At 44.0% G+C, this 132,398-nt stretch overlaps 3 protein-coding genes and 1 pseudogene across 4 annotated transcripts; 1 reads left to right on the top strand and 3 right to left on the bottom strand.

Moving 5' to 3' along the window:
* Positions 1-34,540: 34,540 nt before the first annotated feature.
* Positions 34,541-89,673, bottom strand: slc43a1b (solute carrier family 43 member 1b). The gene is made up of 15 exons (XM_038981666.1): positions 89,552-89,673; positions 75,215-75,375; positions 73,391-73,574; positions 73,084-73,139; positions 71,247-71,323; positions 59,013-59,105; positions 58,673-58,806; positions 58,316-58,470; positions 57,883-58,029; positions 55,946-55,981; positions 55,650-55,761; positions 54,699-54,828; positions 37,953-38,026; positions 37,501-37,624; positions 34,541-37,240 (listed from the first exon to the last, which is right to left on the bottom strand). The coding sequence occupies exons 2-15, from the start codon at positions 75,366-75,368 to the stop codon at positions 37,037-37,039; spliced, it is 1,680 nt and encodes a 559-aa protein (XP_038837594.1). The 5' UTR covers positions 75,369-75,375; positions 89,552-89,673; the 3' UTR covers positions 34,541-37,036.
* Positions 89,674-90,224: 551 nt separating this feature from the next.
* LOC120034779 (sarcoplasmic/endoplasmic reticulum calcium ATPase 2-like) lies at positions 90,225-109,610 on the bottom strand. Of its 2 annotated transcripts, XM_038981384.1 has the most exons (24): positions 109,509-109,607; positions 109,221-109,264; positions 108,304-108,423; positions 107,915-107,932; positions 107,739-107,821; positions 107,373-107,477; positions 107,106-107,244; positions 104,254-104,420; positions 103,246-103,401; positions 102,932-103,073; positions 102,442-102,608; positions 102,165-102,253; positions 101,302-101,404; positions 100,391-100,522; positions 100,114-100,239; positions 99,759-99,980; positions 99,484-99,595; positions 98,785-99,026; positions 98,347-98,567; positions 97,186-97,388; positions 96,860-96,945; positions 96,627-96,760; positions 96,071-96,188; positions 90,225-92,837 (listed from the first exon to the last, which is right to left on the bottom strand). In XM_038981384.1, exons 3-24 carry the CDS (start codon positions 108,419-108,421, stop codon positions 92,529-92,531), a joined length of 3,192 nt encoding a protein of 1,063 aa, XP_038837312.1. In that variant the 5' UTR covers positions 108,422-108,423; positions 109,221-109,264; positions 109,509-109,607; the 3' UTR covers positions 90,225-92,528. The 2 variants fall into 2 exon arrangements, with proteins under 2 accessions (XP_038837312.1, XP_038837311.1); XM_038981383.1 differs by having other exon boundaries at positions 109,221-109,610.
* Positions 109,611-112,700: 3,090 nt separating this feature from the next.
* On the bottom strand, positions 112,701-114,800 carry pold4 (DNA polymerase delta 4, accessory subunit). The gene is made up of 5 exons (XM_038981751.1): positions 114,663-114,800; positions 114,130-114,237; positions 113,726-113,815; positions 113,302-113,413; positions 112,701-112,863 (listed from the first exon to the last, which is right to left on the bottom strand). The coding sequence occupies exons 2-5, from the start codon at positions 114,233-114,235 to the stop codon at positions 112,839-112,841; spliced, it is 333 nt and encodes a 110-aa protein (XP_038837679.1). The 5' UTR covers positions 114,236-114,237; positions 114,663-114,800; the 3' UTR covers positions 112,701-112,838.
* LOC120035008 lies at positions 114,136-130,315 on the top strand (annotated as a pseudogene).
* Positions 130,316-132,398: the final 2,083 nt, after the last annotated feature.

The following is a 132,398-nucleotide window of genomic DNA, read 5'->3' on the forward strand; positions in this document are numbered from 1 at the left end:
AGTGGAGCTTTGGCGAGAATGCACTGAAGATGAAGTGGGAAAATTGGGAAAGGAAGGAAGAATGAAACAAATTACATAATTCTGAAGAGGAGGGGTGTATAATCTTAAAACTCACCCATATTTCAATGGGACATTTCACAACACTAACTATTGTTCCGAAGTAAAAGTGCAAAATGTTATTTTACATTTTCATTTAAACAATTTTTCTATTTCTTGCCAATTGAAGTTGATATACCCTTTATATCACCTGTTCAAATAATGGTTTTCCTTTTTTTTAAAGCATACTCTGAAAAATCTGTCATCAGTGTCAGTTGCAATGAATGCATCCATGACAGATTTACACTTTCTTATTAATTGGGCTACACTGATTCAATGCCAGTTGAGTTATGTGATGAACCCAATTCTACTTTCAGTTCAGTTATCTTTCCAAACATAAAAAGATGAGGGCTTTGTACAAATACTTTAAAGGTGCCCACCAGAAGGCCTTGCTGCCCTATTTCGACATAATTCCGGCCCTAGAGCGGAAATGCTTGTTTAGGTTCAACATCCAAAGAATGACACAGGTTACTTATACATATTCATGCATTGGGGATGGGAAAGAACGTTGTGGTGATTCCCACGTGGAGTGGAGAAACATCAACAAATAGGGAACTGAAAGCTGTCAGTGTAGCTAGCTAGCATGCTAATCTTTCTAACCTTATCTAGCTAGCATGCTAATCTTTCTAACCTTATCTAGCTAGCATGCTAATCTTTCTAACCTTATCTAGCTAGCATGCTAATCTTTCTAACCTTATCTAGCTAACATGCTAATCTTTCTAACCTTATCTAGCTAGCATGCTAATCTTTCTAACCTTATCTAGCTAGCATGCTAATCTTTCTAACCTTATCTAGCTAGCATGCTAATCTTTCTAACCTTATTTAGCTAACTAATGTTATCTGTTGTTGCTGCTTTTTTGTAACTACACCATATTCAGAAGATTACCTTTAAGAAAAAAGATTGCAGTGTAACTGCAGTAAGTTTGCAGAATAACTGCAGTTACTAGACTATTCAACCTCTCTTTCGTGTCGTCTGAGATCCCCAAAGATTGGAAAGCTGCCGCGATCATCCCAATCTTCAAAGGGGGAGACACTTTAGACCCAAACTGTTATAGACCTATATCCATCCTGCCCTGCCTTTCTAAAATCCTCGAAAGCCAAGTTAATAAACAGATCACCGACCATTTCGAATCTCACCGTACCTTCTCCACTATGCAATCTGGTTTCCGAGTTGTACATGGGTCGCTATCGATATCATAACCACCATCGATAAAAGACAGTACTGTGCAGCCGTCTTCATCGACCTGGCCAAGGCTTTCGACTCTGTCAACCACCGCATTCTTATCGGCAGACTCAATAGCCTTGGCTTCTCAAATGACTGCCACGCCTGGTTCACCAACTACTTCTCAGTTCAGTGTGTCAAATCGTAGGGCCTGTGGTCGGGACCTCTGGCAGTCTCTATGGGGGTGCCACAGGGTTCAATTCTCGAGCCGACTCTTTCTCTGTATATATCAATGATGTCGCTCTAGCTGCTGGTGATTCTCTGATCCACCTCCACGCAGACGACACCATTCTGTATACATCTGGCCCATCTTTGGACACTGCTAACAAACCTCCAAAAGAGCTTCAACGGCATGCAACACTCCTTCCGTGGCCTCCAACTGCTCTTAAATGCTAGTAAAACTAAGTGCATGCTCTTCAACCGATTGCTGCTCGCACCCACCCACCCGACTAGCATCACTACTCTGGACGGTTCTGACTTAGAACATGTGGACAACTACAAATACCTAGGTGTCTGGTTAGACTGTAAACTCTCCTTCCAGACACACATTGAGCATCTCCAATCCAAAATTAAATCGAGAATCGGCTTCCTATTTCGCAACAAAGCCTCCTTCACTCATGCCGCCAAACATACCCTTGTAAAACTGACTTTCCTACTGATCCTTGACTTCAGTGATGTCATTTACAAAATAGCCCCCAACACTCTACTCAGCAAACTGGATGTAGTCTATCACAGTGCCATCCATTTTATCACCAAAGCCCAATATACTACCCACCACTGCGACCTGTATGCTTTCGTTGGCTGGCCCTCACTACATTTCCGTCGCCAAACCCACTGGCTCCAGGTCATCTATAAGTCTTCGCTAGGTAAAGCCGCACCTTATCTCAGCTCACTGGTCACCATAGCAACACCCACCTGTAGCACGCGCTCCAGTAGGTACATTGCACTGGTCATCCACAAAGCCAACACTTCCTTTGGCCGCCTTTCCTTACAGTTCTCTGCTGCCAATGACTGGAACGAATTGCAAAAATCTCTGAAGCGGAAGTCTTATATTTCCCTCTCTAACTTTAAGCATCAGCTGTCTGAGCAGCTTACCGATCACTGTACCTGTACACAGCCAATCTGTAAATAGCACACCCGACTACCTCATCCCCACATCATTACTTACCCTCTTGCTCTTTTGCACCCCAGTATCTCTATTTGCACATCATCATCTGCACATCTATCACTCCAGTATTAATGCTAAATTGTAATTATTTTCACCTCTAGGCCCTATTTATTGCCTACCTCTCTACTCTTCTACATTTGCACACACTGTACATAGATTTTTAAATGTTTCTTTTCTTTTGTGTTATTGACTGTACGTTTCTTTATGTGTAACTCTGTGTTGTTGTTTTTGTCGCACTGCTTTGCTTTATCTTGGCCAGGTCGCAGTTGTAAATGAGAACTTGTTCTCAACGGGCCTACCTGGTTAAATAAAGGTGAAATAAAAATTTTTAAATAAGAGTGCAGTATAACTACAGTTCGACTGAAGTACACAGTAATTACTGTGTCCAAAATACCACAGTCGACTGCAGTTACTGCAATATTCAAAACTGCAATCTTTTTTTGTAAGGGTAGGCTGGTTCTGGAGCTTTTAGAAAACTTTGCCATAGATGGAAACCAGTATCTTTGACTTCGCCATCTATTGTTATCTCCAAGGTTTTGGCATCTTCCATAAGATACATTTTCTACATTGTAATGGACACGGTGCAACCTTTGGTAGGTAGGCTACTGGCAGGATTCTGCTGCGGTACAACAAAGCCAAGTCAGCCTGTTCTCATGGTTCTCACATGGGAAGTGAAATGATAGTCTACAAGGACTTTGCTCATGATGCACGTCACAAACGACAACACCCTAAGTACATCACTTCCTAATTCCCTAACTAACTAATTCACTCACTCAGTCAATACCTCAGTCACTCACCCTCCCCCACACACCTGTGTCCCTCCTGTCTGTAAAATGATGCTACCCTTGACAGACCTATACCTGACATGCAAATAAAGTTTGTTTTGATTAAAGAAAATATGCCGTGCCATGTGGGATATGTTAGGGATACGGCACTATCGTGTTTCACTTGCCAATAAGTAGATTTTCCATGCAAATATATTCCATTGGTATGCACAAGTATTTCAAGTTAAGATTTGATCGTATGTCTCAAATGACACCTTATTCCCTACATAGTGCACTACATGGCAGTGCACTATATAGGTAATACAGTGCCATTTAGGATTCACTTTAAGAGACATGTCAGAGTAATGGCGTCCATTTGCCCTCAGAAGTCCATGTCCAAGGCACATATGTGGGATTGAGTTAAAACCCTTTATTTAGTTCAAATCAATCAGAACACAGAATTAGCAGTAACTGCTTTGAGTAACTGTGGGGTAAAGTCACCAGCTTCTTTTGTATGATCTGGAAGTTCTTTAGCAATGTCCTTCATTTCGTCCTGTCTCCAAGTCTTCTGGATGTCAACGAGTGGGCACCATTCATCATGGCCCTCCTCACCATCTACAGGTCGCAGATTGGGGAACGTTACCAAAGGTGCCAGAAGAAAGGTTGTGTTTGGGTCCCCTTTTTGACCTGTACTGGTCGTGACCATTGGGTGTGTGGGACTTAGCTGCGTGGTAGGGGTCGACGTCGATGGTGGACTAAGTTCCCAGAGTCCATCAACACCAGAGACGGGAGTCAATGTGGGCGGTGTACGGAACGGATTTCCATTGCTCATAGGCCGCCTCCGAGGGGTCTGCTGGTCCCACGGTTGTATCAGGTCTTGTTGGGGGTAGAGCTGCGACGGAGAAAACGGCTGAGCGAGCTGCTGTTGGACAACCAGGGTGGGTGCTGGTGCAATGGATACAGGGGTATAATAGGGGAGTGGAAAGTAATCATCATCCCTGTTTCTCCTTTTCTTATCATCCTCCGTCTGTTTCTCCTTCTTACTTTCTTTCACCATTATCCCTTTAACTTTCCTGTCTGCCCTTCTCTCTGCCTCTCTTTCCCACTTCCTAAAATCATCCCAGTCTAATATACTTGCCTTTTATTTCTTGGTTTTCTCAAAGCGCTGTCACTTCTTCCTACGTTCTGGTAATAAAGCATCACTGAATGTGCATTTTAAGGGAAAATCTGCTACCTTATGCCAGAGCGGTACCTGTTCCAGAATGTCCCTGCCCCAATTATCTGCCATTACCTTCACCGGTCCAGTCAACGGGTCGGGCAGGCATGATTCTCCCTTGCTGCTCTTGGCTCCCATTGTGAAACTCTGTCTACACACATACACTCAGACACAACCACAAAACAATAGTGTTTCATTAGGAATATCTTCTTTTCTTATAGTTTAAAAGGAGTCATTTCTTCTCCATCAAAATAATTTTTAATTTCTTGATGTAATTTTGGATTTTGTACCCAGATGGTAGTTCCCTCCTATGCAAATTTCCATTTAGGTTTTAATTTTATAGCTGGTTTCCCAATCATAACCAACTACCAGTACACAAATTAATTAATAATTTCTTAATTCTATGTTAGGATTCGAGTTCGGAATGACATAACACATGCATTTTACTTCTTACGTTAATAAACCATGTGATGTCATCCTATGGCCAGTTCTCTGCTCCAACAGAGATCCTAATTAGAGATGTCTCTGCTCCAACAGAGATCCTAATGTGCACAACCTGTTCCCAGAATATGATTTTCTGGAGATTGTTTTTAAGAAAATCAGCCTCATCCTTAAGTCTCTATTTGTTCGGGATGGCATAGTCGTCCATTGGCGCTCCCTGCCGGGTCCGAGGTGGGTACTTTTCAGCTCCGCTTAATCGGAGTGTGGGCTCCCTGAGCCATGTCTACTGTAGCCCCCGTACAGTTAACCTTGGTCTCCCCGGGAACGATCAGCAAGTGGAGTTAGCCATCCCATCCTCTTCGCCAAGAATTATCATGGAATTCCTAACCAAAGGGAAGAGAGACTGTCGATTATTCAAACAACAACTTTATTATAAGATTTGATCATCTGGAGCAGTTAACAATCACTCAAGACTGCAGAGTTAAAAGCCCAACGAACAGAGTTGGCTCTCAGCTTTAATAGAAAAGTACAACCTCTTGTCTACGTGACAGTTAGCCGATGTGTGAAAACACGAGATGTGTCACATGCTGCGGTCGCACCCAAACAGCCCTTAGCTATACACCCAGTCTTATGACTACGTCACACAAAGACAAGTTTGTATCAGGTTAGAAAAAAACACTAGCATATAACAAGCAGCAATTCTCTAAGTAAAAAACAGCATAACATGTCTAATTTGTAATAATCCACCACAACTGTCAACTGTAGGACCTTATATAGACAGATGTGTGCCTTTCCAAATCATGTCCAATCAAGTGAATTTACCACAGGTGGACTCCGATCAAGTTGTAGAAACATCTCGAGGACGATCAATGGAAACAGGATGCCCCTGAGCTCAATTTTGAGTCTCACAGCAAAGGGTGTGAATACATATAAATAAGGTATTTCCTTTTTATTTGAATATATTTGCAAAAAACATTTTAAAAAACTGTTTTTGCTTTGTCATTGTGGGTCATTGTGTGTAGATTGATGAGGAAAAGGCTGTAACATAACTAAATGTGGAAAATGTCAAGGGATCTGAATACTTTCCCGAATGCACTGTACGTATATCTTTGGTGTGCAGTTGAACAAAAAAAAAAAATCACAAATCATTTGCTAAATCTTAGCTTATTCACCAATAAATACTCAAATGGCTCGCACAATATTATTGGCACCTTCTAAAAGTAGTTCAAAATAATTTGATTTCAAGGAGGTAATTATTCTTTACTTTGGAATTGAACCCACCTGTGGTGAGTTGCAGGTGCCTGCAATATAAAAATCAGTAATTCAACCAGTTTGAATACAGAAAAGGAGTCATTCTCCTATTTTGTATCAGTGTGTGTACCGCAATGAGCATGGAGAACTGAAAGAAAACTAAACTTATCTGAGGAGGTCAGACACAAGATTGTAGCCGAGCATGGACCATCTCAAGGCTACAAGTCCATCTCCTGAGACCTTGGTGTTCCTGATTCCCCCGTACGTAATGTTATCAACAAGTTTAAGGCCCATTCCACTGTAGCAAATATGCCCGGATGTGGCCGCAATAGAGAACTTGATGCCTGCCATGTTAGACAATAATACACACATCATTTAAATAAGTGACACATTTGGTCTGACCTGGAAAATGCAGGGCACTATACATCGATAACACATTCCACACAACACAACATATTATCTTCAATAATACTAAAGTGTTGTCATAACCAATGGATAACATTTGCACATCAGGTGTGATCCATCAAGTGGCAGCTTCTCCAAAAATGCTTTGAAGCTGCATCTTACAAATTGCATTCAGGAGACCAAGAGGGGACAAGTTAGGGGGGAAAGTGGCAGCATTTACAGTGTTCAGGTGTCTTACTTCATTTTTAAACTCCGGTGTAAGTTCTCTGGAATACTTCATGATCAGTGGTTGGCACACAGAAGGGACTTTATCCTCACTAATCTGCCCAACTTTCAATACAGAGGCTCTCTGGACATTTACTTTTTTGCCAAAAACAAGAAAAGAAAAATAAACCGTTAGTTTTATTAGTACATTGTAAATAAAATATTATATTAACGATGATAGGTTCATTATTTAATATTGAAAAAAAATGTACCTATTGTTCTATGATTTTTTTAGGGCCCCTGTCAGTCACAGACACTTAGAACCATCCTAACTGGGAAACTGCCCTGTATCAGAGGTCTATGAGGAATAGGTAACTTCCTTATATGGGGCACTCACACTGCTCAATACTTTCAGCAATCAAGCTACCAGAAATCTGTCATTTTAAAAAGGAGTCATTCAGCAATTGAATACTTAGCCACTAGAGAGTTGGCATCCAAAGATGAGAGACATTCCAACTTTATGCAACTCATCAGCAATGCGACCACGCGATCGCCAATTGGAGGAGGGAGGGTCTCGCTAGCTAGCTTGACACTGTGCTGTGTAGGCTAACAACCAACGTGTTGTTTTAAATGCTGTTCAGAAGATACATCGCTGAGGGTAGGTTTTGGTAATGAGGTAGCTGAAGGTAGTAAGTTGTGTGAGTGCTCTGTTAGATGTCACTGCTGTCAAGTATGGCATCGACAAGATATTTAGTTTGACTTCATCGGATTTCTGTAAGCAGGAGGAGGCTGACAAACTCTGTGGATCTTATGGACTACTATCACGTAGATCTACAAATCCTTTAAAACTGCTCTTAGATTATAAACTGTTTTTAAATGTTGACCAGGAAACTCCCAAAAATAAATGTCTACTATTTCATATATTTGAGGCATCTAAGAAAGAAAATGTACCCATTTGTTTGAATGCAGTTCTAGTATATCATGGGTACGTAGCATTTTCAGTTTTTACTTCGGAAACAGACTGTTTGATAGATTTGCAGATAAACTTGTGGTATAATTACTTTTTAATAATTAATACTAGCATTCAATCTATTTTTGGTGTTGTTTATGACAAAGCTATTATTTGAATAAATACTCTGTAGATTTTCACTCCATTGTCTTATTTCCAAAAAGGCTCAAGCTGTGTTCACACAATTGTTGGTCTTGTTAAATAATAATACCTGCATAATTTAAATAAGTGACACACTTGACCTGACCTGGTCAGGAATAACTCAGAGCCCTTTCACGTTCCACACAGCACGGCATATTCTCTTCAATCATACTAAAGTGTTGTCATAAACAATGGATGACATTTGCATGTCAGGTGTGGTCCATCAAGTGAGGTGATGGGCAGCATCAGTTTACAGACGGGAACGACTGAGGTGTGTGGGTGTGGGTGAGGGTGAATGGTTGTGTGTTGTATTCCTCAAAGATGAAATTGTACTGAATCAAATTGATCAAATCCAATGATTTACCACTCATCAGGCAGTGTTCTCTAGTACTACTATAATATGTGAGGAGGCTACAGCTAACATAGACTGGGCAAATGTCGAAAACACTTCATTAACCTTTGCATACAAATTCTGGTCTCTTTAGTAAGCCTTGTATACTACCTGAAAAATGACTTGTTTTTCTTCTAGCATGTCAAGAAAATATATTATTTTTGACTAGCATGTATTAGCACCATCCAAGTCTGCGTTTAAAAAGTAGGCTTTCAGTAGCAACAGCAACACATCCTCATCAATCACATTGATAGTTGTGGTTCCTGTCACACTGAGTAGGATATTTGCATGGCGTGTGGACATGGGGATTAAGCAACATAGGTTGTCAATGATATATGCCACACAGGTGTGTTGGCAGGTATTTGATATAGCCTATAGATGTACCTAGCTCTGTTCTAAGCGAGACACCGGGAAGAGAGGAGACACCAAACAGAGTTCAGGTGGGATGACATTTTTTAATCTCTGATATGAAGCAGTGTAACTGAGTGAAATGTTTGTGTTTAAATAACTTTCAATTGATTTCATGTTATTTTCACCGGAAAGTGCAGACATTGACATTTATGTTTTTTTCGAAGTCCATTTGATAGTGAAGAATTAACATGGTGGTGTTATTGTCAAATCTCTCTTCTACAGTGATCATTGGAATTTTAAAGCTGGTACTTCCAAAATGAACTCCTCCAACCATTCCTCTGTCCTCTCTGGCTATCTGGAGCCTAATGTAGCTGTTGCCACTCCCTGCTATGCAGTTAACCTCATCCTGAGTCTACCCACCAATGGCTACGTCTTGTGGCTGATACTGACTGGAGCCGGAGGGACGATGACCTCAGAGTTCTTCGCTCTACATTTGGCTGTATCTGAGATCCTCTACTGCCTGTGTGCTGTCTTTGTCTTTGTCTACATACACCTCCCTCTTCCCCCTCTCCTAGCTCTAGCAGCATTCTTTAGTGGTTTTATAATCCCAGGCCGCCCCCTGTTCCAGTGCTGTATATGTTTTGAGCGCTACCTGGCAGTGGTCCACCCTGTGGTCTTCCTGAAGTACAGATCCCTGAGATACAAGATGGGGTGTTCTGGATTGGTTTGGCTGGTTGTGATTGGGTTCTGTTTTACTTTCATGCTTTTAAAAGACCAAATTGTCTTATATTATGTGTCTTTGGGCAAATGTTTGGTCTTAATTGCATTTATGTTATTCTGCTGCCTCTCAGTTCTCAGGGCTCTGAAACAGCCTGGGCCTGGGGAAGGGGAGAGAGAGAGGGATGGGACAAATAGCATGAAGATGAGGGCGTTTAAGATCATTGTGATTATCATGGTGTCTATGATGGTGAACTACCTCCCGTGGGTAGTGGTTATACCTTTTATTGGAATCTTAGATTTGGGGCAGTTTGTTCATGCCACATATGTTTGTCTCTTCATCAGTGTAGTTAGTGGGTTTGTGCAGCCCCTCCTCTTCCTCCACAGGGCTGGGAAACTGCCCTGTATCAGAGGTCTCTGAGGAAGAGTTAATACCCCCAGTTTCACTTGATACAGAGGACCAATTGTAACCTGTTTGTTTATAACTGTTAGGTGATAGCTTGTAAAGAGGTTGGTAGTTGTAGATGTGCTAGCAAAAATATGTGCTTTGATTCGGGTTGTAATCTTCTGGTAACTTTGCCAAAAAGGTTCTGCAGAAAACCTGGTTGGAAGATTCCCCTAATCAGGAGGGAATGACCAGGATGTCCTGAATTTTGCAACCCTATGTTTGATTAATTCCCTCTTATCTGGGAAGATTACCTTTCAATCTTGTTGCTAGTGCTTCACATTGTATCTTTGTGTCTGTATTTGATAGTGAGATGGGACAATAAGACCCACGTTATTTCAATGGTTATAAAAATCTGTTGAACTACATGTCTTTTACTTATTGTAGAGCTTAAACAATCCAGCAATCATAAGTTAACAGACCATTTACATGTCAGGTCAAGGGAAATATGATGTACTCCACAGAGTGAAGGAAGGCAGACAGGCAGGCTTCTTGTTGGTAATCTGGTCTGCATCTGAAATGGCACCCTATAAAGGTCTCTGGTCAAAAGAAGTGCACTATTTCGGGAATTAGGTGCCATTTTGGACACACGATGTTGGGTAGAGCAGAGATTTGGATCAGGTCCAGTGTCTTTGACAGGAACAATCACACCACACCACACCCCAGGGGACAGGGATGCTGTAACAATACAGGTTAGCCAAATGTTTGTTTTTTTATTTTACATTTTTTAATTGAAACCCCAATTGTATAAAAACGTAAGAAAAATATATATTTAAGGAAAGGCACCACACCCTAATAGGGATTTTTTTAAATCTCCCCTTAACATATCACAATCAACTTTTACCAGTTGAAAGTAGACACAAATATAATATTTTTCTGGATTAACAGTTTTCTGAAATATTATCTAATTTAATATCTGCATATTTGCATATCCTACAACAACAAAAAACTGGACACTAGATTAAGTCACACTAAATATTTTGGTTTCATTTGTTAAGACACTCCAGGACAGAACTTACTCAGAGCAGATTGTGGATAAATACTTTTTAAATCTTTCTATCTTTAAAATTCTAAATGCCTCTATGAAAATGTTTTCTAAATAAAATGTAGCACATATCAATAAATCCCTACGGGCAAGTGCTGAGAAAAATGAGTTGGCATGTGGGAAGTCTGACTTTCGGCAAATGACAGTTAAAAACAAGTACACTGAATTTATACTACCAAACGCTAAACACTTTTTAGACCCAATCGCCATCTCGTGAAAGTAAATTACTACATATTGTCCAGTTTGTTACAATATCTATGAAATTGGTTTCTAAATGATGTTTAACCTATTTAATCCCATCGGTCACAATAGTGACCGGAAAAAACGTTTTCAGTTATAAGGCTCTAAAAATGTTACTGAATGATGTATCAATGCATTTCCAGCAAATATTGAAATAATAAAGGGTCTCAATGAAAGATGTGCAGTGTCACATGTTTAGTGTAAATTGTCACATGACCAGAGCTGTTTACTTCCTGGTTGCACCATGAGAAGAGGATGGCTGCATCAAAGCTCCCAAACAGAAGGTTAGTAAAGTATGTTAACATAAAGTTAGGACAAAGATTTTTGGTACACATCATCTTTATGGTGTCTAGTATTGATATATGCATTTGCAATTACTCAACTTTGTTCAGTGTGGTCATAGAATGTGTAAACATGTTGACGGCAACAATAGTGACCGGCGGGATAACACAGTGCGTCTAGGTATACACATAGTTATACACATACATAGTTATTGTTTTAACTTTCTACTCTGTTCTTTCTTTTAGTTTCACTTTGAGTCAAGTTCTGGATATGTTGGATCTAGGTGATCTAGGCCCAGACAAGGCATGCAACATTGCAGTTATCCCTCAAAATGAGAAAGATGCTGTCCTGAGTGATTGTGATAGCGATGGGTCAGATATGGACTATGGACAGGCCATTTGCCAGCCAGGCTGTTGAATGCATATGCTGAACCTATGCAAACAGATCATGACAGGAACAACGTTATCAGTGATGATGACCTACCCCTCACCACCACCCCCATCCACAACCTCCCCCACCCCCCTCCATTGTTGATAATGAAGAGCCAAGGGTCTCTACAAGCCATAGGGGTCAGCCAGAAGAGCCAAGGGAAAAGCTGCAAGTGGTCAAAAATAAAGATTGAGCGTTCAAACAATCGAAGAGGCCTGCCACTGATGTGATTCCAAAACACATAGTATACAGCCCAAATATGCAAAAGTTTGGCACGAAACCACTGAGCCACGGAAGGAGATCTTTACTGGCTGCTACTGTTGAAGATCAGGCAAGATATGACAAAGCTTCTCACTGGCCAATCAACACGATGCACCAGTTCCAGAGAAGTCGTCATTGTGACAAACGTACTACCTATGCATGTGAGAAATGCAAAGCGCCACTGCACATTGAGTGCTTCAAGATTTACCATGGACAGTAGAAAAGGAGATAAGAGCGAATGAAAAAGGGCTGTAAAAGACAAAAGAAAATTAGAAAAGTTGATAAAGGGTGAGGAGAAGCAGTACAACTGACTCTAGGAAGAAAAGAAAAGTTGACGAAAAAGACAATCAAAATGACTGAAATGTTTTTGGAACAGAAGGTCAATTTATTCAAGACATCCTGTATGGCAGTAGGTCTGACTGATCGTAGTTCAAAACAGTGATGCACAAACTAATCGTGCACTTGGTTCTGAAGCTCTATGATATATACGTATATATAAGCACTCATTGTGCAGTGGCGATTTTTAAATATATATATATTTGTATTTTGTTCAGTGTAGGCCTCTACTTGAATGCATATTCTACAGGCTACCTCTATCCTAAATGTTACCTTTATGTTCAGTGGGAATGAATCACACGACTGCTATACAGGTGTTAGTGAATGTTGCACTAAAATGTCACAATGACAATGTTACAATGAATATTGCACTAAAGTACAAGTTCAACTGTTACAATAAAGTTACAATATTAATGTTTCAATACATATTGAACTAAAGTAACAATGTTGAAATACGTTGATGGTTGTTGTCTTTTTGTCTTTGCTCTCAGTGTTCATATCGTGTTGTATAAGGGTTTTTGATGTATAAAATAGTCACACTAGAATGTGACGGGGCATTCTAGTGGCAATGCTGGGGACTGCTAGTGACAGAGTTTTAAATGTGTTAATAACTGGGTTGGGATATATAAGAACTTTGATAACTGCATAGGAGAAATAAGTTAATTCCGTATACATCCCATTATCCCACCGGTCACAATTGTGACCCACCATAAAACACACTTTTTCAACTACTTTTCCATTAAAATTTTAAAAAAGAATGATTGATTACTTTGAAGGGTTACTAATGATACTTGATTTGGATATTTTCATGTCTGGGAAAAATTTAAAAATTATCTTGATTTTGACATTGTCTTTTCTTTAAATATTCATATTAACGGCACAGAATACAAATAATATCAAAATTACAAGGTAGATGCAAAAAATGTCATTTCAGCCTTAAATTGGAATATTGGAAAGTCCATGACTACAGTACGACTATATATATTATATGTATTTGTCTGTCATGTCTTTGAGAAGTTGAAGTGAAGGAGCTGTTTCAATTGTCAACTTGATAATCATCTTCTCTTGAAGAATTGTGATTCTGATCTGATCGTGTCTCTCTTCTCCCCAATACCAGGGCTTGTCCCAAATGGCACCCTACTCCTTATATGCTGTTGTCCCTATACAGTGCCTTTGGAAAGAATTCACACCCCTTGACTTTTTACACATGTTGTTGTGTTACAGCCTGAATTTAAAATGGATTACATTATTTTTTTATCAATGACTTACCCACAATACCAAATAGTGTAAAAGTGGATTTAAAGCAAGCCTAAATAAGATCAGGAGTAAAATGTTGCTTAACATGTCACATAATAAGTTGCATGGACTCACTCTGTGTGCAATTATAGTGTCAAACATGATTTTTGAATGATTACCTCATCTCTGTTCCCAACACATACAATTAGCTGTAAGGTCCTTCAGTCAAGCAGTACATTCCCAGCACAGACTCAACCACAAAGACCAAGGAGGTTTTCCAATGCCTCGCAAAGAAGGGAACCTATTGGTAGATGGTACATTTTTTTTTTACCTTGTCAGCTCGGGGATTTGATATCAGCAACCTTTCAATTACTGACCCAACGCTCTAACCACGCCTCCCCAAGTAGAGGAGAGATTGACTGCATCACGACTGATCTTCATGAGAGGGATTAACATGTATTAGCGCACACTCAGACACCCATGCACACCCCACAAGACATGCCACCTGTAGCGTCTGCTTCCAACTCACACTCTCAAACACGTAGATCCCCTGAACTCAGATCACTTTTTTTTCACTCCAATCAAATCACACCAAAGCAAAACGTCATTGTTAGTGTCACACCCTGATCTGTTTCACCTGTCTTTGTGATTGTCTCCACCCACCTCCAGGTGTCACCCGTCTTCCCCATTATTCCCAGGGTATTTATTCCTGTGTTCTCTGTTTGTCTGTTGCCAGTTCATCTTGCCAAGTTTACCAGTGTGTTTTCCAAGTTCCTGGTTTTCCTGGTCTCTGTTTTTTCTAGTCCTCCCGGTGTTGACCTCTTGCCTGCCCTGACACTAAGCCCGCCTGCCTGACCATTCAGCCTGCCCTGACCTCGAGCCTGCCTGACCATTCAGCCTGCCCTGACCTCAAGCCTGCCTGCTGCCGTGTACCGTTTGGACTCTGACCTTGTTTATGAACATTTGCCTGTCCTCGACCTGCATCTTGCCTGCCCCTTCTTGTTCAATATATACCAGAGACTCGAACCATCTGCCTCCTGTGTCATCATCTGGATCTCGCTCTGTGTCGTTATAGTTAGCTGCTGTTCTGTGTCCTGCAGTAGCTAGCTATGGGTGGAGATGAGGATCTCAAGTTTCTAGTTAATTTGAGCAGCAGCTGAAAATGAAGGAGAATGGGAGGCCGACTCCAAAATTGGATATTGTGCAGGGGAGAGGAGCATGGGGGGGACTCGACCTTTCAACAGTGAGAATGGAGTGCTAGGCTAAATAATCTGTTTTGGCCATGTCTGCAAACCTGGGCAGGTCCCTTGACTGTCATGAAAAATCTAAAAAACACATTATGGCGAGCCTGAAACTAAAGCTCTCCGGGCGAGTCCGAATCAACGAGGCTCTCAACCAGGCCGCAGTGATCAGTGTCCAGAGGCACAACGAACAGGTGAAGAAAAAAAGAGACATTCTGAAGAAACTGATCATCGCAGTAACGTACCTGGGACAGCAGGAGCAAGCCTTCAGGGGCATGATGAGTCAGCAACAAGCCTTAACACGTGTCATTTGTGGAACTTGTCAATGCATTTGCCCAGTTCAATACTGCACCTTCGGACAAGCAACATATTTACAGGTATGTCAAACAACATACAGAATGACATCATTCAGAGCATCGTAGTGAAAATAAAGTGAAACTGACAGTGAGATCAGTTCAGCACCCTTCATAGCAGTCCATGTGGATGACACCACAGACATATCCTGCAAATGTCAATTGACAATCAGAGCACTCTATGTCAATGACACGGATGTTATATGCAAGAGATTCCTGGGGTTTTCCGTACCAGGAGGCTGTGCCAATCGTTGGAACTTAAAAAGTAGAGCAGCACCAGGTGAGCTAGTACAATGACCTGACCACCACTTTCCCCATGGTACGCAAGCACCTGAAACTGATGCTGACCGTCCCTGTTACAAGTACATCAGCGGAAAGGTAATGTTCCTGTCTGAAAAGGATTAAAACCTACCTATGCAATAGTTGTGGATAAGAGAGACTCACGCATTTGGCAAAATAAATGTCAATGGAAACGTGTGTGCTGCGTGAAGTTAAGGCCAGCGGAATACTGTATGACGATGTCATTGACCATTGTGCCAGCATGAAAGAGGGTGAGTCAAAATGTTTTTCTCTTTGCACACACACACACACACACACACACACACACACACACACACACACACACACACAGATTGATTATTGGACTGAATTTCTTCTGGTGTTTTTAAATTGCCATTGTGTGAGACTAGGCATATACTTGATGTTGTTGAAATGTTGTTGTTTAAATGGTTTGTGTTTTCATCTTTGCCGTAAGATGATCAATGTCTATATGCTTACAATTTGTGCACCATGTTATTCATTGTTTTATTTAATGTTTGCTTCCATCTTCGGCACAACTTAACTATTTATCTGGTCTGTGGGAATATATTCTGCACAGGTTTATTCTAAATTGCATATATTATTGTGATGAGTCAGTGTGAATTTGCTCATTGAGATGCGGCCTCCGCCAGAGGCGCTGTCCAACTGGTGGTGCTGATAGCGGAGCAGCCTTCGGTAACTCTCCGTGGTCCTGAATCAATAGTTCGAGGGCTCTGAGTCTGTTTTAATGCACCTCTTGGGGTTACCACAGGTTAACATCAGTGTTCCGGGGGCTTCTCCCTATAGTTAGCCTACAACATGTTGAAGTGCATTACGGTTGTATATACCCCTTAGGCTATTTTAAACTTGCTGCTTTAGTAAGGGTTTTATTATAATTTGAGCAAAACGATGGTGAAATTAACTTTGCCAACTAACTTGCATTTGACCTTAATGTGTAGGTCATATTGTCTTTGTGGACTTAAACAGGACAGATGTTGCTCTCCAGTTTTAATGATAAAACACAAACATATGTGGTTGAATTTATTCCGCCATTGTGTGACACTTGTTGTCACAGTTCCAAAAGTGGTGATGAAGGAGTCAGGCGCAGAGAGCAGGGTAGTTCAGAAGCAAGTGGATTTAATATTCCAAAAAATACAGCGAGACGGCTACGCCACACACACAAGGGCGCGTCAAGTCCCAGTCCAAAACAAACAGGACAAAATCCACATGGAACAGATACCACAAGAAATAACGAAACACCACAAACAGAAAAACAAGACCGCACAAAAGTCGGCGGGCCAACTGGGTTTAAATAGCCCACAATGAACCTAAACACAAAACAGGTGCAACAAATCAGACAAAACTAAATGAAACAGAAAAGGGGATCGGTGGCAGCTAGTAGGCCGGAGACGACGACCGCCGAGCGCCGCCCAAACGGGAAGAGGCACCATCTTCGGCGGGATTCGTGACACTTGTACTTTGGAACAGTCTGTGAAACAATGTCAGCTATGGCTTATCGACGTTATATCGGCTATAATGGTGCCGTATAAATGCATTTCTAACCAGTCATAGAGAAAACAACGTATTTATCACACATAGGTTATAAAAACAATAATAATCTTGGCTTCCTCAATGATTTTACCTGCGCACCGCTACTGCGCAGCCCTTATAAAAAAACGTGCAATTTCACATGTGAAAATATATATTCACATTTATTCAATTTAAAGTTCCAATTTTAACACCACCTTTTTACTTGTGAGGAGAATTTACCTCAGATGTGAATTTCAGTTTCGCATGTGAAATTTGCAGCTTGTCATGTTAAAAACATGAGCATGTGAAAATCACATTTGCTGTTTTACATGTAAAATAACTCCACATGTGAAAATCGCACTTTCACATGATGAATGGCAAATTCACATTTTTTTTTTGTATGTTTACATCTAAGAAAACTCCAAGTGAAAATCTCACTTTCATTCGTTGAATTGAAAGTTCACATGTGAAAAACAATCGCATGTAGAAATCCAATTTTAAAAACTTTTGCATCATTATTTTTCATTAGTGAACTTGCAAATCCACATTTGAAAGTGAAAATCTAATGTAAGAAAACTCCACATTTAGTCTAATGTTTGTAAATGTAAACCAACACTGTATAGCCTAAAAACATGGGTAAAGTTATAATTTTGATATCATGGATGGTCCGTCCTTGCATCCATATTGTAGTCATCTGTACCAAGATGGCGTAGCAGTCGGACGTGTGTTTGTCTTGCAGTCGGACGTCTGTAACCATAAAAGCCTTGGTTTCACGCATGTTAACATCAGACGCCTCCTCCCTAAGTTTGTTTTATTCACTGCTTTAGCACACTCCACCAACCCTGATGTCCTAGCCGTGTCTGAATCCTGGTTTAGGAAGTCCACCAAAAATTCTGACATTTCCATCCCCAACTACATTTTCCGTCAAAACAGAACTGCCAAAGGGGGCGGAGTTACAATCTACTGCAGAGACCGCCTGCAGAGTTCTGTCTTACTATCCAGGTCTGTGCCCAAACAGTTCAAGCTTCTACTTTTAAAAATCCACCTTTCCAGAAATAAGTCTTTCACTTTTTCCGCTTGTTATAGACAGCCCCCAGCTGTGCCCTGGACACCATATGTGAATTGATTGCCCCCCATTTATCTTCAGAGTTTGTACTGTTAGGTGACCTAAACTGGGATATGCTTAACACTCAGGCCATCCTACAACCTAAGCTAGATGCCCTCAATCTAACACAAATTATCAAGGAACCTACCAGGTACAACCCTAAATCCGTCAACTTGGGCACCCTCATAGATATCATCAAATACACCTCTGCTGTCTTCAACCAGGATCTCAGTGATCACTGCCTCATTGCCTGCGTCCGTAATGGGTCTGCGGTCAAACGACCACCCCTCATCACTGTCAAACGCTCCCTGAAATACTTCAGCGAGCAGGCCTTTCTAATCGACCTGGCCCGGGTATCCTGGTAGGATATTGACCTCATCCCGTCAGTAGAGGATGCCTGGTTGTTCTTTAAAAGTGCTTTCCTCACCATCTTAAATAAGCATGCCCAATTCAAAAAATTTAGAACCAAGAACAGATATAGCCCCTGGTTCACTCCTGATTTGACTGCCCATGACAGCACAAAAACATCCTGTGGTGTATTGCATTAGCATCAAATAGCCCCAGCGATATGCAACTTTCAGGGAAGTCAGGAACCAATATACACAGTCAGTTAGGAAAGCAAAGGCCTCAATGCAATACAACACTCCTTCCGTGGCCTCCAACGGCTCTTAAATGCTAGTAAAACTAAGTGCATGCTCTTCAACCGATCGCTGCCCGCACCCGCCCGCCCGACTAGCATCACTACTCTGGATGGTTCTGACTTAGAATATGTGGACAACTACAAATACCTAGGTGTCTGGTTAGACTGAAGCATCTCCAATCCAAAATTAAATCTAGAATCGGCTTCCTATTTTGCAACAAATCCTCACTCATGCTGCTAAACATACCCTCGTAAAACTGACTATCCTACTGATCCTCGACTTCGGCGATGTCATTTACAAAATAGCCTCCAGCACTCTACTCAGCAAATCGGATGTAGTCTATAACATTTCCATCCTTTTTGTCACTAAAGCCCCATATACTACCCACAACTGAGACCTGCATGCTGTCGTTGGCTGGCCCTCGTTACACATCCGTCGCCAATCACACTAGCTCCAGGTCATCTATAAGTCTTTGCTAGGTAAAGCCCTGCCTTATCTCAGCTCACTGGTCAACATAGCAACACCCACTCGTAGCACACGCTCCAGCAGGTTTATTTCACTGGTCATCCCCAAAGCCAACACCTCCTTTGGCCGCCTTTCCTTCCAGTTCTCTGCTGCCAATGACTGGAACGAATTGCAAAAGTCACTGAAGCTGGAGACTTATATCTCCCTCTCTAACTATAAGCTTCAGCTGTCAGAGCAGCTTACCGATCACTGCACCTGCACACAGCCCATCTGTAAATATCCCACCCAACTACCTAATCCCCATATTGTTATTTTTTTTGTTGTTGCTCTTTTGCACCCCAGTATCTCTACTTGCACATCATCATCTGCACATCTGTCACTCCAGTGTTAATGCTAAATTGTAATTATTTCGCCACTATGGCCTATTTATTGCCTTACCTCCCTAATCTTACTACATTTGCACACACTGTATATAGAGTTTTCTTTTGTGTTATTGACTGTACGTTTGTTTATCCCACGTGTATCTCTGTGTTGCTGTTTTTGTCGCACTGCTTTGCTTTATCTTGGCCAGGTCGCAGTTGTAAATGAGAACTTGTTCTCAACTGGCCTACCTGGTTAAATAAAGTAAATAAAAGAAAAAGAAAAGAAAACAAAATAATAAATAGGTCCACCGCTCCACTCTGATTGGTCTCTCGCTTGCTGACGGCTTCTGAGCGCTCTCCGTCGGCTCCGGCAGCGTTCCACCACCAATTTGCTACGTCAGCCGCTCCGCCGATTGCTCACTCTTGTTTGTTGGCGGCGTCCCAGTATTCTCCGTTGGGTCAGGTCGCATCACACCAAATCAAATCAAATTTTATTGGTCACATACACATGGTTAGCAGATGTTAATGCGAGTCTGGTGAAATGCTTGTGCTTCTAGTTCCGACAGTGCAGTACTATCTAACAACTAATCTAACAATTTCACAACAACTACCTTATACACACACATGTAAAGGGATGAATAAGAATATGTACATATAAATATGTGGATGAGCGATGGCAATGCGGCATAGGCAAGATGCAGTAGATGGTATAGAGTACAGTATATACTGTACATATGAGATGAGTAATGTAGGGTATGTAAACATTATATGAAGTGGCATTGTTTAAAGTGACTAGTGATACATTTATTACATTAAAGTAGCTAGAGATTTGAGTCTGTATGTTGGCAGCAGCCACTCAATGTTAGTGATGGCTGTTTAACAGTCTGATGGCCTTGAGATAGAAGCTGTTTTTCAGTCTCTCGGTTCCTGCTTTGATGCACCTGAACTGACCTCGTCTCCTGGATGGTAGTGGGATGAACAGGCAGTGGCTCGGGTTGTTGTTGTCCTTGAGGATCTTTTTGGCCTTCCTGTGACATCGGGTGATGTAGGTGTCCTGGAGGGCAGGAAGTTTGCCCCCGGTGATGCGTTGTGCAGACCACACTACCCTCTGGAGAGCCCTACGGTTGTGGGTGGAGCAGTTGCCGTACCAGGCGGTGATACAGCCCGACAGGATGCTCTCGATTGTGCATCTGTAAAAGTTTGAGTGTTTTCGGTGATAAGCCAAATTTCTTCAGCCTCCACAACCACCACCACTGCTCTGCTGGGTCAACTGTTCTGGTCCGGGCTGCTGTCTGTCGGCTAAGAGTCGGCTCGCAAGCATAGCGTGCCTCCATTTGATAGTACCAGACTTAAGTTGGTGAGTAAGTTTAAAATGTTGATCTATCCGCCTGATGTTCTGCTTCGGACAAAGCCCACAGTCGCGTTTGGGTCTGCTTCTCTCCATGGCTTGTGTGTTCAGGCTCTGACCCAACCCATCAGTTTGTAGGACTGGTCAGAATGGTTTGAATGTCTTTGTATTCAAGAAATCGTCGCGGAGGAGATCAAATCCAGACTCATCGTGAAGAAAAAAACACCATTCACAGCTGAGCTCATTCAGTTTAGCTCAACGCTGATTGGCTATCATAATTTTTTATTATCAACGGAAGCCAAATGCTCTCTGGCTTCCCTTGCATTCAATGCTACGGGCGGCAACATCATACTTTTTTTGACCAGACAACATCAGATAGATGGCCTAAAAATACAGAGACGGAGGGGCGCTGTTTCACTCGCTTGGATGCTTTATCCGGTGAGATACATTCAGCCTCTTGCGAATTGAAAGACAATTATGAAACACAGAGAGACTAAAGATTATTTTATGTTTTTTTCTTGGTACATTTTTTTGGGGAAGCCAGGCTTCCCATGGTCTCAATGAATACATACCCCTGCTCAGAGACAAACAGCTCTTCAGAAGCTGCACTCTGCACACATCACATCCTTCTCCACTGCCTCCTATACAATGAACCTCATCCTGAGTCTCCCCACCAATATGCTACTATGCTTTCTTGGTTCAGGACCTGATCCTGATGTTTGTGAAGTCATTCTGCTACCTCTCAGTTCTCAAGGCTCTGATACGTCCCGAGCCGGGGGGAGCGGAGAAGGAAGGTGCCAAATAACATGAAGATGAGGGTGTTTAAGATATTTGGATTATCCTGGTGTCTATAATGGTGAACTACCTCACTAATACCTCATTAATGTGTCACCAACCTGGCTCGTTACCCGAAACAAAGAGGGAGACCACCCGGAGATAGAGGAATAACAAAAATATATTTATTAAATAAAGTAAACTATATACAATTAACAATGGTGTGTGTAGTCAGTGGTCAGAAGTGTAAGTGAGTGGATGAGTGCATAAGTGGTGATAATGAGGGGCGTTCAGAGGTGCAACATAAGCAAACACAAAGAAGCCCCAAAAGGCAGTGTGTCTGTGTGGAGAGAGTCTCCTCAATGTATGGGCGGAAAGGTGTATTTATCCCCAGGACACACCCGAGCCCAGGTGTGTCCCATTTTGCTGATGACCCTCCCAGCTCCACCCACCGACATCCTATTAAGGAAAACAAGAGACACAAAAACAGAAAGAAATCGGCAGAAAGAGTGGGAGGGTGGTCACAAATGTAATTAGGTCTTTTTACAATGTCCTCAATCGGGTTGTGTTCTATTTGTCACTATCCATTTGTTTCTCCATGACTGTGGTCAGTGGGTTTGTGCAGCCGCTCCTCTACCTCCACAGGGCTGGGAAACTGCCCTGTGTCAGTGGTCTCTGAGGGAGAGTTGATACCCCCAGTTTCACCTGACACAGAGGGCCAATTGTAACCTGTTTGTTTATAACTGTTAGGTGATCGCTTGTAAAGAGGTTGCTAGTTGTAGATGCGATGGCAAAAATATGTATGTGTTTTGATTAGGGTTGCAATATTCTGGTAACTTTACCAAAAAGGTTATTCAGAAATCATGGTCGGATGATTCCCGTAATCATTAGGGAACAACCAGGAAATCCAAAATGTTCCAACCCTAGGATTGATGCCTTCCCTCTTATCAGGGGGCCAGACACTCCTCTGGTCTGCATCCTAAGTGACACCCTATACCCTATCTGGGTCATTCGACAAAAGTGGTGCAAATTGGGGATTAGAAAGAAATACAGATTTGTATTCTATTTTTCCCAAATTTTCAGCAGACGTCTTCCAACATATGTCAGGTGTACTACTCACACATGTACTCACACGTATACTACTTGTTTGTATCGGATTTCAATATATATACCTGAATTCCTTACCAGCCCAAAAAATTTATCACTACTGAAACATAGTGAAAAGGTTGCAAGAAAGGAAGAACCATGTACTATAGTGAAAATGTTGATTAACCTTCTATTACAGATTCATTTTAGAAATGTTTATCTGCATGCCAAATTAATGTAATAGTAAAAATGTTCAAAACATTTCAATTGAAATGAGAGAAATATCATCTCTACTGTTATCTGTAAAATGTTGATTGTATGAACCTGAAACTTGTTGATTGAATAACTTATGCGTCTAGTTACTATGTTGTTCGATGTTTAAATCGTCACTTTACCTATCTTTATTTTGGCAAAATAACAGGCGTTTTGGTGTCACATAGAGATAAATGGAGGACTCTATAACTCCTTTTAGTATAGACGTATACCAAACTCACAAAAAGTGACAGTTTAATAAAGCCTCTCCTGAAAAAGCCAAACCTTGAGACAGATTATTTTCTTTTTTTTACTATCGGCCTATATCGAATCTCCCATACCTCTCAAACATTTTTGAAAAAGCTTTTGCGCAGCAAAGACAAATAATATATACAAAATGCTCCAGTCTGGTTTTAGACCCCATCATAGTACTGAGACTGCACTTGTGAAGGTGGTAAATTACCTTTTAATGGCGTCAGACCAAGGCTCTGCATCTGTCCTCGTGCTGCTAGACCTTAGTGCTGCTTTTGACACCATCGATCACCATCTTCTTTTGGAGAGATTAGAAACCCTAATTGGTCTACACAGACAAGTTCTTGCCTAGTTTAGATCTTATCTGTCGGAAAGATATCAGTTAGTCTCTGTGGCTGGTTTGTCCTGTGACAAATCAGTTGTACATTTATGTGGTACTCAAAGTTCAGTTTTAGGACCACAATTGTTTACATTATGTATTCCACATCTTGATGTCATTCCGAAACACAATGCCAACTTTCACTGCTATGCGGACGACACACAGCTGTACATTTCGATGAAACGTGATGAAGCTCCAAAATTGCCCTCCCTGGAAGCCTGTGTTTCAGATGGTGGCAAATGTTTTACTTTTAAACTCGGACAAAACAGAGATGCTAGTTCTAGGTCCCCAGAAACAAAGAGATCTGCTGTTGGATCGGAAAACGTATCTTGATGGTTGTACGGTCGTCTCAAATAAAACTGTGAAGGACCAAAAAGCATGTACATTCAGCCTCTTGAGAATTGAAGGACAATTATGAAACACAGAGAGAAAAAAGATACATTATTATTATGTTTTGGGGGGGAGAAGCCTGGCTTCCCTTTGTATTCATGAATACACACCACTGGAACTGGGCCGAAGAGAATGAGAGGGAAGTGATGGAGGTGTTTGGCGACAGAGGTTGGACAGAGTGAAGTGGTTGGACCTGAACGCTCTGAGGAACCATGAGACTAAATGAGCTGAGGTGGCAACAAAGTTCAAAGCATGAAAACATATGAAAACGAACGAAGAGCCACTTGTTAATGGCAAGAAGAGGGGCTGTGTTGTGAATAATACAAGAACATTGCAGTTTCAAATACAAGATTTGTGAGAATAAGGCTACGCAATGTGGACGAACTCTGCTTTATATTTTGAATGGGAAAAAATGGGATCGGGGTCCTAATCCTCATGTTGGATCATTTGTCTACAGAAACAGATAGAACGCACCAAATCAATGCCCTCGGGTCCAGTTTCAGGACATCTTAACAATAGATGAATGAAGAGAAAATAGTCTGTGGAGAAACATTAAGAATACAGGAACAATTAAATGAGGAATCACTGAACCCAGTGGATTTGTTAATCATTGTTTTCTTTCGGGAAGTAGCCTAAATCAGGACATGATCAAGTCTTCTGATTTCCACATGGATCTTAATTGAATATGCTGTTCTTCATATTGTAAATGTATTCTGTAGATTGTTCTATAAAAAAAATAGAAGGAAGTACCAATGTGTCACAAAGCTCACAGGTAGTAGTTTGTATATGATACATATTACAATTTTGAAGCCTTACAAAACACTGCCAGTAGCAACATAAATACACTACATGACCAAAAGTATGTGGACACCTGCTGGTCGCACACCTCATTCTAAAATCATGGGCATTAATATGGAGTTGGTCCCCCCTTTGCTGCTATAAAAGCCTCCACTCTTCTGCGAAGGCTTTCCACTAGATGTTCGAACATTGCAGTCGGCGTTCCAATTCATCCCAAAGGTGTTCAATGGGGTTCAGGTCAGGGCTCTGTGCAGGCCAGTCAAGTTCTTACACACCGATCTCAACAAACCATTTCTGTATGGACCTCGCTTTGTGCACGGGGGCATTGTCATGCTGAAACAGAAAAGGCCCATGCCTAAACTGTGGGAAGCACAGAATTGTCTAGAATGTCATTGTATGCTGTAGCATTAAGATTTCCCTTCTCTGAAACTAAGGCTGCCTAACCTGAATCATGAAAAACAGCCCCAGACCATTATTCCTCCTCCACCAAACTTTACTGTTGGCACTATGCATTGGGTCAGGTAGCATTATCCTAGCATCCGCCAAACCCAGATTTGTCTGTCGAACTGCCATGGTGAAGCATGATTCATCACTCCATAGAATGTGTTTCCACTGCTCCAGTGGAAATCCACTGAGTCCAATGGTGGTGAGCTTTACACCACTCCAGCCGACGCTTGGCATTGTGCATGGTGATTTTAGGCTTGTGTGAGGCTGCTCGGCCATGGAAACCCATTTCATGACAAACAGTTATTGTGCTGAAGTTGCTTCCCGAGGCGGATTGGAACTTCGTAGTGAGTATTGCAACCAAGGACAGACAATTTTTACACCCTACACACTTCAGCAGTTGGTGGTACCGTTCTGTAAGCTTGTGTGACATACCTCTTTGCGGCTGAGCCGTTTTTGCTCCTAGATGTTTCCACTTCACAATAGCAGCACTTACAGTTGACCGGGGAAGCTCTAGCAGGGTAGAAATTTGACGAACTGACTTGCATCCTATGATGGTGCCATGTTGAAAGTTACTGATCTCTTCAGTAAGGCCATTTTACTGTCAATGTTTGTCTATGGAGATTACATGGCGGTGTGCTCAATTTTATACACCTGTGTCATGACTGTCCTGTGAGGATCAGAATGGGTCAGATCAGTTTGTCTCTCTCCCCCTTCAGTATTAACCGAAGGAATATACTTAGTTAACAGCCTTTTTCCCGCCAAAATTCTAACACGTTCATAAAGTGAGTACTGGAACAAAATTTCTCACGTAAGAATGTGGGGAATGGTCAGTGGGGATCTAAAGAATCATCATGTCATATGGATTGTTATTTTGTGATGTCATTAAAAAGGTTAAGGGAAATACTGTAACTTGAAAAGTATATACACTGCATGTACAAAGTCTCCATCCTCTATGTTGTATATGAGAAATGAAAATGATGAAATTATTTTTGTTAAGATATGAATGTGATTTTAGGAGCCATGAGAGAATCTATCTCCTATAAACTGTGCAAATTAAGTTGCCACGACCCGAGTGAGGTCAGAGAGCGTGTCAGGCTGATGGAAACGTTCCCTTCGGCCAGAGTGCATAAAAGGATTGGTATTGAAATTAACATTAGACCAGAGAAGCGTGGAGTGGTAGCTACACATTTGAAATGGTTGGAACTTTTAACCTCAACACGAGGTGAAGAAAATAAACTATATGTAAGTATGCTCTCCTTAAAGAAGGAATGACGCCAAGAGCGCAAAAGGACAACTACACACGTTTTCTTCACTGTATTAACCCTTTGACATGTGCAAACACACGGGTGTGATCATTCTACAGTGGTCCCTGCAGCATACGCTCAAAATGGTGTGATTAGAATACTAATTTAGAACGTCCAGTTACGATTGACGCAACAGTCAACGTTTGAGCTGTTTACACTGTATTTTCACAGAAACATTTTGCATAAACAACGTTATGTCCTCAATGTCAGCAGTTTATTTTTAGAGATGATATTCAGACGTTCAGAGAAGTAGCAACAGCATAACACAACTCTCATCCAAACTGGAAAATGTAGGCTACATTAGTCGTAGTGCTCACTGAGGAAAGAGTGACCCAAAACAAGCAGTCATATTTAGCTGATTCTCGGCTGACAGAAACCATAATATGAATGAGCTAATAGCAATTACTATTTATAATTAATTCATAACATCACGGGTGACCTCACCAGTGATCAAAATAATTGAGAAAAACACTTTCTAAAAATCGAAAGTAATCCGACGATGGGTAGTTTGTGCACGCCGCCATGTTTGTTTTTTTGCGCCAACCAAAGATAAGTGGTTACAAGATGAGTTGGGTCTGTTTGCAGTATACATGCTCAATGGGGTGTGTCGTCTACCAACATTCACTTCATCATTCAATTCCGGAAGTTTACTCGAAAGACAAGTGAACCATCCCTTCACCTCATTTTATTATAACGTCTTTGGTCTGACAGACATTTACGTGACAACGAGAATGCATTGTATGATATCAATAAACATGGTGCCACACATAGCTGGCAATTAGCTTATTATTAGTTCATCATAATCAGTACAACAAAAAAGTATTTTACATACATCATGTGTCCATTACAATCTATGCTAGAATCGTAATGAATGATTTGTCACCAGTTCTTGAAACCGTGAATAAAACAGTAAATACATTATGCTCCATACATACATACGGTGTGCTACTGTAGAAACGTAATAACACGGAACCCAAACCGGCTGCGCGCGTGCGCCATCGTGCATAAATGTATTTTGTCCCCCCACACCAAATGCATTCATGACATGCAGGTTAAAATATCAAAACAAACTCTGAACGAATTACATTAATTTGGAGACAGGTTGAAAAGCATTAAACATTTATGGCAATTTAGCTAGTTAGCTTGCACTTGCTAGCTAATTTGTCCTATTTAGCTAGCTTGCTGTTGCTAGCTAATTTGTCCTGGGATTTAAACATTGAGTTGATATTTTACCTGAAATCCACAAGGTCCTCTACTCCGACAATTAATCCGCACATAAAACGGTCAACCGAATCGTTTCTAGTCATCTCTCCTCCTTCCAGGCTTTTTCATTGTTGAACTTATATGGTGATTGGCATCTAAATACCTAATACCTTTCATAGTATTACCACGACGACCGGCAACACAGTTCGTCTTTCAATCACCCACGTGGGTATAACCAATGAGGAGATGGCACGTGGGAACCTGCTTCTATAAACCAATGAGGAGATGGGAGAGGCAGGACTTGCAGCGCGATCTGCGTCAGAAATAGAAATTACTTCTATTTTAGCCCTTGGCAACGCAGATGCTCGTTGACGCGCGCAAGCAGTGTGGGTGCAATAATTGAATAACATAGATTTCTAAATTTATTTTTTAATGCGAGCGGTGTAGTCAGGGTATACGACACTTACTTTGATAGGAAAGCACACATGTCCAAAGTTATCATTAGTAGTGAAAGGCAATGTGGGCCTGAAAATGTGCCAAGGAGGAAAAATGTTTTTGCTTGGGCTCTCAAAGAGAGACGGTTGTCCTGCTCAGTAATGCCTCAAACGTAAATTGTCCACAACACTGAAATGGGCTACTTGTGAATTAATGAGGAGGCTTAACACACCTGAAATCCAACTGTTAGAAAATAAAACTTGTTAGTTTGAAATTGACAAGTTTATAACATAGTCTATAGATAATTAGCATGCAGTGTGTCTCGGTTTGAGGGCAGTGTGCATTAACTGTCCTGTTGTGTAACAATGCCATTTTGGAACAGTGAGTGCATTCTGACATCACGTGCCTAAAAACACTCACGCTAGCGGCAACCCTTAGAGATGTTTGGAACTCACGTGAAAAGGTACAAACTGTTGGACTCATGACACGTTGATATAACCTGAATATGGAGTAGATGCACTCCAACTGACTCATATGGTTGATGGAGTGAGGAAGACCACTCCACCCATTATTTTGTTGTTTGAAGAAGAGTCTCTCCCTTCACACGTACTGTATATTTGGGTCGCGTGAGATACCCTGTAAGAGCCTTCGTATTTGGACATGTGTTAAGGGTATGTAGACGGGAGGAGTATCGTGTTCCAGTTGAGGTGAAATGCTGCAATTGTGGTGGCGAGCATGCGCCAGAATTCCTGAAGTGCCAAGTTAGGGTGAAGGAGGGCGGTCCAGCATGTCTCCTATCCAGAGGGGTTAAGAAGAGTGGAGTAACGTTGAAGAAACCATGGTAGTTGGATTAGAGAAACCAGTAACTGTTAGTTGCCAAAGGATCCTGACATGTTGCATGTTAAAAATAAATACTTTATATGATGTATTGCATTGGTTATAAACTGTACAGCACAAACAAAGAGGACATATGAGAAAATAGGCATCGTTGAGTGCGGCTGAACATTTTTGGGGGAATCAGGGATTTTACATCACAACCATTACAAGGAATCTGAATGTTCAGCCACTCATTTTTTCTCATTCACTACCTGTACAGTAGGTGGCGGCATGCACCTTCAATGTTTTTTTGCGGACCGCCATAATACCAGAGAAGAAGAGGAGAGCAGTCTGAGCTGCGGTTCAAACTCATAAAAAAACACACCATCGTTCACTTACCCTCGCCTTATGCCCTTGAGGGAATCCCCGTCGCTATCTTGGAGGGCGGTCCAAGTGATTAGCCAAGCAAGGGAAGTTTGAAACGTTAGCCCCTCAGCCCTCGTTTTTTGTCGAGTTTGCGAGTGTACAATTATGTTCACTCCGGGGCCTGAAACTCCCCATAATTCAATTCGCAACGATTGTACATCCGCTAAGAAAAGTCTGTGAAAACTTAAAAACAACATCAATGGAGAAGTCAACATACAAGTGTAAGTAAAAACTAATGCAAATAAGTCAGAAATTGTGCTACTAATGCACATAACGGCACAAACACCTCTCATAAAAAGTACATGTTTTTGTTTGGTTATCTTTTGGAAATTGTAGAAATAAAACGTTTTCCTTCTTCAGAAGTTCCAGCTAGGCAGGCTAACGTTAGTTAGCTAATTCATTTAGCTAGCTATCATACAGTAGGCCTATATTAATAATTACATATTTAATATAAATAGACATGCACTCAATTGACTGTAGCGCATATAAATGACCCACAAGCTACCGGTGTCTGAAAACACAATCATCGCAGGATGAACAAGTAACACATTTCCGGCCAGGGGTGGTCCATTTTAAAATCATTCCTTCCACCCTCGCCCCTTGCCCTGCAAGTGTATACTCGTCAGAAGTGTCCACTTAATTTGAGGGCTGAGAGGATAGGGTGTGTCTTTTAAGTGTTTGGACTGCATTCTGAGTATCCATTAATTCCATACAGAAACTTCAACAGGAAGTTACCATTCTCGGCTAGTAGCAAGAAGAATAGTGCATTTTGGAAAGAAAACGCCACATGCTTTTGGAGGTAAAGAACAGTTTAATTGTTTGTATTTATCACCACCAAACGTTTTGAAATACTTAACAAATAATACACTAGTGGCCCCCATTCAGTCGATATAGAAAGAGCACCAGCTAACATTAGCTAGCCTGGATTTTGAATCATGGAGTAAGCAGGGAAACCCCGTTTTTGTAGTTATTGGTATATCAAAATAAATAAATCACAGTATGTTTTTGGACTCATTCAGGGGTTTTTACCTGGTTAAGTATAATAGGATTGAAAATTAAAGTTCCATTTATATTCCTAAAACTTAAAAGCTGCAATATGTAACTTTTTGGGTGACCTGATCAAATTCACATAGAAATCTGTGCTATAGATCTGTCATTCTCATTGAAAGCAAGTCTAAGAAGCGGTATATATGTTCTATGTGGGTTATTTCTATACTTCCAGAGTGGCGCAGTGGTCTAAGGCACTGCATCTCAATGTAAGAGGTGTCACTACAGTACCTGGTTTGAATCCAGGCTGTATCACATCCGGCCATGATTTGGAGTCCCATAGGACGGCACACAATAGGCCCAGGGTCTGGCCGGAGTAGGCCGTTATTGTAAATAAGAATTTGTTTTTAACTGGCTTGCCTAGTTAAATGAATAAAAAAAGATGTGTATTTTTTTAGCATTTTTTTACACCAGCTGTCACGTTCTGACCTTAGTTCCTTTTTTATGTCTTTATTTTAGTATGGTCAGAGCGTGAGTTGGGGTGGGCATTCTGTTGTTTTTCTATGTTTTGTTCTATGGTTATATTTCTATGTGTTTGGCCTAGTATGGTTCCCAATCAGAGGCAGGTGTCAGTCGTTGTCTCTGATTGGGAGCCATATTTAGGTAGCCTGTTTTCCTTTGTGTTTTGTGGGTGGTTGTTTTCCTGTGTCTGTGTTTTCACCATACGGGACTGTTTCGTTTTCGTTTTGTATCATTCACATTGTTATTTTTGTATTCTTAGTGTCCAGTTATTAAATTGAATATGGACACTTACCACGCTGCGCTTTGGTCCTCCTCTTCTTCCAACCACGACAAGCGTTACACCAGCTTCTAACAGCTGAAAATACAATATTTTTGGTTATGGAAAATATATTTCTGTCACGTGTGCTCCCTCTCCAGCCTCTAGGTCGTCAGCCCATTATGACACTCACCTGGACTCCTAGGCATCATTGTTTCTGTTTCATGTCTGTGCGTTGTTCGTGTTTCTTGTTTTGTATTATGTTTTGTTTATTGATTAAATCACTCACTCCCTGAACTTGCTTCCTGACTCTCAGCGCACTCATTACAAGTTCACAGCGGTTTAGATGGTATAATGGGAGCAAACTATTCTAATTATAGCAGAGCGATATCTGCATAGTGCATCTTTAAGTTGAAAATGATGCTGTCGCTGTTTCCTTAAGACATATTGATAAATAGCCCAATGTCAAAACACAGTTTTAATGTGTCCAAATCAATAACCAATATGCAGGGACAGTTAGTTATTTTTGGTTTTTAATATATCACAATCTACATGCACATGTGCAGCAATAGTGACCAGGACTGCCCCTCGTTATCGGATATATTTTGCACACACACTTATTTACTGTACTTTTCAACAAACCTTTTTCAAATGGACATGGTATGTCAGCGGGAGTAGCAGCGTGACCCAAACGGCCTATCGCAAGTGCACTGTGAGGCGGTTTGGGGGGAAAAAGCTGTCGCACCGCGATAGACCACTATGGAGGGACGCCGGGCTCCCGATTTGCTCATTGCTAACTGGGATGCAAGTCGCTTCATTGGGGGCTTCCAACAGTAAACTTGTAAAAACGTTTACTGTGACAAGACCTTCAGGGGCATATTTCAGAAATGTATTTCATAGCTCAGCTTGCAATGCCATTTTTCAGGGACATGAATCTATTCTTCAGAGCCCAATTTGAATTATTGTAGCTCTTACTGTTTATAATAACGTAGATGTTACATCCTTGGTGGCTATTGCCACGTATTGGAGGACAATTTATTGCTTTACACAATACAAAAGTCATTGTTAGGCTCAATTCATGCATGGAATTTGGCCGTTTATTCAATAAATTGACGGAATAAGATTTGGAGGTGAGGGTGAGGGGGCAGAACCCACAGGGAGGCCTCAGCCTTCAGGAGAGTTTATGGGTGGAGGTGGAGATGGTAAAGCCTGTATCAAATACTAAGGAACATCTCTGAAGAGAGTAAAACTGACTAACGCCATATCCCATCTCTCTGAGTGTCGCGCAGTTTCATAGACAATGTGTCTTTGCATTACACTCTCCGCACCCCTGACACTAAATAAAATATAATAAATAATTCATCTAATCTACAAGCTGACTCTTTATGCAGTAGCAATTGAGACTGGGAAGGCGGTTAAGAATACATGGACTGGTAGACAACCCCTGATCACATTAAGTCACATTATTGCAAAGAAAAGGTATCTGCAGTTTGCGTCCCACTCCAGGTAGGCTACAAGTTGCCCTTAGACACAGATATAGGATCAGTTTACTCAACACCAAGCCCTTCCTTAAAAACAATTGTGGGGCCTCCCGGGTGGCGCAGCGGTCTAGGGCACTGCATCGCAGTGCTAACTGCGCCACCAGAGTCTCTGGGTTCGCGCCCAGGCTCTGTCGCAGCCGGCCGCGACCGGGAGGTCCGTGGGGCGACGCACAATTGGGCTAGCGTCGTCCGGGTTAGGGAGGGTTTGGCCGGTAGGGATATCCTTGTCTCATCGCGCTCCAGCGACTCCTGTGGCGGGCCGGGCGCAGTGCGCGCTAACCAAGGGGGCCAGGTGCACGGTGTTTCCTCCGACACATTGGTGCGGCTGGCTTCCGGGTTGGAGGCGCGCTGTGTTAAAGAAGCAGTGCGGCTTGGTTGGGTTGTGCTTCGGAGGACGCATGGCTTTCGACCTTCGTCTCTCCCGAGCCCGTACGGGAGTTGTAGCGATGAGACAAGATAGTAATTACTAGCGATTGGATACCACGAAAATTGGGGAGAAAAGGGGATAAAATTTAAAAAAAAATTGTGGAGGAAACACATAACTGATCTTAGGTCAGTTTCTACTAGAAGACTCCTTGACACTTCTTGTTAACTAAAAGACTCTTCACTTTGCCCTGTTGTTGAAGCCTTATGTTACACCCTTATCCTTACAGGTAGAAAAATAAAGTTCCCATGTGTCTTACCAGCCATGTTTGGGTTCTGTAGAGTTGGTCTGTCAAGTCCACAGTTCTGTAATCCCTCAGCCAGGGAATGACCTAATGACCCACACCTGGGTCGTGTTCACTAGAAACCAATAAAATACAGGCTCGCAAGTTGAAATCTGTTCATTTATTACTTCACAAAGAGAAGTGCCCCAGAACATCAGTAAAACCACTTAAAGAGATTCTCCGGTACTTTGTATACTTTTTACCCAGTAGTTCTGAAAGTAATGACCACGAGCCAAAAGTGGTCCCCGGAAATGACGTACTACTGTTCGTCACATATGTGCAGATATGTGCACCACGTCATTGCTCTTTCTCTCTCTGCTGTGTTTGCATCCTGCTAGCTGTCACTCAAATGGCGAGGGGCTGGCCCACGTGGGGGACAATGTAGGGAAAATGGCGCCACACAGATTCCAGAACACAGTCGCCTTCAAACTTGGGATTTCGTGGCTAATGAAGTAAGACAGTAATTAGGCATGTATGAATCCAACCCTAAGCGGGAGGTTGAAAAAATACTCACTAGTCAAAGTTCCGGAGCATGTCTTTAAATATGACATTTTCTATTCAAAGCCTATTTATAATACATTGTTTTGGATCCTCTTACATTCTCTTCACCACATTGCCACGCATAATATGATCTTATTACTACAAATGTAATAAGATCAGTGATAATAATGAATGTTCTCAAACACAGAGGTGGAAATACAGTTTGTGAAAGTTGCCCCATGTTCTGGGCATGTAATCATAAAGCATCTCAGAGTAGGAGTACTGATCTAGGATCAGGTCCCCCCTGTCCATTTATCTAATTCATTATGATCTAAAAGGCTAAACTGATCCTAGATCACCACTCCTACTCTTGAGAGGCATAGTTGGAGAGCAACTGTGATGTGGATGAACCAACTGTCCTTTTTCTGATGCTCAAAATAAAGCAAAGCAACTCTCGAGTCTTAAAAAGATGAGAAAACATTCAACACGCATATGTAGCAAAACTATGGCTTTACATTCTCATAGTGCAATTCAGACACTATAGGTACTACACATACCACCACGACATTGCACAAAAGTAGCCAGAGTGCCAGTCTGTTTGTGCAATCATGTCAACTCCTTTTCACTTATTGTCATGCCATGTTTGTCTTGCAATAGAGTTGGGAAAAGCACAAACAGATCTGAGACCAGGCTACTACAGAAATACTTGCTTCCCAGGCACTTACAATAAAGCACACACATTCAATTTATGACATATCATTACATACATACATTACAGTATTATCTTTCAGATTCCGTCACACACACGGTCTCCATCACAAATGGCACCCCATACCCGACATAGGGATTTAGTGGGATGGACACGAAATAAATAGCCCAGTAGCTACAATGCACCTGCTAAATGAAGCCCTGCTCCAATGAGGTGATTCTACTGTCGTTGTCATGGGGACAGTGATATTGGGGTTCAGGTGCATCCATCTTACCTCATACATTACTGTTAACTAGTAATACTGTTTGTTATATTTGACCTCATACAGTAACTGTTAACTAACAAAACTGTTTTATTTGACCAAATACAATACTGTTAACTGTAAATACTGTTTTATTTGACCTCATACAGTACTGTTAACTGTAAATACTGTTTTATTTGACCTCATACAGTACTGTTAACTGTAAATAATGTATTGTTTTTAAATACTGAAGATGGTTGGTTGATCAGATTCAACCAGCTTTTGGAGTTGATTTGAGCAACACATCTGTACATCTATTTTATCTCATACAGTACTGTTAACTGTAAACACTGTTTAACATTACAAGATGGTTGGTTGGTGGGCTGGTTGACCAGATTGAATCAGCTTTTGACAAGTGCTCTTTCTTGCCCACATTTATATAAGTACTTTTCTTGTAAACTAATCTACAGCTCTCTGTAAAAGCTCATGTGTAACAGCTCACCTTAAAGGTTTCTGTGATAGGTACCAATTGGGATTTCTCTTCAACTACACAGACATTTCACGTTCCAATTTTATGATATGCAACACGTTCAATAACATGATTATCTAAAAACAAAATTCCATAAATGTTGTTACAAACTAGGCTGTGCCTGCACAACACCTCACACACCGTACCACTGTCCTGAACTTAGCTATGATTGGCTGAAATAACAACGGGTGATGATGTCATCTCAAAACCTAGGTTCTGTCCCAATAGGCACCCGATTTCCTATGTAGTATACTGCCTTTGACCAGGGCCCATAGGGTTCTGGTCAAAAGTAGTGCACTATATAGGGAATAGGGTGCCATTTGGGGCGCAAGCCCTAAAGATCAAATAACGCAAAAACAGAGGGACCATCAAAGTCTGACCAAACAAACAGACCCTATGAGCCCTGGTCAAAAGTAGTGCACATAATAGGGAATAGGGTGCCATTTGGGACCATCGTACATTTCAGGTGGACACATTGTGATGTACGGAGTCATTTAAATACTAACTCTGGGATGAACACAGGGACATAGAGGTAGTGACCCAGGGTGTGTCTGAAATTGTACCCTATGGGCTCTGGTCAAAAGTAGTGCACTATATAGGGAATAGGGTGCCATTTCAGACATAGCCGCAGACTTGACCAAGTGGGCATAGTACTTAGTGGACTTACAATGACAGGTCTGGCATGGACATAAATAAGGGGACACGGGGAAAGATTGCAGGTGCAGATGGATAGTCAAAGTAATAGGAATGTGCAGGCCCCATGGGCTGGTGGTCTAGACACATGTATGGGGAAACTACGGTTCCCCTTAACCATTCCCACTTTGTCTCCTCCTATTCTCCGCTGGATGTAAAGACACAATAAAGACAAGTATAGATACAGGGAGGGAACCGGGAAAGACAGAAAGACAAACAAACAATGACCAATAAAATATTACTGCCAGACTGGCTGCTAGGCCTAAATGAATGAAGTGACTGTGGTGAGAGTTGGGTGGGGGAGGTAGTTCAATGTTACACCAGCCAATCTGATAGTGAAAGAGATCCACTTCCTGTCTACTACAGAATACAGAGAGCTGTGCTTCTGGTTGGTGGAAGGGTGACCTGAAATGGTACCAATAAACTTCATGGTCAGCGTAAATGTATATTTTTGGTCAGCGTAAATATTATTGCTTAATTATTGAATTGCCAAACCTCAATTTCCATTGAGATTTCTATTTCACGTTTAGGCATGACATGTTTTTAACTAAAATAAATATTAGTTAAATGTATATTTTAGGATTTCTTTGGCATGTCATACCTAAAACAAAAATGAGTATATTGAGTGTGTATTTTGATGTCAAATTAAAAAGGGCTTAAGGGCAACATGTCCAAACTCCAGTGCACAATATCGTCATCACTGTCCTTGTCGAAAACGACAACCATCATTTGTCATCGTCATGACGATGGTCTATAATGATATTTTACAATTAACGACTATGATATTTGACAGTTAGTTTGGTCAAGATTATTAAGCTTAATTGCTGAGATGTCCATTAGTATGGTTTTTGGTATGGCCATTTTCTGATTGTTGCAAGGTTTGTCTCTCTCTTTCTGATTGGGTAGCGGTCTCCTTCTCAAACTCCTCCACCTTCTCTCGCATCAGGTTCCTACGGTGATAGATAAGGTATCCGGGCAACAGGAATCCAGCCAATGAGGCAATGAGCAGGCTCAGGTTGATCTGTTGATCGGAAGATAGAGTTAGTCAGAGAACGAACGTGTTTGAGACATAACTTTCTAAAAAATCTTATTGCCTCTTATTGTCTGTTTCTGCCCATTCACATGAATCCCTTTTTATTAAATCGCCTTACAATCTCAGTAGTACAATGGCAAAGTACTAATGTCATCGTGTGTGCTGTGTGTGTCTGCATGCATGCATGTATGTGATCTGTGTGTATGCTCTGTGTGTGTGTGTGCGCGTGTCTGTGTGTGTAGCCTCACCCAGTAGGGGTCTCCTCCCAGGTGTCCCACCATGATGACGAAGAGAGGCTGCTGGAGGAGAGCGAATAGCGCGCTGATCATCGACTGCATCCCCGTCAATGTCCCAAAGTGATTGGACGGATATCTGGAAGGGGCGGGATGTAATGGTTACCTCTCTAATCAAAACTGACTACCATACCTGACCAAAACAGACATCTTACCTGTGTTTTGTTAAGATAATACACATTTTAGAATTTTTTTGTGTTTGTAGCAATTTGTGAATTTTATCAAATAATTTAGCCTTTCACTGCTATTGATATGTAACATAGTGTTTTCCAAATTGTGTAACAAACAATTCTCAAAGCTCTCTGACACACACCTACGAATCTTACTGAGACGATCATAGCATGGGTGTAATATGCTGGAAAGCAAACGTCCAACAATGTGTTTAGTTGATGTTGTAATGTACTTACACGGCAGCATAGAGTCCTCCAGCACAGGAGTGGACGAAACCTCTGACCATGGTGTGGACGATGAAGGAAATGATCTGGGAGGGAGAGAAAGAGAAGGAGAGAGAAAGAGATAGAGAAAGGGGGGTATTAGGAAAATAAAAGGATAGGGGGATGGAGAGGGAGAGAAATAGTTTATTTTATTTGGACAATTAAGAACACAATACAACCACACCTGGATACTGCTGCATTTAAAAATCATCAAGGATGACACAAAAAAGTTCCACAATTAAAATTAGCAGCACAGATGTGCAGTGCGGTTTTGTTAAGCAGTGGGAAGGACACATCACACCCAGCAAACACAGCCTACATCAGCTGGTGAGCTGAGGGGGAGCAAGGGATGAGTGTGGGCAGACAGGCTCCACTCAGGCTCAGCCTCCGATTATACACATCGCGCTGGCGACTCTCTTGTATCCCCATAGCTAACCAGTCACCACCAGCCTTCTAGTTAGCTACCCTTTGGCTGGTTAAGAAACACAAGCTGCTTTATGAAATTAAAAACAATAGCAGCATTGAGATTAATAGTAAAACAACAGTCTAGCTATGTTTTATCACCCTTGACTATAGAAAAGTATAGAAAAGCCTTTGAATTTGTAGTCTCGCTAATTTGTAGTCTCGTTAACCCTTCCACTTTCCCCACTGTATTTCAGAGCCAGGTTCTGTAGTCAATGTAGCCAAGTCTCAATCTTTTCCTCAGAGAAAACTGCTTGATTCTAGCCCTTACCATTCAAAAGATACACTACATGACCAAAAGTATGTGGACACCTGCTCGTTGAACATCTCATTCAAAAATCATGGGCATTAATATGGAGTTGATCCCCCCCTTCACTGCTGTAACCGCATCCACTCTTCTGGGAAGGCTTTCCACTAGATGTTGGAACATTGCTGCTGGGACTTGCTTCCATTCAGCCACAAGAGCATTGGTGAGGTCGGGCAATAACGCCTGGCTCGCAGTCGGCGTTCCAATTCATCCCAAAGGTGTTTGATGGGGTTGAGGTCAAGGCTCTGTGCAGGCCAGTCAAGTTCTTCCACACCGATCTCGACAAACCATTTCTGTATGAATCTCACTTTGTGCACGGGGGCATTGTCATTCTGAAACAGGAAAGGGCCTTCCTGTCACGCCCTGACCAAAAGAGAGCCTTTTCTATTCTCTATTTTGGTTAGGTCGGGGTGTGACTAGTGGGGGTGTTCCTATCTAGGTGTTTTTGTTTTCTATGTTGGCCTGGTATGGTTCCCAATCAGAGGCAGCTGTTTATCGTTGTCTCTGATTGGGGATCATATTTAGGCAGCCTTTTCCCACCTGTTTGTTGTGGGATCTTGTTTATGTATTGTTACTTGTGAGCACTGCGTAGCTTCATGTTCGTTTTGCTCTTTATTGTTTTCTGTGCGTTTCACTCGAATAAAGATGATGAAACCATTCCACGCTGCACGTTGGTCCGATTCATACAATAACGATCGTGAAACTTCCCCCAAACTGTTGCCACAAAGTTTGAAGCACAGAATCGTCTAGAATGTAATTTTATGCTGTAGTGTTAGGATTTCCCTACAATGGAACTAAGGGGCCTAGCCCGAACCATGAAAAACAGCCACAGACCATTAATCCTCCACTACCAAACTTTACAGTTGGCACTATCTTGCATTGGCGGGTCGAATTTTACAATAATCAAGCATATCGCGGGCCGTACTAAAACTAGACCACATGCGGACCGTACCGTTAACCATTTGTTTAGGATACACCTTGTTCAGTCATGTTACCTCATTTGTTAGCTATAATTAACAACCTGGGGGCGCGTTCAGTAGGACGCAACGTTTTGGAACGTTCAGATATAAATGTTATGTAGGACAAACACGCCTCTCTGACACTTTGAATAAGAACTAACATCTTATCTGTTGATGGAATTTATATCTGAAACGTTTGAGAACGTTTTGCAACTGAACATGGCCCTGGTAGCCTATTCATTCATAGGCTGCATCTCCGTCACTCGGTCGCGTCTTGCCATTGTTATGAACGTTCTCAAGGCGCCCTTTACCGGCGGCGACATAGTGGTGTTTTAAAGTGGTGATAAGCCCAGTCATTCTGGACAGAGGCGAACTACTGTTTCGTCTAAATGACACTACTGTCCTGGAAATACGTTGACATTGCTAAAGTTTTCAAATATTTAGTAGGAAACAACTTTGCCAGCATTATCATGTCGTCAAATTTACTTCAGACCAGGCCTTGGCAAAGGTCGGCCCGGGGACCGTATGCGGCCCGCGACCTGATTCAATACGGCCCGCGGAATCATGCCCAGATCACATAAAGAATGTGCGATGATAACGTTTTGAAAAACGTAAATACAAATGTTATTCAAATTGAAAGCCCAATAAATACTTGCCTTTGTGTAATGATTTAACTCCCATCGCTTTTGGGACATTTATTTTGAAGGCACGTATAAATAACAACTGCAAGAGGACAGACAGTGACTGACAGGGTGACACACACGTCAGTTACAAATAGTATTTAGATAGAAATTGCACAAAAAAATAGTTTTTCAAAGATTTCTAAAAAATATGGAACAACAGTTGAAAGACAAGGTACAAGATTTCACCTATTTCTCCTTGGCCCTGGATGAGAGTAGTGGTGCACGTGACACGGCGCAGTTGTTGATATTCTTACGAGGCATAACCCCAGACTTTGGAATTACAGAGGAGCTTGCTTCAGTGCAGTCAATGAAGACCACAGCCACAGGGAAATATTTATTGGAGGAGGTTAATAAGTGTGTGGCAAAGCTGGGACTGAGTTTTGAAAAGTTGTCCAGTGTGACCACTGATGGGTGCCCAAACGTCACAGGAAAAAACATTGGTCTTTTGAAAAGCATACAAGATCAAGTAGCTGAGCTAAACCCAGATCAGAAAATGATTTTCCTACATTTTCATCAGGAAGTGCTCTGTAAATGTGTTCTGAAAATGAGCCATGTTGTGGATACAGTCACTAAAGTGGTAAACTTCATAAGAGCAAAATCTTTAAACCACAGGCAGTTTGTCTCACTGTTGGAAGAGACAGAGTCGGGTCATGCAGATCTCCTCTACCACACAAACGTGAGATGGCTGAGTTTGGGGAGGGTGCTTAAAAGGGTGAGGGACCTGAAGTCGGAGATTGCTGAGTTTTTTCAAATTAAAGGAAAACGTGGATTTCCCTCAACTGCAAGATAAAGAATGGTTGGCTGATTTTGCCTTCACAGTGGACATCATTGCCCTCACTGAATTCCAAAGTACAAGGGAAGGGCCTTTTTGCACATCAGATGTACAGCCTTGTCAAAGCCTTCAAGGGAAAATTACTCCTCCTGACCCGCCAAGTAGAAGCCAACAATCTCACCCACCTTCCGACACTGCTAGTCTGTTCCCTATCAGATGACCAGCAGGAGAAGTATACATTGCTGCTGCGTGCTTTGAACGGTGAGTTTTCTCGTTGTTTTTAGGATTTCAAAGTGTTGGAAAATGACATGCCGTTGGTTTCCTCTCCTTTCACCTTCAATGTGGATAACGCTCCCACTGACCTGCTGTTGGTTTCCTCTCCTTTCACCTTCAATGTGGATAACGCTCCCACTGACCTGCTGTTGGTTTCCTCTCCTTTCACCTTCAATGTGGATAACGCTCCCACTGACCTGCTGTTGGTTTCCTCTCCTTTCACCTTCAATGTGGATAACGCTCCCACTGACCTGCTGTTGGTTTCCTCTCCTTTCACCTTCAATGTGGATAACGCTCCCACTGACCTGCTGTTGGTTTCCTCTCCTTTCACCTTCAATGTGGATAACGCTCCCACTGACCTGCTGTTGGTTTCCTCTCCTTTCACCTTCAATGTGGATAACGCTCCCACTGACCTGCTGTTGGTTTCCTCTCCTTTCACCTTCAATGTGGATAACGCTCCCACTGACCTGCTGTTGGTTTCCTCTCCTTTCACCTTCAATGTGGATAACGCTCCCACTGACCTGCTGTTGGTTTCCTCTCCTTTCACCTTCAATGTGGATAACGCTCCCACTGACCTGCTGTTGGTTTCCTCTCCTTTCACCTTCAATGTGGATAACGCTCCCACTGACCTGCTGTTGGTTTCCTCTCCTTTCACCTTCAATGTGGATAACGCTCCCACTGACCTGCTGTTGGTTTCCTCTCCTTTCACCTTCAATGTGGATAACGCTCCCACTGACCTGCTGTTGGTTTCCTCTCCTTTCACCTTCAATGTGGATAACGCTCCCACTGACCTGCTGTTGGTTTCCTCTCCTTTCACCTTCAATGTGGATAACGCTCCCACTGACCTGCTGTTGGTTTCCTCTCCTTTCACCTTCAATGTGGATAACACTCCCACTGACCTGCTGTTGGTTTCCTCTCCTTTCACCTTCAATGTGGATAACGCTCCCACTGACCTGCTGTTGGTTTCCTCTCCTTTCACCTTCAATGTGGATAACCCTCCCACTGACCTGCTGTTGGTTTCCTCTCCTTTCACCTTCAATGTGGATAACGCTCCCACTGACCTGCTGTTGGTTTCCTCTCCTTTCACCTTCAATGTGGATAACGCTCCCACTGACCTGCTGTTGGTTTCCTCTCCTTTCACCTTCAATGTGGATAACGCTCCCACTGACATGCTGTTGGTCTCCTCTCCTTTCACCTTCAATGTGGATAACGCTCCCACTGACCTGCTGTTGGTTTCCTCTCCTTTCACCTTCAATGTGGATAACGCTCCCACTGACCTGCTGTTGGTTTCCTCTCCTTTCACCTTCAATGTGGATAACGCTCCCACTGACATGCTGTTGGTCTCCTCTCCTTTCACCTTCAATGTGGATAACGCTCCCACTGACCTGCTGTTGGTTTCCTCTCCTTTCACCTTCAATGTGGATAACGCTCCCACTGACCTGCTGTTGGTTTCCTCTCCTTTCACCTTCAATGTGGATAACACTCCCACTGACCTGCTGTTGGTTTCCTCTCCTTTCACCTTCAATGTGGATAACGCTCCCACTGACACTCTGTTGGTTTCCTCTCCTTTCACCTTCAATGTGGATAACGCTCCCACTGACCTGCTGTTGGTTTCCTCTCCTTTCACCTTCAATGTGGATAACGCTCCCACTGACCTGCTGTTGGTTTCCTCTCCTTTCATCTTCAATGTGGATAACGCTCCCACTGACCTGCTGTTGGTTTCCTCTCCTTTCACCTTCAATGTGGATAACGCTCCCACTGACCTGCTGTTGGTTTCCTCTCCTTTCACCTTCAATGTGGATAACGCTCCCACTGACCTGCTGTTGGTTTCCTCTCCTTTCATCTTCAATGTGGATAACGCTCCCACTGACCTGCTGTTGGTTTCCTCTCCTTTCACCTTCAATGTGGATAACGCTCCCACTGACCTGCTGTTGGTTTCCTCTCCTTTCACCTTCAATGTGGATAACGCTCCCACTGACCTGCTGTTGGTTTCCTCTCCTTTCACCTTCAATGTGGATAACGCTCCCACTGACCTGCTGTTGGTTTCCTCTCCTTTCACCTTCAATGTGGATAACGCTCCCACTGACCTGCTGTTGGTTTCCTCTCCTTTCACCTTCAATGTGGATAACCCTCCCACTGACCTGCTGTTGGTTTCCTCTCCTTTCACCTTCAATGTGGATAACGCTCCCACTGACCTGCTGTTGGTTTCCTCTCCTTTCACCTTCAATGTGGATAACACTCCCACTGACCTGCTGTTGGTTTCCTCTCCTTTCACCTTCAATGTGGATAATGCTCCCACTGACCTGCTGTTGGTTTCCTCTCCTTTCACCTTCAATGTGGATAACTCTCCCACTGACCTGCTGTTGGTTTCCTCTCCTTTCACCTTCAATGTGGATAACGCTCCCACTGACCTGCTGTTGGTTTCCTCTCCTTTCACCTTCAATGTGGATAACGCTCCCACTGACCTGCTGTTGGTTTCCTCTCCTTTCACCTTCAATGTGGATAACACTCCCACTGACCTGTTGGTTTCCTCTCCTTTCACCTTCAATGTGGATAACGCTCCCACTGACCTGCTGTTGGTTTCCTCTCCTTTCACCTTCAATGTGGATAACGCTCCCACTGACCTGCTGTTGGTTTCCTCTCCTTTCACCTTCAATGTGGATAACGCTCCCACTGACCTGCTGTTGGTTTCCTCTCCTTTCACCTTCAATGTGGATAACGCTCCCACTGACCTGCTGTTGGTTTCCTCTCCTTTCACCTTCAATGTGGATAACACTCCCACTGACCTGCTGTTGGTTTCCTCTCCTTTCACCTTCAATGTGGATAACGCTCCCACTGACCTGCTGTTGGTTTCCTCTCCTTTCACCTTCAATGTGGATAACGCTCCCACTGACCTGCTGTTGGTTTCCTCTCCTTTCACCTTCAATGTGGATAACGCTCCCACTGACCTGCTGTTGGTTTCCTCTCCTTTCACCTTCAATGTGGATAACGCTCCCACTGACCTGCTGTTGGTTTCCTCTCCTTTCACCTTCAATGTGGATAACGCTCCCACTGACCTGCTGTTGGTTTCCTCTCCTTTCACCTTCAATGTGGATAACGCTCCCACTGACCTGCTGTTGGTTTCCTCTCCTTTCACCTTCAATGTGAATAACGCTCCCACTGACCTGCTGTTGGTTTCCTCTCCTTTCACCTTCAATGTGGATAACTCTCCCTCTGACCTGCTGTTGGTTTCCTCTCCTTTCACCTTCAATGTGGATAACGCTCCCACTGACCTGCTGTTGGTTTCCTCTCCTTTCACATTCAATGTGGATAACGCTCCCACTGACCTGCTGTTGGTTTCCTCTCCTTTCACCTTCAATGTGGATAACGCTCCCACTGACCTGCTGTTGGTTTCCTCTCCTTTCACCTTCAATGTGGATAACGCTCCCACTGACCTGCTGTTGGTTTCCTCTCCTTTCACCTTCAATGTGGATAACGCTCCCACTGACCTGCTGTTGGTTTCCTCTCCTTTCACCTTCAATGTGGATAACGCTCCCACTGACCTGCTGTTGGTTTCCTCTCCTTTCACCTTCAATGTGGATAACGCTCCCACTGACCTGCTGTTGGTTTCCTCTCCTTTCACCTTCAATGTGGATAACGCTCCCACTGACCTGCTGTTGGTTTCCTCTCCTTTCACCTTCAATGTGGATAACGCTCCCACTGACCTGCTGTTGGTTTCCTCTCCTTTCACCTTCAATGTGGATAACGCTCCCACTGACCTGCTGTTGGTTTCCTCTCCTTTCACCTTCAATGTGGATAACCCTCCCACTGACCTGCTGTTGGTTTCCTCTCCTTTCACCTTCAATGTGGATAACGCTCCCACTGACCTGCTGTTGGTTTCCTCTCCTTTCACCTTCAATGTGGATAACGCTCCCACTGACCTGCTGTTGGTTTCCTCTCCTTTCACCTTCAATGTGGATAACGCTCCCACTGACCTGCTGTTGGTTTCCTCTCCTTTCACCTTCAATGTGGATAACGCTCCCACTGACCTGCTGTTGGTTTCCTCTCCTTTCACCTTCAATGTGGATAACGCTCCCACTGACCTGCTGTTGGTTTCCTCTCCTTTCACCTTCAATGTGGATAACGCTCCCACTGACCTGCTGTTGGTTTCCTCTCCTTTCACCTTCAATGTGGATAACGCTCCCACTGACCTGCTGTTGGTTTCCTCTCCTTTCACCTTCAATGTGGATAACGCTCCCACTGACCTGCTGTTGGTTTCCTCTCCTTTCACCTTCAATGTAGATAACGCTCCCACTGACCTGCTGTTGGTTTCCTCTCCTTTCACCTTCAATGTGGATAACACTCCCACTGACCTGCTGTTGGTTTCCTCTCCTTTCACCTTCAATGTGGATAACGCTCCCACTGACCTGCTGTTGGTTTCCTCTCCTTTCACCTTCAATGTGGATAACGCTCCCACTGACCTGCTGTTGGTTTCCTCTCCTTTCACCTTCAATGTGGATAACGCTCCCACTGACCTGCTGTTGGTTTCCTCTCCTTTCACCTTCAATGTGGATAACGCTCCCACTGACCTGCTGTTGGTTTCCTCTCCTTTCACCTTCAATGTGGATAACGCTCCCACTGACCTGCTGTTGGTTTCCTCTCCTTTCACCTTCAATGTGGATAACACTCCCACTGACCTGCTGTTGGTTTCCTCTCCTTTCACCTTCAATGTGGATAACGCTCCCACTGACACTCTGTTGGTTTCCTCTCCTTTCACCTTCAATGTGGATAACGCTCCCACTGACCTGCTGTTGGTTTCCTCTCCTTTCACCTTCAATGTAGATAACGCTCCCACTGACCTGCTGTTGGTTTCCTCTCCTTTCATCTTCAATGTGGATAACGCTCCCACTGACCTGCTGTTGGTTTCCTCTCCTTTCACCTTCAATGTGGATAACGCTCCCACTGACCTGCTGTTGGTTTCCTCTCCTTTCACCTTCAATGTGGATAACGCTCCCACTGACCTGCTGTTGGTTTCCTCTCCTTTCATCTTCAATGTGGATAACGCTCCCACTGACCTGCTGTTGGTTTCCTCTCCTTTCACCTTCAATGTGGATAACGCTCCCACTGACCTGCTGTTGGTTTCCTCTCCTTTCACCTTCAATGTGGATAACGCTCCCACTGACCTGCTGTTGGTTTCCTCTCCTTTCACCTTCAATGTGGATAACGCTCCCACTGACCTGCTGTTGGTTTCCTCTCCTTTCACCTTCAATGTGGATAACGCTCCCACTGACCTGCTGTTGGTTTCCTCTCCTTTCACCTTCAATGTGGATAACTCTCCCACTGACCTGCTGTTGGTTTCCTCTCCTTTCACCTTCAATGTGGATAACGCTCCCACTGACCTGCTGTTGGTTTCCTCTCCTTTCACCTTCAATGTGGATAACACTCCCACTGACCTGCTGTTGGTTTCCTCTCCTTTCACCTTCAATGTGGATAACGCTCCCACTGACCTGCTGTTGGTTTCCTCTCCTTTCACCTTCAATGTGGATAACGCTCCCACTGACCTGCTGTTGGTTTCCTCTCCTTTCACCTTCAATGTGGATAACGCTCCCACTGACCTGCTGTTGGTTTCCTCTCCTTTCACCTTCAATGTGGATAACGCTCCCACTGACCTGCTGTTGGTTTCCTCTCCTTTCACCTTCAATGTGGATAACGCTCCCACTGACCTGCTGTTGGTTTCCTCTCCTTTCACCTTCAATGTGGATAACGCTCCCACTGACCTGCTGTTGGTTTCCTCTCCTTTCACCTTCAATGTGGATAACGCTCCCACTGACCTGCTGTTGGTTTCCTCTCCTTTCACCTTCAATGTGGATAACGCTCCCACTGACCTGCTGTTGGTTTCCTCTCCTTTCACCTTCAATGTGGATAACTCTCCCTCTGACCTGCTGTTGGTTTCCTCTCCTTTCACCTTCAATGTGGATAACTCTCCCTCTGACCTGCTGTTGGTTTCCTCTCCTTTCACCTTCAATGTGGATAACGCTCCCACTGACCTGCTGTTGGTTGCCTCTCCTTTCACCTTCAATGTGGATAACGCTCCCACTGACCTGCTGTTGGTTTCCTCTCCTTTCACCTTCAATGTGGATAACGCTCCCACTGACCTGCTGTTGGTTTCCTCTCCTTTCACCTTCAATGTGGATAACGCTCCCACTGACCTGCTGTTGGTTTCCTCTCCTTTCACCTTCAATGTGGATAACGCTCCCACTGACCTGCTGTTGGTTTCCTCTCCTTTCACCTTCAATGTGGATAACTCTCCCACTGACCTGCTGTTGGTTTCCTCTCCTTTCACCTTCAATGTGGATAACTCTCCCACTGACCTGCTGTTGGTTTCCTCTCCTTTCACCTTCAATGTGGATAACGCTCCCACTGATCTGCTGTTGGTTTCCTCTCCTTTCACCTTCAATGTGGATAACCCTCCCACTGACCTGCTGTTGGTTTCCTCTCCTTTCACCTTCAATGTGGATAACGCTCCCACTGACCTGCTGTTGGTTTCCTCTCCTTTCACCTTCAATGTGGATAACGCTCCCACTGACACTCTGTTGGTTTCCTCTCCTTTCACCTTCAATGTGGATAACGCTCCCACTGACCTGCTGTTGGTTTCCTCTCCTTTCACCTTCAATGTGGATAACACTCCCACTGACCTGCTGTTGGTTTCCTCTCCTTTCACCTTCAATGTGGATAACACTCCCACTGACACTCTGTTGGTTTCCTCTCCTTTCACCTTCAATGTGGATAACGCTCCCACTGACCTGCTGTTGGTTTCCTCTCCTTTCACCTTCAATGTGGATAACGCTCCCACTGACCTGCTGTTGGTTTCCTCTCCTTTCACCTTCAATGTGGATAACACTCCCACTGACCTGCTGTTGGTTTCCTCTCCTTTCACCTTCAATGTGGATAACACTCCCACTGACCTGCTGTTGGTTTCCTCTCCTTTCACCTTCAATGTGGATAACGCTCCCACTGACCTGCTGTTGGTTTCCTCTCCTTTCACCTTCAATGTGGATAACGCTCCCACTGACCTGCTGTTGGTTTCCTCTCCTTTCACCTTCAATGTGGATAACGCTCCCACTGACCTGCTGTTGGTTTCCTCTCCTTTCACCTTCAATGTGGATAACGCTCCCACTGACCTGCTGTTGGTTTCCTCTCCTTTCACCTTCAATGTGGATAACGCTCCCACTGACCTGCTGTTGGTTTCCTCTCCTTTCACCTTCAATGTGGATAACGCTCCCACTGACCTGCTGTTGGTTTCCTCTCCTTTCACCTTCAATGTGGATAACGCTCCCACTGACATGCTGTTGGTTTCCTCTCCTTTCACCTTCAAGGTGGATAACGCTCCCACTGACCTGCAACTTGAGCTTATCGATCTTCAGGCTGATGCACTGATTGGAGAACTATTCAAAACAATGTCATCTCTTGATGAAAAAAACTTTCCAAAGATTAGGAGTCATGCTCAGAAGATGTTTGGGTCAACCTATGTATGTGAACAGACATTTTCAGTGATGGAGTATAAACAAGTTAAAGGCACAGATCATCTCTTACTGACTCTCACCTCTCAGCAATCCTGCGCATAGCGAGGTCAGAAACTATACCTGACTTCACTGCTCTAGTCAATGCCCATCAGAGACTTCACTGCTCTAGTCAATGCCCATCAGAGACTTCACTGCTCTAGTCAATGCCCATCAGAGACTTCACTGCTCTAGTCAATGCCCATCAGAGACTTCACTGCTCTAGTCAATGCCCATCAGAGACTTCACTGCTCTAGTCAATGCCCATCAGAGACTTCACTGCTCTAGTCAATGCCCATCAGAGACTTCACTGCTCTAGTCAATGCCCATCAGAGACTTCACTGCTCTAGTCAATGCCCATCAGAGACTTCACTGCTCTAGTCAATGCCCATCAGAGACTTCACTGCTCTAGTCAATGCCCATCAGAGACTTCACTGCTCTAGTCAATGCCCATCAGAGACTTCACTGCTCTAGTCAATGCCCATCAGAGACTTCACTGCTCTAGTCAATACCCATCAGAGACTTCACTGCTCTAGTCAATACCCATCAGAGACTTCACTGCTCTAGTCAATACCCATCAGAGACTTCACTGCTCTAGTCAATGTCCATCAGAGACTTCACTGCTCTAGTCAATGTCCATCAGAGACTTCACTCCTCACACTGATTGGCTAGTTTAAATGTAATGTTGAGCTCCCGCTCTTTCTTATGTTTTTGCGCATACCCGTTAACAAGAGTTCTGTCCGTGGTGCTGAATGCAGTGTACTTTTCCCTCTGTGTAGTTCATTGCATGTTTAATAATGAAAATACCTACCAAAAGGAGAACATGGATGTGGTTTATTTCTGTGCATGTTAAAAAAAGTAAAATAAGTAGCATATCTGAATGTGATTTACAGTAGATATATCTGTCAACACAGTCATACATGATGTATAATCCTGTAATATGATTCTGGCCCACGATGGCAGAAATATATTCTAATGTGGCCCTCCATGGAAAATAATTGCCCAGGCCTGTTTTAGACAGATGGTAATGTTGTAATTTGCTAGCTAGCAACGTTTGTCAAAAATAGCTAGCAATGCTAACGTTAGCTAGCTAAAATTCGGTGGCCTCCCCTCAATCTTAGCTAGCAAACGGTATACTGCATCTAAAGTCAATCTGGCGACAGCAAAATGATGACAAAAGGTTTTCCTATTAATTATTTGCCTCATTTTTGAATGTCATTGTATTTCCAAGCCACTGTAATGCAGTTTTGATCAAATCTTCATCAGTGCTCATTGACGATGCATTAAGTAGAATGCTCAATCGGGCATCAGTCCAAAATGAACGTTCAAAATAATATTGTGACGAAACATGCAAACATTTGGTGGCACAGAAAGAAATTCACTAAATTCGAAATTCACTAAATTCCTCTTGCCTCTGCACTACCCTTACGAAAAACGATTGCAGACAGAGTGCAGTATAACGGCAGTACAATACAGTATAACTGCAGTTAAAGTGCAGTCTAACTGCAGTATGTTGCAAATACTGCGTCCAAAATAACGCTTTTTTTACTACAGTAATTTTGCAGTGTAGCTGCAGTTATTCTGCAATTACTGCGTCCAGAATACCAGTCGACTGCAGTTACTGCACTTTAACTGCAGTTTCAAAACGGCAATATTTTTTTTGTAAGGGTATTTTTGACCGGGTAAATAACTTTATTTTTTGTTAATGTGGACCCAGTGACTCAGACTTGAGCACTTGGACCAGGACTCGAGCACAGGGGACTTGGGACTCGATTCGGACTCAAGGTTTAGTGACTTGACTACATCACCGGGCGAAACCGTCATTGGCTCCCATTCCAAAGTCATTAGCCCCCTTTCAGTGGTGGAAAAAGTACCCAATTGTAATACTTGAGTAAAAGTTAAGATACCTTAATAGGAAGTGACTCAAGTAAAAGTGAAAGTCACCCAGTAAAATACTACTTGAGTAAAAGTCTAAAAGTATTTGGTTATAAATATACTTAAGTTTCAAAATGCAAATGTAATTGCTAAAATGTACTTAAGTATCAAAAGTCAAAGTAAAAGTATAAATCATTTCAAATTCCTTATATTAAGCAAACCAGACAGCCCAATTTATTTTTATTTTTATACACTGCTCAAAAAAATAAAGGGAACACTAAAATAACACATCCTAGATCTGAATGAATGAAACATTCTATTAAATACTTTTTTCTTTACATAGTTGAATGTGCTGACTACAAAATCACACAAAAATTATCAATGGAAATCAAATTTATCAACCCATGGAGGTCTGGATTTGGAGTCACACTCAAAATTAAAGTGGAAAACCACACTTCAGGCTGATCCGACTTTGATGTAATGTCCTTAAAACAAGTCAAAATGAGGCTCAGTAGTGTGTGTGGCCTCCACGTGCCTGTATGACCTCCCTACAACGCCTGGGCATGCTCCTGATGAGGTGGCGGATGGTCTCCTGAGGGATCTCCTCCCAGACCTGGACTAAAGCATCCGCCAACTCCTGGACAGTCTGTGGTGCAACGTGGCGTTGGTGGATGGAGCGAGACATGTTGTCCCAGATGTGCTCAATTGGATTCAGGTCTGGGGAACGGGCGGGCCAGTTCATAGCATCAATGCCTTCCTCTTGCAGGAACTGCTGACACACTCCAGCCACATGAGGTCTAGCATTGTCTTGCATTAAAAAGAACCCAGGGCCAACCGCACCAGCATATGGTCTCACAAGGGGTCTGAGGATCTCATCTCGGTACCTAATGGCAGTCAGGCTACCTCTGGCGAGCACATGGAGGGCTGTGCGGCCCCCCAAAGAAATGCCACCCCACACCATGACTGACCCACCGCCAAACCGGTCATGCTGGAGGATGTTGCAGGCAGCAGAACGTTCTCCACGGCGTCTCCAGACTCTGTCACGTCTGTCACATGTGCGTGTGAACCTGCTTTCATCTGTGAAGAGCACAGAGCGCCAGTGGCGAATTTGCCAATCTTGGTGTTCTCTGGCAAATGCCAAACGTCCTGCACGGTGTTGGGCTGTAAGCACAACCCCCACCTGTGGACGTCGGGCCCTCATACCACCCTCATGGAGTCTGTTTCTGACCGTTTGAGCAGACACATGCACATTTGTGGCCTGCTGGAGGTCATTTTGCAGGGCTCTGGCAGTGCTCCTCCTAATCCTCTTTGCACAAAGGCGGAGGTAGCGGTCCTGCTGCTGGGCTGTTGCCCTCCTACGGCCTCCTCCACGTCTCCTGATGTACTGGCCTGTCTCCTGGTAGCGCCTCTATGCTCTGGACACTACGCTGACAGACACAGCAAACCTTCTTGCCACAGCTCGCATTGATGTGCCATCCTGGATGAGCTGCACTACCTGAGCCACTTGTGTGGGTTGTAGACTCCGTCTCATGCTACCACTAGAGTGAAAGCACCGCCAGCATTCAAAAGTGACCAAAACATCAGCCAGGAAGCATAGGAACTGAGAAGTGGTCTGTGGTCACCACCTGCAGAACCACTCCTTTATTGGGGGTGTCTTGCTAATTGCCTATAATTTCCACCTTTTGTCTATTCCATTTGCACAACAGCATGTGAAATTTATTGTCAATCAGTGTTGCTTCCTAAGTGGACAGTTTGATTTCACAGAAGTGTGATTGACTTGGAGTTACATTGTGTTGTTTAAGTGTTCCCTTTATTTTTTTGAGCAGTGTATATTTTTTTAATTCACGGATAGCTAGGGGCACACTCCCAACACTCAGACGTCATTTAAAAAACGAATCATGTGTTTAGTGAGTCCGCCAAATCATGGGCAGTAGGGATGACCAGGGATGTTCTCTTGATGAGTACATGAATCGGACCATTTTCCTGTCCTGCCAAGCATTCAAAATTTAATGAGTACTTTTGGGTGTCAGGGGAAAATTGATGGAATAAAAAGTACATTGTTTTCTTTAGGAATGTCGTGAAGTAAATAAAAATAGTAGAGTAAAGTACAGATACCCCCAAAAACGAATTAAGTAGTCCTTTAAAGTATTTTTTACTTAAGTACTTTACACCACTGCGGAACGTTGAAAACAATGGCAATGACGTGACCGAGTAGCGGAGGTGCAACCCTTTGCCAATACAGTACTTTGCGGCACCATCTGGTGCTACTCTCTCTCTCCCTGTGTTTGTGTGTATCTGTTTGTTTTGTATGTAATGTGAAATATCTATGTAGGCTGAATTAGACATTTACATGGCCAGATAATTCTTATATATGTTTGTCAGGTTGTAGGATGTTATGCATAAAAATATGTTCATAGGACAAGGTTATGTATGTTTGTGCACATGGAAGTCAGCGATTAATGTTTACTATAGGTTAATGAGGTGATACAAATGTGATGTAACTAAAATGAAAGGGCATTTAGTTGACAAAAACGGCCCACAGTTTTCATCATTTTGACAATAACTAGACTTAATCATTATTCAAATAACAAATGTGACTGTCACGGATCCCTCCGGAACTTTCATTACCCACACCTGTCCCCTGTTCCCACTGATTAGTACTTGTATAAGTGTGCCCTTTGGTTTCCATTGGGCTGTCTATTACTGTTACAATAGCCATTGGTGCGTGTGAGTACCTGTGCTGTGTGTTTTGGGCTTTCGTGCCTTTGTGGATTGCGCAGATGATTACGGGTCTCATCCTGTGTGTTAATCATTGTGCTGTTATTTATTCAAGGTACTCCTCGCTCTTTTGTTTTGGGTTTCTACCCTGTGTTTTGTTACGTGTTTGTTTGGTCTTCGTACCGTGCCTTTACACGGCACGCCGTAATTTGGGCTTAATAAAAAAATTATTACGCATTCCTGCGCCTGTCTCCCAATCCATCATACCAACGTGACAGTGACAGTGACTGAAATATATTTTGTAAAAATGACTAAGACTAGACTAAATTTCAATAAGAGTGCCAAAATGAACACTGACATGTAGCCAGGGTTCTTGTTGCAAGGTGAGTTATCAGCATTTTGTTTATTTACCTGTATAGGGGTAGATATGGTAGGCATGGTCATGTGACTGTGTTCCTACCTGTATTGGGTCACGTTCAGTAGTAAAATGTTGTGGAACGTTGCAGATCGAAATATCACAAATAGAGCTGACATGATTCCTTTTTTACATTTCAGAGAGAGGCATGTTTGTCCATATATTATGTATATATTTAAAAAAAAAAACTTTTTCTCCCCAATTTCGTGGTATCTAATTGGTAGTTAGAGTCTTGTCTCATCGCTGCAACTCCCGTACTGACTCGGGAGAGGTAAAGGTCGAGAGCCGTGTATCCTTCGAAACACAACCCAACCAAGCTGCACTGTTTCTTGACACCATGCCCGCTTAACCCGGAAGACAGCCGCACCAATGTGTCGGAGGAAACACTGTACACCTGGCAACCGTGTCAGTGTGCATTACGCCCGGGTCCGCCACAGGAGTCGCTAGAGCACGATGGGACAAGAACATCCCTGCCAGCCAAACACCTCCCCTAACCCGGACAACGCTGGGCCCTGGTCGCGGCCGGCAGCGACGGAGCCTGGACTTGAACCAGGATCTCTAGAGGCACAGCTAGCACAATGCAGTGCCTTAGACCACTGCGCCACTCAGGAGGCCCCCATATAATATATTTCTATCGAAACGTTCCACAACGCTGTGTCCAGTTGAACGCACCCCAGGTGAGCTGTGTGCGGTTGGGTCATGTGGCTGTCTTCTTACCTGTACAGGCATGTTGTCTATCATCTGGATGACTCCGAAGGTGACCAGTAGAACGTTGGTGATGATGAAAGCGCGGATGGCGTTTGTCAGTTTCTGGATCTTCTTGTCTCTCTTCGGGGGTTCCGGTTGGCTGGAGAGAAGAGATCAGGGACAAACAAACAATGTAAGCATCAGGAAAATACCAAGGTGTTTATTAGGGAACGCCACAGAAGACATTTCAACATTTTTTACAAAGGAAAGCGAAAATTATCATTTTAGTCCGTTTTCTTTAGTTAGATGTCTAATGAACACAATCCGGCTCTCTCAACATGTCATGCTTGGTCTCTTCTGAATTATTTCTCCCTTAAAGAGAGTGGCGCAGCGGTCTAAGGCACATCATCTCAGTGCTAGAAGCGTCACTACAGACACCCTGGTTCGAATCCAAGCTGTATCACAACCGGCCGTGATTGGGAGTCCCATAGGGTGGCGCACAACTTGCCCAGCATCGTCCAGGTTTGGCCAGTGTAGGGCCGTCATTGTAAATAAGAATTTGTTCTTAACTGACTTGCCTAGTTAAATAAAGGTTAAATAATAAATAAATAAATAAAGACAGCTGAGTGACCAATATTAGTCAACTGCTGTCCATGTCTCCATAGGGATGAACAGCTTATGTCGCCAGCTAGTGGTGATTTTGTATTAATGCATCCCAGGCACCAATAGGTACATGCAAGGACATGCAGTTTACTAGGGGGGCCACGAATGACCAAGTGAATGTGTTAAAATACCTAGGGCCCAGAGATTTTCTTGGTGGGCTGTAAGTGTAAACACTGTCCAATCAGCATGATGGATGAGATGGGTGGTTTATAACTGAAGTTCCTACGTTCTCTCTCTCTCTTTGTTCCGCTCTCTCTCCGTTTCACTCTGTCACACACACGCGCACACACACACACACGTGCACGCACACACGCGCACCTCTGGTCTACGTCGCACTCCTTCATCCTCCAGTCCATGATGTAGCCAATCAGAGGACAGGTGAGCAGGCAGAGCAGCTGCAGAGAGCCAAACACTGACGAGTAGAAACCCACTGAGGAGAGGAGACACACGGTCAGAAAACACACACACACACATACGTACATGTGCACATACACAGTCACTATACATTACCACACACACACTCTCTTTCTCTCACACACCCGAATGCACGCTCGCACACATGCACAAACGCACCTCTCTCAACACACACAAGCATCTTTGTTTCATTCTCTCACCTTGTTGCTCTGCCTCCATCAATAGATCCTTAGAGGCTGAAAACAAAAAACACACAAAAAGTCATGGACGTCACAAATTCCCACCCACTGACATCATAACAAATCACAGATGCCATTCTCCGACAACTGTGACCATTCGGCGCCACAGATATTCAAGTCAAATTTTATTTCATAATCTCAATATACTTTACAAAAAATAAAGATTAAGATATGTGACAGAATAAAGATATGGCAGACTATAAGATAGATATGTGACAGAATAAAGATATGGCAGACTATAAGATAGATATGTGACAGAATAAAGATATGGCAGACTATAAGATAGATATGTGACAGAATAAAGATATGGCAGACTATAAGATAGATATGTGACAGAATAAAGATATGGCAGACTATAAGAGACAGAATAAAGATATGGCAGACTATAAGAGACAGAATAAAGATATGGCAGACTATAAGATAGATATGTGACAGAATAAAGATATGGCAGACTATAAGATAGATATGTGACAGAATAAAGATATGGCAGACTATAAGATAGATACGTGACAGAATAAAGATATGGCAGACTATAAGATAGATACGTGACAGAATAAAGATATGGCAGACTATAAGATAGATACGTGACAGAATAAAGATATGGCAGACTATAAGATAGATACGTGACAGAATAAAGATATGGCAGACTATAAGATAGATATGTGACAGAATAAAGATATGGCAGACTATAAGATAGATATGTGACAGAATAAAGATATGGCAGACTATAAGATAGATATGTGACAGAATAAAGATATGGCAGACTATAAGATAGATATGTGACAGAATAAAGATATGGCAGACTATAAGAGACAGAATAAAGATATGGCAGACTATAAGATAGATATGTGACAGAATAAAGATATGGCAGACTATAAGATAGATATGTGACAGAATAAAGATATGGCAGACTATAAGATAGATATGTGACAGAATAAAGATATGGCAGACTATAAGATAGATATGTGACAGAATAAAGATATGGCAGACTATAAGATAGATATGTGACAGAATAAAGATATGGCAGACTATAAGATAGATATGTGACAGAATAAAGATATGGCAGACTATAAGATAGATATGTGACAGAATAAAGATATGGCAGACTATAAGATAGATATATGACAGAATAAAGATATGGCAGACTATAAGATAGATATGTGACAGAATAAAGATATGGCAGACTATAAGATAGATATGTGACAGAATAAAGGTATGGCAGACTATAAGATAGATATGTGACAGAATAAAGATATGGCAGACTATAAGAGACAGAATAAAGATATGGCAGACTATAAGATAGATATGTGACAGAATAAAGATATGGCAGACTATAAGATAGATATGTGACAGAATAAAGATATGGCAGACTATAAGATAGATATGTGACAGAATAAAGATATGGCAGACTATAAGATAGATATGTGACAGAATAAAGATATGGCAGACTATAAGATAGATATGTGACAGAATAAAGATATGGCAGACTATAAGATAGATATGTGACAGAATAAAGATATGGCAGACTATAAGATAGATATGTGACAGAATAAAGATATGGCAGACTATAAGATAGATATGTGACAGAATAAAGATATGGCAGACTATAAGATAGATATGTGACAGAATAAAGATATGGCAGACTATAAGATAGATACGTGACAGAATAAAGATATGGCAGACTATAAGATAGATATGTGACAGAATAAAGATATGGCAGACTATAAGATAGATACGTGACAGAATAAAGATATGGCAGACTGACCGCTGCGCTCATGTTTTGTTTAACATCACTTGAAGTGAAACAGAATGTGAGCTCTTACGAAATCAGTCTGGTTTCACAAGGCAAATGGGACAGTGCCCACAACTTAAAGCCTTTACAAGTGATTGGTCCTTACGGTGTGGGTCGCCGTGGGTAACCAGGAACTCCAGCATCTTGTTCATGGCGCCCATAAAGAAGATGATGCGTAGCTGGGTCATCGCCATGGTGATGAGACTCCACAGGAAGATGGGCGAGCAGACTGAACTACGGAACGGAGGGCCACCTGTCAGGGGAAAGAAGGGGAGGGGCGGGGGTAAGAATTAAACATGAGATAATGACACTTGGCTAAGTTACTTTCTCAATTTCTCAATTTTTATTAAAAAGTTGAACAGATTAAAGTAGGGTTGAGCTCAATATCGTCCATTTATTCTGGTTGGTGAGTGGAGCCCTGGAAGACCAGCTCTGACCAGTTCTGACCAGTTCCATTTAACTGTATCCGGTTCTAAGCAGTTATGTCTAGTTCTGACTGGTTCTAACTGTTTTTGTTGTGATCCCATGCTATTCCTCACCCTGTGTCTGTTCTCCTGTTGGGAGCTGCTCTGACGAGGGATCTGGTTCCTGCTGCTTCGCAGCCATCTTCTCTTCCATCGTGGTCACATGACTGTAGAATCTGTCCCCCTTCACCTTGTCATCCATCACCATGCCACTCAGCTTCACCTCCTTACTGTGGGAGCAAGGGGGGAGAGAGGGGGGAAGGTGGGATGGAGGTGAGGAGAGAGAGAGAGAGAGAGCAAACAATTGGAGCAATGGAGAAAGAAAAACTCCCTCTGTTATTCAATGATTTTGGGTTACTGTAACAGTCTATAGCGTTAGAGTTACGTCATGTAATGTTGTGTTATGATAGTAACGTTGTCATGGATACTGACGTGTAGCTGATGTCCTCAGGTGCGGGGAAAGACTCCCCCGGCCAATTAAGGAAGCAGTTGAGGAAGACGAGACCGGCTAGCCCCGACCACACCCACATAATCACCCTGAAGGACACACCTAGATCATAGATCAACTGGAGAGAAGAAACGGAGGGAGAGAGAGAAGTATGGGAAAGAGGTTCGCAAATTCAACTATAATATATCACGATATCAAGTAAAGCCACGATACAAAGTAATGCCTTTCGGTGAATCCTCAATCAATCAACATTTGTCCCAAGGTGCTTACCGTAACAAACACGGACCTAAACACCCAGAGGGAACTGAGGAGTAACTCTCCTACCTTGACTCCGGGGAAGGTGACGGCTGAAGAGGCGTAGGAGCCGATCATTAGAGACAGGATAGTGGAGCGCACGTTCCCAAACATGTTGGGCAACTAGGAGACAGAGAGAAGGGGGGAGACGGAGAGGTAGCGAGAGGTGAAACAGTGAGAGTGGGAGATAAAAGAGAGGGAGGGAGAGGAAGACAGACAAAGATCACAGGTGAGCAGTGACTGTATTAACTGAATCCATCAATTTTTGCAAATTGATGGAAAATGAAACGCAGAAATATCAAATGTGCATATCTATTCACACCCCTGAGGCAATACTTTGTAGAAGCACCTTTGGCGGCGATTACAGCTCGGAGTCTTTCTGGGTAAGGCTCTAAGAGCTTTGCACACCTGGATTGTACAATATTTGCCCATTATTATTATTTTTTTTAAATCTTCAAGCTCTGTCAAGTTGATTGTTGATCATTGCCAGACAGGCATTTCAAATCAAATCAAATTGTGTTTGTCACATGCGCCGAATACAACAGGTGTAGACCTTACAGTGAAATGCTTACATACAAGCCCTTAACCAACAACGCTTTAAGAAGTTAAGAAATGTTTAAGTAAAAAATAGATAAGTAAAAAATAGAAAATAAAAGTAACCAATAATTAAACAGCAGCAGGTAAATAACAAGCGAGGCTTATATACAGGGGGTACCGGGACAGAGTCAATGTGCGGGGGGGGGCACAGGTTAGTCGAGGTAATATGTACATGTAGGTAGAGTTAAAGTGACTATGCATAGATTATAAACAGAGTAGCAGCAGCGTAAAAGAGGGGTCTGGGTAGCCCTTTGATTAGCTGTTCAGGAGTCTTATGGCTTGGGGGTAGAAGCTGTTAAGAAGCCTTTTGGACCTAGACTTGGGGCTCCGGTACAGTTTGCCGTGCGGTAGCAGAGATAACAGTCTATGACTAGGGTGGCTGGAGTCTGTGACAATTTTCATGTCTTTCCATAGATTTTCATGCCGATTTAACTCAAAACTGTAACTAGGCCACTCAGGAACATTCAACATCGTCTTGGTAAGCAACTCCAGTGTAGATTTGGCCTTGTGTTTTAGGTTATTGTCCTGCTTAAAGGTGAATTAATCTCCCAGTGTCTGTTGGAAAGCAGACTGAACCAGGTTTTCCTTTAGGATTTTGCCTGCACTTATAGCTGTATTCCGTTTCTTTTTATGGAAAAAAAACTCCCTAGTCCTTGACGATGACAAGCATACCCTCAACATGATGCAGCCACCACCACACTTGAAAATATATGATAAATATACAATGTGATGTTGTGTTGGATTTGCCCCAAACATAACACTTTGTATTTGTAACGGATGTGAAATGGCTAGCTAGTTAGCGGGTACGCGCTAATAGCGTTTCAATCGGTTACGTCACTTGCTCTGAGACTTGAAGTAGGGTTTCCCCTTGCTCTGCAGAGGGCCGCGGCTTTTGTGGAGTGATGGGTAACGATGCTTCGTGGGTGTCAGTTGTTGATGTGTGCAGAGGGTCCCTGGTTCGCGCCCGGGTATGGGCGAGGGGACGCACTAAAAGTTATACTGTTACATGTTCAGAACAAAAAAGTTCATTTCTTTGCCACATTTTTTGCCGTATTACTTAATTTCCTTGTTGCAAACAGGATGCATGTTTTGGAATATTTTTATTCTGTACAGGCTTCCTTCTTTTCACTCTAATTTAGCTTAGGTTATTGTGGAGTAACTACAATGTTGTTGGTCCATCCTCAGTTTTCTCCTATCACTGCCATTAACCTCTGTAACTGTTTTAAAAGTGACCATTGACCTCATGGTGAAATCCCTGACCACTTTCCTTCCTCTCCGGCAACTGTTAGGATGGACACCTGTAGCGTTGTCGTGACTGGGTGTATTGATACACGATCCAAAGTGTAATTCATAACTTCACCATGCTTAAAGTGATATTCAGTGTCTGCTTTTTAATATATATATTTTTTACAATTCTACCAATCGGTGCCGTTCTTTGCGAGGCATTGAAAAACCTCCCTGGTATTCGTGGTTGAATCTGTGCTTGAAATTCACTATTCGGTTTAGGGACCTTACGGATAATTGTATGTGTGAGGTACAGAGATGGGGTAGTCATTCAAAAATCATATTAACCACTATTATTGAACATATTGAACTTATTATGTGATTTGTTAAGCACATTTTTACTCCTGAACTTATTTAGGCTTGCCATAACAATGGCTTGAACACTTATTGACTCAAGACATTTCAGCTTTACTACATTTTTTATAAAATAAAAAACATTTCTACAAACAAAATTCCACTTTGACATTATGGGGTATTGTGTGTAGATCAGTGACACAATTTGGGGAAAGTAAAGGGGTGTGAATACTTCCTGAAGGCACTGAAAGTGCTCAAGATGCAGTTCTATGAAAGTAACACCAGGTGGTGATATGAGCTGTTCATCTTTATGGAGAGGGTCCTAATATGCAGCTTCGCAACCTGTGTTAGGTCAGTTACTCTGCTGCTTTAGGACACACATGCTAGCCTGAGGCAAGGGGAATAGCCTTGCTTTGTATTCACAGCCTCTGACTTGGCATATAATATTGCTACACAGCACAAGGTTGATTTTAGAATTTTTTTGGTTGCTGGCACTTTTGCAAAACTAACGGTTTAACTTGGAAAAGGTAGAAAATGTGGACATATGGGGTTATGAATGAACAAATGCCATACAAGAAGTCTTGTAGTTGCCTTCCTATTTTCCTCACTCTCCCTTCTCTTTCTCTGTTGGAGGACGTTGTGCAAGTACTGAGTGTCTGCGTGGCAAAAAATATTTTTTGTTGTTGCTGTGAACGTGTGTGTGCATGGAATTGTGCAGGTGGCACAGTAGAAGCAGTGTCCTCCTTAACCCGCTGAGGTAAAACCCAACACAAACAGCTGTGAATATTTCCCCCTATGTCGTGCCAACGACACTGTGGCAGTGCCAGCCTACGCAGATAAAAAGACACACAGATAATAACGTACATCACATCAGGCTGCGTGTCAGCACCACTCTCCCATTTGGAAAACATCGCCTGATCTCGCGAGCTTACATGAATGTTCGCTGCGCAGAGCGGTAATTAGTTCATGTTAAATATATAGTGACAACACATACTGTATCACCACACTGAGCTTAAATACATACCCGAATTGTGACACAATTTCTCTGTGGGGGCTTAAATCAAATTTACGTGATGAGCTTTTTTATACACTGTATATAAACGTACAGACTCAGAGCTACAGCACTGTTTGCACTTCTCTATATAAATATGTATTACGATTTGAAGTAGCACCCTATTCACTATATAGTGCACTACTTTTGACCACTATGTAGGGAATAGGGCGCCATTTCGGGTGCAAACTATGTCACTCCACACTGTGCCAAGCTTAAAGAGTTATATCAGACACCATTGTGCTAACCTCTATTTAAAGATGTGCATTACAACCGGAATCTGTAAAGACAGCATCTACTGTAAATAATAACTCTGTATATCTTTCCCCTCTGTCATCCCTTCACCATCAGTTCAATTAAAATCTGAAAATAGGAAAAGGGTGGGAATTACCACTCCTTTAAAAAAAAATATTCTTCTGATGCTTGGGCAGTTATCCCTCTTTAACAATTAAATGCAAAATTGCATTAAAAAAAAACAGGAAGAAGCAACACACACACTTTGACACCTTATTTCCAGTTGGTCACTTTCTAAGTTTCATTGAGGACATACTGCTGTCCTCCCCTCCTTCCTATCCCTCTCTTCCTCCTTATCCCGCTCTCTTCCTCCTTATCCCTCTCTCTTCCTCCTTCCTATCCCTCTCTTCCTTCCTATCCCTCTCTTCCTCCTTATCCCTCTCTTCCTCCTTATCCCGCTCTTCCTCCTTATCCCTCTCTCTTCCTCCTTCCTATCCCTCTCTTCCTCCTTATCCCTCTCTCTTCCTCCTTCCTATCCCTCTCTTCCTCCTTATCCCTCTCTCTTCCTCCTTCCTATCCCTCTCTTCCTCCTTATCCCTCTCTCTTCCTCCTTCCTATCCCTCTCTTCCTCCTTATCCCTCTCTCTTCCTCCTTCCTATCCCTCTCTTCCTCCTTATCCCTCTCTCTTCCTCCTTCCTATCCCTCTCTTCCTCCTTATCCCTCTCTTCCCCCTTATCCCTCTTTTCCTCCTTATCCCTCTCTTCCTCCTTATCCCTCTCTTCCTCCTTATCCCGCTCTCTCCCTCTCTAGATCTTTCCTGTTTTCCACAACAGTCTCTCTCCCTGTTTTTCCATTCTTATCACCCCCCCCCCCCCAATTTAACCCTGCTGATAGTGACATACTAGCCAGTACCACAGTTTTCCAGGCCAAGTGACCTGACCAGGAACAACTCTGTGCCCTACACTGACTATATAGAACCCCTAGGGTTCTGATTAAAGAACCCTACAAAAGGGTTCTATATAGAACCTTAAGGGTTGCTATATGAAGTGATAGAACCATTTTTGGTACTACGTAGAAACCTTTCTCCGAAGAGTGTAGTTTTAGCCAATAACTAGGGCCTGCAGTTTTCCCTGGTCAGGTCTTGGCAGAGGTACGGATAAAGTCGCCCCATGACCATTCTCTCTTCTGGTCCTGTAGGTCAGTGTATGGGTCATGGCTGAGCTCCAGCTCGTTCTTAATGACCCATCTGAGGTATTCAGGAGCCTCAGCTACGTGCCCCCACACACACTACCATGGACATGGACTGACAGACAGAGACAGGCAGACAGAACCAAAGGTTGACATTATTTAGGTGGATGGAACGAAAGAGTCAATGACTAGGAGGGAAACGTGTGAGGCGTTTGCCATGTCATGCAGTGCTCTACAGTGCAACCGTTTACTTGCATATGCGCCTAAATATTTTTGCTGCGACCTGGAATTTTAATTTAGGAGCACCAGTGCGCCAACATTTTTGGGGGATTCTGGCTTCATTACCTCCCATATTTTTCATTGTGCTCCTAAATTACTTTGTGAGCACTTACATTTTTCATCTTAGGCGCACACATGCTCTTTGTCAACAAAAACAAGGTCAGCGTAGAGCCCTGTCATGTGTGGGTAACAGAGGAGGCTGGTGGGAGGAGCTATAGGAGGATGGGCTCATTGTAATGGCGGGAATTCAATTAATGGAACGGTCTCAAACACACCCAACATACGGAAACCAACGTTTGACTCCGTTCCATTAATTCCATTCCAGCCATGACAATGAGCCCGTCCTCCTATAGCTCCTCCCACCAGCCTCCACTGATGGGTATGTGTCCATGTACGTGTGTGAAAGAGGCAGAGAGTGAGTGAGAAAGAGGTAGAGGGACAGACAGAGAGGTAGAGGGACAGACAGAGAGGTAGAGGGACAGACAGAGAGGTAGAGGGACAGACAGAGAGGTAGAGGGACAGACAGAGAGGTAGAGGGACAGAGAGAGAGGTAGAGGGACAGAGAGAGAGGTAGAGGGACAGACAGAGAGGTAGAGGGACAGACAGAGAGGTAGAGGGACAGACAGAGCGGTAGAGGGACAGACAGAGAGGTAGAGGGACAGACAGAGAGGTAGAGGGACAGACAGAGAGGTAGAGGGACAGAGAGAGTTAGAGGGACAGACAGAGAGGTAGAGGGACAGACAGAGAGGTAGAGGGACAGACAGAGAGGTAGAGGGACGGAGAGAGCGGTAGAGGGACAGAGAGAGCGGTAGAGGGACAGAGAGAGAGGTAGAGGGACAGAGAGAGGGGTAGAGAGACAGAGAGAGTTAGAGGGACAGCCAGAGAGGTAGAGGGGCAGACAGAGAGGTAGAGGGACAGAGAGAGAGGTAGAGGGACAGAGAGAGAGGTAGAGGGACAGAGAGAGGGGTAGAGAGACAGAGAGAGAGGTAGAGGGACAGAGAGAGGGGTAGAGAGACAGAGAGAGTTAGAGGGACAGACAGAGAGGTAGAGGGGCAGACAGAGAGGTAGAGGGACAGAGAGAGAGGTAGAGGGACAGAGAGAGGGGTAGAGAGGCAGAGAGAGCGGTAGAGGGGCAGAGAGAGAGGTAGAGGGACAGAGAGAGGGGTAGAGAGACAGAGAGAGTTAGAGGGACAGACATAGAGGTAGAGGGGCAGACAGAGAGGTAGAGGGGCAGACAGAGAGGTAGAGGGACAGACAGAGAGGTGGAGGGACAGACAGAGAGGTGGAGGGACAGACAGAGAGGTGGAGGGACAGACAGAGAGGTAGAGGGACAGAGAGAGAGGTAGAGGGACAGAGAGAGGGGTAGAGAGACAGAGAGAGCGGTAGAGGGACAGACAGAGCGGTAGAGGGACAGACAGAGAGGTAGAGGGACAGACAGAGAGGTAGAGGGACAGACAGAGAGGTAGAGGGACAGAGAGAGGGGTAGAGGGACAGAGAGAGAGGTAGAGGGACAGAGAGAGAGGTAGAGGGACAGAGAGAGGGGTAGAGAGACAGCGAGAGGGGTAGAGAGACAGAGAGAGAGGTAGAGGGACAGAGAGAGTTAGAGGGACAGAGAGAGAGGTAGAGGGACAGACAGAGGGGTAGAGGGACAGAGAGAGGTAGAGGGACAGAGAGAGTTAGAGGGACAGAGAGAGGGGTAGAGAGACAGAGAGAGTTAGAGGGACAGAGAGAGGGGTAGAGGGACAGAGAGAGCGGTAGAGGGACAGAGAGAGGGGTAGAGAGACAGAGAGAGGGGTAGAGAGACAGAGAGAGGGGTAGAGGGACAGAGAGAGAGGTAGAGGGACAGAGAGAGCGGTAGAGGGACAGAGAGAGCGGTAGAGGGACAGAGAGAGCGGTAGAGGGACAGAGAGAGAGGTAGAGAGACAGAGAGAGGGGTAGAGGGACAGAGAGAGGGGTAGAGAGACAGAGAGAGCGGTAGAGGGACAGAGAGAGAGGTAGAGGGACAGAGAGAGGGGTAGAGGGACAGAGAGAGAGGTAGAGGGACAGAGAGAGGGGTAGAGAGACAGAGAGAGAGGTAGAGGGACAGAGAGAGAGGTAGAGGGACAGAGAGAGAGGTAGAGGGACAGAGAGAGAGGTAGAGGGACAGAGAGAGGGGTAGAGAGACAGAGAGAGGGGTAGAGGGACAGAGAGAGAGGTAGAGGGACAGAGAGAGGGGTAGAGAGACAGAGAGAGAGGTAGAGGGACAGAGAGAGAGGTAGAGAGACAGAGAGAGAGGTAGAGGGACAGAGAGAGAGGTAGAGGGACAGACAGAGAGGTAGAGGGACAGAGAGAGAGGTAGAGGGACAGACAGAGAGGTAGAGGGACAGAGAGAGGGGTAGAGAGACAGAGAGAGAGGTAGAGGGACAGAGAGAGAGGTAGAGGGACAGAGAGAGAGGTAGAGGGACAGAGAGAGAGGTAGAGGGACAGAGAGAGAGGTAGAGGGACAGAGAGAGAGGTAGAGGGACAGAGAGAGAGGTAGAGGGACAGAGAGAGGGGTAGAGGGACAGAGAGAGAGGTAGAGGGACAGAGAGAGAGGTAGAGGGACAGAGAGAGGGTAGGAAGATGGGTGAACTCGAGAAAAAGCAGGGAGCTTTAAAAACAGAATCAGAACAACATTCTACAAGAACAAAAAAAGATTGCCCTGGAGAATGTAAGGTCATATAGCTCATGTACCTAATATTGACTGACTGACGGATTGACGGACGTGTGATTTAGGTCAATGGAATGAAAGGGCCTTGACCACCTGGAACTACTGGTAGAGAGGGAACTACTGGTACAGAGGGAACTACTGGTGCAGACGGAACTACTGGTACAGAGGGAACTACTGGTACAGACGGAAATACTGGTGCAGACGGAACTACTGGTACAGACGGAACTACTGGTACAGAGGGAACTACTGGTACAGAGGGAACTACTGGTACAGAGGGAACTACTGGTACAGACGGAAATACTGGTGCAGACGGAACTACTGGTACAGACGGAACTACTGGTACAGACGGAACTACTGGTACAGAGGGAACTACTGGTACAGACGGAACTACTGGTACAGACGGAACTACTGGTACAGACGGAACTACTGGTAGAGAGGGAACTACTGGTACAGAGGGAACTACTGGTGCAGACGGAACTACTGGTACAGACGGAACTACTGGTAGAGAGGGAACTACTGGTACAGAGGGAACTACTGGTACAGACGGAACTACTGGTACAGACGGAACTACTGGTACAGAGGGAACTACTGGTACAGACGGAACTACTGGTACAGACGGAACTACTGGTACAGACGGAACTACTGGTACAGACGGAACTACTGGTACAGACGGAACTACTGGTACAGACGGAACTACTGGTACAGACCCGGAGGGTTACAGTGTGTGTGTATATATAGAGAAAGAGGAAAATAAAGAGATATACATTAGAGAGAGAGAGGGGGGGGGGGGTAGAGAGAGGGGGAGAGGGAGATAGAAAGAGGGTGGAGAGAGGGAGAGACACGTGTCCTTGTGTGTTTTGGGAAGGGGTGGGGGGCAGGGACGAGCGTGTCGACAGCCCAGTGATCTGATTGGCCGACGGACGTGTGGAAGAATTTAGAGCCAGGAGCAGAACAGCATGTGCCGTGGAGACTCTGAATGGCCAACACACACACACACACACACTATTAATCACATTTATACGCAAAGAAAAACAAAATACACACATACTATACAGAAAAAAGTATACATCCTCCCAAAACACCAACAGACAAAAATATACAGTAATATAGCGTATAATAGTAATAGCTACAGTATGCCTTATACAGTGCATTCGAAAAGTATTCAGACCCCTTGACTTTTTCCACATTTTGTCACGTTACAGCCTTATTCTAAAATGGATTAAATTACTTTTTTTGCTTATCAATCTACACACAATACCCCATAATGACGAAGTGAAACAGGGTTTTAAATGTATAAAAAAAAAAAAAAAAAAAAAACCTTATTTACATAAGTATTCAGACCCTTTGTTATGAGACTTGAAATTGAGCTCAGGTGCATCCTGTTTCCATTTATCATCCATGAGATGTTTCTACAACTTGATTGGAGTCTACCTGTGGTAAATCCAATTGATTGGAAATGATTTGGAAAGGCACACACCTGTCTAAATAATGTTCCACCGTTGATAGTGGATGACAGAGCAAAAACCAAGCCATGAGGTCGTAGGGATTGTCTGTAGAGCGCCGAGTCAGGATTGTGTCGAGGCACAGATCTGGGAAAGGGTACCAAAACATTTCTGCAGCATTGAAGGTCTCCAAGAGCACAGTGGCCTCCATCATTCTTAAGTGGAAAACGTTTGGAACCACCAAGACTCTTCCTAGAGCTGGCAGCACAGCCAAACTGAGCAATCGGGAGAGAAGGCCCAAGAACCCAATGGTCACTCTGACAGAGCTCCAGAGTTCCTCTGTGGAGATGGGAGAACCTTCCAGAAGGACAACCATCTCTGCAGCACCCCACCAATCAGGCCATTATGGTAGAGTGGCCAGACAGAAGCCACTCTTCAGAAAAAGGTTAATGACAGCCGCTTGGAGTTTGCCAAAAGGCACCTAAAGGACTCTCAGACCATGAGAAACAAGATTCTCTGGTCTGATGAAACCAAGATTGAACTATTTGGCCTGAATGCCAAGCGTCATGTCTGGAGGAAACCTGGCACCATCCCTACGGTGAAGCATGGTGTTGGCAGCATCATGCTGTGGGGATGTATTTCAGTGGCAGGGACTGGGAGACCAGTCAAGATCGAGGGAAGATGAACGGAGCAAAGTACAGAGAGATCCTTGATGAAAACCTGCTCCAGAGCGCTCAGGACCTCAGACTGGGGCAAAGGTTCACCTTTCAACAGGACAACGACCCTAAGCACACAGCCAAGACAACGCATGAGTGGCTTCTGGACAAGTCACTGAATGTCCTTGAGTGGCCCAGCCAGAGCCCGGACTTGAACCCTATCGAACATCTCTGGAGAGACCTGAAAATAGCTGTGCAGCGACGCTCCCCATCCAACCTGACAGAGCTTGAGAGGATCTGCAGAGAAGAATGGGAGAAGCCCAAATACAAGGTGTGCCAAGATTGTAGCGTCATACCCAAGAAGACTCGAGGCTGTAATCGCCGCCAAATGTGCTTCAACAAAGTACTGAGTAAAGAGTCTGAATACTTATGTAAATGTGATATTTCAGTTTTTTTTAAACCTGTTTTTACTTTGTCCTTATGGGGTATTGTGTGTAGATTGATGAGGGAAACAAAAGATTTAATCCATTTTAGAATAAGGCTGTAACGTAACAAAATGTGGAAAAAGTCAAGGGGTCAATACTTTCCAAATGCATTGTATACACTGAGTACACCAAACATTAGGAACACCTTCCTAATATTGAGTTGCAACCCCCCTTAAGCCCTTTGAACAGCCTCAATTCGTCAGGGCATGGACTCTACAAGGTGTCGAAAGTGTTCCACGGGGATGCTGGCCCCATGTTGGGGATGCTGGCCCCATGTTGACTCTAATGCTTCCCACAGTTATGTAAAGATAATTTGCAAATAAATTCATTAAAAATCCTACAATGTGATTTTCTGGATTTTTTTTCTCATTTTGTCTGTCATAGTTGAAGTGTACCTATGATGAAAATTACAGGCCTCTCTCATCTTTTTAAGTGGGAGAACTTGCACAATTGGTGGCTGACTAAATACCTTTTTGCCCCACTGTATGTATGTTTCAGAGGAAGCTGGTCAGAATCATATCACCTTTATTCACCAAGTACATTTACACATACTCAGGATTGTACTTGGTGATATGGTGCTGCTAGTGATAGACAACATTTAGAGACAGAATACAGGCAGAGGAGTTTAAAGAAAGTTTACATACAACTAGTTAGAGTGAGCATAGAGCTATAAGAGAATGAGCAGATATACAGTGGGTATATTGTTGATATACAGTGGGTATATTGTTGATATACAGTGGGTATATTGTTGATATACAGTGGGTATATTGTTGATATACAGTGGGTATATTGTTGATATACAGTGGGTATACGGTTGATATACAGTGGGTATACGGTTGATATACAGTGGGTATATTGTTGATATACAGTGGGTATATTGTTGATATACAGTGGGTATACGGTTGATATACAGTGGGTATATTGTTGATATACAGTGGGTATACGGTTGATATACAGTGGGTATATTGTTGATATACAGTGGGTATACGGTTGATATACAGTGGGTATACGGTTGATATACAGTGGGTATACTGCTGATATACAGTGGGTATACGGTTGATATACAGTGGGTATACTGCTGATATACAGTGGGTATACGGTTGATATACAGTGGGTATACTGCTGATATACAGTGGGTATACGGTTGATATACAGTGGGTATACGGTTGATATACAGTGGGTATACGGTTGATATACAGTGGGTATATTGTTGATATACAGTGGGTATACGGTTGATATACAGTGGGTATACTGCTGATATACAGTGGGTATACGGTTGATATACAGTGGGTATACTGCTGATATACAGTGGGTATACGGTTGATATACAGTGGGTATACGGTTGATATACAGTGGGTATACTGCTGATATACAGTGGGTATACGGTTGATATACAGTGGGTATACTGCTGATATACAGTGGGTATACGGTTGATATACAGTGGGTATACGGTTGATATACAGTGGGTATACTGCTGATATACAGTGGGTATACGGTTGATATACAGTGGGTATACGGTTGATATACAGTGGGTATACTGCTGATATACAGTGGGTATACGGTTGATATACAGTGGGTATACTGCTGATATACTGTAAATGTGTACATCCACTGTATCAGTATGAATGTATCTACATGCAGAGACATGAACAGAGTGCAAATGCAGTAGGGTGCAGTTATTTTGTGTACAGTCCAGAGATGACTTAAAGCGGGGTGCAGCATAGAGTGCAGTCCTTTAGTCTCTACGGGCCACAGCACGCGGTAAGAAACGTTTCAGGTGACGGGAGGTTTAGGTCATGAGGGGTGGCAGGAGCTATAGGAGGAGGGGCTCATTGTAATGGCTGGAATGGAATGAATGGAATGGAGACAATCGTGGTTTCCATATGTTTGATACCGTTCCATTAATTCCATTCCAGCCATTACAATGAGCCCGTCCTCCTATAGCCCCTCCCACCAGCCGTTGGTGTGTTCTGGGAACTTGGTAGCTTTGGATATGTCGTCGTTGTGTCCATGTAGAGGAGAAGGATGGTGTGTGTGTGTGTGTGTGTGTGTGCGCGTGTCTTACCGTGAGGGAGGTGAAGGTGAGGCAGATTCCTCCGAAGCCGTTGAAGGAGACTGCGATGAAAATGAGGGCCGAGAGTACTGGAGGAGGAAAAGGAGGAGGAAGGAGGAGACAAGAGGAAGAGGACAGAGTTAGATAGATCTACAGTGAGGGGGAAAAGTATTTAAACCCCTGCTGATTTTGTACGTTTGCCCACTGCTAAAAAAATTATCAGTCTATAATTTTAATGGTAGGTTTATTTGAACAGTGAGAGACAGAATAACAACAAAAGAATCCTGAAAAACGCATGTCAAAAATGTTATAAATTGATTTGCATTTTAATGAGGGAAATAAGTATTTGACCCCCTCTCAATCAGAAAGATTTCTGGCTCCCAGGTGTCTTTTATACAGGTAACGAGCTGAGATTAGGAGCACACTCTTAAAGGGAGTGCTCCTAATCTCAGCTTGTTACCTGTATAAAAGACACCTGTCCACAGAATCAATCAATCAATCAGATTCCAAACTCTCCACCATGGCCAAGACCAAAGAGCTCTCCAAGGATGTCAGGGACAAGATTGTAGACCTACACTGTAGACCTACACAAGGCTGGAATGGGCTACAAGACCATCGCCAAGCAGCTTGGTGAGAAGGTGACAACAGTTGGTGCGATTATTCACAAATGGAAGAAACACAAAAGAACTGTCAATCTCCCTCGGCCTGGGGCTCCATGCAAGATCTCACCTCGTGGAGTTGCAATGATCATGAGAACGGTGAGGAATCAGCCCAGAACTACACGGGAGGATCTTGTCAATGATCTCAAGGCAGCTGGGACCATAGTCACCAAGAAAACAATAGATAACACACTACGCCGTGAAGGACTGAAATCCTGCAGCGCCCGCAAGGTCCCCCTGCTCAAGAAAGCACATATACATGCCCGTCTGAAGTTCAGAGGACAACTGGGTGAAAGTGTTGTGGTCAGATGAGACCAAAATGGAGCTCTTTGGCATCAACTCAACTCGCCGTGTTTGGAGGAGGAGGAATGCTGCCTATGACCCCAAGAACATCATCCCCACCATCAAACATGGAGGTGGAAACATTATGCTTTGGGGGTTTTTCTGCTAAGGGGACAGGACAACTTCACCGCATCAAAGGGACGATGGACGGGGCCATGTACCGTCAAATCTTGGGTGAGAACCTCCTTCCCTCAGCCAGGGCATTGAAAATGGGTCATGGATGGGTATTCCAGCATGACAATGACCCAAAACACATGGCCAAGGCAACAAAGGAGTGGCTCAAGAAAAAGCACATTAAGGTCCTGGAGTGGCCTAGCCAGTCTCCAGACCTTAATCCCATAGAAAATCTGTGGAGGGAGCTGAAGGTTCGAGTTGCCAAAAGTCAGCCTCGAAACCTTAATGACTTAGAGAAGATCTGCAAAGAGGAGTGGGACAAAATCCCTCCTGAGATGTGTGCAAACCTGGTGGCCAACTACAAGAAACGTCTGACCTCTGTGACCCTCTGTGAAGGGTTTTGCCACCAAGTACTAAGTCATGTTTTGCAGAGGGGTCAAATACTTATTTCCCTCATTAAAATGCAAATCAATTTATAACATTTTTGACATGCGTTTTTCAGGATTTTTGTTGTTGTTATTCTCTCTCTCACTGTTCAAATAAACCTACCATTAAAATTATAGACGGATCATTTCTTTGTCAGTGGGCAAACGTACAAAATCAGCAGGGGATCAAATACTTTTCCCCCTCACTGTATGTGTGCAGTGTAATGTAATAAGCAGATGTGTTTAATGTGATTTTTCTGTACATTTAGTGTTCATTTACAGTGACTTACAGTGGCTTAGGATTCTTACCTTCAGGGTTATAGGCAGCTCCGGCTATCATGGCACAAGAGAAAGCAAAACACGCACTGCAAGAGAGAGAGTTGCTGACTGATGGAAGATAATGATGATGACAATGGTTGTGAAGATAATGACTATGGTCATGACGATGAACATGATAATTGTGTAAATAATTATGATGATGACAATGCTCAATGGTATTTGTGATGATGATGATGATTGCAATAATAATGATGATGATGGCAATGACAGTGTTAATCGCTGATGATTTACTATTACTATAATAATGATGGCAATGACGATGTGTCCCGTCTTTTACCTGCCGAGGAGGCGGAGTGGGCGGGGCCCGTACTTGTCCATCAGGATACCTAGCGGCAGAGTGGCTGCACTCAGCAGGAAGGAGCCAATGGTAAAGCCCAGATTCAACATCTCTTCCTGGTCCACACAGCTATGCCAGATACCACTGTCCCACGAACTGATGTTACTGAACACTGTCTCATTGTCTGGGGGGGGGGGGGGGGGGTGGAGAGAGGTGAAGAAAGAGAGGAGGGGAGAAGGAGAAGGGTAAGGAGGTGGAGAGAGAGAGGGGGAGCAGGAGAAGGGTAAGGAGGTAGAGAGAGAGGGAGAGAGAGAGCGAGAGGGGGGGGGGTAGGGAGGTGGAGAGAGAGGGGGTGGAGCAGGAGAAGGGTAAGGAAGGGGATGAGAGAGAGAGGGGGGGGAGAAAGGTAGGGAGGTGGAGAGAGAGAGGGGGGAGCAGGAGAAGGGTAAGGAAGGGGATGAGAGAGGGGGGGGGGAAAGGTAGGGAGGTGGAGAGAGGGGGGAGAAGGAGAAGGGTAAGGAAGGGGATGAGAGAGAGGGGGGAGAAAGGTAGGGAGGTGGAGAGAGAGAGGGGGGAGCAGGAGAAGGGTAAGGAAGGGGATGAGAGAGAGGGGGGGGAGAAAGGTAGGGAGGTGGAGTGGGAGAGGGGGGAGCAGGAGAAGGGTAAGGAAGGGGATGAGAGAGAGAGATGGAGAGGGGGGGAGCGGGAGAAGGGTAAGGAAGGGGATGAGAGAGAGAGGGGGGGGCAGGAGAAGGGTAAGGAAGGGGATGAGAGAGAGAGAGGGGGGAGCAGGAGAAGGGTAAGGAAGGGGATGAGAGAGAGAGATGGAGAGGGGGGAAGCGGGAGAAGGGTAAGGAAGGGGATGAGAGAGAGAGGGGGGAGCAGGAGAAGGGTAAGGAAGGGGATGAGAGAGAGAGGGGGGAGCAGGAGAAGGGTAAGGAAGGGGATGAGAGAGAGAGAGGGGGGAGCAGGATAAGGGTAAGGAAGGGGATGAGAGAGAGAGATGGAGAGGGGGGGAGCGGGAGAAGGGTAAGGAAGGGGATGAGAGAGAGAGGGGGGAGCAGGAGAAGGGTAAGGAAGGGGATGAGAGAGAGAGAGAGGGGGGAGTAGGAGAAGGGTAAGGAAGGGGATGAGAGAGAGAGAGAGAGAGAGAGAGGGGGGAGCAGGAGAAGGGTAAGGAAGGGGATGAGAGAGAGAGGGGGGGGAGCAGGAGAAGGGTAAGGAAGGGGATGAGAGAGAGGGGAGTTGAGAACTATACAAGACAATTCAGGAAGTACTCTGAAATTCTCTTCAGTACTTTTCAATGAGAAACATTTTGAATTGGCATTTGGTCTATTTTCTGAATTGAAATGGAATTGAAATGGAATTGAACCCAACTCTGAAGTATACAGTATCCCTTAGTATGGAATTGACCCCAACCCTGAAGTATACAGTATCCCTTAGTATGGAATTGACCCCAACCCTGAAGTATACAGTATCCCTTAGTATGGAATTGACCCCAACCCTGAAGTATACGGTATCCCTTAGTATGGAATTGACCCCAACCCTGAAGTATACGGTATCCCTTAGTATGGAATTGACCCCAACCCTGAAGTATACGGTATCCCTTAGTATGGAATTGACCCCAACCCTGAAGTATTGAAACCATATCATGACCAAGACTTGGCATCTATAAGGTCTTATTTATGCATACATTTAAGCAATGAGATGAGATAAATATATATATAGTATGTATAGTATATATAGTTCCTTAGTATGGAAATGACCTCAACCCTGAAGTATACAGTATCCCTGTGTGAGTGTTACCCATGGATGGGGACGTACTTATGCAGAGGTGTGAGTAGAAGCCCTCGTTCTTGAGCATGATGAGTAGCGATCCCCAGCCCAGCAGCACAGCAGAGAACAGCAGGTTCTCTATGACCGCAGTCACCGCCATCCACCACCGCCTACGATAGGCCTGGGCCAGAGAAGGAGCCATCGCTGCTCTGGGGGGAGGGAGGGAGGGAGGGAGAGAGGGAGAGAGGGAGAGAGAGGGAGAGAGAGGGAGAGAGAGAGAGAGAGAGAGAGAGAGAGAGAGAGAGAGAGAGAGGGAGAGGGAGAGATTAACATTTAACAATCCTTTCTTAAAGAATAAAGTACGGCACACACTCTCCGTACAGAACCTCAATGTTGCATCAACAACGTCAAAGGTCGACAAAAACTAAAAATACATATCAAAGCAAGAAAGGATGTTTTTTTTTTTAAGTATACAGCTGCTTTCCTCATCACTTTCATCTGAGCTCAGAGAGCAACAAAAAGACAGGGACGGCAATACAAATTCCCCGTGGGATATGTTACGGAGTCTAGTTGATAGGTAATCGACTAGCCGTACTGTTCCCCAGACTCCACGCGTAGGGATTTGTACAATGCTTAACAAGGCTATTGAACTTGACATTGGTGTCTGTCTTTATTCCTTTATCCATCATATCATACTGAAACATGGTATCAGAAGTGGCTCGGAAAACACATGTTTGTTATTTTTGTAGCTAAGTACAGTATAGGCACAGTTACGTTCCATATGCGAACACACGCCGTTTCCTACTCACAACACTGATCAACTCGTTGTTAGCTGGCTAGCTAGCATCACTACCTACCTCCATGACTGAAGGCAAAGAAATCTCCTATTCCATTGCTATGGCAGTGAACATTCCGCCACCAAATCACATGGTTCTCACAGGGGACTGGAATACTAATTGGGACAACTTCAGGGATGAATTCGAGGACTATGCGCTGGCGACCGGTCTACATGAGAAACCCAACGAGGTACAAGCGGCAACTCTGAGGAGTTTAATGGGCAGCGAATGCAGGCATATCTACCGGCACCATCTCACCCTCACGGCACGACAACAGTGTGATGCAAAGGCTATATTGGATGCATTGGAGAATTACTTCAAACCCGCCAGAAACGTCATTTACGAGCGGTTCGTTTTCGGAAGCTGCAAACAGGAAGAGGGTGAGTCAGTAAACAACTTTGTAACCCGTTTGAGAGAGAAATCCGCCACTTGTGAATACGGGGGATTGAAAGATGAATTGATTCGTGACAAAATAGTACTGGGAATTGCAAATGAGAATACGCGCCGGCGTCTACTGAGAGAGAGAGGCTTAACATTAGTAACTGCCATCGAAATGTGCCGCACTGCTGAAGTCACTGACATGAGAATGAGAGCAATGGAAACGGAAACCCCACGCTCCGACGTTGATACTGTTCACGCTGTTGCTAGGCAGACATTCAGACAAAACCAATCGAGGCAGAGTAATTCACCACGAACGGTGAACACAGAGAGCCCCATAGCATGTAAATACTGTGGGAATAGACACACACGTGGCAAAGAGCACTGCCCTGCCTACGGAAAACCATGCAGAACGTGTGGAACTAATAATCACTTTGCAAAAGTGTGTCTCAAAAGCAAAAGAAGGGTGAGTGAGGGCAAGATTCACTGTGTTGATGATGTTACTCAATGTTCAGAGCTGAACAGTGAAAGTGACATTTACATGCATGAATCCATTGGGGCTGTACACTCAAGAGGGAAGAAATGGTTTGTGACACTACGATTACATAACAAGCAACAACAATGTCAACTGGATTCGGGTGCTACATGCAACGTAATGAGCTACAAAGACAAAATCAATCTGGCACCTGACACACATCTATTGCCCAGCGATACTAGACTAAAGCTGTACTCAGGAGAACTAATGAGCTCTATGGGCACCTTTGAGACCGAATGTGTTATTCGGGGACGCAAACACAAGCTGGAGTTTGAGATTGTGAAAACCAGTCAAAATCCTCTCCTCTCAGGCTCTACATGCTCCAAATGACCTGCACATTGTGGATCATGTCCAGCATGGAACCCTGTCCAAAGAACAACTACTCAGCAGATATGACGATGTATTCAACATGCCCGTTGAATCAGTGCCTGGGGAGGTACACTTTGAAGTGGATGAGAGCATCACTCCAGTCCAGTGTGCTCCTCGCAATGTGCCCATTGCAATGAAAGTGGCTGTGAAGGCCCAGCTGGACAAGTATGAGGCCGATGGCCACATGACATCTGTGACTGAACCAACTGACTGGATCAGCAATATGGTCATAGTGAAAAAAACAGAGAAGCTGAGGGTCTGCATCGACCCAAAGCATCTGAACCAAGCACTGAAACGATCCCACCTCATCATGCCGACACTAGAGGATGTCCTCTATAAGCTTCCCAAGGCCAGGATTTTCACCTTGGTGGATGCCCGAGATGCATTCCTTCAATGCAAGCTGGACGAAGAAAGCAGCTTTATGACTACCTTCTGGACCCCCTGGGGTCGGAAACGCTGGCTCAAGCTCCCGTTTGGTGTCTCAGTGGTGCCTGAGGTATACCAACGCAAGCAGCACGAGTTACTGGCTGGGTTCAAGGGCATTGAACCCATCGCCGATGATATCCTGATTGTAGGATGTGGTGACACAGACGAAGAAGTAGAACGCAACCACGATGTGAAGCTCCTGGCACTGATGGAGCGCTGCCAATCAGTTAAGCTTCGTCTTGGCCTGAAGAAGCTGCAGTTCAAGGTGAAAGACGTCCACTTCCATGGCCACATTCTCTCGGCAAGAGGCCTGAAGCCGGACCCAGATAAGGTCCAAGCGATCCTCGACATGCCAAACCCGTCTGATGCAAAAGGAGTACAGCGTCTCATCGGCTTTGCAAACTATCTTGCAAAGTTCATGCCACACCTATCAGCAGTCTGTGAGCCTCTGCGCCGGTTGCTGGACAAAGACACACCATGGCACTGGCTACCCAAGCACGAGGCCGCAGTGCAGGAGATGAAATCTCTGGCTTCATCCATGCCAGTGTTGCGCTACTACGACGTCACGAAGCCTGTCACAATCCAGAGCGACTCTAGCCAAAGGGGACTTGGATGCTGCCTTATGCAGGAAGGCCAGCCCGTTGCGTTTGCCTCGAGAGCGCTCACCCCCACCGAACAAAACTATGCACAAATTGAGAAAGAGTGCCTCAGCATCGTCTTCTCCTGCCAGCGATTCCATCACTACTTATATGGTCAAGAGCTGGTCACCGCTGAAACTGACCACAAACCACTCATTGCCATATTCAGTAAACCTCTCCTCAACGCGCCCAAGAGGCTTCAAAGCATGCTCCTGACTCTGCAAAACTACAGCCTGAAGGTCATTTACAAGCCAGGACCAGAGATGTACATCAGCGACACACTGAGCAGGGCAACAGCACAATGTACAGGTAGAGGCACTGCCTATCAGCGGCAGGCCATCTGTTCGCTACAGCAGGAACAACAAGATGTTCAACAGATCAATCAGGCAGACTACTTAAATGTCACAGATCACCGCCTAGCCCAGATCAGGCAACATACTGACAAGGACGAACACCTACAGTCACTGAAGTCCATGGCTCTCGCAGGTTGGCCATATCTGAAAGAGGAGACACCTTTCACCGTAAGAGAATACTGGACCTTTCGAGATGAGATCAGTGTGCAAAATGGCGTCTTGTTCAGAGGTCAGAAGGTCATTATTCCCAAATCACTACGTCCAGAGATGCTTACCCGCATACACTCCAGTCGCGTTGGAGGTGACGCATGCTACCGCCAGGCACGTGAAACATTATACTGGCCAAACATGCAACTGTACCACATGCAACGAGTACGCTCATGAACAGCAAAAGGAAACCATGATGTTACACGAACTGCCCACAAGGGCCTGGCAAATCATCAGCATGGACTTAGTCAGCCACAGACAAAAGGACTATCTTCTCATCGTTGATCATTACTCTGACTTTTGGGAAATTGAACTGCTCCCTGAGTTGTCTGCAGAGACGGTCATAAAGCGCTGCAAGGCGTAGTTTGCAAGGCAAGGTCAGCCTGACAAGGTAATCACGGACAATGGCCCACAATTCACTGCACAGTTCAAGCGTTTCGCCTCAGAATGGGAGTTTGACCACGTGACCTCCTCTCCAAGACACCCAAAAGCAAATGGCAAGGCAGAATCAGCTGTCAAGATTGCAAAAAACCTGTTAAGCAGGGCCTTGCGCGACAGCAACGACCCATGGAAAGCGATCTTACAGTGGAGGAACACACCCACCGAAAACATGGACAGCAGCCCAGCACAACACCTTCTGTCCAGACGTCTGAAGACTACTATCCCCGTAGCTAACAAGCTACTTGAGCCCTGCGTCATGGTTGGCGTCACGGACAAACTGCGTCACAGAAAGCAGCTCGCTAAGTGCTTCTACGACCGGACTGCTCGAGACCTACCAGAGCTGGAGGTGGGTGAAACTATAAGGATGAAACCGCTGCCGGGAGACCACACAAGACTTTGGAGGCTGGGCACATGCCTACAGAGAGTTGCACCACGTTCTTACCTGGTGGATGTTGGTGGCTCCCTCTATCGTCGCATTCGGGTGGATCTGCGCGTAGCAGAGCAGACAAACCAGAACATGCCATACACTCACCTAGATGAGCTGGATCACAGTCCAGGCCTAAGGGTAAGGGGTGCAGAATTGAGACATGAGCCAACTGAAGGTGAGGCTTCTACCCCACCAAACTCTCCAGCTCGTGGCCCTAATCCTACCCCTGTCAGAGCCAATACTTACTCACGGGTGGGTCGGCTGTGCAAGCCACCGGACAGGCTCACTCTGTAAGCAAGATACTGTGTTAACTTGTCCTCTGTTTATAAAAAAATAAAAAAAGGAAGATGACAACTGAAGTAAAAAGAAAATGTCATGCTTTGCAATTGTTATGACTTGACTGTTAAGAACTCAATGTTATGCCGTTATGTTTGCACTTTCTATTGAAAAGGATGATGTTACGGAGTCTAGTTGATAGGTAATCGACTAGCCGGACTGTTCCCCAGACTCCACGCGTAGGGATTTGTACAATGCTTAACAAGGCTATTGAACTTGACATTGGTGTCTGTCTTTATTCCTTTATCCAACATATCATACTGAAACAGGATACTACTACTGAGAGTGAAGTTAACCACATGACTGACTCATCATCACCACCATCACGGCGACAACATAACCCTGGTTTCTCTGCCAATTCTGTTGTAATCCCTGAATGTGTTGACATTGACTTTGTATAAAACATATAGCACCCTTAACATAACAGACTGGTATGATGAAGACTTCAACAGACAGATGTAACGGCTCCAAGAGAAATCGAATTATTTCATGAGTTGGATAATCAATTGTGGAAATACTCTGAATGTAGACTATTCTAAGTTAGCAAAAAACACATAGATCTGTCTGTAATGTGGTGCTGAGCGATGAACCGAAATGTTGGTTATTTATCATTTTTGTTGGTTTCAATTATTATTTTTTGTGAGCTCAATGCGCACATTGCCAATTCCTCTAAAGATAAATCAGATCAAGCCCGAACTGTGCGATGTAGTAGGGAGTCTTAGTTTACAACAGGCGAATATTCGACAAAGTTTAGCGCAGAAAACCTGGTAATTAACTACAATGACCATAATCAATTGTGCGCCTACTTGTCCGGTCTGTGTGTTTCTGTTATGCCTGCTGAGTTAGAATGTGTGATCAAGAGCAGTTCCTTTGTGAGGAACTCTACCTGAAAATACATGATCTAAGTGATTGATAATTGGTATTCAGCAGTCATAGAAGTATGCCTTATTTACTTTGAACAACTACAAAATAAGTGATTTCGTTTGACAGCATAGCTAGCAGCTAGAGATAAGATAAAATAATAAAGTAATCAAATAATGTTTTTAGTATATACACAACTGAAATATTTTATTCAAGTAATGTAAATAAATGATGGTTAATAATTAATAAGTGATAACCAGTAATGGGCAGTCACTACCATCATGGGACTTTTAGTAATTGTTTTATTCTGTGTTACAGCATTCAACCCACATAATGCATAGTGCATTTAATGTTATTTAAAAAAATCTAAACCGAAATCGAAAACCGTGATTATTTTTTGAATAATAGAACTGAAACCAAACTGACTTCAAAAAGCACTAATCGCTCAGCACTACTGCAAAGACAGAAGGGTAGATTTGAGTGTACTCATTTCCACTGAAACTAGAGATTTAGCCGAGTAAGCAGCTGATTTGTGCTTGGGAAGTGAACAGGATGGGGCTGTGTTGACTAATCAAAAATGTTCCATATTTCACAATCCTGATACAATGTGGGATGATTCAGTTCTCAGTGAGTGGGGGTCTGATGTTTTCTGGTTAAAACATGTTTCTGTGTAAAGCAACCAAGGAGAGCAAATGTTGCAGTTTTGGAGATTTCAAATAGATTAGAAAAAAAGGGAAACGCTTCCATTCCCACTGAAAGGTGACTTCCAAGCTGTGTGGCTCAGCACAGCTTTCAAAAACTTGCCATCTCACCAGTGTGTTTGAGACAAACACTTGACGCCCACATCTTGATATTAGATGAAGGAAACCAAAATGTAATCAACTGTTTTGAAGAATGTAACTGTAATCAGAATACTTGTGTTTATTTATTTTTGGGTTGATTAGTTGCTTCATTTTTGTAATCTGATTACGTAATCCCGGCTACATGTAATCCGTTAGTACCTAATTCTGACCATACAGTACATGACCAATAACTGCTTAAAAAAAACAGGGACAGTTTCCCTGTTAGTGTAAGTGGAAAGAACTAACTGCCCTGAGGAGGGAGAGGAATAAGGGATTGGTGTAGAGGAGAATAAAAGAGAGATAAAGATGAGAAAAGACCTGAGTGGTGAGTAGAGTAGTGACCCCTGAATTGACTGTCATGGTTCCACCTGTCACCCAGATCAAGAATGTTGTAACCCACCAAGGAGCCTTTGGGCACCTACCAACTCCCTCCAACCACAGAACAACCTCAACCCAGGAGGAGCCAATGTCCAAGTCTCATCGCCCAGTGCTACAGGCGTCGCCGTAGTTCCTCCAGGGAACCTGCACCTGGAGCCCAAGATCCCAGCCCCCGAGCGGTATGACGGCCACCCGGGAGGATGCAAGGGGTTCCTCACTCAGTGTTCTCTGGTGTTCGAGCTACAGCCCTCCTCGTTCCACACTGATTGGGCCATGATCGCCTACACCATCTCTCTACTCTCGGGCAAGGCCCTGGCGTGGGCATCGGCGGTGTCGGAACAGCAGCCACCATCCTGCAACTCCATATTAGCCTTCACTGCGACGAGTTTTCGACTACCCAGTTGGCGGACGAGAAGCGGCCAGCTGACTGTTCAACATCCGCCAAGGGGTCAGACCATTGGCTGACTTCTCCATTGAGTTCCGCACCCTCGCCGCCGAGAGTGGGTGGAATACGGAGGCCTTGGTCACCGCTTTCCACCAGTGTTTGTCTAACTCCATCAAGGATGAACTGGCCTCTTGGGACCTGGGAGAGGACCTCGAGTCCCTGATAACGCGGGCAATCAGGATCGACAACCACCTCCGAGAACGCGTGAGACAGCGCCTTTATGACACCACCCCAGTATCCCGGTTTCCTGAGCACCCCAAGCCCCCCGAACTCAGCATTGAGGAGCCAATGCAGCTGGGACGCACATGTCTGAGCCCACAGGAGCGTGACAGGCGCATTCTCGAAGGCTGCTGCCTCTACTGAGGAGGTCTCAGCCATCTCTGAGCTACAAGCCCAGAGCTGATGGGAAATGCCAGGGCTCGCCCGTACAAGGGGAGACCCTGAGGAGCTGTGCTCCCAGCTACCCAGTCACCGTCTGTCACTACCCGTAACCCTCCACTGGGGGCACCAGATTCAAGCCTTCATGGACTCTGGGGCCACAGAGAATTTCATTGATCAAGACTTTTACAAATTACAAATCCCCTGCGTGAAATGTCCCATCCTTCTGCAGATTCAAGCCCTTGATGGATGCCCCCTTGTCTCTGGCTTGATGGAATATCAGACCAAGCCCATTCTACTGCAGGTTGGGGTGAATCACTCAGAGACTCTTAGTTTCCTTTTGATCACGGCTTCCGAGAACCCCCTTATCCTAGGGTACCGCTGTCTAGCTCTACATAACCCACTTATCTCCTGGTCATGGACAATTACATCCGGGAGTCGCTGGAGGCAGGTTTCATTCGGATGGAGGCCTGCGTCCTTGCATCGATTACAGCGGGATGAACCGGATTACGATCAATAATCGTTACCCCCCCACCCCTGATGTCCGCCGCCTTGGAGTTGGCAAAAGGGGCCCAATTCTTCATCAAACTGGACCTCCGCAACGCTGAGAATCAGGGAGAGAGATGAGTGGAAAACTGCCTTTAACACCCCTAGTGGTCACTATGAGTATTTAGTAATGCCCTTCGGATTATTGAACTCACCGGCAGTCTGTCAAGCATTGGTCAATGACACTCTTAGGGATATATTGAATCGGTTCGTCTTTGTTTACCTCGATGACATCCTGATCTTCTCCAAACCCCTTCCGTAACACATACTGCACATCCGTCAAGTCCTGAGACGCCTCCTGCAAAGTCAACTATATGTCAAGATAGAGAAGTGTGAGTTCCATGTATCCCAAGTTTCCTTCCTGGGTCACATTTTCTCTACCGAAGGCATCCAAATGGACCCCGTAAAGGTTGAGGCGGTCAACGACTGGCCCCGTCCTACCTCACTCAAGCAAGTCCAGCGGTTCCTCGGTTTTGCTAATTTTTACATCCATTTTATATGCAACTTTGGTGCGGTGGCAGCGCCTCTCACGGTCCTAACCCGCAAGTCCCAGACCTGTTTTTGCTGGACTCCCGAGGCTGACAGGGCATTCATGGAACTCAGGGGACGTTTCACCTCCGGACCTATCCCTGTTCATCATGATCCTACTCGTCCCTTTGTGGTAGAGGTGGACGTCTCAGACACCAGAGCAGGGGCTGTTCTTTCACAGCCGAATGAGGAGGATAAGAAACTGCACCCATACCCCTTTCTCCCGAAGGGATTCTTGCCAGCGGAACGCAACTATGATGTAGGCAACCGGAAGCTCTTGGCAGTTAAGTGGGCCGTTGAGGGGTGGAGACACTGGTTGGAGGGGACACCTCATCCTTTCGTGATCTGGACGGACCATAAGAACTTGGTCTCCATTCAAGAAGCCAAGAGGTTGAACGCTCGCCAGGCTAGGTGGGCTCTGTTTTTTAACAGGTTCGATTTCACACTAGCCTATCATCAGGATCCAAGAATCAGAAAGCAGGCGCCCTGTCCCGCCAACACGATGTCTCTAACGAGGAGAGGGACTCCAAGCCCATCATCCCCAGCTCCCGCATTGTGGCCCATGCGATATGGAGAACTACACAGACCTACCCAGACCACTGTACGACAAGCCCAGACCCAAGAACCTGACCCCGGTGGAGGTCCCACTAACAGACTTTACGTTCTGCGATCAGCCAGTTCGAGTGCTACAGTGGGGACACTCCTCTAAATGAACTGGGCATCCAGGGGTTAATCAGACACTGGAGTTCCTGAGGCAGAAATTCTGGTGGCCCAACATGATTGAGGATGTGAGATCCTTTGTTGCGGCCTGTGCCCAAAGCAAGTCCTCACGACAGTGACGGGCTGGGTTGCTCCAACCTCTGCCCATCCCCAACCGGCCCTGGTCCCACCTGTAGACTTTATCACAGGGTTACCTCTATCCCAAGGGCTTACCACTATCCTGGTGGTCGTTGAACGGTTCTCCAAGGCAGCCCATTTCATCGCCTTACCCAGTTGCCCTCAGCGAAGGAAACCGATGATCTCATGATTACCCATGTCTTTCAACTACACAGACTTCTCCAGGACATTGTCTCAGATCGTGGGCCCCAGTTCGTCGCACGGTATTGGAAGGCCTTCTGCTCCCTGTTGAGGGCATCAGTGAGTGTCTCCTCGGGGTTCCACCCATATTCTAATGGGCAAACTGAGTGGGCCAAACAGGAGCTGGAGAAGTTCCTCTGCTGTTTCGTTTCCACTCAGGCCAGCAACTGGAGCAAGTTCCTCGTCTGGGCGGAACATGCTCATAACACAATGCCGAACTCGTCCACTGGACTGTTGCCGTTCAAGTGTCAGTTCGGGTTTGCAGCAGAGACCATCCTAGAGACGTTAATGACACTCAGGTGTTTCCTATTACTCATGATGATTTCCCTGTTAAAGGGGGTGTGTTTTCTGGTTTCCTTTGCAGAAGCTTGAATTGTTTACCGTGTGCGTTTGTTTCCTGAGTGAGTTTTCGAGACTTGACACTTGTTTTTTTTTGCCAGTGTACTGTGATCCTGCGGCTACTGTTTATCAGTAAAGAATTTATGTTTATCCTTAACCACTGATTCCTCGTCTGGTCTCTTCTCTGCACCTGGGTCCAACATCACCACGTCACATTGACCTTATTGCTGTGTGTCTGACCTCACGCTGTGGACCTATCAGGTATCAGAGAGCAGGGACTGACACGAACATACACTCTGTTATTTGCATGTGCCTATGGGCACACACATATGCACACAGCCCGACCTAGTTAGGGAGAGTTTAGCCTTGTGCAATGTGCCTTGTAAAAATGTAAATTCTAGTGAGAAGATTTTCCTCCTGAGTATAACTCACAAAAATGTATATGTTTACATGTGGCCAATAGGCATGACGTCTGTATGCATAAAACAAATGGATGTTAGATGTATGTGTGTGTGTATACATATAAGCACAGATAGAACAATGAGACAGATATTTCACCGGATGTATACATTTGAAGCATCCGCTTGGCGTTTCCACTCACTACCAAATATGGTAGTGAGAGGAAGCCCAGTGGCCGGCAGTGGGAGAAGATGGAGCGAGATGGATTTTGGTCGACATTCTGCTAATTTTCTCATCAATGAAAGATTTGATCTCAATTCAGTTTTCTGTTCCCAAAACTAGAATCTGTTACGAACAGAGTGGACTAAGTTTTGTAGACTTTACTTTTTTTTTTTTATGTTGTTTAGAAGGAGAGCAAAGACGAATTGAGTTATTGCACACACGCACTTCAGAGTAGGCGGTCCCTAACATACATATGCAAATGCATGTTAGAGCATGCCAATAGGATCTCGCTAGCTGGTGCTTGGCTCTGCCCACCACCTTGCTTGTTCTGCCCACTATGACTAATTTGTTCCCATTTGAAATGACGGGCTGTGGTCTTTCTTGGTTTAGTTATACAAATATTTGATATAAGTGTGAATAAATGCCAGTATATCTGTGACTGTGTGTGTAGGTAAAGCAGGTTTGACCCGAGGGTCTATTACCTATCTTGAGCACAGGCCTGCAGCCAGACTGGGACTCCTGCCAGCTGGGGCCAAAAATAGCTGCAGTGGTCACAGACCCAGTTACACCTAACTACACTTGTACACTACATGGGAACACATCTATGTTGCACAGAATATCTGGTTAGTACAATGGCTGGAGAAGTGTTTAAAGAGAAATTTCACCCTTTTTCAACGTGAAATTGATCATCTCTAGCACCACCCTAACATCAAATCAAACTTGATTTGTCACATGCGCCAAATACAACAAGTGTAGACACCGTGAAATGCTTACTTACCGGGTTTGGCAGGTGTAGGCCGTCATTGTAAATAAGAATTTGTTCTTAACTGACTTGCCTAGTTAAATAAAGGTTCAATTACATGTTTTTTTCTGTTTGGGTTCAGTTTAAGCACATTCCAGATACAATATCCTTATGTCATATAGATGTGGTCGTAAGTAATCTTAGCCTGCTCATAGTTGGCTAAAATCACATGATTCACAGCCGATGATGTCATCAGTGTCTCCGGATGATGCCATCGGAAAAAACATATTTTCTTTTATCTTTGTAACTTTATTTTATCCTGGCGCCGGATCTGAGGAGACCCCCTCTGAAGAATCCCCATCCCCTGTCCATTTTGGTTGATCTCTCTCCCCTTACTATCTCGCTCTTCATCTCTTTCGTCTGTCTGGCTCTCTGATTTCGTTCCACCCCGATGCCCCCCAGCAGAACAGATAAAGTCGTATCTCAACCTTGACAGGGACAGATAGAGGATGGCCCCAAATGGCACCCTACTCCCTTTATAGTTCACTATGTAGGGAATAGGGTGCCCATTTGGGATGCACCCAGAGAGACAGCACCTGCCACACGAGTCCTGTCCACAGTGACTGACTGACTGTTTGTCTGGCTGGTCGTGTTATGCTATAACGACGATCACCAACAGGATGTCACGTCACTTCCAACCAGCACTCAGACGGAGACGGCAGGTAGCCTAGCGGTTTAGAGCATTGGGCCAGTAACCGAAAGGTTGCTGGTTTGAATCCCAGAGCCAACTAGGTGAAACATCTGTTGATGTGCCCCTGAGCAAGGAACTTAACCCTAGTTGCTCTGGATAAGAGTGTCTGCTAAATGACTAAACAAAAAACAGGGAGATGTGGCTTGATGGTCATAATTTCAACAGTGTTTGATGTGGACTGAAATGGGTGCTGGTACTGTTTATAGAGGAGCCTGTACATATTACTGGTGAATACTGGCCCAATTCAGGCACTGGTCATAAGTCATTTTTTGTTTAGTGTGCCAGTAAAACCAAAGGAGAAAAAGGGGAAATGGTCTGTCAATGAATTATCTTTCCCTTCAGCAGGAAAATGGCGCCGACAGACATAGCAGCTCACCTTCTAGCTCCTAAGCAACTTTGGAGTATTTTTGTGTGTTTTTTGTCCTTCACCCAGTACCCTGCCATGAACTTAAGTCACTGTCACTAGCCGGCTACCACCCGATTACTCAACCCTGCATCTTAGAGACTGCTGACCTTTGTACATAGACATGGAATCACTGGTATCTTTAATAATGGAACACTGGTGACCTTAATGTTTACATACTGTATTCTAGTCAATTCCATCCCATTCAACCATTGCTGTATAAATACTATTGTATCCTACGTATTCTACATATATACTAAATATTCTCTCCACATACGGTCCACAATGTCTATACATCCCATCATATATACATATTTATATTTATACTCCGACATTGCTTGTCCTAATATTTATATATTCCAGTCTTTAACTTTTAGATCTGTGTGTTTTGTTGTGAATTGTTAGATACTACTGCACTGTGGGAGCTAGGAACACAAGCATTTCACTACACCCGCAATAACATCTGCTAAATATGTGCATGTGACCGATAACATATTATTTGATTTAAAAGAGAGTTGGAAAGCATCATTCTAAGAAATCCAGCAACTCTTGGAGGACAGTGGAAGTTGATAAAGATCTTCTTTCTTGGTAAAAGTAATAATAAAGAAGCACTTTTATCAACTTCCACTGTCCTCCAAGAGTTGCTTGATTTCCAATTCCTGCTGTAGACACCAGCTAAGGCAGAGTAAATACACTGAGTAAATACACAATATGTTAACACTGGTACCACCATTCAGTGGCCATGTCATGAACAGATCAGTCTACTGACACCAACTAACTGTGAAGTGTGTCCAGTGAGAAAGAGAGAGATGACATGTCATAGAATGTTTGCATCACAACCAAGTCTGTGGCCCTGGTTGATTGGTGCTGTTGGCATGGTTATAGGTTGGTTTACTACTACTAGTAATGTGGAGTTAAAATGGATGGTCACAGATCTCTTCCTAAAACCAGGGGTGGTAAAACCGCCCCACCTCTCTTTCGACTCTCTCTCTCACTCACTCTCAGCTGTTTCCCCTAGTGCGGCCAGTCACTTGACCTCTCCTCGTGCTCCCCTGTGTGCGCACTAACAGCTGCGTCCAGGTGACACATTTTACCTGCAGAGCGCATGGACTGGCCAGTGCCGCGTCTAACTCTGGACCCATTTCAAAATATACAAAGTTGACTATAAACAATGTACTGGTCACCCTCCATTATACTACTCTTATGGCTAAACGACACCTGAAACGTGTCAAGAACAAATTTGTGATGTATATAATTAGCGCCAAACATACTAGTATCAACATATTAACTTTAGCATTGTTTAAACAGATATAAAATCATCCTTGTCACGGTCTACACAAAAGGCATGTACATTAATAGGATAACAAATGAAAGACTGTAAAATAAGAATGAAAAATAATGAGGGGAAAAAAACAAATATTCATATTCTTGTGCCATGTGCGTAGTCAAATTCCTCTTACCACAGACACAAAAGATCAGCAACATTTCTGAACATGTAAAACCAAAAAATATGATAGAAATTACTTACTTCAGACGCTAATCCCTGAAAGAATCGATATCTATGGTAAATGGTTTATTTCCCTTCTTTCGTGAAAAAAAGCGGGACTTGAATTGTTCATGTGTTACTAACACGTTACACAGTCAGTTACTGTGGGTCTTGTGAAACTTCACTTTCCATTCGGTTAGTTCCTCGTCACAACTTCATTACATCTGCATGGCTTTAAACCCCTCCTCCCCACGGTATACATAAATGGGACTCCCCACCCATACACAAAACGCCGCAACGAGTTTCCATTTACGCATGCACACCCAGTTGTCAGGGGTACTTTACAGCTGTCAAATCATCAAACACTGCTCTACTGCGCCACCTTGTGGCGATATAAAAAATATATACACTAACAGCATAATGTTTTTCCTGGTGATGGTAGACAACATCAGGGTTTCCCAATGTAGGCTGTGTATGTAGGCTGTTTTTTGCCCTAGCACTACACAGCTGATTCAAATAACCAACTCTTCATCAAGCTTTGATTATTTGGGGAAGGGGGGGGGCAGGACCGAGTTTGGGAAACCCTGGACTACATGGTGAGGAGCCATATTGAGACACACCATGGCTTTACAATGTGAAGAATACCCTAACCACAGCCATGTATTTAAATACATTGTTCTGACCCCCAACTGTCAAATTAGCAACCACAGAAACGTACATTTAAATTAACAATTTTATTGTTTATCCCATAAAGCATTTTCCATATTTGAAATAGCAGTAATGTGACAGACAGCAATGGAACCATTTACAATAAACAAAATACATTCCCACTTTAACTCAGTCAAAAGAAAAAAATTTAAAAAAAGTTCCAATAACTCCACTCAATGTGTATTTCTTTGAAGTCGTTAATTTTACGAAATTATTTTGCTTATTGGTTTCAGATGAAGACAGAGAGCACGGTCAGAACGCTAGAGAAACGGAGATGGAAAGAGACCTCTTCTCTCAGCATCTCTCCCTCATCCCTTTCTTTTGTAAAGCCACCCTGTCAGACTGCCCCTCTTCTCCTCCCTAATCCCCCTTTTCAACTCAGATTCTTACACCTATTAATGATTCTAATAATAACTCCCCCCCCCCACCCTTTACTACATTCAGAAAATAAAATAGCACCCCTAATTCTTTACAGGCACAGTAGGGGTACTACAGATGCCACAGCGACAATTAATCACAATTACCGTAGTAGTTATATCAATCATAATAACAAAAAAAAATGTTGCAAGTCTGGGGAGAAAAAAGTAAGCAAATTTGGTGTGTAGTAAATAAAATAGAAAAGTGTTCCCAGCCCTAACAAACCCACTACTACAGGGGAAGTGGTAATGGTGTCCACATAAGCAGACTACACAACTTTGTACCTTGAGTTCATGGTGTGATGTCACAGTGGCTGTTAAGACTATCAAAACACATAGGTCAACTAGTAGAATGGTAGAGTAGCCTAGCTAAAATATGATGCAATTACTCAGCCTGACAACAATGTCAGAGATGTTGGAGCCTTCCGGAGGCAAGTCTACTACTTCTAGGCCTACGTGAGGATTGCAACACAACTTTAAGGACGCAGTTCCAAGCTGAAATCGTGTGGAGGACATCAGACCGAATCTGGTCACGCAAAAAGAGATACCAAGCCTGCACCTAAAGCCCATTACTACCCAACCTGGACAGTTCTAGTATAGATCAACAGTCAGCGTGTTTGAGGAGGATGTGTTTGAACAAGGCACAGCGCAGAATCACTCATCTTGATCACATAATGAGTAGTTATTTAGAAAGCAAGGTGATTTGGAGATCAGTGATTCTGAGCAGTCCATCTGCAATGTAACAGTAGTCAATCTCAAACATGCATGATGATAAGGAGACAAAAGGGTGTGATGTCATAAAGAGTAGCCAACCTTTATCAGAACCATACATGGAGGCAACATCCATTCTGTAGCAAAGTTGGGCATAAAATAAAAAAATCGGACAGAAATCAAAAAAAGAAAACACAATTCAGGGACGTTAATAAATATGAATAGTGCAGTGAAAATAAACACAAAACCTTTTACTTTTCAAAAGTCAGCTTTGCCAGCCCATAACCCTAAGAAATACACATTAAAGAAGTACTCTGCTGTCCTCTTCTCTAGACACAGTTTGATGACATCTAAATTAAATCAAATGTTAATTGATTATTGATTGATTTCTGAAGCTGGCTGGAATGTCAGTGTGTGGCCAGTCTGACTGATGCTGGAAGATCATTCAGCTCTCGCTTTTCATCCAGTCATCCCTCCATTCCCTAGACTGGACTGAAGAAGCTTCTCCCTCGCTTTCTCTCTACCTTCCCACCTGTCACCTTACAGGTAGAGAAACTGGAATGAAATTAATAAGTACTATCTTATGTTAGAAATCATCTATAGACAGGAATTTGCCTTTCAAAATTGAATAAATATGCAGGAGAGTTCAAGACACAAGCAACGGCCATATTCAATCAAATCCGCTTAACAAGCTTCTGGGGAGAAAATAAACACTCATTCTGAGCGGCCAGAAAGAATGTTTGAATCAACTACAAAGTTGTGTTTCTTCTCTGGTTTGTCGCACATTGTAAAAATTATGTTGTCAAGGAGCTACGTGAACCAAAACGTGCGTTCTTTCTGCACAAGAGGAGTGGTATTTTCAAGACCTATTCCGCTAACTCGTTAAACCAGGCTTGATTAAATAGGACCTTGAGTTTTGTAAAATCCCTCACGGTCAGGGCCCGTATTAAAAAAGTCAGAGTGCTGAGCTAGGATGTATCAGCTCCCTCTTCACTTCCTTTGTATCCCTCTTTCTCTCACCGTCTCAGACTGTTCACCTTTCATTCCGGGCTTTATCCCTCTAAAAATGTAATTTTTTATTTTTCTTTCCCTGCACTCCATCTTCACCTCAACTTGCTCCCCTATTTATTTTATAGTTCCTTCCCTTTCATTCCCCAAACCCCTCCCACCCCCTCTTTTCCCCTTCACTCATAGAACATGTTAGTAATATCAGAGTCCAGGCTGTAAATCCAGACCAATAGAGGGAACGACATTAAAACGAACGACCAGGACACGCCCTTGAACACCCTGCTTACGGCGGCGGTCATGCCCCCTGGCCCTTGACCCCTCCGCCGGCGCTCCCGCTCCTCCTCCTGGCGCTCCACGTCGGTACCCGGCTCGATCCAGTTCCGGGCCAGGAACTTAAGGGCCTCGTCCATGAAGATGACGGGCAGGGACATCTTGAGGACTACAACCCACTGTGGCCACGACAGTGGGCGGATCTGGAACACCACCTGGATGGGAGAGAAGGGAAGGGAGAGAGGGGAGAGAAGGCAAGGGGTGGTTAGACAATGAGATATCGGAGAGCACAATGTAACACACACACACAGGCACTTCACTGTTCAGCAGAGGTCATTTTGGCACTTTTTTTAATTCAGTCAAGTCTTAGTCCCATTTTTGTCATTTGAATAATGATTTAGTCTAGTCTGTCAAAATAATGAAAACAAATGGGCCATTTTGGTCAACTAAAATGTCCTTTCATTTTAGTCACATCACATTTGTATTGCCTCATTAACCTATAGTAAATATGAAACATATCACTGACTTCCATGTGCATAAACATCCATAACCTCCATAAGCATAAACATACATAACCTTGTCCTACCAAAATATTTATCTGCATGAGATCATATTCTTCCACAAAGCATAAATAAGAATAATATTATTATATAAACTCAGCAAAAAAAGAAACATCCTCTCACTGTCAACTGCATTTGTTTTCAGCAAACTTAACATATGTAAATATTTGTATGAACATAACAAGATTCAACAACTGAGACAAACTGAACAAGTTCCACAGACATGTGACTAACAGAAATGGAATAATGTGTCCCTGAACAAAGGGGGGGGGGGGGGGTCAAAATCAAAAGTAACAGTCAGTATCTGGTGTGGCCACCAGCTGCATTAAGTACTGCAATGCATCTCCTCCACATGGACTGTACCAGATTTGCCAGTTCTTGCTGTGAGATGTTACCCCACTCTTCCACCAAGGCACCTGCAAGTTCCCAGACATTTCTGGGGGGGGAGAATGGCCCTAGCCCTCACCCTCCGATCCAACAGGTCCCAGACGTGCTCAATGGAATTGAGATCCAGGCTCTTCGCTGGCCATGGCAGAACACTGACATTCCTGTCTTGCAGGAAATCACACACAGAACGAGCAGTATGGCTGGTGGCATTGACCTTCCAGCATGACATGTTAGGTTGAGCCTGCAGGAAGGGTACCACACGAGAGAGGAGGTTGTCTTCCCAGTAACGCACAGCATTGAGATTGCCTGCAATGACAACAAGCTCAGTCCGATGATGCTGTGACACGCCACCCCAGACCAAATCGATCCCGCTCCAGAGTACAGGCCTCTGTGTAACGCTCATTCCTTCGACGACAAATGCGAATCCGACCATCACCCCTGGTGAGACAAAACCGCGACTCGTCAGTGAAGAGCACTTTTTGCCAGTCCTGTCTGGTCCAGCAACGGTGGGTTTGTGCCCATAGGCTCAAACATTGTTGCCGGTGAGGACCTGCCTTACAACAGGCCTACAAGCCCTCAGTCCAGCCTCTCTCAGCCTATTGCGGACAGTCTGAGCACTGATGGAGGGATTGTGCGTTCCTGGTGTAACTCGGGCAGTTGTTGTTGCATCCTGTACCTGTCCCGCAGGTGTGATGTTCGGATGTACCGATCCTGTGCAGGTGTTGTTACACGTGGTCTGCCACTGCAAGGACGATCAGCTGTCCGTCCTGTCTCCCTGTAGCTCTGTCTTAGGCGTCACCCAGTACGGACATTGCAATTTATTGCCCTGGCCACATCTGCAGTCCTCATGTCTCCTTGCAGCATGCCTAAGGCACGTTCATGCAGATGAACAGGGACCCTGGGCATCTTTCTTTTGGTGTTTTTCCAGAGTCAGTAGAAAGGCCTCTTTAGTGTCCTAAGTTTTCATAACTGTGACCTTAATTGCCTACCGTCTGTAAGCTGTTAGTGTCTTCACGACCGTTCCACAGGTGCATGTTCATTAATTGTTTATGGTTCATTGAACAAGCATGGGAAACGGTGTTTAAACCCTTTACAATGAAGATCTGTGAAGTAATTTGGATTTTTACGAATTATCTATGAAAAGACAGGTTCATTTCTTTTTTTGCTGAGTTTATAAGAATTATCTGGCCATGTAAATTCCTAATTCAGCCTACATAGATATTACACACTAAACAAACAGACAAACGCAGAGAGCGAGAGACAGATGGAATGAGAGAGAGAGAGAAGCACCATCACTAGATGGTGCCGCAAAGTAGTATGGTTGCACCTCCATCACGCGGTTGCGTCATTGCCATTGATAACAACGTTCCAGACGCCCCGGCCACATTGATGTCCAGAAGTAAAATGGGAGCTAATGACTGTTTTTCCCACTGATGTAGTAGAGTCACTAAACCTCGAGTCCGAATTGATTCCCAAGTCCCCTGTGCTCAAGTCCGAGTGGCTGAAGTCAGAGTCCGTGTTACCCAGTCAGATATAGCGTAGTGGGATGCGGAATTTAGTCAACTAGTTTTAGAACGGCCCGCAATATGCTTTATGAATGTAAAATGCGGCCTGCCAATGCACGACAGAAAGGGAAAAAAGCGTAGCGGCAGAATTATGGGTTATGTCTTTTGAAAGGATAATCAAGTCATTCTGAGGAAAAGAGGGAGGCTTGGCTACATTGGTTACAGAACCTGTATATGAAATTTAGTGGGAAAAGAGGGAGGTTTGAGCGAGACAAAAAAAAAGCAAAAACTGTCTGCTTTTCTATAGTCTAATCAAGGGAGAAAAGCATAGCCAGGTTGTTGTTTTACTATTAAAGTTGTTTTTAATTTCGTAAAAGGAGCTTGTGTTTCTTAACCAGGCAAAGGATAACTAACTAGAAGGCTGGTGGTGACTGGTTAGCTACGGGGAAGCAAGAGTCGCCACCACGATGTGTATAATCGGAGGGGGTGCCGGAGCGGAGCCGGTCTGCTCACACTCAACGCTAGCTCCCCTGCAGCTCACACTCAACGCTAGCTCCCCTGCAGCTCACACTCAACGCTAGCTCCCCTGCAGCTCACACTCAACGCTAGCTCCCCTGCAGCTCACACTCAACGCTAGCTCCCCTGCAGCTCACACTCAACGCTAGCTCCCCTGCAGCTCACCAGCGGATGTAGGCTGTGTGTGCTGTGCCGGGTGTGGGGCATCCTTCCCTGCGTATCTGTGCTGCTAATATTAATTGTGCACATCACTGAAAAGCTCTCCCACATTTATTTTCCAGTCCATTTAGTAGTCAGAGATTTCATCTAGTCTCGATTTAGTCAACTGAAATGAAAAATTATTTTCATTTAGTTAGTTTTTTTCTGAGTCTATTTAGTCAGTTATAGTCACGACAATTGCCACTGAAAAATAGGTGTTTGACTAATATGTTATTGTTGTTGACAAAATTATGCCAGATGAACGAACACACACACACTTACAGGCAGGGGGTCAACATAGAGGATGAGGAAGTGGAGCGCCATGGAGAGACAGATGGCTCCCACCAGCCAGGGGTTGGACCAAGGAGGCATCTTCAGGAGGGACTGGTTTTCTGACAGACTGAGGACGAGGACACACACAGCAGAGCTCAGAGATGGACCAGTACAAACTCAAAAGATGCCAATAAAATATTGATACTAACACAACTCTGGATATCAGTACAAAGTCAGATGTCAGTAAAATATCCACACTTATACTAAATAATCTGATATAAATCTACTCGATTGAATAATCACGCATATCATGATCATTTTTTTTGTTTAATTTGACTTAAACATTTATGTCTGATTGAAAAGAGCAAAGGTGGACAACAAATGCAATAGAACTGAATGAACTTTACAGTTGATATTCATACATGCAGAATGTACTATGACTAAAAACAAAAATGTTATCACACGAGAACTAAACCTGTTCTGTGTTGCGTCATAAATAATGATCTCTATGACCGATGCTAAGTACCGCAAGGAATCGTTGGGAGTTGCAGTTTTAGTAGCGTACCTGTTGAGGGCGTTGCACATCTCTATGGTAACGAGCACGGACAGGGCCATGGTCATGGGGTAGGGCGACTCGAACACTGAGCACTGCACCCCCGCAAACTCCCCGTGGCCTTCACTGCACTGGAGATAGTGGGACTGAGAGGAGAGAGAATGGAGAGAGAGCAGGGAGTGAGAGGTCGGAGGTTAGAGACGGTAAAGTAAGAGAAGTGAGAGAAGAGAGGGACGTGTTCTTACCAGTTGGTAGAAGGAGAGTTTGGGTCCGTCGTGTGCTGCCATGAACCACCAGGCTGCAGCTCCTACTGTGGCCGCTCCCACATAGCCTGAGAGAGAGGTCAAAAGGTTAGATGTGTATATTCTAGAATCCCAGCTGATAGTGACGTAAAATCAAATCAATCGTCCAAATGTTATTGGTTTACAAATACATCTGACAAAGTGCTCACGAGGCTACCTCTGCAAAGTATACAAGTTCAAAATACAAAAACCCTGTCTGTTCATAATCTATAACCTCACAATGCGGTATCTGCCATAGATATAGATCGAGATATACTAGATTTACTCACATCCGACAATGAGGTATCTGCAGAAGAGCCATCCGGAGATGAGTGGCTCCTTGGGGGAGCGTGGGGGGCGGGACATGATGTCCAGGTCGGGGGGGTTGAAGCCCAGGGCGGTGGCCGGGAAGCCGTCTGTCACCAGGTTGACCCACAGCAACTGGACCGGGATCAGGGCCTCGGGCATGCCCAGAGCAGCAGTCATGAAAATACTTGAGGGAAGAGGGTGAGAGAGGGATACAACATAATAATTCAGAAATCCTCTCTCTCACTGTCCCAGACCACTATTTTCCCTCATGGTTGAAGGGATTAACTCCTTTTTAAATTTTCCTTCTCCCTATTGTCACCTGACCTAAAAAGTAATCCTCTCCTAAATGTGCACCACTGTTCTGTTATCCTTCCCCTTTATTTATAACCGTAACCCCACCACCCTCTCTCCCTCCCCCGTTTCCATCTCCCTCTCCACACCATACAACCTCTCCTATAAACTGTTTCGTTCTGTTATAGATGGCTTTCTCTTCCTCTCCTCTAATCCATCCCTCTCCTCTAATCCATCCCTCTCCTCTAATCCATCCCTCTCCTCTAATCCATCCCTCTCCTCTAATCCATCCCTCTCCTCTAATCCATCCCTCTCCTCTAATCCATCCCTCTCCTCTAATCCATCCCTCTCGTCCCCCTATCCTCACCAGACAACCTGTCCTATGTTGGAAGAGATGAGGTATCGTATGAACTGTTTCATGTTGTTGTAGATGGCTTTCTCTTCCTCTCCTCTAACCCATCCCTCTCCTCTAACCCATCCCTCTCCTCTAATCCATCCCTCTCCTCTAATCCATCCCTCTCCTCTAATCCATCCCTCTCCTCTAATCCATCCCTCTCGTCCCCCTATCCTCACCAGACAACCTCTCCTATGTTGGAAGAGATGAGGTATCGTATGAACTGTTTCATGTTGTTGTAGATGGCTTTCTCTTCCTCTCCTCTAATCCATCCCTCTCCTCTAATCCATCCCTCTCCTCTAATCCATCCCTCTCCTCTAATCCATCCCTCTCCTCTAACCCATCCCTCTCCTCTAACCCATCCCTCTCCTCTAACCCATCCCTCTCCTCTAACCCATCCCTCTCCTCTAACCCATCCCTCTCCTCTAACCCATCCCTCTCGTCCCCCTATCCTCACCAGACAACCTCTCCTATGTTGGAAGAGATGAGGTATCGTATGAACTGTTTCATGTTGTTGTAGATGGCTCTGCCCTCTTCTACAGCCGCTACGATGGTAGAGAAGTTATCATCAGCTAAGATCATCTCAGAGGCGGACTTGGCCACAGCCGTGCCTGAACCCATGGCGATACCGATCTCTGCCTTCTTCAGGGCTGGCGCGTCATTTACTCCATCACCAGTCTGGGGGAGAGTGGGATGGAGGGATGGGAGGGGGCAAGAACAGGCGGTGAGTCAAAACAAGGGAGGAAACGCATGAAAGGCCCCACACAATGCAAACATGCCTTCTCAAATATGCCTTTTTAAGTGTCACAAAGTAGAGCCCTAGACAGGGACACTGCTGCCAACAGAGATACACATTCACCAACCCCCTAAACACACTCACACAGCCCCCTCTCACCATGGCTGTGATGTCATCGAGGCTCTGTAGGTACTCCACGATACGGCTCTTGTGTGTGGGCTCCACACGGGCGAAGCAGCGTCCGGTACGACAGGCCTGCCTCTGGAGGTGGGGGGGCAGCTCGTCAAACTCCCTCCCCGTCAAGCCCCCTGAGAACGGGTCATCCCTGCCCGCCTCCTCCTCCTCCTCCGTGATGATGCCCACGCGACGACAGATGGACATGGCCGTGCCCTTGTTGTCACCTGGGGGGGGACGTGAGTTTAGAGGTAAGATGTTAGATGGAGAGATGACACCCAGCAGGAAAAACGGTTTGAAATTGCGTTATTGGGGCCGGGCCGATACCAGGATCGTGGCAAGTAAACACAAAGCGGATTTAACTTCGAGGAAAAAAGCCCTAATGTCACATTAACTTAATTTTCCAAGCTAAAGCATACAATATTTGACATACAGCAGCTTTTTAAAAGGACAAAAAAAAGTTGTCTGCATTCATTTTTGCCATTGAAAAAAATATTGCAATACTGGTAAAGTCCCAGCTTTTCACGTTATAATATCATTTTAAGGTAGACGAGTGTGAGGCTAGAAATTCTGTTCAGTTGACTTTATTGAATCCCCTTGGATTATGTGTCTTGCGTCTCCCCATCCATCAAACATGTATCACAACACAACAAACAGAGGGAGTGTGTGTGAAGCGTGTCATACCGGTGATCATGATGACCCGGATGCCAGCCTGTCGACACATGCGGACCGCACCAAGTACTTCCTTCCTGGGGGGGTCCAGCATCCCCACGCAGCCCACGAAGGTCAGGTCCGACTGGGGGGAGGACATTGTTGTTAATTTAACGCCAATCAAATAAAACTAAATAAAATTTGAAGTGCCTTTAAAATCCACAACACACTTTAGTCAATAGGCAATAAAAGAGATTAATAAAGTGCATAATAACACAAAGGATGAAATAATCCTAAAAATCACTCACCTCGTAGTCGGCGAAGGTAGCCGAGTTCTCCAGGTTGAGGGAGCGTATCTCGGGGGGCGAGTCCCGGGTCGCCATGGCGAGGCATCGGAGGGTGTCCCGCCCCGTGGCCCACTCCCTGACGGTCCCCTGGAGCTGCTCCCGCCCCGCTGGCGTCATGGGCACCCGCACGCCCCCGTTCACCCGGATCCAACGGCAGCGCTCCAGCACGCTCTCCGGAGCTCCCTGGGAGAGAGACGACAAGTTGATACAAAGTGGGGAGATGGAGGAGAGAGAGTGCAAGAGAAAGAAACACGCAAGGAACAGAAACGACAGACAGACAGACAAAGAGACAGAGAGAGAGAGAGAGAGAGCTGACCTTGACAAACATCTTGGCCCCAGTGGCAGAGCGGCTGAGCTTGTTGGGAGAACAGAACACTGACATGGACTTCCTGTCACGAGAGAACTCCAACGTCAACTCCTTCCTCATCAACTGTTTAATCACCTGATGGAGAGGATAGAGGGAGGGAGAGAGAGGAGATATCATTCAATCATCCTGCCAGGAGGTAAATTAGGTCAGCACATCTCAATGGTACACACACACATTTTATTTTCAAAAACACAGACACAGATCTTTTGATTTTACAGACACACACCGAGCAGCAGGCAGTAGCTCTCTCGACAGCGGACAGTCCTCGGAGGTCTGTGTCGAACACGTTCATCTTCTCCACCAGACAGCACAGGGCCGTCTCTGTGGCTTCGCCTACCTTCTCATACACACCCTTAGACTGGGACACACACCCACAGGTTAAGGGTCAACAAGGATATTATTTGAATGTATTATTCCAAACAGATGCTACTGGACTGGAACAAAAAAAGTAGCTCTCCAGGACTAGAACTAAGAAGTGTCTGTCCATGGACATTTGTGTGTATCATGGTGTGTAGTGTAGTGGTTCTGGTGTGCAGTACAGTGGTTCTGGTGTGCAGTACAGTGGTTATGGTGTGCAGTACAGTGGTTATGGTGTGCAGTGGTTATGGTGTGCAGTGGTTATGGTGTGCAGTGCAGTGGTTATGGTGTGCAGTGCAGTGGTTATGGTGTGCAGTGCAGTGCAGTGGTTATGGTGTGCAGTGCAGTGGTTATGGTGTGCAGTGCAGTGGTTATGGTGTGCAGTGCAGTGGTTATGGTGTGCAGTACAGTGGTTATGGTATGGTGTGTAGTGCAGTGGTTATGGTGTGTAGTGCAGTGGTTATGGTGTGCAGTGCAGTGGTTATGGTGTGCAGTGCAGTGGTTATGGTGTGCAGTGCAGTGGTTATGGTGTGCAGTGCAGTGGTTATGGTGTGCAGTGCAGTGGTTATGGTGTGCAGTGCAGTGGTTATGGTGTGTAGTGCAGTGGTTATGGTGTGCAGTGCAGTGGTTATGGTGTGCAGTGCAGTGGTTATGGTGTGTAGTGCAGTGGTTATGGTGTGTAGTGCAGTGGTTATGGTGTGTAGTGCAGTGGTTATGGTGTGTAGTGCAGTGGTTATGGTGTGTAGTGTAGTGCGCAAAGTAGGCTGGCGCTGTTCTCACCTCGTTGTAGTCCAGAGAGGAGTCGTTACACAGAGCACAGATAGAGGCCATCTCCACCAGGCCCTCATACTGACTAGACTTCACTAACGTCTCATCCTTATACCTGAGGGAGAGAGAGAGAGAGAAAAGGACAAGGAGAAGAGAGTTAATAAGGGTGGATATGGAAGATGACATGGAGAGAGTGTAAGAGAGAAAGGGGAAAGATGGAGAGAGAAGTAAGGGATTGTGAAAAGCCATAAGAGGGGGAGAACAAGACTAGAGAAAGAAAGAATTAGAGGGGAACCAAATATTAGAAAGATAACATTTCTCAGCATCTTAAAGGACCAGTGCAGTCAGACATCTGATTCGTCTGTAATATATATATTTCCACACTGAGGTTGGAATAAAACGGAAATTGTGAAAAAATATCATGTCCATTTGACAAGACTGCCTGAAATTTCAGCCTATTTTGGTGGGATGGAGCTTTGGCCTGCCTGGTGACATCACCAGGCGGTAAAAATTAGTTAATACACCAATAAGAAAGAGTTCCAAACCCCTCTGCCAATAACAGGTAGTTTTCAGTTTTCCCCTCCCCACTCAGACAGTCCTAGCAAAATTGGGGATGAGTGATTCGTCATGACATCTAATGCTTTCAATACAACTGGGAACTCCAAAGAAACGAGAACAAATCATGATGTCCCTGATCTTCAGGTCAGAATTTCTAGAACGCTCTAGAAAGATGCCAGAGTTTCTGACATGGAATCTCATGTTGGATGACCATTCAAAGCAATTTTCCCGGTCTGGGCTCGTTTTGTTCCTGAGTTCCCAGTTACCTTGAACATGGCAATCATCAGTTAAGGGTTAAAAAGGTTAAAGGCACTCACACTTCCCCTTCCGGGGCGTAAGTCGATCCAGTCACCGAAAACTCACTCAGGGCGCATCGCTCCCCTGACACACTGTCCACAACAAATATCTACACACACATGCAGATACAGACAGACCGGGTTAGAAAATACACACTCATTGCCACAATCAGTAAGGTTAGGTCAGCATCAGGCTGAGTGTCTGTCAATCAACATGCCAAACCATCCCACTTTCAGGTCAGCGCCAGGGAACCACTCTTCACCCAATCTCCATTTTGCCCCTCCCTCCCTCTCTCACCCGGTGGACAGACATCTGGTTGGTGGTGAGGGTACCAGTCTTGTCGGAGCAGATGACGGAGGTGCAGCCCAAGGTCTCCACAGAGGGCAGACTGCGGACGATGGCATTCTTCCGGGCCATGCGTCTGGTCCCCAGAGCCAGGCAGGTGGTGATCACAGCGGGTAGGCCTGCAGGGGGGGGGGCAAGATTGAATAGGGTGAAGGGACGGTTAGTGGGGTTAAATATATGGTTCCATAATGGTTCTTCCGAGTAATGTAACAAAAGTACACTGGCTGATCAATCTATTTATCGAGTTAGAGTCTACATGGACACAGAGAGTAGCGGTCTTGAGAGAATTCATTTTGGTTTAGATTGCTCAGAATAGATTGGAATTGACTCATGCTCTACTTTGTGTGTGTCACACAGAGGCAGAGAAGGAAATAAGAGAAGAGAGAGGAGAGTGGAAAGAGAGAGGAGAGAAGAGAGAGAGGTGGTTGGTCCCACCACGTACCCTCAGGGATGGCAGCTACAGCCAGTGCCACAGCGATCTTGAAGTAGTAGACAGCCCCTCTGAGCCAGCTGCCACCATGGACCGGGTCATTGAAATGGCCTACGTTGATACCCCAAACTGCCACACAGATCACTGTGATCACCTAGAGGGAGGGAGAGAGAGAGAGAGCCTGTAATCACAACACTGCCACTCACAATTTTTTATATATATTTTTTTATATTTAACTAAACAAGTCAGTTAAGAACAATACAGCTGACAGATTAAATAAAAGGAATGAGGGAAAGAAAGAGGGACGAGAAGGAAAGTCCATGTACCTTGGACAGCTGTTCCCCAAACTGGTCCAGTTTCTGCTGCAGCGGTGTTCTCTCTGGGTCTGTAGCAGCCATCTCATCACGAATCTTCCCGATCTCAGTCTGCACCCCTGTAGCTACCACCACACCTATAGCCCTGCCCGCTGCAATGTTGGTGCCCTGGAAGAACAATGATATAAAGCAATGTGTTGGTGCACTCTAACTACTACAGGAGTTTGATCTGTAAAGCAGCATACTTTCCCAGATCAAAGTCATCGCTATAACATAGAAAAACGAGTCAGAGAAAAATAACGTAGGGATTACAGTCAGCACAAGAGCAGAAAGACATCTTTTCAACCAGAAATACACACTGTATTTTCAACATTTTGTTAAAGACATTTAAAACCACAATGAAGTGTTTTCCAACGTCTTGTGCTCATACGGTAGATGTATTATAAATCACGAATTGTGTTTTAACTATGTAGGTGGCGTGGGGATCAACGACATGCATCACACACATTCGGTATCGCTTAGTGATATACAGAAGAGAATCAGTACGTGGTCTAGTACCAACACAGCCCTCGATGGTCCAGTTCGATTGCTCCACTATCAGTAACCTGGAAGACAGTGGTCTTGAAGCTCGTTCACCTGGCTCTTCAGAAGTGTATTAGGAGCACTTTAGTAGATTACGTCACGCAGTATATTATGTGTCCTGTGCAAACAATGCAAGTGATGTTTTATTCAACCAACGGTTGAGTCACACCTTCAACACTCACATCAAAGCATCACAGTGCACGCACGCACGCTCCTGAGTTCTGGTTCCTCTCTCACACCATATCTCCCATTAGATCAATAAAACATACACACACACTCGCTCTCCCACACTTACACAAACGTGCACACTTAAACAAAAGTGCACCTTTTGGCTTGAGGCCTTAATCCCACGTGCTGTGCTGGTCTATTTCTAATCAGATAATGACCCCCCCCCCCCCCACCACACACACACCCTCTCTCTCCCACCCACCCACTTACAGAGAACAGCATGTTTTTCTTGTCCTGGTTGACGGCTCGCGGGTCAGGCACTGGGTCGGTGTGTTTGATCACCGACACCGACTCCCCCGTCAGGATGGACTGGTCCACTCGCAGTGTGGTGGAGCAGATGGAGGTCAGCCGGATGTCTGCTGGGACTTTATCACCCACTGGGGGAAAAAGGGGCGGAACGGGGGAGGTGATGGTGATGGTTCAAGTCTTACATTGCAGAAATATGTGGACACCCCTTCAAATTAGTGGATTTGGCTATATCAGCCACACCCATTGCTGACAGGAGTATAAAAATTGAGCACCAATATATCCATATCTCAGACTGGCCAATAAAAAGAAAAGATTAAGATGAGCAAAAGAACACAGACACTGTACAGAGGAACTCAGCCTAGAAGGCCAGCAACCCGGAGTCACCTCTTCACTGTTGAGAATGGTGTATTGCGGGTACTATTTAATGAAGCTGCCAGTTGAGGACTTGTGAGGCATCTGTTTCTCAAACTAAACACTAATGTACTTGTCCTCTTGCTCAGTTGTGCACCGGGGCCTCCCAAACCTCTTTCTATTCTGGTTAGAGCCAGTTTGCACTGTTCTGTGAAGGGAGTAGTGCACAGCGTTGTACGAGATCTTAAGTTTCTTGGCAAGATCTCACATGGAATAGCCTTAAGTTCTCAGAACAAGAATAGACTGACGAGTTTCAGAAGAAAGTTCTTTGTTTCTGGCCATTTTGAGCCTGTAATTGAAACTACAAATGCTGATGCACCAGATACTCAACTAGCCTAAAGAAGGCCAGTTTTATTGCTTCTTTAAAATCAGGAGAACAGTTTTCAGCTGTGCTAACATAATTGCAAAAGGGTTTTCTAATGATCAATTAGCCTTTTAAAATGATAAATTTGGATTAGCCAACACAACGTGCCATTGGAACACAGGAGTGATAGTTGCTGATAATGGGCCTCTGTACGCCTACGTAGATATTCCATCAAATAATCTGCTGTTTCCAGCTACAATAGTCATTTACAACATTAACAATGTCTACATTGTATTGCTGATCAATTTGATGTTATTTTAAATAAGGGATTTTCTTTCAAAAACAAGGACATTTCTAAGTGACCCCAAACTTTTCAATGGTATTGTATATAAAACATATTTGGTAATATCCTCCCTTTATAGTGGACCTTTGTCCAGCTACTGTATTTAAAACAAGTTGTTTCAACTTGTGTATATTTCCACATTGAAGCCATGCAATTTCTTAGAACAATGTGGAATGCAAACAGGGTCAGGTTAACATACTGAATTTAGCAAAGATTGGATAGGTCTACATTTTGCTATTTAGTTTCTGTAAGCTGTTGAACAAACTATAACGGACTAACATTGGAATTGGAGTTGATCCCAAGGCAATACATAAAAGACCGTAAATACACAACTTAAAGCAACCACATATTTCGCCATGGAGCACGTTTCTGATTGGCCAGTGAGGGGCCAAGCCTCGACACACCCTAAACTTGTTTATTCATCAAAACCCAGCCCTTTACCACCCATGCCAGCAACAGTGTTGATAATTATGGTTGTGAAAATAGCAAAAATATTTGACACCGCTAGCGCTTAGATTGACCATTGTGTTAAGTCTGTTCTAATACAACCCATAACTTAGAACAGCATAACTAAACTAAAGCCCATAGAAAACTGCAGTTTTTTTTATATTTATGACCTGTCAATCAACCAAATTCATTGGTAAACATCTCAAAACCCTGCAAGATCATTGGCTCAGAGGGATAGACAGGCAGTGATGTGATGCATGATGCATGATTCTCATGCATGATTCTCAAATGGCACTCTATTCCCTAGCTCTGGTCAAAAATAGCGCACTATAAAAGGGAATAGGGTGCCATTTGGGACGCATGCCCCAGTGTTCTGCTGTGTAAACTGTGATTGGTGTCACAAAGTTCCCATGCTCTTTAAGCCAAACATCGCCACTGTGAATCTTTGAGTCACACACACAAATAAAAAAACACACTCAACCCCCATTTCCTCTGTTACTTCTTTGAAGCTCTAAGAATAGAAACAGATCGCCTTGAGGATTCGGCAATTGGGGCGGTCTTAACCCTTTGAGCTGTGTTGTCGCTAAAAGTCACACAGAAATTTGAAACTGACCCCCAAACTGCATTTTCAGTCAGATATCTGTAAAAAGTTTATTTGAGAAAATATTTGGGAAAGAAAGGTTAGCGTCGCTGAACCCGTCTGGCGACATTCCCAGAGCTTATCAAGATGCAGGGATATTGGGTTTTGTAGGCCTCTTCGAATATCACATCAACTGACAGCACCTTGATTAAATTATTAATTTCCCATAAAACCTTTCTTTGAGCTCCATGATGATGCGAGAGGGCAAAGATCCAACCCATACAGATACAAAAATGTCAAAGGTAACTAAACATTTTATTTTGGGAAATTTAAACAACTCAGTCAATAATAGAACACTTTGGGTATGGGATTTGCTAAATGGGTATGGGATTTGTAGTTTCTGTTTCCCCCTACACACCTGCCACCTTCGCTGTGTCTCCACTCCCCAGGTACGATGTATAGAACACTAGGGACCTTTCAGGAGTTACAGAATTTGTAGTTTTTTCCCCCTACCTGCTATAGTACCTCAATATCATAGGTGATTTTTTGGAGTTGCTGTTCTTCTTTCCATTATTGGAGGACTTCTAATATAAAGAACACTTGGGCCCCAAGACTAGAGGATGGTGGGATTTATCTGCCTACCTGCTATAGTACCTCAACAATGTTATCAGTTATAGTGTAGAACACTGTGGTCCCTAGAGGACTCTGGGATTTGTAGTTCTGCTTACCTGCCACCTCCACTATGTCCCCAGGAACGAGGTCCTTGGCCCGGACCCTCTGGACACTCTTCCTGTCCTGTCGGTACACCTTCCCCATCTCAGGCTCATACTCCTTCAGCGCCTCGATCGCGTTCTCAGCATTACGCTCCTGGAAACACACACACGTGAATGAACACACATCGTCTCACACATTAATGTTTATGCATGAACACACACACACACACTTAGGAAGGAACACACACTAATGCAACATGTCAAAACACTGTGTGACTTTACCTGCCACACCCCGACGATAGCGTTGGCGATGAGGATGAGGAGGATGACGAAGGGTTCCACGAAGGCTGTGATGGTCCCCTCTCCTTCCTCAAACCAGGCAAGAGTCTGTCAGAAAAGAGAGAGAGGAGAGAGGTTAAAGAGGAACTTGTTTTCAACAACCAAGAGAGTATGTGACCGGGATGGTAATACTGTGAGGATATAAAGAGTGAATAGTAATGCTCAGAGCAAAATATTGAAATAGCTATAAACATATGTCTGAATGACTTTGGGTAGCCTGTAACTTAGCCATTTACTGTAAAGTTACAGAATTTACAATAGTGTTTGTTTAGGTTGTCTTTCTGTGTGTGTTAGTGTGTGTGTCCTTACGAAGGAGATGCAGGCAGCCAGCAGAAGAATCCGAACCAACAGATCCTCAAACTGTTCCAGGACCAGCTCCCATAGCGACTTCCCTGGAAACACAGATATGGAAAGAATGTAAATGCAGGGGATGGAGAGCGAGAGAGAGAGAGCGACCGGAGAGAGAGAGATAATGAACATCTTACCTTCTTCTGCCGGTAACTCTGCATCATGGAGTTCAGAAATCAAGAGAGAAAGAGAGATTGTTATAAACATAGTAATAACATTACTATTTTCAGCCATCATCAATATCATCATCACATTACTAAACATAGGCCTAACGCGGGTGTCATTACCTTATAATAATCATTGAAACAATTGAGTATTGGTGAGAGTAAAAGTCTGGCATTTTTTAATTTAAGGGTGAAATAGGGGTCAAGGGTTAAGGATTAGGAGTGAAGGGTTGGGGCTGTGTCCCAAATGGCACCTATTCCATACTTTGGTAAAAAATAGTGAACTGAGTCCTATAGGCGCTGGTCAAAAGCAGTGCACTACATAGGTAATAGTGTCATTTAGGTCACGAACTAGGACATACCGTTTGGGCCCCATCTCTCCTTGCTTTTCCTCAGCTGTTCACAGCTCAGGCCTGTCGACTCATTCACAGAGAAATACCCCAACACCTCCTCGACCGTCTTAGTATGGGCATTGTCCATCCCTGAAGGAGAGCGGGATAGAGAGAAGGGGGGTGGAGACGGGGGGAGAGGATGGGGGAGACAAAGAGAGAGTGTGAAGGGGGATGCACAACACATCAGTAGGCCTACATAACATTAAATCTTAACTAGTGAAAATAAAATGGAGGTGGAGAAAGGAATTGTGTACTCTCCATTCCATTCATGACCTCACTGCACTGAATGAAACATGACCACAATATGGGGACCGACTTGATGCTGTAAATACCGATAATGTTGAGACCGAAATAACCGCCTGGGGACATTACAAAACGAGCATAGATAGTGAATCAGATGCACCTGTTACATGTAAATTAGGTTGATTTACAGCACCTGTTCGGTTCAGTAGGGGATTCAACACGATACAATAAACTTCGCAACATCATAATATACTAGAACCGTGGATCCTCTGTCACGTTGTGCTAAATGCATATATCGATTGTTCGAAGAAAATACAATGTCAGAATGTTACTGAAAGAATCATCTTCGCAGCAGCCAACGCAGAGCTCAAGTGAGCACGCAGACAGGTCAACTGTTAGTCAACCATTCTCACATTATTTTACAAATAAAATAAACGTCGTATGTTTGTTGATATACAACGTTAAAGTATTGTTGACGAGCTGTTAAATATATGCATTGAAGGTAAATGTCCTACTTCCAGGCCGATCCGCTGCGACGCCTTCAATATGCTAACATTTGCTAACTGGCGTTCTCAGAATCGGTAACTAGCGAATAATCCTGTTTGCACGGGACGTTTACGCTCAATTAATTTAGGGAGACTTACCAGTACAATACGTATCCCGGTATTGCGTTGACTAACAACTAATTCTGAAACGTTGAGTAAATAACACAATATCAAAACAAATAGGATTAGAAAACCACAAAAAGAAAACGTTAATTCCCACGACGAAATGAGAAATCGATCTAACGTTACATTAACTGCCTGGCTATCTCTCCCACTGAATCGCTAGCTAACGTTACGTCCTGGAAAATTATAAGGAAGGCATTTTCAGAGAATAACAGTAATTTTCTTCCGGTACAACTAAGATTTGTTGGAGGCGTATTCCCCTACTTTTATATTTGATTACAACACCGATGTCGTGCGCTTTAATCCACCCGCTATGTCATAGCTATCTAAATAGCCGTTGCTTTATTTAACGCTAGGCCACAGAATTACACCGTTGTGCATCAGTGGCAGAAATCGTAGAAGCAGAAGTTAGGCCAATTAGAGACCTGGGATTTAGACTGAAATGGCTGTACAGCGAATCACATTGCAGTAACTACCATAAACCCGCCTACCGGTGATTTGCTGCAGGAGGGTGGAACCCCAACCTTGCCCTTGGCTCAGTGCTTGACCAATGAACGTGTTGTGCGACAGTCGTTTTTCAGATGATTGACTTCTGTACAACCCAATGGGTTCGTCAAGGACACTCGCTTCACGTTACCCCTGACCAATAGTAAAGTTTGTCAAGCAAAATAGGCGGGACGTAGATTTAAAGGTAAATCTTAGAGCTCCCTCCCCCAACGCCCTATCTGTCACCAGAATGCTAATGAGTGACGCGCAATATCAGACTTACTAGAGCGCCGACCTCACCAACATCATGATTTGATCTCGTATTTTTCCAAGTTCCCAGTTGTTTTGAACGCGGCATGTCTGGTCGCATATGTACCTAAAGTCATATGTGGTCAGACATTATGTGCCCCCCGCCCCATATCTCTCTCTCTCTCTCTCTCTCTCTCTCTCTCTCTCTCTCTCTCTCTCTCTCTCTCTCTCTCTCTCTCTCTCTCTCTCTCTCTCTCTCTCTCTCTCTCTCTCTCTCTCTCTCTCTCTCTCTCTCTCTCTCTCTCTCTCTCTCTCTCTCTCTCTCTCTCTCTCTCTCTCTCTCACACACACACCCTCCTATCTGCTCTGTAAGACTTCAGCAGTAGGCTATTGCTAGTCTGACGCAACACATTAGCCTACATCACGTATTCTGGGCTATTACTCAAATCAAATCACATTTTATTTGTCACATGCTTCGTAAACAACAGATATAGACTAACACTCACGGGCCCTTCCCAACAACGCAGAGAGAAAAAAAATGAAATACTAGAAAAATAATAAAACAAGGAATAAAAACACAATGAGTGACGAAAACTAGTCTGTATAGCTACATATGCACTGAGTAAACAAAACATTAAGAACGCTCCATGGACAACTGACTAGGTGAATCCAGCTGAAAGCTATGATCCCTTATTGATGTCACTTGTTAAATCCACTCAAATCAGTGTAGATGATGGGGAAGAGACAGGTTAAAGAAGGATTTTTAAGCCTTGAGACAATTGAGACATGGATTGTGTACAGTCGTGGCCAAAAGTTTTGAGAATGACACAAATATTAATTTCCACAAAATGTTCTGCTTCAGTGTCTTTAGATATTTTTGTCAGATGTTACTATGGAATACTGAAGTATAATTACAAGCATTCCATAAGTGTCAAAGGCTTTTATTGACAATTACATGAAGTTGATGCAAAGAGTTAATATTTGCAGTACTGAGCCTTCTTTTTCAAGACCTCTGCAATCCACCCTGGCATGCTGTCAATTAACTTCTGGGCCACATTATGACTGATGGCAGCCCATTCTTGCATAATCAAAGCTTGGAGTTTGTTAGAATTTGTGGGGTTTTGTTTGTCCACCCGCCTCTTGAGGATTGACCACATGTTCTCAATGGGATAAGGGCTGGGGAGTTTCCTGGTCTAAGACCCAAAATATTGATGTTTTGTTCCCCGAGCCACTTATTTATCACTTTTGCCTTATGGCAAGGTGCTCCATCATGCTGGAAAAGGCATTGTTCATCACCTAACTGTTCCTGGATGGTTGGGAGAAGTTGCTCTCGGAGGATGTGTTGGTACCATTCTTTATTCATGGCTGTGTTCTTAGGCAAAATTGTGAGTGAGCCCATTCCCTTGGCTGAGAAGCAAGGGGACCCTCAGGATGCTTTACTGTTGGCATGACACAGGACTGATGGTAGCGCTCACCTCGTCTTCTCCAGACAAGCTTTTTTCCGGATGCCCCAAACAATCGGAAAGGGGATTCATCAGAGACAACGACTTTACCCCAGTAGTCCAATCCCTGTACCTTTTGCAGAATATCAGTCTGTCCCTGATGTTTTTCCTGGAGAGAAGTGGCTTCTTCTTGACATCAGGCCATCCTTCAAAAGTCTTCGCCTCACTGTGCGTACAGATGCACTCACACCTGCCTGCTGCCATTCCTGAGCAAGCTCTGTACTGGTGGTGCCCCGATCCCGCAGCTGAATCAACTTTAGGAGACGGTCCTGGCGCTTTCTGGACTTTCTTGGGCGCCCTGAAGCCTTCTTCACAACAATTGAACCGCTCTCCTTGAAGTTCTTGATGATAGAATAAATGTTTGATTTAGGTGCAATCTTACTGGCAGCAATATCCTTGCCTGTGAAGCCCTTTTTGTGCAAAGCAAGGATGACGGCACGTGTTTCCTTGCAGGTAACCATGGCTGACAGAGGAAGAACAATGATTCCAAGCACCACCCTCCTTTTGAAGCTTCCAGTCTGTTATTCGAACTCAATCAGCATGACAGAGTGATCTCCAGCCTTGTCCTCGTCAACACTCACTGAATCACTGACATGATGTCAGCTGGTCCTTTTGTGGCAGGGCTGAAATGCAGTGGAAATGTTTTTGGGGGATTCAGTTCATTTGCATGGCAAAGAGGGACTTTGCAATTAATCTGATCACGCTTCATAACATTCTGGAGTATATGCAAATTGACATCAAACAAACTTGATGCAGCAGACTTTGTGAAAATTAATATTTGTGTCATTCTCAAAACTTTTGGCCACGACTGTATGTGTGCCATCCCGTGTGTATCAAGAATGGTCCACCACCCAAAGGACATACAGCCAACTGTGGGAAGCATTGGAGTCAACATGGGCCAGCATCCCTGTGTAACGGGGGGGAGGGGGGCAACTCAAGATTAGAAAGGTGTTCCTAATGTCTGGTATACTCAATGTGTATTACTGTGTAATAGAATGTGTCACTGTCTACACAACATTAGCAGGTAATAGCAACATCTGACTGTCCCTCTCTCTCTCTCTCTTCCTCACTCTGGTACATATACAATTGAAAAACTTTATTTTGAAATAGGTTACCTATAAAAATATGTATGTAAATGTCTCAAAAGTGTACCAAATGTGTGACGTAGGCAGTGGTGTGTGTGTGTGTGTTTGTGTGACAGACCTAACAAAAACAGATATTTGGGTAGAAAAGGGTATTTTAATTTAAAAAAGTGTAGTGTGATGGTTAGCAGTCAAACCCAAACTGAACAAAAGCAAAACCACATGAACTTTGGACATTTCACTTTGATCTTCTCTGTCTCTCCACTTTCTTTTCCTCACAATGGATAGTCACTCCACAGGCTGAAAGACAAAACAGTACGAAGACAATATTTTATGACAATTGTATAATATCTCATTACTGTTATGCACTTGTAATGGTCCAGAATAAAGTGTGTGTGTTTTTGAGAGTTTTTTGTGTGTTTTTGACTGTGTGTGTGGTGTGTGTACACTCTTAGAAAAAATGTGCTATCTAGAACCTAAAAGGGTTCTTCGGCTGTCCCCATAGGAGAACCCTTTGAAGAACCCTTTTTTGTTCCATGTAGAACCATTTTGGTTTCCATGTAAAACCCATTCCACAGAGGGTTCTACATGGAAACCAAAAGACTTCTACCTAGAACCCAAAAGGATTCTCCTACGGGGACAGCCGAAGAACCCTTTTTTCTAAGAATGTAGATGCATTTGTGTATGTGTGTGTGCATCTGCTTGTTCGTTGTGTGTGTACTATTCTGATCATAGTACCAGTGTGTGTAGTCCGAGTCTATGTCTGCGCTAAGCAGCATATCTCTGATCTCCTGAGGGGGGTTTAACCCATGCTGTGCAGCTCTCTCCCACCGCTGTAAGCGACTGATACCTGATAGAGAGAGAGAGAGAGAGAGTGTGAGTACAGTGTGAGTACAGTGTGAGTACAGTGTGAGTACAGTGTGAGTAGGAATGCTACTGTAGATCATAAAACACTATGAGATACAGGAAGGAAAACAATTGGATTGGTTTAAAACAATTCACAAAGCAATACGTCACAGGAGAGGAAACGCTAAAACATCCCACTATAAAGGAACAGTGCAAAGATGAAACACTGGCGCTCCGCTGTGCTGCATATTGTTATTATGCACAACGGTATTAAACATGTGTTGTCAGATAGTTAACACCGGTTGCTGCAGGGTACCTGTGCAGGGTCCATACCGCCAGTCCTGGTCAAACTGCCTCAGCTCCTGCAGCTCTATCTCTCTGGCCGTGAGGGGGCGCGGCTCAGTGTCTGATTGGACGAGAGACAGGAAGCGAGGTTAGAGTGACACCACCATGACCAATCACATACAGCTGGGCAATAGTGCTCTATTGACAAGTTGAGTTGCATCACTGAATCACTCATTTCCTCTCCGTAGATCAATAAAACTATTCTAGCACGCTATTTAATTTTATTCATTGTGTAAATACAATTATTTGGGTTTCATTTGAAAACAGTAGTTCAATTTCATACTCTACTATGTTCCATCTGACTTGTATGACTGCTGTGTGGTTTGCTGGACCTGGACACACACACACACACACACACACACACACAAGTCTAACCCTTCTGGGGAGGCGATGGGGCCCTCTTCTCTCTCTTCTCCTCTCTCCTGGATCTCTTTACCACCTTGTAGGAGTCGGTGATGAGAGCTGCACGTTTGGCCGTCATGGCTGACAGACAGGCATACAGACAGAGAGTGTGTGTTTTCTACTGGCATTGATGAGTAAGCAGTGTTTCTATTTCAATAGTAAAATTCAGAATCTGGGTTCTAGTTTCGTTTAAACCAAGTCTGCAGTATAGTTTGCGGGTTGACGTTACACACAGGGCATAACTACATTTTGACACTGCGACTGAACGTCCCACCCCCAACTTCAGTTCCTTTACAAATGGATTGAAGTCTGTAATGCAAACATTAGCTGCATAGCTTGCAATTTCGACGATATTTCGCCACCAATGCAAAGTATTGTGAACCTTTTGTATGCATTACTATCATATAACCTATTCTGCGCGTTTTCGTAGGTTTCTTGCACTTGCGCAATTCTTTGTGTGCAAAAACGTTTTTTTATCAAGCCCTTGATATTGTTTTATAACATACCAGATCGCTATTCTGTTCGATGGCTTTCCACTTCGGTTTTTGCCTGACGATCAATTTGTATGTTCTCATGAACAAAACAATCGAAACGCAACAAACCCGGACCAAGAGAAGAAAAAAACGTCAAACGTAACACATAACAGCCTTGGCCACGTCACTTTCGACGCACACGACGTAAAGACTTGACATTCTCCCCACGCACAACATTACAAGTTGACAGCTACAACACAACGGTTAGTAACGTAAACAAGACGTTATTCCACAGATCAACTTTAATCGGTAGACAATAACATGGTAATGGCACCATTATAGCAAGATGTACTATATTGCATAATAGTTTTTACATGTCATAAGGGTTGTTTACATGTCTCAGTCCCAATTTGCTTGACAGCTGACAGCAACACACGACAAGCATGTTTGGTCGGTTGTTATAATCATCACTTGCAAGGCCTACCGTGCTAAATTGTTGGGGCATGCAGTTCATACAGGCTTCCATATAAATCATTTAGATGTATTTCATTCAAGATTTAGTCCACTTCCTGCCCATAAAATGTAAATCATTGAAACAATATATATTTCTTACAAATGTGGAGTTAGACAGTGATATCTCTATGAGGTTGTAGTTAGTTTATACTATAGACAGTACAGTAGATACGATGAAAATATTATAAATATTATATATGCCATTTAGCAGACACTTTTATTCAAAGCGAATTACAGTTATGTGCATACACTTTATTTATGAGTGAGCCCGGTAATCGTGCCCACCGTCCAGGCATTGCAAGCCCCAAGCTTTATCAATTGAGCTAGAGGACCAGTATAATGAAGGCAGACGGTTGTCCTCTCTCTGTGTGTGGTATTAGAGGTACAGTGGCTCCTGAGGACCAGAGGAATAGCTGCCATGGCAGACACACTGGAGTTCAGTGACATTTACCAGGAGGTCAAAGGGTCATGGGTGAGTATGTGTGCATGCGTGTGCGTGTTTGTGAGAGAAATAGAGAGAGAGACTCGAGGAGAGACTGTCTGTGTGTGTTTCTGCACAGCAACAGATATCTGACAATGCAGTAACAAGTCAACAGTTACCAACAAGTCAACTATTACCAACTATTCTAAATGTGTGTTTGTCTATGTTTACTTCAGGCGTTTCTATACTGTATATGTACAGTTGAAGTCGGAAGTTTACAAACACTTATGTTGGAGTCATTAAAAATCGTTTTTCAACCACTCCACACATTTCTTGTTAACAAACTATAGTTATGGCAAGTTGGTTACGACATCTATTTTGTGCATGACACAAGTAATTTTTCCAACAATTGTTTACAGACAGATTATTTCACTTATAATTCACTGTATCACAATTCCAGTGGGTCAGAAGTGTACATCCACTAAGTTGACTGTGCCTTTAAACAGCTTGGGAAATTCCAGAAACGATGTCATGGCTTTAGAAGCTTCTGATAGGCTAATTAACATAATTTGAGTCAACTGGAGGTGTACCTGTGGATGTATTTCAAGGCCTACCTTCAAACTCATTGTCTCTTTGCTTGACATCATGGGAAAATCAAAAGAAATCAGCCAAGACCTCAGAAAGAAAATTGTAGACCTCCACAAGTCTGGTCCATACTTGGGAGCAATTTCCAAACGACTTAAGGTACCACATTCATCTGTGCAAACAATAGTACGCAAGTATAAACACCATGGGACCACGCAGCCGTCATACTGCTCAGGAAGGAGACGCGTTCTGTCTCCTAGAAATGAACGTACTTTGGTGTGGAAAGTACAAATCAATCCCAGAACAACAGCAAAGGACCTTGTGAAGATGCTGGAGGAAACAGGTACAAAAGTATCTATAGCCACAGTAAAACGAGTCCTATTTCGACATAACCTGAAAGGCCGCTCAGGAAGGAAGAAGCCACCGCTCCAAAACCGCCATATAAAAGCCAGACTACGGTTTGCAACTGTACATGGGGACAAAGATCGTACTTTTGGGGGAAATATCCTCTGGTCTGATGAAACAAAAATAGAACTGTTTGGCCATAATGACCATAGTTATTTTTGGAGGAAAAAGGGGGAGGCTTGCAAGCCGAAGAACACCATCCCAAACGTGAAGCACGAGGGAGTGGCAGCACCATGTTGTGGGGGTGCTTTGCTGCAGGAGGGACTGGTGCACTTCACAAAATAGATGGCATCATGAGGACGGAAAATTATGTGGATATACTGAAGCAACATCTCAAGACATCAGTCAGGAAGTTAAAGCTTGGTCGCAAATGGGTCTTCCAAATGGGCAATGACCCCAAGCATACTATCAAAGTTGTGGCAAAATGGCTTAAGGACAACAAAGTCAAGGTATTGGAGTGGCCATCACAAAGCCCTGACCTCAATCCAATAGAAAATTTGTGGGCAGAACTGAAAAAGTGTGTGCGAGCAATGAGGCCTATAAACCTGACTCAGTTACACCAGCTCTGTCAGGAGGAATGGGCCAAAATTCACCCAACTTATTGTGGGAAGCTTGTGGAAGGCTACCCAAAACGTTTGACCCAAGTTAAACAATTTAAAGGCAATGCTACCAAATACTAATTGAGTTTTTTAAACTTCTGACCCACTGGGAATGTGATGAAAGAAATAAAAACTGAAAGAAATCATTCTCTCTACTATTATTCTGACATTTCACATTCTTAAAATAAGGTGGTGATCCTAACTGACCTAAGACAGGGAATTTTTACTTACATTTAGGATTAAATGTCAGGAATTGTGAAAAATGTAGTTTTAATGTATTTGGCAAAGGTGTATGTAAACTTCCGACTTCAACTGTATGTCAACAGTATTTACTGTGTTATCCCCAGAATGACGGCCGTCTGCGGTTCGGTAGACAGAGTGTGGTGTATAAGAGCAGTAAGACAGGGAAGGTGGATAGCATCCCAGCTGTGGAACTGTCTCAGGCCCAGTGGAGACATATGTGTCTGGGACAGGGCGTCAAGCTGACCACCAGCACCGGGCACAGCTACAAATATGACGGCTTCAGAGACACGGTGACGAGAGGGATGGGGGGAAGAGAGAGGGATGAGGGGAGAGAGAGGGATGGGGGGAAGAGAGAGGGATGAGGGGAGAGATGAGGAGGGTAGAGGAGAGGAAAGGGGTAGAGGAGAGGAAAAAGGAGGGAGGGTAGGAGGAGAGAGAGGGAGGGGGAGGGAGATATCGTTGAGGGGAGACGGAGAGATGGAGGGAAGGATGAAGGGGAGGGAGGTAAGGATGATGGAAGAGAGAAAAAAGGAGAACAGGGAGGAAAGAGAGAAAGGTGGAAAGAGGAAAGAATGGGAATTTAAAGAGAGTAAAGAGTGAGTTTGGAGTAGGAACGAGATCAGAGAGGAGTATAGAATCATTTGAAACAGAAAAGTCAGCACGGAAAATAAACATTGTTTTCTCTCTCTCCATTCCTCTCCTCTCTCTCTTCAAGACTTTGGAGAAGATCTCTGAGTACTTCAAAGCCCACTACAAAGTGGAGCTGTCAGAGAAGGAATTATGTGTGAAGGTTTGGAACTGGGCCAACGCCAAATTCTCTGGTAAGGACAACACTACCACTACCATTTTGGTTGTAACATTTTGGCTCTAACACAGTCTAGTTTCTATCCCCAGGCCCTCTCCTGTCATTCAAGGTGAGTGACAGTCCAGCATTTGAGATCCCCCTGGCCAGCGTGTCCCAGTGTGCCACGGGGAGGAATGAGATGACGCTGGAGTTCCACCAGAACGATGAGGCAGAGGTGTCGCTCATGGAGGTCCGCTTCTATGTCCTGCCCAGGGACACCGCCACCACGGAAGAGGGGCCAGAACCCGTGGAGGTAGGGGGGCTGTGTGTGAGCGTGTGTCTGGTATAGACTTGAAGAAAGGAAAAACCCACACTCACTGAAATATTATTTTAGTTGTAATGTATTTTTGTTTTTGCAGCGGAGGTCAGAACAAATGGATGGCAGCATTCGTCAAAGTCTGGTATAGACTTCCATATTAGTCCCATATTCAGATTCAGAAAACTTTCATGTCCTCAAGAGGCAATTCATTTTACTGCAGTCAAAGTACATACAGACAAGATCACATATTAAAATGTAAAACACAACAACAGAACGAAGCAACTGATATTTACAGAATATTTACAGTAAGTCATCAGGATAATGCATAGTCTCTCATAGCCTCCAGTATTATGGATGGTTTTTTTGGTGTGTTTTTCACCCATTTTTCTCACCAATTTTGTGATATCTAATTGGTAGTTACGATCTTGTCTCATCGCTGCAATTCCCCAACGAACTCGGGAGAGGCGAAGGTCGAGAGCCATGCGGCCTCTGAAACATGACCTGCCAAGCCGCACTGCTTCTTGACACACGGCTCGCTTAACCCGGAAGCCAGCCGCACCAAAGTGTTGGAGGAAACACTGTCCAACTGACGACCTAAGTCAGCTTGTATTATGGATGTTTTGACCTTTTCAGTCCTGCAGAGCAAACTCTTCTCCACAACAAACTTCAGTGTCAGGACTCAGCGACTAGACATCTCTATCTGAATAATGAGACACTCAAACGGCTTGGACTGGCAGTGCAACTGAACTGCCACCAACCGTCAAGTTCAACTTTATTGGGATAAAAGTTCGACATGTTAAAACTGAAATTAATGAGTATCTACAGGGGATTTGAACAAAAGTATCAGCCAAATGCCTCAAATGAATAAATGTAGCTATTGCATGGAATGTAACATGTTTTGTCCTCCTCTCAGGTGTTTAGAGACAGTGTGCTGTCCAAGGCAGATGTGATCCAGGCTACGGGAGATGCTGTGTGTATCTTCAAAGAGCTGCAGTGTCTCACGCCCAGGAGCAGGTACATACGCGCACACCTTTACACACCTTTACACACACACCTTTACACAGATATACACACACACATATACACACACACACCTTCATCCACACATATGCAGGGGCAGGTAGGCACACACAAACCTTATTCATGCCAAACTACACCTTCACCTGTTGCATAAGTAGGAAGATGTACCCCTTTACTTTGTGACCCCCCCTGCCGTCCCCCCTCTATCAATTAAATTAAAAGGGCTTTATTGGCATGGGAAACATATGTTAACGATGCCAAAACAAGTGAAATAGATAATAAACAAAAGTTAAAGAAACCAATACAAATGAACAGTAAACATTACACTCACAGAAGTTCCAAAAGAACAAAGATATTTCAAATGTCATATTATGTCTATATACAGTGTTGTAACGACGTGTAAATAGTTTAAGTACAAAAGGGAAATAAATAAACATAAATATGGGTTGTATTTACAATGGTGTTTGTTCCTCACTGGTTGCCCGTTTCTTGTGGCAACAGGTCACACATCTTGCTGCTGTGATGGCACACTGTGGTATTTCACCCAGTAGATATGGGAGTTTATCAAAATTGTGTTTGTTTTCAAATTCTTTATGGCTCTGTGTAATCTTAGGTAAATATGTGTCTCTAATATGGGCATACATTTGGCAGGAGGTTAGGAAGTGCAGCTCATTTTCCACCTAATTTTGTGGGCAGTGTGCACATAGCCTGTCTTCTCTTGAGAGCCAGGTCTGCCTACGGCGGCCTTTCTCAATAACAAGGCTATGCTCACTGAGTCTGTACATAGTCAAAGCTTTCCTTATTTTTGGGTCAGTCACAGTGGCCAGGTATTCTGCAACTGTGTACTCTCTGTTTAGAGCCAAATAGCATTCTAGTTTGCACTGTTTTTTGTAAATAGTTTCCAATGTGTCAAGTAATTATCTTTTTGTTTTCTCATGATTCGGTTGGGTCTAATTGTGTTGCTGTCCTGGGGCCTGTTTGTGTATGTGAACAGAGCCCCAGGACCAGCTTGCTTAGGGGACTCTTCTCCAAGTTCATCTCTCTGTAGGTGATAGCTTTGTTATGGAAGGTTTGGGAATCACTTCCTTTTAGGTAGTTGTAGAATTTAACCACTCTTTTATGGATTTTGATAATTAGCGGGTATCGGCCTAATTCTGCTCTGCATGTATTATTTGGTGTTTTACGTTGTACACAGAGGATATTTTTGCAGAATTCTACACGCTGTCTCAATATGGTGTTTGTCTCATTTTGTGAGTTCTTGGTTGGTGAGCAGACCCCAGACCTCACAACCATAAAGGGCAATGGGTTCTATAACTGATTTTTTAGCAGATCCTAATAGGTATGTCAAATTTCATGTTCCTTTTGATGGCATAGAAGGCCCTTCTTGTATTGTCTCTCAGCTCGTTCACATCTTTGTGGAAGTTACCTGTGGCGCTAATGTTTAGGCCGAGGTATGTATAGTTTTTTGTGTGCAACGGTATCTAGGGCAACGGTATCTAGATGGAATTTGTTTATGTGGTCCTGGCAACTGGACCTTTTTCGGAACACCATTATTTTTGTTTTACTGAGATTTACTGTCAGGGCCCAGGTCTGACAGAATCTGTACAGAAGATCTAGGTGCTGCTGTAGGTCCTCCTTGGTTGGTGCTGCTGTAGGCCTTCCTTGGTTGGTGACAGAAGCACCAGATCATCAGCAAACAGTAGACATTTGACTTCAGATTCTAGTAGGGTGAGGCCGGGTGCTGCAGACTGTTCTTGTGCCGTCGCCAATTCGTTGGTATGTATGTTGAAGAGGGTGGGGCTTAAGCTGCATCCCTGTCTCACCCCATGGCCCTGTGGAAAGAAATGTGTGTGTTTTTTGCCCATTTTAACCGCACACTTGTTTGGATTTTATAATGTTGTATGTTTTTCCCCCAACACGACTTTCCATCCATTTGAATGGACCCTCATTCCAAATTAAGTCAAAGGCTTTTTTGAAATCAGCAAAGCATGAGAAGACTTTGCCTTTGTTTTGGTTTGTTTGTTTGTCAGTTAGGGTGTGCAGGGAGAATACATGGTCTTTTGTACGGTAATTTGGTAAAAAGCCAATTTGACATTTGCTCAGTACATTGTTTTCACTGAGGAAATGTACAATTATGCTGTTAATGATAATGCAGAGGATTTTCCCAAGGTTGCTGTTGATGCATATCCCACCGTAATTTGTCTCCACATTTGTGGATTGGGATGATCAGTCCTTGGTTGCAAATATTGGGGAAGATGCCAGAGCTAAGGATGATGTTAAAGTTTAAGTATAGCCAATTTGAATTTGTTGTCTGTATATTTTATCATTTAATTGAGGATACCGTTAACACCACAGGCCTTTTTGGGTTGGGAGGGTTTGTATTTTGTCCTGTAGTTCATTCAATGTAATTGGAGAATCCAGTGGGTTCTGGTAGTCTTTAATAGTTGATTCTAAGATTTGTATTTGATCATGTATGTGTTTCTGCTGTTTGTTCTTTGTTATGGGGCCAAAAGTGGTTTACCCATACATCTCCATTTTGGATAGATAACTCTTCATGTTGTTGTTAGCGTTTTCCAATTTTCCCAGAAGTGTTAGAGTCTCTGGATTCTTCAGTGACATTGAGCTGATTTCTGACATGCTATTGCTTCTTATTTCGTGGTGTATTGTTTTAGTGATTCACCAGAGTGAAGGCGTAGATTTAGGTTTTCTGGTCTCTATGTTTTTGGTTGGATAGGTTTCTCAATTTCTTTAATTTTTGCATTCTTCATCAAACCATTTGTCATTGTTGTTGATTTTCTTTGGTTTTCTGTTTGAAACTGAGAGGTCAAATACACTGTTTAGATTTTCTTCTGCCAAGTTTACAATTACAGTGGAATGTTTTGTCCAGGAAGTTGTCTAAAAGGGATTGAATTTGTTGTTGCCTAATTGTTTTTCTGTAGGTTTCCACACTACATTCCTTCCATCTATAGCATGTCTTAATATTATTCAGTTCTTATTCATGCCTCGTGATTGAGTATTGTTCTGTTCAAGTAGACTGTGATTTTGCTGTGATCTGATAAGGGTGTCAGTGGGCTGACTGTGAACGCTCTGAGAGACTCTGGGTTGAGGTCAGTGATAAGTAGTCCACATTATTACTGCCAAGAGATAAGCTATAGGTGTACCTACCATAGGAGTCCCCTCGAAGCCTACCATTGACTTTGTACATACCCCTCTCTCTCTCTCTCCCTCTCTCTCTCTCTCTCTGTCTCGCTCTCTTTCTCTCTCCCTGTCTCTCTCTCTCGCTCTCTTTCTCTCTCCCTGTCTCTCTCCCTGTCTCTCTCCCTGTCTCTCTCCCTGTCTCTCTCTCTCTCTCTCTCTCTCTCTCAGGAATGATATCCGTATTTACCCTAGCTTCCTCCACCTCCATGGTAAGACATTTGACTATAAGATCCCCTACACCACTGTGCTACGTCTCTTCCTGCTACCACACAAGGACCAGAGGCAGATGTACTACTGGTGTGTGTGCGTGTTTAAATAGTCATCATACGTAAGACCTCAAGATTGTATACAATTTGAATACAAACGTCTGTCTCCCTCTCACCTCAGCATCTCCCTCAACATGACAGAGTGAGAGTGAGAGTGAGAGTGAGAGTGAGAGTGAGAGAGAGAGTGAGAGTGAGTGAGTGAGTGAGTGAGTGAGTGAGTGAGTGAGTGAGTGAGTGAGTGAGTGAGTGAGTGAGTGAGTGAGTGAGTGAGTGAGTGAGTGAGTGAGTGAGTGAGTGAGTGAGTGAGTGAGACAATAGAAATATAAGAGTATGAGAGAGAGATATTATACCGGTACCCCCTGTACATAGCCTCGTTATTTTATTGTGTAACTTTTTGTGTGTCTTTTTTCTTGTTCACTAGTTTATTTAGTAAATCTTTTCTTAACTCTATTTTCTGAAAACTGCATTGTTGGTTAAGTTAAGGGCTTGTAAGTAATCATTTCACGGTAAAGTCTACACCTGTTGTATTCGGCGCATGTGACAAATACAATTTGATTTGATTTATAAGTGTTTGAGAAGGAATGGTAAATGTTAGAAGAAGTCGATCAGATTAGATAATGAGGTTTATATTTCCTGCTTTTTGTATAATTTATTTCTGTTTGTCTTCCCCTCTCTCGCTCTCTCCTCTCTCTCTCTCTCTGTCTCTCGCTCGCTCTCTCTCTCCTCTCTCTCTCCTCTCTCTCGCTCTCTCTCCTCTCTCTCTCTCCCCTCTCTCTCTCTCCCCTCTCTCTCTCCTCTCTCTTCTCTCTAGGGAGGAAGTGGAGAAGCGTTATGGGGGGAAGCTCAATAAGAACATGTCAGGTTCTCTCTATGAGATGGTCAGCAGAGTGATGAAGGCTCTGGTCAACAGGAAGATCACCGTGCCAGGAATCTTCCTGGGGTAAACACACACACACATGTTTACACACACACACACATATATATATACATGCATGCACATGTATACGCACACACACACAAACTTCCAGGAGTAAAGAGGCGATAGGACGGCCAACTGCTGCGCACAGCCAGCGTTCATGTTGCTCTGTCTCTATCACACTCTCAATCCACTCTAAAATTCAACTCTAACTCTCTCCCCTGCAGTCACTCGGGGACGCCAGTGTATAACGTGTTCCTACAAAGCGTCGTCAGGCCTGCTCTACCCTCTGGAGCGGGGTTTCGGCCGCCCGTGCACCTGCGCTTCGAGGAGGTGCTGTATGCCTGTTATTTGTCCTTATGGGACATTCAAGTGTCCCTTTTTGTTGTTGTTCTTTCATTCCTTCATTCGCAGGCCTACATTGGACGATAAAGTAAACGTCTACTTCTTCTACTCCTTCATCCATCCATCCATCCATCCAGGTGTCGTGTGTTAACTTCGCCAGAGGCACCACCACCACGCGCTCCTTCGACTTTGAGATCGAAACCAAGCAGGGCGACCAGTTCACCTTCAGCAGCATGGAGAGGTGACGGATACACGCGCATACACACACACACAAAACGCACACACAAACACTCACACACATACACTTCTATATACACACACCTTTGTCACGTCTCATCTTTCACGCCATCCTCTCTCTCTTTCTCTCTCTCTCTCGTTCTATCTCTCCTTCAGAGAGGAGTATGGGAAGCTTTTTGACTTTGTGACCGCTAAGAAGCTCAGCATCAAAAACAGAGGATTCAAAGAGGTGAACATCTCACCTGTCAACTCCACTATTTCACTCTTTCATTAGATGTGCTTTCATCCCTTCGTCCACTGACCTGTCCTCTCTGTCTCTCTGTGTTGTGGTCCGGTAGAAAAAGGTTGGTCCTGTACAGAGGTGGTGGTTTGGTTTTAAACTGCATGGTGTGTGATTTGGGAGAATGTTATGATCAGGATTGGTGTGTTAATTGCATTGCCTGTCTCTTATGGAATTGTGGTGGTGGGAGGAGTCTAAATCTGTGTGTGTTATTTCTGATGATATAGCAAAGTAACACCTAACTTGGTGAGACAACATTTTATATTTTGTTCACTCTGTATATTTCCCAGAGTTAGTTAGCATCTTTACATGGGTTGTCTGCGTTTTACATTGAATGATATTGCCTTGTATTGCTACAGTACTACTATGTATTTACTATGATACTACTGTGTATTTACTATGATACTAATATGTATTTACTATAATACTGCTGGGTATTTTTGTCCTGTCAGGGTATGAAGGGTAAAGATGACATGTTGGAGGACTCAGTCGAGGACCTGCACGATGCCTACCTGGAGAGGATGAAAGAGGAGGGCAAGATCAGAGAGGAGGCCAATGACAGTGATGACTCCGATGGAGAGAGCGGTGAGTGACAGAAGGCTTGGCCAATCAGAGGGTGAGAACAGTGAGTGCTGAACGATGATTTATGTCAGTTCGGTTTGATTATTAAAAAATATTAACTGTTTTCGGTTTAGATCATTTTTGTAAATAATAAAAGCACTATGCATTATGTGGGTTGAATGCTGTAACAACAGAGAATAAAACAATGAATAAAAGTCCCATGATGGTAGTGTCTGCCCATTACTGCTTATCACTTATTAACCATCATTTATTCACATTACTTAACGTTAATAAAATATTTCAGTTGTTGTGTATATTACATTTGTTTTATTTAATTAGTTTATTATTTCATTACAAGTCATCATCTTATTTCTATAAAGCTGCTGCCTATGCTGTCTGACAAAATCATTATTTTAGTAGTTCTTCAATGTTAATAAGTCGTACTTTTATGACCATACTTTTAATACCAACTGTCAATCACTTATATCATGTTTTTTTTTTTAAATACCTTGCGAAGCAACTGCTCTCTATCCCTCTCGATAGTGCATTCTTCTGTCTTTTCTCTCCCTCTCGGTGTCTGTCCTGACCGGACAAGTAGGCGCGCAATGTATTATGGTCATTGTAGTTATTTACCATGTTTTCTGTACTAAACAGTGTAGAATATTGGCCTGTTGGAAACTACAACTCCTTACTACATCACACAGTCCGGGCTTGACCTGATTTATCTCGAGAGTAACTGCACATTGGGCTCGCAGAAAAAAAAACGGAACGAAATGGAACTCAAATAATTGAAACGATGTCAGTCAGGGTGGGAGTGGTGAGTGGTGAGTGACAGGAGGCAGGGCCAATCACAGTTGTTTCTCTTGTCTTCCAGATGAGTCTTTTAACCCTGGAGAGGAGGATGATGACATAACAGAAGAGTATGTATTAGTTTTCAATCCATCACTCCCTTATATTTACCGCTTTTTATCAATGTTTTTATCAGTCAATCTCTTTCACTTCCCCCTCTCTCTTCTCATCCTGCCTCCCTCTCTCTCACTTGCCTCCTTTCTTTCACTCTCACACTTTCTCTTTCTCTCACACTCTCTCTCTTTCTCTGTCTCCTCTCTCAGGTATGACAGTAAGGCGTCAGCCAGTGACAGCAGTGCAGAGGGGGGAGACAGTGACAGAGAGAAGAAGAAGAGACCAGCCAAGGCCAAACTGGTGAAGGAGAGGAAACCACGCGAGGTAAAGGAGGGAGGAATGGAGGGAAAGAGGGAGGAGAGGTAAACTAAGTACCTCATCTGAAATGAACCCGTCTTTCCTCCCTTCCTTTCAATCTCTCAACCTCTCTCCTCCTTTTTCCTCTTTCCTCTCTTTCTCTGTCCTTCCTCCTCTTTGCGTGTTCTCTCTCTTCACCTCTGTTTTTCTTCCTCTCTCCCTCCCTCTTTTCTCCCCTCTCCCTCCTTCCCTCTCTCTCCCCAGAAGAAGCAGAAGGACAGTGGCGCCCCCAAGAGGCCGATGAGCGCCTATTTCCTGTGGCTGAACACCAGTCGTGAAAAACATCAAAGCAGAGCACCCTGGGATATCCATCACAGAGATCTCCAAGAGGGCCGGGAGATGTGGAGGGAACTGGGGAAGGAGCAGAAAGAGGTGGGGGAGAGGGAGGGAGGGAGAGAGAGAGATACCAGTATTGCAATTGTCCTCTCATCCTTCCCTCTTGTCTTTCTTTTGCTCTCCCTTTCAATAGTGTGAAAAAATGTAGTGCATTATAAAAAATGTAGTTCATTTTTGACCTATTGACTATCTCTCTTTCTTTTTCTCTGCCCGATTCCTCTCTCCCTCCCCTCTTTGTCTCTCCCTTTCTCTCTCTCCCTCTATCCTTGTCTGTCTGTCTGTCTGTCTGTCTGTCTGTCTGTCTGTCTGTCTGTCTGTCTGTCTGTCTGTCTGTCTGTCGAAGAAGGACTATGAGGTAGCGATGAGGGAGTACAGGGAGAGTGGAGGAGGATCCTCTGCCCCCTCCAAAAAGTTCAGTATCATGTCCCCGTTAAACACCTACATACTACACTCTTACAAAAAAAGGTTCTGGATAAAATCAAAAAGGGTTCTATGCTTGCTTCATACAGTGCATTCGGAAAGTATTCAGACCCCCTTCACTTTTTCCACATTTTGTTACATTGCAGCCAAAAAAAAGGCAGCGCGCTTGGAGTTTGCCAAAAGGCACCGAAAGGACTCTCAGACCATGAGAAACAAGATTCTCTGGTCTGACGAAACCAAGATTGAACTCTTTGGCCTGAATGCCAAGCGTCATGTCTGGAGGAAACCTGGCACCATCCCTACGGTGAAGTATGGTGGTGGCAGCATCATGCTGTGGGGATGTTTTTCAGCGGCAGGGACTGGGAGACTAGTCAGGATCGAGGGAAAGATGAATGGAGCAAAGTACAGAGATCCTTGATGAAATCCTGCTCCAGTGCTCAGGACCTCAAACTGGGGCGAAGGTTCACCTTCCAACAGGACAACGACCCTAAGCACACAGCCAAGACAACGCAGGAGTGGCTTCGGGACAAGTCTCTGAAAGTCCTTGAACCCTTGAGTCCTTGAACCCGTCTCTCTGGAGAGACCTGAAAATAGCTGTGCAACGACACTCCCCATCCAACCTGACCGAGCTTGAGAGGATCTGCAGAGGAGAATGGGAGAAACTCCCCAAATACAGGTGTGCCAAGCTTGTAGCATCGTACCCAAGACGACTTGAGGCTGTAATCGCTGCCAAAGGTACTTCAACATTGTACTGAGTAAAGGGTCTGAATACTTGTGTAAATGTAATATTTCAGTTTTTTATATTTTATACATTTGCAACATTTTCTAAAAACCTGTTTTTGCTTTGTCAGTATGGTGTATTGTGTGTAGTTTGATGAGGAGGAAAATTTTATCAATTTTAGAATAAGGCTATAACGTAACAAAATGTGGAAAAAGTGAAGGGGTCTGAATACTTTCAGAATGCACTGTACATGGCTTCTACATCTACATTGCTTGCTGTTTGGGGTTTTAGGCTGGGTTTCTGTATAAGCACTTTGTGACATTGGCTGATGTAAAAAGGGCTTCATAAGTACATTTGATTGATTGATTAAGATTCAATATAGAACCGAAATTGGTTCCATATAGAACCCTGTAGGAAACCCAAGGGTTCTATATGGAACCAATTTTGGTTCAGTGAAGAAGAACCCCTTGGGTTCTGATCAAAGAACCCTACAAACGGGTTTTATATAGAACCTTTAATGGTGCCATATTCATGGGTTGCCTGTTTCGTCACAATATTGTTTTGAACGTTCATTTTGGACTGATGCCCGACTGAACATTCTACTCAATGCATCGTCAATGAGTGTTGATGAAGATTATATCAAAAGTGCATTACAGTGACTTGGAAATACAATGACATTCAAAAGGAGACAAATAATTAGTAGGAAAACCTTTTGTCATCATTTTGATGTCACCAGATTGACTTTAGATACAGTACAACGTTAGCTAGCTAGCTAAGATTGAGGAGAGGCCACCGGAATTTAGCTCGCTAACGTTAGCATTGCTAGCTACTTTTGACAAATTTTGCTAGCTAATGACAACATTGCAATCTGTGAAGTAATTTTGACGACATGGTAATGCTGGCAAAGTTGTTTCCTACTAAATATTTGACTACTTTAGCAATGTCATTGTATTTCCAGGCACTGTAGTGTAATTTAGACTAAACAGTAACGTTAGTTCGCCTCTGTTCAGAATGACTGGACTTATCAACACTTTAGGGCACCACCATGTCACCGCCGAGTGACGGAGGTGCAACCTATGAATATGAAGAAAGCACTACAACCATTTTTGGTTCTATCCAGAACATTTTTTCTACGGGTTTAGATACAATTGATGCACTACTTGTATATAATTTACAGTATATATAACGTGGGATGGTTTCCCAGACCCAGATTAAACATACTGCTAGACTAGAAATCATTTCTAATTGAGATTCTCCATTGAGCATGCTTTTTAATCGAGGACTAGGTTTAGTCTGGGTCTGTGTCATAGATGATCATGTAAAAGTTTTGCTGATCATAACACCAAAAGGTGCATCATATTTGAAGTATTTTTGTCTGAACGTTTGCTTATTTATCCTGTCTTGAATATATCTCTTCCTCTTTTTCATGTGTTCAGGGTGAGGGAAAAGAAGGGAGGGAAGAGTGATGAGAAGAATAAGAAGGGGAAGTCTGGTGGAGGGAGGGAGAGAGGGCGACAGGAAACGACAGCTTTAAGAGCAGGGAGTTTATCTCCAGCGAAGAGAGCTCCTCAGAGTCAGACAGTGGCAAGGGCAAACGCAAGGTGAGGATGCACACGCCCCATGCACACACACACTGTACTTCACATATAAAACATTTTGCTACAAGTATGGCATTTCAGACAATTGTTTTGTTTAATCATGTTCACGCCTCTTCTTTTACCCTCTCTCTTTCTCTCTTTCTCTCTCCCCCCCTCTCTTTCTCCATCTCTCTCTCAGGGTTCAGATGAACAAGAGGAGGTGGCCTCGACCCCACCCAGTTCTGACTCAGGATCAGACTGAGGCGCGCCTGAGAGGAGAGAGAGAAAGAGAGGGAAGGACATGGAGAGGGAAAAGAGTGCAAAGTGTGGAGAGGGGTTGTGAACTCTACTGCCCTCTGTTCCTCTCTCACGCGATTATATTCAAATTTAAAGTACATGAAGCAAGTATGAAGATAATTCATACCGATCTATTCAAAAAATATTCTGTCCAGGAATTGTAAAACTATCCCTCTTATCTCAGGAAGCAAAATACAGTATTTAATTATTTTAGCCCAGTGCAAAAATCCCATAACCTGACCAGTGATGACTATATTTCCCAGCTACACGTGCATGACACTGTCTGTCGGTTTAGGCTGTGAATAACTCAGGTAAAAACTCTTGCCTACTGTGAAATGTAGTTTTCCAGAATATTACTAAATTAAATATTATAAGTAAATGCTCTTTTTCATGTCTTGAGTGTTTTGGTGCTGACTGGCTTAAATGCTGTCTGTCATATATGTAACAGTATAACTTTAAACCGTCCCCTCGCCCGACACGGGCGCGAACCAGGGACCCTCTGCACACATCAACAACTGACACCCACGAAGCGTCGTTACCCATCGCTCCACAAAAGCCGCGGCCCTTGCAGAGCAAGGGGCAACACTACTTCTAGGTTTCAGAGCAAGTGACGTAACTGATTGAAATGCTAGTAGTGCGTACCCGCTAACTAGCTAGCCATTTCACATCCGTTACATATACACATGTTCATACACACATGCGCGCACACACATAAACAACCATTTGCTGTTAGCGAAGCACAATAAACATTCTATGGTTATTCAACGTGGTTTAGAAGGATGTGTGGTGTTGGACTGAGTTAGAGTAGTGAAGAGGGCTGTGGTTTCAATATGCCACGGTGTGGTCAACTATGGGATGTGAGAACAACGGGGAGGACGAGAGAGATGGATGAAGGAGGCCTGTCTTTTAAGTGGCGGTGCGTAATCTGATACTGATGACAAGCGCTCGAAAGGAACACAATCTACTCCTGCTCCCTCGCTCTCTTTCCAGCCGTACTATCAATTCTCTCTCCCCTCTCCTTCTCAGCCAACCTCAAAATCTATTTTCTTGTTCTTTCTCTCTCTCACACTCCCTTTTGTTCCCCCTCTCGCTCTGTTTCTCTGCACACCCCTCTCTCCAACCACACCATCTTCTGTATATGACAGTTATATTGTTTATCTACCACAACACTTACCCTCTTCTCTCTATATATTAGCCCTAGATTGATATATATTTATACAGTAGATATATTTTGTTTTGTCACATACACCGGAGAGGTGCAGTGAAATGTGTTGTTTTACAGGGTCAGCCTTGCACATCGACAGATTTTTCGCCTTGTCATCTCGGGTATTCAAACCAAACTTTCAGTTACTGGTCCAACTTTCTAACCGCTGTGCTACCTGCCGCCCTTTCCATCATGTTCTTTTTTGTTGTTTCTCTCTCCCCTTATCATTGTCTGTTCTCCCTCCCCTTCTCCTCTGTCTTCTCTCTGTCCTCTCCATCCCTCTATCGCTCTCCTTCCTCTCAGACCACTTACTAGGTAATCTAATTTAAGGTGTGGATGAGTTTTATTTATCATCTATTAAGTCCATTTCCTTTCTCTCTCCATCTCTTTCTCGCTCTCTCTCCCCCAGCTCTCTTTCTCTCCCTTGTTTTTTTTCTCCCGCTCTCTCGTTCTCCCATTTCTAAGGAAATCTAATAACAGGTTGGAAAGAACTTCCCAGTATCTGTATTCTCTAACGGCGCCACAATCATCATTATGACAAATATAACTCTCTGGGCGCATCCCAACTGGCGCCCTATTCCTATATAGTGCACTACTTTTGACCAGGGCCTATAGGGTGTAATTTGGGACTTAACCCTCTGGGCTAAGAGAGAGACGGATGCTATGGTGTACTGAATACTTAACAGGGTCATGACCATAAATACTTACGATCCGTCGTACAGTGCTTGTAATTTGGACTAGGACACTGTCGCCACCCCCGTGACACTGTCTCTGACCTCTTTAACGCACATAGAGGCCCATTCAATTCCTTAACATTTTAGTCGTTTAGCAGATGCTCTTATCAAACTCGACTTACAGGAGCAATTATGGATACGTGCCTTGCTCAAAGGCACATCGGCAGATTGTTCACCTATGTAGTCAGTGCAGGGATTTGTACCAGTGACCTTTCAGTTACTGGTCCAATGCTCTTAATGACTAGGCCACCTCAACCCGAGGAAATGTAAAGGAAGAAGATATATATATATTTTTTTTCATTAGTCAATTGTTGATATAGTACCAAAATGTGTTGCATGTCAGCAATCAAGTTTTCAAGATACATAACTTTCAAAATACAGAAATACAGTGCATTCTTAAAGTATTCAGACCCTTTGACTTTTTCCACTTTTTGATACGTTACAGCCTTATTAAAAAATTATATAAAAAAATAAAAATCCTCATCAATCTACACACAATACCCCATAACGACAAAGTGAAAAGTTTTT

The sequence above is a fragment of the Salvelinus namaycush genome, chromosome 42 (genome assembly GCF_016432855.1).
Source record: "Salvelinus namaycush isolate Seneca chromosome 42, SaNama_1.0, whole genome shotgun sequence".
Lineage (NCBI taxonomy): Eukaryota > Metazoa > Chordata > Actinopteri > Salmoniformes > Salmonidae > Salvelinus > Salvelinus namaycush.

Coding starts and splice junctions, on each gene's coding strand:
- LOC120034779 (XM_038981383.1), bottom strand. CDS start 108,421: ATGGACAATGCCCATACTAAGACGGTCGAGGAGGTGTTGGGGTATTTC. Junction 104,421..107,105: donor GGACATAGTGGAGGTGGCAG/GTAAGCAGAACT, acceptor TTTTTCCCCCAG/TGGGTGATAAAGTCCCAGCA. Junction 99,981..100,113: donor GGGCCAAGATGTTTGTCAAG/GTCAGCTCTCTC, acceptor TCTCTCTCCCAG/GGAGCTCCGGAGAGCGTGCT.
- pold4 (XM_038981751.1), bottom strand. CDS start 114,235: ATGACGGCCAAACGTGCAGCTCTCATCACCGACTCCTACAAGGTGGTA. Junction 113,414..113,725: donor GCGGTATGGACCCTGCACAG/GTACCCTGCAGC, acceptor TCTCTCTATCAG/GTATCAGTCGCTTACAGCGG. Junction 112,864..113,301: donor GACTCGGACTACACACACTG/GTACTATGATCA, acceptor TTTGTCTTTCAG/CCTGTGGAGTGACTATCCAT.
- slc43a1b (XM_038981666.1), bottom strand. CDS start 75,368: ATGGCTCCTTCTCTGGCCCAGGCCTATCGTAGGCGGTGGTGGATGGCG. Junction 58,807..59,012: donor TCACCTTCCCCGGAGTCAAG/GTAGGAGAGTTA, acceptor TCTTCTCTCCAG/TTGATCTATGATCTAGGTGT. Junction 37,625..37,952: donor GGAGGACTCTATGCTGCCGT/GTAAGTACATTA, acceptor CGCCCCTTCCAG/ATATCCGTCCAATCACTTTG.